The sequence below is a fragment of the Eleginops maclovinus genome, chromosome 3, assembly GCF_036324505.1.
Source record: "Eleginops maclovinus isolate JMC-PN-2008 ecotype Puerto Natales chromosome 3, JC_Emac_rtc_rv5, whole genome shotgun sequence".
NCBI lineage: Eukaryota > Metazoa > Chordata > Actinopteri > Perciformes > Eleginopidae > Eleginops > Eleginops maclovinus.
This window is the reverse complement of record NC_086351.1, coordinates 17,048,375-17,170,270: the sequence shown is the minus strand read 5'-3', so window position 1 is coordinate 17,170,270 and position 121,896 is coordinate 17,048,375. Positions and strand designations below refer to the sequence as shown.

The window sequence follows — 121,896 nt, the reverse complement described above, 5'->3', positions numbered from 1 at the left end:
AAAATGGAGTAACTTTGATGGTTAAAATGTTTCCAAATAAATCCAATATTTTATTTATGACAAAATACAGCATTTTGACATTAACATACACCTCAAAACTCAGTGTTAACTTTGATACTGTGTTAGCATTTAGATTTTACCATATAGTTTAAAGCAGCACTAATGCTGCTAGCATCGATGTAAACTTATTTGACTTTGTATGAGATAAAAATGTATCCAATGTTTTAAAAATGAGAGGACATTGTATCTTTTGTACTTGAGAAGCAGCTTTTTATCCACACTAATCATTCTGATTCAACACTGTTCTGTTTTTGTGCTAAACTTAACTGCTTGTCAGTTGAAGGCTTCAACCTGACTGCTACAGCTGTGCAGTGCACACTTCTTGATTTCCATTTACAAGTGATGCTTTAACTCCACTCAAAGCGATCTAGGCTGAGCAGCAATTTACCTGATGACTAACTTCCTGCCTGCGCTCCTCTGGGCGGCAGAGAATGTCTGCCACTGTTAATATATGATAATTATGATCATAAAACATGCTATCACAAGGTTATTCAGATGACTTTTAGAAACTGTGTAAAAGCTACTGGCACTATATCAACAAATCTCCAGGTTAAACTGTAGCACAAAACATTTTCAAGAAGAAACTGATTTAAGAACATATTAAAAGTGATAGGGGCAATGCATAGCTAAAACTGTGTACACTTAACAGCATGTAATGTACAACAAAGACTTGTTTTAATCTATGAATTGAATAAACTCAATTTGTCACATGGTAAACAAGACAATACAGATCCAAATAGGGACAGATTCATGGAGTCCAGGCTCCCCTCCAGGCATAATGTTACAGTTTCTGTGTTAGATAGGATTAGCTCAGAGAGCAGTTTCACACAGCAGTACTGAGGTAAGAAAATACTCAAGTAATAATAGTTTTGACTTGCTGAACGTTTGACTAGCTTCACTGTTGTAAGATGTAAACACAGTCATAGTCAGTGGTGAACACAATGTTTGGCCACTTCTAGAAACTGGTGTAGCATTTAAAGTCACCCTCTAGGGCGCTTCAGCGTATGTTGTTGGTATGTTGGGACGTAGTAATAGTTGTTCTTGCTCCTTATCTTGTCCAGCATATCCTAATCTGGATCAAACATGGTTGGTGGTAAAGGGTGTGTTATATCTCATGTAAAAAACTGAAAAATGATATGCAGCAAAGAGTTAGGTGTCCAAAATATATTTTTACATGCCGCTTCTTCTGGAGAGGTTTTGTTGTTGGTAAACCTCTGAGCTGAACACGTCTTTATTTTCTATTGTCACGGCTGACACCAGGATCCTATAAAAAGTCAGACAGACATGTATGAATAGTGCCAAAAACATACACACACACACTGATTTCGCAGTGAAGTGTAGTTGCCCACAAGAAATAAAGCCTTATCTTCAGAAGAGGTTTTGTGTTTGCATTCTGTTCTCATGCCCTTTTTTCTCCACTGCAGTGAACTTGCGTTTTCTGCCAACCCATGTCTCCTTTACACACACACACACACACACACACACACACACACACACACACACACACACACACACACACACACACACACACACACACACACACACACACACACACACACACACATACAAACACACACACACACACACACACACACACACACACACACACACACACACACACACACACACACACACACACACACACACACACACACACACACACACACACACACAGCTGCAGTCAGAGGGCAGAGCAGTCTTTTCATGCATGGCTCACTGTGCTTATGTAAGAGCACTACTTAAACCTGGTTACATCACATAACAGGCAGCACTGTGTCAGTGGGTCACTGTGCCACACAACCGCCAAATGCACAGTCCATGTTGGGCCCTTTACTAGGCACGTGTGAATTAAGCAACACTGTGTGCACTGATGCATTCAGACACACATTTTGGAGGGTCATTCAAGCATGTGTTTGTATGTTGGTCATGCCAGATGAAAGTGATATGCAGTAAGTTTAGAAGAAAAATTGCGATTCAGTAACAGCCAAGAGCAAAGGAAAAAAAGGACTTTCTCCAAATAGTTAAAGTCAGATTTTATTATGGAAAATATACCATTGCTGCACCTATAGGGTGCCAGTAGGGGGGCCTCTCTGTTTCCAAATTCTGCTCCTCCTGTATCCTCTTCTCACCCTTTACCCCAGCTACTGTTCTTCTTGCTCCCTTCCCAGCTCCGCCTATCTGCCAGCAGAACAGCCCATCTCTGTCTCTCTCTTTTTCTCTCAGTTTCTATGTAGTGCAAATAACACACACACACACACACACACACACACACACACACACACACACACACACACACACACACACACACACACACACACACACACACACACACGCAATAGGTCTTGAGCAAGGGCACGACCAACCACTCCCACTGTTCTATAGTTCCATGAAAAACACAGAGGGAGAGAGACACAGACAGAGGGGAAGAAGAGAGAGAGGGAGGGAGGAGCGTAGCTGCGCTGATGCCGAGCCCCTCTTTGCCTCAGCACGCAGAGTGGAGCAGACGGCAACAGCCACACAACACACTACACACACCACCAACACCGCCGCCGCCGCCACCACAACACACACACACAAACACACACACACACACACACACACACACACACACACACACACACACACACACACACACACACACACACACACACACACACACACACACACACACACACACACACAAACACACACAAACACAGTGACGGCTGCCAGGCACAGTGGGAAACAAGCCTTCAGGAAGAAGGAACTTGAGAAGAAAAATAGAGGGATCGCAGGGGAAGAAAAGAAAGAGTTGTAGGAGGCACCTTGTGGATCAGAGGGGATTTTCCTCTGTGTGAGTGCGCGTCTGGATAGGACTATCTGCTTCTTCCAGAGCGAGAGGAGTTCTTACAGAGGCTTTTTCTTTTGCTCATCCTCCAAGCCGGCTCCTGCCATATCTACCTATCTGTCCCCCGGAGCTTAACAAAAGAGGGAGGGAGTAAGAGAGAGTGAGAAGAAAGGCAGTCACAGCTTCAGCTCCAGACCACCCTCTCTCCTCCTCCTCGTCCTCCTCCTCGGCTCCACATCCATGTGTGAGTTCATCGCTGATCTCCCTGTCTTTTGAAGATAGAAGCGGAGGACAGTGTGTGTTCCCCAGGATACAACCCAGCTCCCGGTGGGATCTGGCTCTCGTCTGTTGCGAGAGAAAGAGAGAGAGAGAGAGAGAGAGAGAGAGAGAGAGAGAGAGAGAGAGAGAGAGAGAGAGAGAAGGAGACAGGGAAACGGATACACAGGAAGAGAGAAGGAGACAGAAAAGAGCAAGGGACGGTGGAGAAAGCAAATTGAGGGGCATGTTGAGGGCAGCAGAGAAGAAGAGTGGGTCTGATTTTTAGAGCGGAGAGTGCAAGGAACCGGCAACCGGATCCCATCCATTCCTCCTCCTCCCTCCTCCTCCTCTTCTTCTCCCTTCTCCTTTTACCCTCTCTCTGTCCTGCTCTTCAATTCCCCCTTTTGTTTTCTGTTTCCTGTTGCTACCTGTTTAATATCTTTCTTTCCTCACCTCCTTTGACCCCAACTCCTTTTTTGCTACATTCTCTCTGTCTCTCTTTTTGAGCTCCCAGACAAGTAGACAGACTGAAATCCCAAGTACGATCTGTCGTCTTATCCCTCTCTTTCTCGGTGTACCTCTCACACTCACCTCAGTGAGAGGAGAACGTTCTCCCACTACGTCCTCCACTCGTCTGAAGGATCCTGGCCGCCCCATCGGAGTGGTTGTTCCCTCACCTGCGAGCTTCTCACTCCAGCTTCCAGGACCTTCATTTGGATTCCAGCTACATGGGAAAACGTTTGGAGCAGCAACCAATGTACCCCCACTACACCTACTACTACCCCCACTATCTCCAGACCAAGGTAGGATGGTCATCGATGTTGACCTATTTTACCCCTCCAAACTCAACGGCAATGTTTGTATGTTGCAAATACGAAGTCATCTTGATGCCATCCTGCAACCCTTCTTTTAATAAACACTGTGTCTTCTCGAGTTACCTGTTTTAAATCTCCTTCCCAATCAGGGCCATTTCAAGACAATATAACAATCTTGACGTATTTAATTTACCCATGAGTAATATCATGTTCCTTAACTGATGTACCAGGATCCAAAAAGGGGTCAGTCCCTAGCATATATAAAGATTAAGATTGGGTTTTAGCAAGCAAAAAAAGGAGCAAAATTGAGTCTCTTTAGGCATAAATGTTTGAAAACGAGTGCAAAATGGCCCCCACAAGACAGCCTGCTAAATGGCCCTGTGTCCCCTCTCCCCCTTCTGTCCCAGCAGGGAGATTTAGGTGTCACTCAGCTGGGTTTTTCCTTTTCCTTCCACAATAAACACTTGACCCTAGACCTCCCCTCACCGCAACCCCACCAACTCCAAGTTCAAGTTCAGGGCATGAGGCCCCCCCTTTCCTCAGTCCTTGTTTTCTCTACTACTTTGTCCCTCTCTGTCATAACACCCCCACCCTCACAACCTCTACCTGTCCTTGTCACTTGGCCAGCCCCCCACTCACCCATGATTCCATGCTGTAGACGTTGGAACCTGATATACTTCTCCAATTACCAAAACCAAGTTCAGCTTCTGTTCTCGGTTCTTTGACTTTTATTCCTTCTGTCTTACTCACATTTAGCACAAATCCACACACACACACACACACACACACACACACACACACACACACACACACACACACACACACACACACACACACACACACACACACACACACACACACACACACACACACGCACACATCAGATATTCTCCTTTCTGAGTCTTCTACCACCAAGAGGAGGAAAATGGATTGCAAAAGTCCTGATTGATGGCTCCTTCATCATATCGCCCAGCCTGCCATATCCCTTTGTCTGCCGTGATTCATTTGTTTTTCTTTCCTGTGATAGTAAGTGTGAGGAGTTGGCAGGTTTGCTGCAATGTTTAGTAAATTTGTACTTGTCAGCAGGCAAGAGAGATGGAGAGAGATGCAAAGATAAAAGTGTAGGAGTGGGATGCTTTGAGAATAGAGCGATCATGCTATTGGGTGGACACAGTGTGGGAAGAACAGGTAAGCAAATGATTGCTCCACTTTTAAAAATAGGATGAACCCTGAACCATACTTAGACTGCATGATTCATTTGCAGTCTAATAGCAACCCATCTTAAAGGAATGTGAAGACCTTTATACTTTATTGCAACCAATAAGACATTGGTAGGATTGTCTTTTTCAGGTTTATTTCCCTAGATTTCAGAACAAGTCTATAATAGTGAACTTCCAGCCAATTTCCAATCTTGATATTTCATTTTTTTTATTTGTTAGACAGTTGAAAGATGCACTCAAGAAAACCTAATAGCTGTCAAATAGCCCCACATCTCCTAAACATTATAAATGTCCTCATCATTTCTTAACTTCTTCCAAAAGAAGACTTAACACCCTAAATATAGCATTTAAATAAATAAATATGTGTTGAAAGAAGCTTCTGCCACTGCACAAACACAAAGATCACAAGTGGATGTTGCCTGTTTTAATTTTCTAATTTAAAACAGTTCCACTGTCGTGGATCCGAGACATTGCATCTTTAGATTTTATTAAAACCACATTGAAGACGTTTTTGCTACAAATGCCACAAGTGCATGATGTTACAGTTAATGACGACTGATGTGCAGATGAAAGCCTTTCGGGAAGAGATCCAATCAACAGAAACTTCCTTATAGGGGGATTTATTGTAGCTGATACGGATCATTAAAGAAATATGAACAAATACAGTATATCTTTCAGATGCGCTCACCTGGGGGCACGTTGTAGGCATATTTATACCGTTAGTCTGGGTTAATCAATCTATTAAGAGTTTATAACCTTTTCAGAAATTCTGCTCAATCAGGTAGAAGCTGACTAATATGTAGTATTTTATTAATTGGCTTGAACACATCCGCTGTAGCAGCTCTTTAGCTTTAGTTCACAAAATAAGATTAACATTTCCAATTAACTGCACAATATACTTTCAGATGACGAGCAGATTGTATTTGCAGCATTTCGACATCAGCGACTTATCTTCTGATCTGGGACCTGCACAGGCTCACATCTGGGCGCTGTCTGATGTTTTTAAGAACAGAAGCTGTTGTTAAAGCACATCTGCGATTCCGTAATAAACAACATCAGCAATGACGAGCACGTCTTTTTGCTGGCTAATCTGGAAGAGTAAATGCATGTCTACAACTGGGTAATATAAATTGTGTTGTTTCCTTTTAATGAAAGAAACTCCAAAGATCTATATGGTAATTGTCTCTTGGCAAATAGTTTTCTTTTGTTTTATATTGTTTTCCCTGAACAGAATTACGAAGAACAAATACACAGTTCATCTCTGTTTATTTTAATTTTTTTAAATACTATGCTCAGAAAACTTTGACAACCAGGGTTTCTGGCAGCTTTTTGCTCAGTATTTTTTCTTTATTAATACTGCCTATTTACGCTTGTCGCAAACGGTAGTGATTGCACCAGATTTCTAATGAAAGTGAAAGGGAATCAAATTTTTGAACATTTATAATCAGCTCTGTCAGTGAATCACGGAGCGTTCAATAGAGTTTTAATTTGTAGGTTTATTTCACATGAGGTACGCAACGTACATTAGATTAACTCCAAAATTTCATGCGCATCTCTCATGCCGTTTTTTGTCTGCTGATGTCACCGTGTCACGCTGCTGTGTCTTGCTCTATGATTTATCTCTATCAGTTCAAGGTCATCTAATTTCTCTGAAGTATCTGCAACAGGCATCTGGCCCAGACCATCACTTCATTCCTTCCCCTCCATCCCTCTGTCCCTCCCACCAGCCCTCCCTTCCTCCCGCTGCTGTCAAGGTCAAATCAAATTGGATACTATCCTCCCCAGTGTTCCCTCTCGCTTGTATCTGTGTGTGTGTGTGTGTGTGTGTGTGTGTGTGTGTGTGTGTGTGTGTGTGTGTGTGTGTGTGTGTGTGTGTGTGTGTTCGCATATCTATCCATATATGAATAAAAGCTCCATCTGTATGTCAGCTTTGTATCCGTGACTGTACATGAGCCTGTAACTTTTTCCGTCAACGTGTGCGTGAACGTGGGCTGAATACATTGGCTCACTTTGGTGTGCGTACGTGGATGTGTGTACCCTGTGTTGATGTGAGTGTGCGTTTTAGCTTGTGTACGGCCTCTGAACAGAGACTCCCCTGCCTGACCCCTTCTTTGTGCAGCTTGCTGTCATTAAAGCTCACCCGGGTCCCAGAGGAACAGTTCTGTGTGTGTGTGTGTGTGTGTGTGTGTGTGTGTGTGTGTGTCTGTGTCTGTGTCTGTGTGTGTGTGTGTGTGTGTGTGTGTGTGTGTGTGTGTGTGTGTGTCTGTGTGTGTGTGTGTGTGTGTATGTGTTTTGGAGGCCGTATATGGACCCTCACAACAGTCCAGTGTTTGATCTGCTTGCGCTGCTCTCAGACTTTAAATATGAGGAGTGTTTGTGCTTGTAAATGTGTGTAGGTGTGAATGTAGGTGTGCAGGTGCTTTCAGGCTCTTTTCTGTTTGTACAATGAATAAGAGGGGACAAAACAATAAGCAGTCGTATTTATTATTGGGTCACCTTTTTGGCTCTTCACACCACCACCTCTCTTTGAGCCCCTCCCTTCTCACTGATCTGATTGGAGATGTAAATGGCCTCTTAGAGTGGAGACTCCTGTTGAAATCAATCCTGCGTGTTTGTGTTTGTGTGTGTGCGCTGCTTTCACTGGCGTACAATAGCGTTCTTTCAACACGCAACACACAAAGGCAGTTATGAAATGACTAGCTTAGACTAACAATGCTTAGCCTGATGACAGCCCACATGTAAATGTGTGGCTATTAAACAGAGAATTGCACTGGCTCTGCCTCCATAATGGGCAATAGGTACAGTTAGCGTACATTAGCAGGGGGTGGGGAGGGACAGCATGCCCTCTTATGAGCCTAGTGGCCCTTCATCATGGCTGTAAGAGGGTTTAAGGGGATCAGGGGGAGGGTTAAGGCCGAGGCGCAGCTGCGTTGTTGCCTCCCCTGTTTGATTTGGTAAAATGTAACTATATACGTTATAGCTGGGGGGACAAGCTATTTGGCAAATCTATCATTCTTAAGTACAATCAGGGTTTTGGATTCTCTGAATTGCCTCTGTGAGTGAGTTTTCAGTCGGTGCATTGTTGATGCCTATTTTGTAACTTAGAGGGAATGATTTAATCTACTGAAAGCATTTTTCAGGAAATCCAGTCTGTGAAATCCCTAATTGGGCCAAATAAAAGTGCAAAACTAATTATCATAGCTTGTGGTTGTTGCTGTGACGTCTTGAGTGTTTTCCTGTGACTGGGTTGCAATATGTCACAACTGAATATTTCAAAACAATAACAGCTAAATCTGACATTGAAAAGGGGCATTTATTACGGTAGTGGCTACTTGGTTTTGAAAAGGGAAATGCATTATTTTACATACATTTGTTTATTGCAACCATAAAGCCTCTGTTAATCAGAATAAGCATTTGAAAACATGTTGTAGAGTCAGACAGAGACCTAAGGTAATATGGGCATTTCTTATCTTTAGTTAACAAACATATCATCATTATCTTTCGAGGATCTTTATCGTTATAGTTTTTTTGTAAGTGCTTAAAATAGAACACCAGAACTGGTTTATATTTGCACTACCTTGCCAAGTGTTTTCATCATTTCCCTCTCATTCAAATGTTATTTTTCATGAGAGGGAAAAAATACTTCTTATCTCCTTTCCACTTATGCCTTTTGTCTTATCTCAAACATGATTTTACCTCTCTACATATGAAACATTATCATCATCAATCATAGTCATCCTCATCAACTTCTCACCTTTTGATAATGACTGACTGAGGATATGAATCTTTTAGGATTATCGTTAAGAGCCAGATAAGAGAGAAGCAGAATGGTGAAGTTGCATTATCAGGCAGCCGATCAGGAGTTTGCTGCAGATCAGTGTGCTAAGATGCTCAGTGGTACACGAGGAGCTTTAATGAGGGTAATGAGAAACAGCATTCAGCTGATATCAAAGTTATGGCACACACGGACACGCCTGGACGTCTAAATACAATATTCCACCCTTCAAATGAGCTTTTCACATTCAATTACTCTCTATTATGCGGCAGATAAATGTGGTCAGTGTTTGCTTAGCTGTGATGGGTACATATCAGAAAGGTAAGAGGGAATGAAGGACTACATGCATTTGTAAGACACCTTCCCTTCTTGTTTCCTTCCAAGCCTCTGCTCCTCCTCTTGTCAAACATAAAGTACTTCGCCTTAGCAGTAACAGCGAACATAAATTATTCAGCCCACATGACACACACACACACACACACACACACACACACACACATATAGAAACTGAATAGTGCGTGTGTGAAGAGTGCAAAGTAAACAGAGGGTATAGGTTTTATGGCACGGCATGCATTCTGCTCATGCCCTGTTTCTCCTCACACATCAACCTGCCTGCACCCGCTGCAGTTTTACAACCCACAGTATTATCATATGCTTGTTGTTTAAGCTTTTGGTGGGATCTCAAGCTATGCTCTTGATATCATCATATGCCAATGTAGAGAATGGAGAACAGCATTGTGTCGCCTTCTTCTAAAGCCCTTCCCAACACTCTTGCTCCCTCTTTTCCCTGCTCTTTCTCTTACTCTTTTTTCCCTCTCCTACCATCTGTTCAGTTTGCCGGGCCTGGGTGGTTATTTCTGCTTAAAAGGGACTCTCCTTACCACCCATATATGTCCATTTTATTATTCTCTGTGGGCTGTTTCTATTCTTGTCCCAGTACAGTAGAGGAGGCTGACCAGTGCCTCGCTATGTCGGATAGGAGTGCAAAAGCTGCAGCGGGTCAGCACATGCAAGGAGGGGGTGAAAGAGGCTACACCCCTGCCAGTTTTGTAATAGAAAATATGTGGAGGAGGGAGCAAGATTGTAGAGAAAAAGGGATTTGAAGGAGATGAGCAGAGTGAGATATCAGAAAGAGAACAGATGGCGGTAGCAAAAGGAATGCGAAAGAAGAAGAGATAGAGATCCAAAGGGAAATAAAGAGTGGTGCAGTGAAGGAGACAGAAGTTGGAGGCAGGGTCAGGGAATAATGGTGCTGCTGCATTTTTAATAGTTGGCCACTTTGTAGCGACCCTTGTCTAATGGATTCTCTGCCTCTTAAAAGCCCCTGTCAGAGCCCTCGACCTCGAACAGTTACACCACGGAAATTGCTGAGGGCTCCATCAGTCCCCAGCACTTCCTGATAGAATGTCCATTGGTCTAATATTCTCCAGCAGCAAACATTATTCCAGTTTTTAGCAAATAATGTGTAGATCTTGAAAGATGAGTGCTCTAAAACAAATCTCTACTGATATCATACTCTTTGAGATGTAAGCTCTGTGTGTCGGCTCTTACAATGTAGTGTCTACGTTGATCTTTACATACACGAGTGCAGTGTCTCTTAACATGCCTGTTAGGAAGTTGTTGCATTTTGTCAAATGAGTGGCCTTGCTGCTGGCAGCTGTACTGTATGTCTCACATGTGTAAAAAGTGTGAATTATTTGTTTTAACTAGTCAACAATGGAAAGCAAATTACTAAATTATTCTTGTAGTCAACATCTCTCTTTCTAAATAGAAATATAGCACTTTTCCCCTATTTGAGCAAATTGGGGTATTGGTGCGCCATGTGATGCTTCGATTCTACTTAATCTACCTTTGGTTTAATGTATCGTTCCCTTTAAAACATGTACTATTATATCATGTGAAGAATAAGAAAACAACTGTGGGCTTTGGTGTCTTAGGGTCTCTTCCTAGCTTTAGCATCATTAGCCGACCTATTTGGGGGATTTTTTTTACACAAAGCATGTTGACCCACGATATCCCTGCTAAGTGCTGAGTGTGGGCATTAGTCAGGCAGCACATCACACATGGCAGATGTTACCTGCATTTTTTACACCTACACCTCCGTTCTGTCACAGATACTGCCATTATGAATTGTGTTATCTCCCTCCTTTAATTAAACAAAAAATGCATCCTAGTATAATAAGGATGCTTGTTTTTGTTTTTTGGTTAATGAAATTACATTTGTTATGAAAGCTGGCTTCATTATATTACACCTCTAGTTCAGGTTTGTAATACACTTTGCATTTAATCAACCCATCTTCTTCTGTTCTGGATTGTCTAGGGGTAAAAATATGTCGGAAAAAAAACTTCATAATTGTTTACATTTAAACATCTTGTTAAACATGTCTAGATTCATTCCAGACTGTTTGAATGTAAGCAAGACATTTTATAATTATTTTATGTTGGCACACCCAATCTATTCATATAATAAAAACGTCTCAAACACAATATAACACAACATAATTTGCATACATTATGTGCATTAACTCCATGATGTCATTATAATCATCAGCATGGGGATTTGGTCGGCGCATTTTTTCTTCTTCTTTTGTGTGAGGGGAGGGTGTGTGGGGGAGGTTTGTGCGTTGGTGAGCGAGTGATCCCCACACCAGGGACCAGAGAGATAATTGAAAGAATGGCCTGAGGGAATTTCCCCCATATGTTGTTCCTTATCCTACTTAGCTGTTGCTTCCTCCTATCTCTCTCTCCTCTTTCCTTTCCTTTCCTTTTCACAGTCTCTCTTCTCCTTGTCTTTTCCTCTGTCTATTTTTGTCTCAGGGCTGCTCAGGTCAGACATGTTAAGTAAAATACCAGCTCTGAATATCTTTACACAGTTAGCAGAAATTGATCTGTGATCTTTCACACATTCCAGTCATTTTGTCATTTACCTGTCTCTTCAGCTACTTCAGCAACCATATATTTCACACAATTTTAACATCCTATCTATTTTTGGAGAGCACAGACAGTAATTGGTGCAGTCTTAGCTGTTGGAAAGAGAGTTTGACTCATCAGTATAGAATACGTGAAGAAAGAGCTGATCATCTTTTGCTACTGGGAAAGTTTCAACTACTCTTGTAATTAACGTGTCCATCCCTGGAAAAGCATAGGGCACACTTTATTTTATCCAAATCAAAGCATCTCTGTACTGTTGGCCAAGGAAACTTTGACATTATTGGTTAGGGATCAAAGCCTTTATCCTCCGATTGGTAGACAACCTTTTACCCCCGAGCCACATTCGCCCTTAAACACAGGTTAGGCGTACCGACACTGATGACTATAAATTCATCTGTACTGTACATGTTTTATACAGTTTATTTTGCACACATAATGGTTTTCTTTGCCCCTGGTAGCATTCTCTATACCAAACTCAAGTTTCATAGAAATTAAATGCAGGCATGAACCAGAAAACCTTACATGTAAGGAAACGTGATTGTAATTCCTCGTTTTTAGTTATGTACTAAAGGGTTGCTGCAAGGCTTTACACACATTTAGGCAGTTGCAGAAACCACTGGATAACCCTAAGAAGTGTCATTGTAAAAAAAGGTCAACTTTTATTTTCCATTACAGGAACATGGATGCTTCAAACACTTAGGTCAGACCAATGTTATATTTATTTATCAAACAAGGTGTTACCTTCCCAGCGGTACACATATTGCAAAGTAGAAGAGCATTCGACGAGGACACAGCTCTGCCAAGGCTGTTTCCATAAGTGAAAAATATTGCATGCATCTGCCCAGTGATTGAGTTCAGATGGGTCATTCCTTGGCCCATGCTACAAATTTTTACCAAGTTAGTACATTTATTTTAGTCCTGTTCACAAACAGACAAATATAATAAACCATGAAAACTTACTGAAAACATAACCTCCTTGGTGGAGGTAATAAAAGAATGGTGGGAAAATAATTAAATGGCAATATGACCTGAAAATCTCATGCTGAACGATGAGTCAAACCTCCACCCTAGGTATCAGCAGCAGGACTACTGTTAACTCCTTGTGCTGACTATACATCCAGCTTGAGCCCTGACGGTTAGTTTCAGGCTGTAGACATGGAAATAAAGGCAAAGAGCTCACTCCTCATCCCTGTATTTTAATCAAATTTGCCGTGAATATTTAAAGCATACTCTAAGGTCAAAGTACAAACTTTATTTGCTGAGTAATTTTGCCTGTACTGAAAGAAAGCTGCCACCTCATGTCAACATTATTTTAACAAATGAAAAAATGAAGCCTCCATTCCCCAAGATTCAACGATGAGCATTCATTCCAAAACAATGATCAACCCAAATATTTATATTCCTTATTATTTTCATTGTTTTATTAAACTATAACCAAATGCTCTTATGATTTAACAAAAAAACAACACTGACTAAAACATTTTGAAAAGAATGGCACTTAATAACTAAAACGTAGAATCCTAAAACCACAAGAAACCGTCAACTTCACCAAGCACAGTGCTTTCCCTTCCATCCTCCAGTTGATACTTACTGGCAGTTAAACATTGAGGTTTAAATCCTTGACACACATTTCTTTTCCCCCCTGTAGCACAGTAGGACAGTTCCAGGTGTGAACTAACTCTGGTGCTCAACCTATGTACCTAGTCTTTCTCATAATTCAGAGGAATAAATAAAGAAACACATTTAAACGCAGTAAAACGTCCACAGTGTTTGACCTTAAAAACAGTTTAGCTTGGTTACAGACACACTCTTGTCCCGGAGCCAGAGGTGGATGACCTGGCCAAACATCTCCTATTCCCTGCTAATGAAATCCCGCATAAAACCCTCGCTGCTTGGCTTGATCCCACACACACACGCATACACAATTGCACAAGTTCAGACACACAAACACAGACACCCGCTCTCCGGGGTTCTGGTACACACACAATCAAACACACAGAACCCCTGCCGTCCCAGTCAGGGATTATCCTAGGAAAACACTCCTTTTGTTGGGCCGCAGTCAAATTACTTTTCAGAGCTCTCATGATTTTTTATCAGAGCTGTCTGTGTGTAAGTGCTTGTGTGGGTGTGTGTGTGTGTGTGTATGGGGGCATGCATGTTAAGGCAATCCAAACATGGGCTGATTGCAGGGAGCACATCCAGAGCAAATGGTCACTAATGACACTTGAGAGTAAGCTGTTTATATTGCCCTCAGTGTGGTGTGTGTGTGTGTGTGTGTGAGAATAAGAGACTGTGTGTGTGCTTCTACTCATATGCCAGCGATTTTCTAAAGATAGCATAACACCAAATCACCATGTTGTGTTGCCTTTTGGCAGGCCGGTGTGGTGTTGGTGACATTTCAACTTGACATTTATGAATATAGACACTGACACTTATAAACAAGCCGATTCGAGTTGCACTTCCTGTAGGGCTGCTGCTCATGGGACTCTACCCGCCTCCTGGAAGAAATATTTGGGAAACTCTCCACGACTACTTCGATTCCATCTCTAGAAAGAAAACAGCATTTGTCCTTCAAGTGTACTTTCAACTACAAAACAGATATGTTTCTAACCATTTCTGAGTAGCTTGACTTGCCTAAGCACAACTACATCTACCAACTAGACCGATCAAAAAATGCCCATTTGTGTCCTCTTCTTGAAACTGGGACCTTTTTATCTGCTTTGAGGAACTGCTGACTGAATCAGTATGGAGTTCAGGGAGACCTCTATAATGACTGCCAATGTACAGTCCTACTTTTGTTCTGTGGATAATTATGTTCTGGGGTACCAACTCTCAGCCTGGGCAATGGCCAACACAGTTGACTGGGCACAGATTGTAAAGCTACATTCAGCTTCTTTTCATTCACACTGCCGGCTCTCCTCAGAGACTACCAGTGTTTTTCAAAGTTGTGAGGGAGTGTGTTGTGCACAAGTATGTTTTGGTGTGTGACTGCCCATGTGTGTGTATGTGTGTGAGAGTAAATGCGTGTTGTTGAGCGATGTGCCTGAGACGCAGAGAGATGAGGCGAGAGAACCACCGTGAGAGATAAACAGAGACTAACAACGAAGGAGGAGAATTGAAGCATGTGTACGTGTGTGCAGAGGGTGCAAACTAGCTTTGTAGCTCTCAGTGAAGTGTTGATTTAAGTGGAAGTGGAGGGAGGAGATGGGATAAAAGGCCTGACTAGATTAGGCTGGCACACACTACTGAGGCATGACGTCCTGCCTGGCCTCTCAGCACACTTTGCGCCGGGCATGTGTGCATCTGTGAGAACTGTACTTTTGTGACAACGTTGTTTTGGGATTCGTGCACGTGGCTATTGTTGGTTACTTTACTGCTGATATTGGTGCTGTTGTACAAAAAGCAGCAGATTAGCAGAGCCACTATAACAGTTCTGAGGACACCAAAGACATTTCTGACATCTCAGCAATATCTTGCGCTGTACATAGCGTAAGTTACCTTGGTGAAGTGTCACTACGGAGAGGTGGTGTGGAGGTTTTGCAGAAGGTCATCTGCACTTCTGCACATCCCTACTGCATGCCCCACATTCTCGTTGATCTCTGTGAAGGAGATGGCAAATAGATTACAGATTTTGCAGCTGCTTTTCCCATCCTTTAATATACTTTTAACCTTGCAGTTTCTGGCAGTAGGAGGCCACATTTAACTACATATTTAAGTCCCCCCTGCCCAGAAACCCTGCTGTTTAAAGTCAAGGTAGTCTCCAACAATAATAGTTCGTTGGCTAAGTCGCTCTCCAGAGCTGTCTTTCCATGTTAGTCTCTATGCATGCAGGAGACTGACAGTTAAGGGTAGAAATAACATTTAAAGTGGTTTTAAACGCTTGAGGTGTGCTTGATTTAGCTTTAACAGCTTAGAATGCTGCTTTTCAAATATTGACAATTATGCCACCGCCAGGGTTTAAAGAGCAGCACTTACTATTGGCAGGGTGTTTGTGCAGTAAGGCTTAACAACCACCTTTATTAATAACAAAACAGTGCTTAAAACACCATTGAATGAGTAGGAGTCTGTGTCACATTTTGGAAGCAGCAAGGTGAAAGCGAGGTGAAAGAAGCCACTGCTAAGTAATAGTTAATCATCATTTTTTTACCTCAGTGCTGCTCGAACTCCACCACCATGCTGACATTTGTAGTGAACCATTGGATGAGACAGAGACATTAGTCTGCTACATGTGGAACAGTAGCAATCTGCATATTTCATTGATTTAACTTCCTGTATGAATAATTAAGAGCCCAGGAGGCAGTATCTCGTTTTGCATGCATGCTTGCGTCCTTGTATGCATATGTTCAGTTGTCCAGCCGTGTATATAGGGCATGGTTAATGTGTGCATCTTAAAGGCTGACTTAGTATGTACAATATGCACCACAGAGCAAGGAAGTAGCAGCAGCAGAGTAAATTTATGCTACTTTCTTATCAAAGCTGGATATTGTTGCATATTTGTGTCCGTGGGTGTTTCTTCCTGTGGTGCTGTTTTTGTGTTGACCTACGACTCGGGGTGACTGACTGACTCATTCCAACACTATTGAAGTTGGCTGAGCTTGAACAGATTTCCCGAATGTATTCAGTAGTCACATAGTTTTTTACTTTAAATCTTAATCTATAATTAATCTTAATCTCTTCCTGTGGTTGTTTTGCTTCTCCCCAAAGTATGCATTTGCAGTGATTTTGCCTGCTACAGCATGGGTTGGCTCTTGCTGAAATATGCATATCATTCCTTAATTCAGGGATGATGCATTGTAATTAAAATATAAGGAATTGATTAATTGCCCAAAATCATCCATTACAGCTGAATTCAATTTGTTTCAATGAACATCAAGCACCAGTCATTTAACACAGATTAAAATGTTCCTCCTGGATAAGCGGCAGCAGATACATTCAGTTACATAATACATGCAGAGTACCTGATAAATAGACATTGCCATTTTTATAGCTCTATCGTAACCCCATTATTTAATTCAATTATAGATAACTAAGGAAATCTTTCTTAAACTGATATTCTAATGTATCCTACCGTTTTTGAATGAGTCTTCATAAAATTGAAATAAGGTGCTTAAATGCATTTTTTTTTACTGTAAAAACTCATGCTTACTCACATGCAGGCATAAATGAGATGCACAAAATGCCCTTTTATGTAATGAAATATTTGGGACACACATACGCAGAAACTGTCAACTGCTGGATGAGCTGCAGTAGAGGCGCTGAGTACAACAGCATGCAGTGCACCGCTGTGACAGAAAATACTAACTGTAGCCCTCTTACCAATACCAACCCTGGAATTATCCTCTCAGCAGAGGTCTCTCTCCGTCCTCCCTGTCTGTCTCTCAGAAGAAATAAAAAAAATCAATGATGGGGGGGGGGGGGGGGGTTATACTCAGCCAGTACGGTGGGAGACTCACCTGCATACAGTAAATCATTCCTTTTTTGTTCTGCAGATAATATGAAAAGAATGCAGATGTCATATAAAGCTAGTGTTTTCTGTCAAACTTTACAACCATTTTCTCCTCCGTTAATATCCAATATCTATTAGGATATATTTTTTGTGATGCAAGCTAAAATTATCATATTGATGACTGAATTTTACGCTTTAGATTTGCATTATCTCAGAAGCAGCATGGTGGATTAAATACTAAGAAGACAGAGGTGAAACTGCAAGCAATCTTCTTAATGCACTGCAAGTTGATCCAAGGATTATTTTAAAAAGTCAATGTATTCCACCAATGGATATCTCTTGTTATGGGATACTGTGACTGAGTACTACACAGAGACATATCTGTCCTTGAAGAGCTGGGATTAGTTGAGTGGTGGGTAGTTGGTAATTAAGGAAACATGCACTTGGTTGTTGTAATTCACTGCCAATGTGTCAACACTGCAGTTGACACATCAAAGTACATATCATGTCATATTGGTCGTTAGACAAATCACTCTGTGATCTCCTCCATGGTGTTGGTTACAGTCCTGAGGAGTTGGACTTTACAGCCATAGATGATGATAGGTCAAAAAATGTAAAGTACAACGGCAGGGATGAAGCAGAGGACATAAAGGAAAAAATTAGAGTAAGGAAGGACTTAAATAAGGCAGAAAGGAGAAGAAAAATGGGGCATAGGGAAATATGAAGCCCTAAAATTAGCTTATAAAAAAGAGTTGTTTGACTCACCGGTATCGTAATCCCCCACCAGAGTCACTCCCTAATGTACATTGAAAAATGTAGCGTTTTCAAATCTACAGGTTCATTTGCCACCGTGGCATATATATATATATATATATATATATATATATATATATATATATCTTCACTATTCACTTGAATTGCTCTAAAGATTTAATCTTTTCACTTTACAGTGAAATATATAAGATCAGATTTATATTGCTAGGGTGCTATGGTTCCTATTCTTCACTTTTTATTATTATATGGTTGTGTTTTTCATGCTCAAAGAAGCTTCACAAGTCACATTCCAGGTTGAAAATAAATATATGAAATTATACACTAGATCTCTTGAGAGAAAAGCGAGTCAGACAGGACATCATGTTGTGCTGGGAGACAGTCACACAGATTTCTAAACATGCAATCTGGACTTCACAACAGTCAGTCAGAAACAGGAAGTACAGTCGAGTTACAGATTGAGTGGCAACCCCACACAGAAGGGATGAGGGGCTGACACAAGTGGAGAGGCAAAACAGAGACAAAGCAACAGAGGCACACTCTTGCTTTCTTCCAAAGTACAGCCACAAGCTGTTGGTCTCAGTCTGCCAGCCTAGCTCAACTTCCCAGCCATAGATAAGCTGTGTGTGTGTGTGTGTGTGTGTGTGTGTGTGTGTGTGTGTGTGTGTGTGTGTGTGTGTGTGTGTGTGTGTGTGTGTGTGTGTGTGTGTGTGTGTGTGTGTGTGTGTGCGTGTGTGTGTGTGTTTGCGTGCGTGCGTGCGTGTATGTGTGTACATAATTCATAAGCGTAGCCAAATCAAGATCGAGAGATTATCACGACTGTTGGCACAAAAGAGGGGAGGAGAGAAGAAGAATGGGAACAGATAGAGGAACAAAAAAGGAGGGGGGTGTTTAGCAAGGATATACGAATACAATTACAGGTTACTGTGCTTCTACTATTTTATATTCACCCCACACTTAGCTGTATCCACCAGCATGTGTTCACATACATGTTCCCATAGGCTCCCTGTGTATAACTCTGTTTCTCTATCTCCATTCAATGGCCCCCCTCCCTCCCGCCCTCTTTTACTTTCAAGGAAGGGTAATCCCTCTTGTAGCTAATGTGCTGTGACATTTCATGGTACAATGGGATTTGGGAGACACTATGTATTCTCATAGTGCCGGGGTCTGGCTGATAACCTCGCTGTCTGGGTGATTTTAGACTGCAACAACTCTTGGACTAGTTTTTTTTATCTCACTTTGGTAATCCAATACTCAAGGTGGGAATGCAGTTCACAATAATACATACTTCAGGGCAAACCACAATAACCGACAATAGTTTGGAAACACCCAAAAATACCATCTGATTCATAGATTTGATCCAACATCAACTGCCAAGTTACAGAGTAATGTCATTTTATAATGACAGCCAAGAAATAATGATTCTAACTGATTGGTTGATGTTTGATACAAACTGTGTGCTATTGGATCCTCTTTTGACCACATTCATTCGGATGATTCTTAGTTGAAAGGTAATTTGCAAAACTCGTCTGTCTCATCTGCAGTTCCGACTGGTGTTTTCCACACTTCCAGTTACATGTGCTTTAATAATTGCACTAATACATTTTCATCTTTCTTTCCTTGATTTTGTGAAAGTAGTGGCTTTGACATCTAACCTATTAGAGGTATAGCTTGGATTGTTTGAGGGGTGTTTATTGGATTTGTGCATAGTCAGTTTATAACGTACAGTAAATGGCGTCATCATTGCCTCAGTTTGGAGAAGGAGGAAGGAATACTAGGTAGTGTGTCAGTATTATTGTGTGACTTTCGTGTTTTAAAGGTGTTAGTCCTGATTCACCATACTAACACACTAGCACAAAAATAATAAGCCAATGGAGGCATCAACTTCTGTTTGTAAAATGTCTAGGGTCAAAGAAGAGAGCATAGATAAACACTTCAGTCTAGTAATCAGCCGGCAAGGTAAGGCAGTAAAAATGTTCTAAATATAGTGTACTTTTAAAATGATATAGATATTTTTGAAGCCTAGTTTTATGTGGCTATAATATGTTTGGCTGCAGCCCTTGTCTGCATTAGTACATTGCTTTCCTTCCAAGCTGGTACTCCTGTCTGCTTTACCAAACTGAGGATGTGCCAACCACCATCTACTGTAGGTAACACCGTGTAAGTACCAAACAGAACTCTGCCTTTTATGTATGAGATAAGTGTAATGGCAGGTCAGAATGCCCCAATATTATAAAGTATTGGCACATGGGAGGTGATATTATACAGATAGCGGGGTTTCCCTTTGGGTCAGCTGAGGGCTGGAGTGCTTATCTCACCAGCAGAGATGATGAGTGTGGATAGGATATGAGGGTTGTAATATGCTCATCAACCTTCAGGCACAGATATGAGTCTGCCAGAATGTCTAAAGCCAGACTCTGCTTAGTGAAGGCAACGTTGGAAGGGATAAATGTTAAATACTTTGCATTAGCATTTTTGTTTGTCAGATTAAAAAAGGGATGTTTGCCGGTATTGAATGAGAGCCTCATAAAAATACCAACCAATAAAGATAAATATAGGATGGTGTCCTCTACATTTTCCCTCCTGCTTCTTTACATCCCTTAAAGGAACAGCCCAGGGCACTATTACCTTTTTACAGGGTTTGTGTCACTCACAAAACCCTACATTTTTCTCTTTCTTACACTCAAATTCAATACACAAGATCCTTTTAATCTTAATAAAAGAATTTTTCCCCATTAATACCTGTGCAGATTTTACACTGCAAAAGGGCTTCACTCATATTGACAAAGACATGGCTACGGTACATAAACAGGCTCTGATTGTACTAAAAATAAGAACTCATTTGTGGTGATGAGGCTATTTAATTAAAATAATGGCTTGCCCTTCATATCATTTTCTGATTAAACTGAAGTAAGGCCTCTAGTCCTGAGAGGCCAATTCGTTTCACAACCCGTCATTATCCTCTGAGCAAAGTCAAGCCTTAAATCATCAAAAGAATGACTTAAATCCAAGTCATGTAAAAGCCCCCTGATGCTGCGCAGAACGTCTTCCTCAGCTAAATGCAGATTACAACCGAAGTGAGCCCAGTGTTTATCCAGCTAACAACCGTACGAGGGGACTAACGTCTTGTCGCCTTGATTTGCCGCGAGATTTGTTTTGAGAGCGTGACAGCAAGCGTGAGACAGATAGAAGTGTCATGCCCAGATTCATGAGACGGGGGATGCCAGGCCTGCGATTGCTGTTTTGGCTGACTGTGTTATACCTGGAGGGAACTGGATGCTGCCGCCGCCATACTGTAGCCAATTTAGCTGGAGCACAGCTGCTAAGAAGCTCCCCGAGGTGTGTGTGTATGTGCTTCAGGATTAAGCCACAGCACCAATTAAAGCCTCAGACTCGTTTTTAAAGGATAAATTATTAACAGCAGAAGTGACCTCTCTGGTGGCCTTTCCTCCTCTCTTCTCCTCTCTTCTCTTCTCTTCTCCTCTCCTCTCCTGCTCTTATCTCCTCCCCTCTTCAAACTTGTCTCCCTTCCCTCCCAACGCATTTCCTTTTCTTTATCCTCTGCAGTCCCTTTTATTTAACTCTTTGCCTGTGTTCCTTATAGTACATCTTCCTAGAAATCAAGGTTGGATTTTAAAAACCTTTTTGGATAGCTTACTTTTCAATTTAAGACATTTTAAATTGAAAGAATTAATCTTACCATCTGCTTAAAAGGCGATGCAAAGATATGGACATGATCTATCAGGAAACCAGATTTGTCTCAGTTTGCCTCTCTTTAACTTGGGTCTCTTCACTATAATATTTGTCTTTCAAGATGTGTTTTCCCTCCCTGAATACTTTGGTATATTTTTGTCTCCAGGATACAGTTGAGCTTGATCGTGTCTCTATGCAGCTGTATTCCATTGTGTTCAATAACAAAAGCAGGTTAGCCAGTAATGGATACTTTTAACCTTTCCCAGGTAATTTGATCAGGCTTTTAAATCAATCCAAGCACACGCACTGTCTCAGTAATGATTGGTGGATGCATCGACTGCTGCTCGCTCTCTGTTCAGCTATTGTTTGTTTTTGTCAAATGGGTGACCCATGTCTTGTTTTGATTTGATAAATGGTTCAATACTGGATTCTGAATTATCAATGTGAGCTGTTGTTTGACAAGAGCAGTTAGAGTTGAAATGGTTTCGAGACCTAAATGTATTTAAGACCGGGGTGACTTTATGCTAACATTCAATATTCAAACAATTGGAATTTCCTGTGGAAAATAGTGCCCCGCAACATTATATTGGTCTGAGATGTTTCGGTCTAATCTTCCACCTGTGAAATAAAAACATTAACCGTTTGTCTGAGCTCTACATTTGTTACGATGCCCTTTTATGGATTTTCCCTCTAGATATCCTCAGGTCATCATCTGATCTCAGTCAGCGGGCTTGGATTACACTCAATATGTTCTTACACTCTGATCCCTTCCTCCCTTCCTCCAACCCTCTACTCCTCCCCCTTCTTCTCTCTTCCCCTGAATTTTTGCTCCTCTCAGATTTAATGAAGGAATTTAATTAGAGCAGAGAGAGAAACATTGAGAGAAGGAAGCAGAGTGATAATGAATGGTCAGTGAGCCTGAGAGCAGACAAGGTAAAGATAAGTGTGTTTGAATCAAGCCTGGTCGATCTAGACCAGAGAGGCATATTGAACCTTGTTAATACATTATACCAGACTGTATATAGATATAGAGGTGCATTGACGCTTCAACATTGTCCCGCCTGCAATTGACATTACCGGTAAACCCTGAAATATCCGTGCAGGATCACGAGTTTAACAATCTTTGTGCCCACCATCACATGTCTCTGTTTACTGCCATAACTCAGAGAGATGACCGTAAAAATAATTTTTTAAACAGTGTTTTCATATGACTCCCATTACCATAGATTATTTTAATAGGAAACATCAACCTTGGGTTTGTTTACATTACAGCTGAGCCGTGTAACTTTGTTGGCTGCTAACACACATCCTATAACTTGTAGGGAGATTTGTTTTTAGTCATTTCCTACAGTGATTCTCAGCTTAAGGAAATTATTCAATTGAAATATTCCCCATAGTGATATAGGTTCATCGTTAATCGTCATTTTATTTATTTTCCCAATAGTAAAAGCTAATATACAGTACAATAGCCCTGATTGCTAGTATTTTAGTAGATAGGTATACCTTTATTTAGCTTTTGTTAGCTAATCTTTTGCTGTTGGAGGAATGTTCACATTTTTACAAATATGTTTCATTTGTACAGTAAGCTACCTTACTTAATGTGTGTTGTTATTAATCAAAATACAACATTCTAAGATCCGAAAATTTGATGGTGAACATTGAAACGTTATCTCTGCTCCATTTTTGGAATTGCTTTCAAGAATACGGGCATTGGTAGCTTAGCTCAAAGTACAGCTTCCGAGCTGCTAGCATGACTTTAGACTGTCTTTTTATAGCTGATTTTTTGTATCTTAATCCTGCATTTTCGATTGGTATATGATATGGAAGAGCATGTTTTTGTTTATTTGTTTGTGGCCATTATGGTAGCCTCCCGCCTTTAAAATGTGATTTACAGGGTAGTATATTGGTACATAATATGTTTTGGGTCCAAATATTAACCAGTGTTAGGTAATATCCATTGTCAGTGACCCATCTGTGCCTTTTCAAAATGTCCATTTCTGAAACAAACTTTCACAACGCAGAATTAATTCACAAAACTTGATATTAATTCTTAGTTGTCTCCTCCAGTAATGTGAATCTCGTTTGTGTTGCTTTGTATGCAGCTCACATAATATACTGTATGTCCCAACCTGTGATGTTGCCTGGCTTATAGAGACATTTTAGTTGATTCACTAATAAGGGTAGACACCCTCAACATACAAGCACACACACACCTGCCAATTGCTATCTTTTCAGTTTCTCATTGTTGGTGTGTGAAAAAGATCCCAATGCAGAATTGCACGCACCCACCCACACACACACACACACACACACACACACACACACACACACACACACACACACACACACACACACACACACACACACACACACACACACACACACACACACACACACACACACACACACAGCAGTTCTTATCTTTTGAGCTTCTCATTGTTGCAGCGGAGAAACATTATTCTGTGTGCACACTTATTCTATAGTCTACATTCTTTGACCTGACGCTATATAAGCATTCCGTCTTATTCTTATGGCCTCTTATTCTGATGGTAATTTGACTGTCTGAAAGGACCGGCGCAGGATTGTTCTGTCTCATTCAACAAAATACACTAAAAAGTCATTCCTGGGATTAAAAAAAGCTCTGCGGTGGATTTCCAGGGCTCTGTTGTCGTTCCTGCAGTTACCCGTCGGCCCCCCGTTCATATGCTAATGAGAAAGAGCTTGATTGTTTCCTCATATTTTAATCTCCTGCACAGTGTTGGAGGAAAGGGGGGCCAGGAGATAAGAAAAGTAAGAGGAAGAGATGATGAGACGAGAGGAAAAGAGATGATGGAACAGGAAAAGAAGAAAGGGCAGGGGCTGGCGGCAGCGAAGGAATGGAGAGGAGGAGAAATGTGAAGACAAAACACGAGGATGAAGTTATGTACGAGGAGGAGAAAAGCTAAATATTTGACTGGATCAGTGAAGAGGCTAGGGACATGAGAGGGCAGGAAGATATTATGAATATGCAAAAAGGAGACGATATAGATGGATAGAATCTCTGCTGGGTAAGCGGCAGGTAGGAATATATTGTACAGTTCACCCTATAAGGAGACATTTAGAGTTCATTAACAATGATAAAGATGTTGCTGTTAAAACTCTATATTTAACATCACTATAGTTTAAACTTTGAGGTGAAAACTAAAGAACAATGAAACCTCCATACTTGGTCCTTCTGTATAAAACCAATCAAGAACCCTGTCTGATGCCGTTCTTAATGTATACTGCAGGGTTGAAACGCTGACCAGAAGGCAATGAGAGGAGGAGCGAGAACGACTTTTTTGAATAAACCAACGTGTCATTTGCATACATTTGCATAATAAAAGAGCTTCGTGCAAAGCTTCTCTTCAATATGCAATCCCCACTCTCCTTTTTTTAACTTGCATGCTAGAGGTCATGCAATTAAAAAGGAAGAATCTAGCATATGATTTTTTATGAAGGAGTTTTGAAGCATAATGCTGTGGAATGATTTTCTTGGACATCACTTTTGAATGAGTGCAAGGTCAGTCGATTTGGTGAAGGTAGATTTGTTAGTTATTTTGATTGTTTCCAACAGCAAGAAAATAGCTTAGCAAGTACTTAAATCTTAGCCAGCATGTGGAGAGTACATATGTTAAAAATGAGATTTTTAAACTGGCAGACTTTTTAGGAACATTAAGTACAATTCTTTCTTGGATATCAAACCATTTAAAAACAGTTAAATTGAAAAAACTGGTGGTTGTATTTTTGGGAAATATGCTGTTATGCATGGAGTAAGGCTTTTGTTTTGCTTCCCTATTTTACATTTCTTGGAAGCAATCTTGGCCAGGTAAATCTCTCACATAGCCAACATTCCTCCACTTTATTTCTTAGCTAGAGCATTTCTTATCATGTCTCCCTTTTATTTTTCTGTCCAAAGCTTCATTTTTTAAATTCTCACTCTGTTCAGGATATGAAAGATAAATTGTAGGAATTACTTGATGCAATTCAGTTGTTGCACAAACACATGTTAGTGGGTTTTGTCTTTTTCCCACAACCCCACATACACAAACACCCTTGACCCAAAGAACAATAGCCGTGCAGGCGAACGCATATTCAAATCAATCTCAAGTTAAACAGCTCGCCTGTGAACTCACACATAGCCTGCACCTCCCCACTCTCTGGCCTTCTGAAAAACACAGCCACAGGAATTTGCTGAGAGTTCACCAAAGCCTTTCCATCATCTCCTTATCTCCCACCCGGTCAGAAAGCATCAAGCCCAAACTAGATGTCCCTCTGGGATGTTTGTGCAACGTGTTTATGACATCCCAAGTGTTGTTGATGCTTTTGTTGCTGATGTGAACATGAGAGGTAGAGGGCTGGAACACAGCGTTCCACTGGGAAGCAACCTTGACGACCTGATCTTCTGAGGAGATGGAAAGAAGCGGAAGAGGGAGGCATTTGGGAAGGGGACGAGAGAGGAGAGGAAGGTAGGGGAGAGGTGAGAGATTAATAATAGATTAAACTAGAAAGACAGAAAGTGGACGTACATTAAAAGTGGCGGCTAGATGAACAGACAGGAAGCATACAACAGCACAATGAGGGATCAGTGTCAGTGTAAGTGCCTTTATTGCACTGCTAGTTCCAAAACGCAGGAACAAAGACTTTATTTCCAGAAGAAGCACTGACAAAACAGGTTTTTAGGATGTTAGAGAAGGGGAAAATGTTGATGCCATGATTTTAATAGCAGTATTTATTTTTGTTCCAGTGATTACGGGTCAAATACTGCTTTACATACAATTACATATCTTTTGTTTAGTCGTTAAAATGTATACTATCCTTCTAATGAGAAATCAAAAAGAGTATATTCTGCTTGGTTAACCTACTGCATTTCTAATTAAAGTGATATGATTATTATTATTTTCATATAGATTGACCTTACAATGATCCCTTTAGACTGATGCAATTTGCAGACACCCTGGTAAAAAAATGATATCCGGTTATGTCTGCGTTAAAAACTGCAGAATTTCTGCAGTTAAAAAGAACCCCGAAACAGCCTGAAATAGTATGTATTAGCTCAGGGGTATGGTTAAATCTAGTATTACACTTGTAAAATAAAGTGGTTGGTGTGTTATGTTTAACAAGGTCTCATATTTGATGTGTATTTCATCTGCAGATTTGTTCAGGTTTGTTATCCTAATTGGCATAATAAGAGGTCTGTCTCACATTTATTTAAAGAAACATGCACACACTGTGTGTGATTGCCTTCACCTGTAGGCACTTTAATATCAATACTTCATGAAGGTAGGGAATGGAAAACTAGGTGCAAATCTGTTCTGGGATTGCAAGATTTACCTGGAACTGGACTTCGAAATGGTTTTATAAATAGCCCTCTCAGGTGTGATTTCCCCACACATTTAATTTACTCCCGGTACTAAATCACAGGCTATACCTCTAGCCTACACATTCCTCAAGTCAAAACTTAGAATTATCCTGTATTGGATATCATAAGGCTTGTATCCAACAAGGCTATTTATACCTGCACACATCATTGACTGAACTTACTGCAGCTTCCTCTACCTTCCCTGACAAACATACGTCATGTTTCCTTCCTTTATATTAATAACTTTATGTTTATATTTTCTGTGTGGCAACCCTGAGGCCTCATCTTTGAGTAAAACGAGACACTTTGCTTGTTTTGGTAAAATCCTGAAGAGTTGATTGGTTGTCTTTTCAAGGTTTCCGACAGAAGCTGTAGCTGGTGCTTAATTTAGCTGCTTGTAATCTCTAAACGGAGATGGTATATTCAAAGCCATGTTTCCATTCCAAGCTCTTCCTTAAACCCTTCCGCTGCTCTGTTTGGAGGCACAGAGAGTAAGGGAGAATCTAAGCGCTGGACCCAAAAATAGCCCGCATTCTTTCCTCTGTGTTTCAGGAAGCATCAGAAGAGGCCGGAACAAACCCCTCGCCTATATCCCCCTCTTTCCTTTCTCAATTTTCCCGTCCTCTTTCCCCCATATCAGCCATTCCTCCTTCTGCATATCTCTACAATTTCACCCAAAGTTCACCCCTCTCTGGGACTGAGTAACTTCTTTTCCCCTACTCTCTTTTCCTTTCTACTATTACTAGTGAGTCTTCCCATGCGTTCATTTATTATGGACTCATGCTGAAGACAGCTAAGTTTGATCCTTGTTAATGTCTCTTCATACACACCCACAAATGGGGCGAAGCCTGCGAGCTAGTTCAGGCAGTCAACTCGAGCACCAATGATACATTCACACATAACGACCCTCGTCACACTGGCAACCAACCAAACATAGTCTCCTAATCTGGCGCTCTATTTAAACTGTTGGATCTGCCTACCTCTGCCTCCTGCTGCTACTGCTGTTTCCATGATGCTAATGTGTTCACCTCGCTGCTGCTGCTGCTGCGTTCACGTTGGCGATGCTCGCCTGCCCCACCACCACCCCAGCTTCCACCTGGAGGCTTGGGGGATAGTTATCTTATCATCACTCAATGTTCTATGTTAATATGTGGAGTGATGAGGCCCGGGCCTAGACGCCAAACTCAAACTATATACTGTTTGTAATAAACATATTAATGAAACACGTGAGTTGTCTGACTGAAGTGAGAATATACATCATATTAAATGCACAAATGCACAGACGAGACTTATTAAATATATAAAAGGGTTATAGCAGAAGATGATTGGACAAATTCTTAGCTATTACTGTACTCTCTCGAGCCATGTTTCTGTCTTCTTTGTACTTCTGTCCGTTTGTTATCTCTGTATCTCTGTTTTGCTCAAAGAAAGATAAATGTGCACAGAAACAGATAAAACAGCTACATGCTGACATAACAAAGCGCATCAGTATGCAACCACGAGAATCGTTTCAGCTGAAAATAGCAGGGGAAACCTGACCTTAGCAAGGTCAATGTACTTTACTGGAACTCTGGGAAAAACTGAGCTGTGGTTACATGAGAGTGTGTGGGGGGTTGGTTTGAACCCATTTTCTGGGCATTCCAGGAGCTAGTCATTGTTTGGAAAGTAGAGAACTCTTTATGGACAAAAGAGCTATAGACAAGTGTGAATGTATGTGAGGTCGGTCTAGCATGTGTATGTGTTCTAACCTTAACTTAAATGATGTACTGGATGGGGAGAGAAGAAGGACAGGAAGAGTTCACAGAATGGTCTAAAAAACAAATGGGTGGTGGATGAGAGTAAGGTTTGTTGCAGCAGCATTAAACATGGCAAAGTTTCATAACAAAAAGGCTTGGGTTCACTAAGTGAATTCACATATTGTTTGCATCAAGTGAAGTTTTGTCAAATTTGACCCATAGCAAGCAAGTATTGAGAAAATGGAGAGCCAAAATAATCCAAACTGGAATAAACTGTTGTAGCTGTCATTTTTATTCAACCCTTCTCTTTTGGAGTATAATTTTCACCACAAAAGGGCAATGTTCTGAAGACAGTCATGAGACAGGAATAATGGAACAAATACAGTTGAATAAATATCTGTGTTTAATTGACCTGTTAGTTACTCAGCTAACAAGCTTGTTATCTGATAGTCGGAGAGATTCGTCTTTCTATTTATTATTCACAATTGATTAAAGTGAAGTCCTGAGAACAAAATGCTGGGTGAGTAAATTACCCAGTATAGACACGACAGAAAGCAGTGAGGAAAGCTATTTGGACTGACCAGTGCTGGCATTTTCCTTGCTGGCTGACATGATAGTGGTTAGCTTGCCAGCTACAATAGTTTACCAACTAGCCAAGCAAGAATACAAAACTACTTTATGCATATATAGTACCATATATGCAAAATTAGATAGCAGAAAGCAGTTGTTTTGAAGGAATAGTTTTAATATTTAATTCTGATATAAATTAGAGATAAAGAAACGCTATATGTCTTTGTTAATGTTTGGCTTCTGCAATCGCCTAAAACATCTGCATTGTTTCTAATTGCATATAGTGAATCATATACATATTAAAAGATTGGGCTTTTAGTAACCAACATAGATGTCCTGTGTTCTTAGCCCTCTTTGCATGTCACTGTGCAGATTTACATAATGCTCATTAGGTATTCAGCAGCATGCACATATATGACACCGCGCAGCAATGTTTTGTGCTGTTCACAGGCTCAGTCGTGCATGAAATCTACGAAAAACCTGGCGACTGTTTGCTTTGTGTGACAGTTTGTGTCGCTGCCTCTGAGCCTTTTTCCCACTGCGAGAGCTTCTCCACTGTACTAAGTGTGTCAACAATACCAGCTGAGAGGCAGCCTTCAGTCCACACACTCAAACTGCAGAGTAATCCTTAAAAGACACAAACTGGGAGAGTATAGGGAGGGAGTGGGGAAGAAATATAGAACGAGAATGTGGGAAGTGGAAGGATAGAGGTGAAAAGAGTAGGAGATTGAGCGATGGTGGTGTCGAATTTGTCAGTGAGAGAGAGGGAGAATAGAGGATAAAGAGCTGTTGCCAAAGAGAGAGATTTCAATGTTTCAAAGGATTTCCCTATCACAGTCTCTGACACATTACATACACAGCTCACTATCGCCCGACCCTGACAGCTGCACAAATTGGCTGAAAGAGGTTCCCTGGGCAAGGCCTTTGATCAGGTGTGTGTGTATGGGAGTGTATGTGTGTGTTGTGTCAGTGAGTGAGAGGAAGGAGAGAGATTTAAACAGTTGTGCATACCTGGACATCTGAGTCTGTTTTTGTGGGTGAATAAAGGATTTTTGTTCTGCTACAAATCCTGGTGGAATGAAATGAATGTGTATAGATAAGGCTGACAGTGAGTGTGCGTGAATCCATTCTGCCAGATTGGTTATGTTTGCGTGTGCCTATTGCTGTGCCGGCATATGTTTAATGTGTCTTATATAAGGCATGTTTAAGCTTTTATTCAGGGTTTTTTTCTCTGTCAGATTTCAGCCTGGGGTCTTTCATTTGTATCTGTCTGTTACCATCGGGCATGTATGGATGTTATCTTTCAGAGGTGGTTGTGTAAGCAAACCGATTGTTAAAAGGCTCATATGGAACAGCCCTCGACAGAGTTCAGGCTTTGAAGCAGGGAGGTTTTCATTATCATGATCACAGGGCCCACATGAAAACACATTCGCGCATCTCTCAGTCAAACCGCCCACATTTGGCACCTCAGCAGCTACTCTGGAGGAATTTGGAGTTTGATCCTCTGCTCAGTGTTTCTGTTGTCTGGCAAGGACAAAAGCTGTCCGTAAAAAAACAAACAGCCTAAGAATATCAAAGTTAGTTTTTTTAGTAATGATGTTTATGATAATAAATTATCTACCCATCTATCCATCCATCTATCCATTTATCGATACATCATCCATCGTAATGTTAAACATGATTTTGTTTTAATTAGGTTAGTAACGAATGATCAATACGGTGGCCCTGAAGTGCAAGTCGAAAAGGCATTTCACAAAACAGAACGACATTTCACGAAACACTAAAACATTTCAAAGATTACGGAAAGGGTATTTCAGTCAGACAACTCACGTGTTTCATTAATATGTTTATTACAAACAGTATATAGTTTGAGTTTGGCGTCATCACTCCACATATTAACATAGAACATTCTGTGACGATTAGATAACTAACCCCCGAGCCTACAGGTGGAAGCTGGGGAGGAAGCTGGGTTGGTGGTGGGGCAGGCGAGCATCGCCAACGTGAACGCAGCAGCAGTGAGGTTTACATTACATTAGCAGCTTGGAAACAGCAGTAGTAGCAGCAGCTTCGTTAGCGAGGCAGAGGTAGGCCGACCCAACGATTTAAATAGAGCGCCAGATTAGGAGACTATGTTTGGTTGGTTGCAAGTGTGACGAGGGCCGTTATGTGCGAATGTATCATTGGTGCTTGAGTTGACTGCCTGAACTAGCTTGCAGGCTTCGCCCCATACCTTTATGGAGAACACTCCTTGTTTGTGATTGGACAGAGCTAGCTGGAGAAACACTGCTGTGAGTGGTTCTTTGATAGCGCTACGTCTTTCCTATGCACAAATTACCGAACTCTTTCCACCCTTTATATATACTATATAGTCTATAGTCTATAGTTGAACCACACTTTCAGGGTTTTAAGGCAGCAGTCCCCAATCTTCTTTGTGCTACAGACCGGTTTCATGTAAGACTATACATGTAAGGGGGGATACTGGGCTGTAGCACTTTTTTTCTGAGGAGCATTAACATTTGCCACAGCCATAAGGTGCCACTTATGGCTGCGTCCTTAGTTGAAAGTAGTTTCACTTTCGAGCAGAACCGGCACCGCTTGTGAAGTGAGGACAAACACCCAATCACACCCGGAATATATATTTCCGGTCTTTCGCAAACATCAGGCTTCAGTCTACATTTCATGAGCTCCGCTGCTAATATCACAATCAAAATATCTTCTTGAAACGAGTACCAGTGTCCAGCAGACACACATAAGCCAACAAACACACGGAGCTCAGCAGAGAGAACACATTTCTCCACACAGACACACATGTCACGTGAATGAAATGAGCGTCTTGAGCTATGGTATTGACGTGTTGATGTGTCAAGAGACACACACGGATGTATCCGGTCATTTCTCAAAATACAACATCTTTCAGACTGATAATCCCTCAAATATTTTTTTATTCAATCTTTCTGTGCGGCCCGGTACTAATGACCCACAGACCGGTCCCGAGCCGCGGTACCGGGCCACGGCTCTTCTAAAGGACATGTCGTGATGGGTTGACAGAATGTCGAGGATTACTTTATGTGTATATCCTTTGTTAAAATATTCCCTTAAGATTTTCATCTCTTCTTCTATTCTTTCCAACTCAGTTTAAAATGTGTGCAGACACCGCTGAGTAGTACCAAAAAGGAAAGAGTGGCGCTATCAAACAACCAATCACAACAGTGTTTCTCCGGTTAGCTCTGTCCAATCACAAACAAGGAGTGTTCTCCCTAAAGGAATACCCTTTCCGTAATCTTTGAAATGTTGTAGTGTTTTGTGAAATGCTGTCGTGTTTTTGAAATGTTGTAGTGTTTTGGGAATTATTGTAGTGTTTTGTGAAATATCGTTTCGACTTGCACTTCAGGGCCACCGTAGATCAAAGACTGGTGAGCCGACAAATTGACAGCAGCTTCAATTAGCAACAGTTAGTGGTTAGCATTACTTAATCTATGTCATCAAGACAATATGTAAACTGCAAAGAGTAGAGGTAGGGCAGCCAGAGGACATCAGATTTGAAGCGTTAGTAAACATGTTCTCTATTAAATATGATCAAGTTTCAACAAAATCAAATTACACTGATGCCTTAAAATTGTACGTATTTGCTTGCACCAAAAAGTTATAGTGCAAGAGCAGGCCTTTGTGCCACAAAGTGGGACAACAGAGACACCATCCTCTCTATTACCAGTCAGTGTTGCATCAAAATGACTTTGAAGACAATATTTTAAGATAAAATAGTTACATAATGTTCTTTTAAGCGTATTACTTAAGCAAACATTTATTAATTTTTTCCCAATTGAATCCAGAGAACCAGATACAATATTTTCGCAGTGAACACAGTATTGTGATATTGTCTGGAGAAAATACCAGACTGCAAATGTAAGGGATTTAGGAGTCACTTGCAATATAGAGTCATATTTGTCACAGCCATTAAAATGAAGTATTACCCAGCGCAGCCTTTTTTCATCTCTGTACTTTGTCATGTTTTTGCTGGGCTGTTAGTGTAATGCACTCACTAGCAAATGACACTACTCCATAGACAGCCTCTCCTTTTACTGCTGCATGTCTGCTGTACATGTGTTGAATCCTGTTATCGCAGCCTTTCTGAGCTTCCTGTGTGTGTGTGTGTGTGTGTGTGTGTATGTGTGTGTGTGTGTGTGTGTGTGTGTGTGTGTGTGTGTGTGTGTGTGTGTGTGTGTGTGTGTGTGTGTGTGTGTGTGTGTGTGTGTGTGTGTGAAATTGTGTGAAATTGTGTGAAATTGTGTGCCATTTGAGAGAAGTACAGGTAATGGATTAATATCAGAGCTGGTTCAGGCTACACACTGCTGCATGATGGCAACCTGTCATTATCACAAACACCAACTCACAGATAAACAGGCTCAAACACGCTTACTAGCAATAGCACGCACACATGCACACACATCCGCCAAATACAGTATACCTCTAAGGAGATGCACTCACTATCTCACCTGTCTCTATCCCTTCACTTTACTTTCTCTCCCTGTCTTTGATAATTTCCTACTGCAGTGGGTTGTAGAACTTGCTCCATAGAGCTGAGCACTGGTCCCACTGTAGGGAACTAGATGTTCCAGTGTGAATGTTTTACTCTGAACATGAATGAGACATAGTGAACCATCAGGCTTGTTTACTTCCTCTAAACTTCACCTAATAGTTTGCCTAAGGCAACGGGCATGCACGCACAGTTGGGAGTGCACTCCGAACCCTTCATCCAAACATTCGTTAATTCTTGCACTGCCCTTTCTCCCTGCCAGAAATGGTCATCTTATCAAGTCACTTAGTCAGCATTGAACTGAGTAATTGGACAGAGGAGGCTGATAGGAAACGTTTCAGTAAATTGGGGCAATATACGGCCTGGATTCAACACTGGATTGCCTGGTTTATTCACCCATTACGAGATGTTTGACAGAAACTGCTTAACGGGTCAGTGTGTAGGAATGAGGGGGATCTCTTAACAGGAATGGGATTTCATTTTTTTACTTGTATTGTCAGTAGTGTAGAACCTGGATCTATATAGTTTGTATTTTGTTACCTTAGAATGAGCCTTTTAAATCAGTATAGAGAGTATGTTTTCTTCAGCAGAGTCTGCAATGATGCACCACTAAGTTTCTACTGTACACTTGCTCAGAACTGCCAACCAAACACTTTGATGTTTTCATTGCATGATGGTCACTCCAGCACTCTTGTAAAACTGAAGTTATGCCTGTATCCCCCTGAATTTCATTGCTTCTAAAGTAGTGTGTTAGTATTGAGTGCCTTTGAGCGAGGGTAAGGTCCCTTACCATGGTTTGGCACTCCTGGGTTATTACCAAAGTCTTTTAAGGGAAGGGGTTAGCAGTGGGATTTTGTAGCTGGTTACAATCTGCAACATCAATGCTAGATGCCAAGCAATCGTTCACACTGTCCCTTTAAAATATAATAGATGTGCATAATGCATTATTTTAAAGTTTAAGAACTATGTGACAGTACCTCCAAGTAGGAAGATCACTGGTATCCAAAAATTGTCATTTGATCCAAATCTGCTTGCATTGTAGAATAAGTTAAAAGATACCATTGTAAGATTCATTTTTAGACTTAAAGACCTGTCAAGACAGCTGATGAAACTTCAAATACACTCATCCCTGACAGGACACCCGCTCAAAGCCATCTGTCCAACAACTCTTTGTAAACCTCTTTATATTTAATAAAGCTGCAAATGGCTTGATAAAAATGAAAGCTAGACAAATCTCTGCTAAGATTCATCACAGCCTGTCAGCGTTATTGATACAAGCACCCAAAGTAACACTCATCATCATAATAAACACCTCTAATTATCCAGATCCTGCTTCCTTAATGTGATGTGCTTCCTGTTGAATCAAGATATTCGTTTGGGACTTGCCGCAGGAAGTTCAGAAATATGATGTGACAAGAGGGGAATTATTAAATTGGGGATTATTTTGGCATTGAAACTGCAAAATGGCCGGAAATATACATGCATGTATTTGACCTGAATTGACCTTTTCCTCTGTTTTTCTCTGTCTCTACAGCAGTCCTATGCTCCTCCCCCTCAGCCCATGGCTCCGCCCAGCCCTGGCACTACAGGAGGAGGAGGTCATGGAGGAGGTCATGGAGGTGGGCTAGTGGAGCAACTTAGTAAGACCAACCTGTACATCCGGGGCCTGCCACCTGCCACCACCGACCAGGACCTCATCAAACTCTGCCAGCCGTGAGTTCTATTATTTTATTTTCTCTTCAACTTCATGTGACCCTGTCCTGCTCTGCACATGCATCCTTCAGTGACGCTCCCTCCATTCCAGCTCCGACTTCAGCTTGTGGTAATTAGTTGTGCGTGACTCCAACAGCAGTTTATAATGAGTATCAACAGTTTGCTCTTGACCTCTCTGCCCACCCCCCTGTGCTTCCTCAGAGGAAAAAACACAACACAGCTGGGCCTAACCCATCCGCTCTCTTTTGCACAGTGTCATATACACACACACATACTCCACAAGGACAGACACATGCATCCTTTGATCCATCTGCAGAAGATTTAAACCCCTTAATCTTTAACATTTCTGCTAATGCTTTAAGGCATTTCTTGTTAAAATACATGCACACGTTTTACTGCATGGCAGGCCAATCCACTCATTCTATTAAGTAGAAGTAACATTAAATAGGCTGAATAGAAGTGTACTTGCATTGTAGTTAATGCTACCTACTGATACCAGTATAACGGATCTGCAAGGATGGTATTGAAGTTGATCAAGCATATCTTTATTATTTATCTGAACAAATTCTCATCTAGCGTTTATTTTAACCTGGCAGCAGTGATTGTCACACAGTTTGTGATGTTAATGTCCCACGGCTCCATTAACATCGAGATTGAAAGATCACCTTGGAAATAGCATGTCACAAAAAAAGGTGTTATGACTATTAACATTTAATTTGAATAAAACATTTAGGCATAACCTGTGTGCACATATATTCTTAGTGTTGTTTAAAAACATTGTAATTAAGTGAATAGATTTTAGTATTATATTATCATTTGCACTAAATGAATTATTTAAGAAATATGGGGGAAAAAACTGAAATAAGAAAATACCCTTGTAAGGTGGGGGACAACATCTATTTATGCTCCTTCAATTATCTTATTAAATATTCAATCGATTCAAAACTTTAAATATTTATTTCCCTGAGAAAAAAACAATGTCTAAGAAATAAAATTACAGAAAGCGTGAGGATACCAATTTATTTTATATTAAAGGTAGCAGTTTAAATGTTTAGGTTACTTAGAGTTGGTACTCTTGAAGTCCCTGAGAATGGCAAAAGCCAAAAACTATTCAGTATTTACACTATTTTGTGCAAGCTGGGCATTTTTCTTTACATTATTGTATTCAGTTGAACTTTTTGAATTATAAAACCCCATAATCTTTTATTTTTTACCCTGCTTTCAGGACATAATAAGCCACTCTGCCTTTGTTAGCACACAGTTGACTAAATCGAATTACATCAAAAGTGAAAGGAAGCTATGATACCAACAGATTCAAACCTCTCATTACTACTAACAGTTCAGAGATCAGTTTTAAGGGTGTGAGCAGGTCAATGCTGAGGACACTGACCTGCTTATATGAAACTAGAAGAGTCTCCTCACAGAAATATAGCAAAGATTATATGTTCTTTCCTGATAAAATAATGGTGAATGATGTGGCACTTCTCATCAATGGTGTTTAAAGTCGATCCAGCACATTTAAATCCCTATTGTCCCTGTGTGGACTAACAGAGTAAATGCAGAATGTAATGCAAACAATAAACCAGCTTTTCCCAGAGATGGTCTTGTTTGCCTACAACTATTACCTGATGCTATCAAATGCAATTGGAGAATGATATATTGCTCTAAATATTCTGCTGATAACGGCTTTAAATTATATCATCAACATTTCTAATTGATGTATTTGATATTGGAAAAGGGTAGATACAACTAAATGTGAAGACTATGACACACACACACACACACACCATAACTTGCCCTTCTGCGTGTCAGCTGCAGTTCAAACCTGTTGTATTTCAGCTTTGCCCTGCAGGCGTTCTGGAGAAACAGGGTGAAAAATGGGGGCCAATAAAAGTTTCATTAGAGGCCCAGTCAGTGTGCCAAGTGGCCAGTAACATTTAGGAAAGGTCAGTTGGGGAGGGAGGGGGGTTTTTGTGTTGGCCAGCAGTCTTTGCCTCAGCTTCAACTCTCTAAGGCTTTCAGAAACCGACTTGATGGCAGTTTCCCGTCACTCACTGACATGACATGCACGCAAACATGCACAAACACACACAAACCGGCATTTCATTCATGCACACAGTTACAATGAATAGCAGAAAGACAGTCCGTTAATGCTGACACACACACACACACACACCCACACACACACACACACACACACACACACACACACACACACACACACACACACACACACACACACACACACACACACACACACACACACTTTAAACTCAATGTCATCCTCATCCTTATTGTTACCAAGCGTGGCTTTTTTTGCCGCCCACCCGCACCATCCTCTCCCTTCCCATTCTGTCGTCCTCCTCATTTCCTCCCTCCCTTCATCCTTCTCTCTCTCTCTCAGCCCCTTCCCTCCATTCCTCACCCCTCTGTCCCTCTCTCTCTGTCTCTGTGCCAGTTCTCAGAGTGTCAGTGAAAAGTGCTGTTGTCAGCTGACATTTCCAATCACTCCCCCGGTCGCCAAAACTATGGACACACTTTTAACGTCTGGGGACAGAGCAGAACGTGAGCGGAATCTAAAGCACAAGGGCAATTTCTCTCTCTTGCTCACCCACTTTAACTCACACATGTTGTCTCTCTCTCACCCTAACCACTGATTTTCTTTCTATCTATCTATCTATCTATCTATCTATCTATCTATCTATCTATCTATCTATCTATCTATCTATCTATCTATCTATCTATCTATCTATCTATCTATCTATCTATCTATCTATCTATCTATCTATCTATCTATCTATCTATCTATCTATCCACCTATCTAATGGAAAGGTTGGATGAGGACAGACTATATTTAACCACTAGAGATGAATATAAAACACTCAATGATATCACAAACTTCCTTGAATCCTCAGAGTAAGTAAAAAAGTAAATCTTTCTCTAAAACCTGCAGAATGGTTCATGTAAACTTGACCTGCTTCTCAATGTGCTTCCTATTTTGGTTGCAGCAGATAGATTTGAAACCTGAACCCTAAAAAAATATTTATACTGTATGTTTGTAGTGGTGTGTAAAATGTAAGGTGTCTCATTCTCGTCAACGTGATATCTCAGGAGGTCATTTCTTTAAATTTGGCACGAATATTCTCTTAGACCCAAAGGATAAACTGATTCATTTTTGGTGGTCATAGGTCAATCTATCTCTGGTCATAACTAAATAATTTCATTACAAAGTTCACACTGATTCCAAATTGGATAAAATTGTGAAGTACCCTCAAAAAACACGCCTTGTTTTCGCTTATGTAATATATAGTGACTATCGAAGGTCACTACTGTCTATTGTATGATGGCCAGCTTTTCCCTGCACATACAAGTGTGGCGATTTGGAAGATACTTTCTACAATGAACTATAAACACTGTTGCCTTCGGATGTGGTCGGACATCCCAAAAAAACAGCAAGTTATTTTCTAACAAAACGCGATCCTCATGGTTTACCCTTTTTTTCCCCGCATAATTTAACTCTGATTGAATTGATAGAAATATTATATTTAGGATTCTAAATGCAAAAGCTCTCTGAATATACAAGTCCAGCGATTACACTCATTTAGACTCAATTTACCCTCCATTGTATTTTAAGTAAGGGATAATGCGCAGTGAGGCGGTCATTATGGGGAAAAAGAACACCCGACAGGCTGATCAGGGAGCCCGACGCGAAGTGGAGGGATCTTGATCAGCATTAAGGGTGCTTATTACACGGCCAGATACTTAACAAACTAATGTTTCGACTCCAAATATTAATTGAAATTATTTTATTGACTCAAGAATGATCATATTTCTTCCGCTAAGAAATGGCTCACACCAATGGCTGGAACTGCGATAACAACAACTTTATAGCAGCACTGATCGAGGTTTTCTGTAACTGTTCAAGTCTGTTTCTGATCCACTAACAAGTCCTTAAACACTGCAGAGCCCATACCATGTTCCTGTTAGTGTCTACTTCCTGTCTGTCTTCTTCTGGTGATTTATCTGACATCCGGCGCTGCGTATTTCAACATCTTTTCCTTTCTCTGTCTTGATCCTCCATTACAACGGTGAATAAGTCCTTGACAGCGGTCGGTACTACTGGATTAACAACGTGGCACATGTTCCGAATTGACCAATTAGAGCTGAGTAGGACGCCTTTTAATAGTAATATGAGCCCAATAGTTTTTTTATACTAAATAAACTCCTCTGTAACTACTAATACATACCGAAGAATACACCAACATACCACAGCGCCTTGCATCTACATATTTAAACTTAATTGAAAGGTCTTATAGAAGATAAATTGTATGTTCCAGTGATGTCGTGCTATCTCCTCAATTCACAGCTCATTGCCTATAATGGAAACATTCCAAAACGTTATTTCTTTATAGGGCCTGCACATTTTAAACAACATATGGGTAATGAATTGGAAGACATCTGAAGCACTGCACTCCCTCGGTCCCTCCCTCTGTGCTCGTCTGAGTCTAACTGGCAGAGAAGGGGAAAAATGAGGGAAGTGTTAGAGACAAGACAGCTGCATCGGATCCCCAATTACTGGATACCACACACAGAGACCAACCTGCGTGTATGCTCAAACACACCCACACACACGCACACACTCATACACAGCGTTAGACAGAAACCACACAACTTACAAACAAACAGAACATGCACGTATACATTATGTATATACACACTCACAGACATCCTGGAGAGATGTAGGAATGATGCAAGTGTGTGTGTGTTGCAACTATGGTTCAGTAAACATCAAACGGTGAGCATCCATAGGCTGACTGGGCTCCACAAGGAAATGAAAACACAGATCTGACGCTGTGGGGGCCCTCTGAGGACTGTCATTAACACTTCACACACACACAAACACACATTAAGCACACAACCAGGGTGCACACAGAATGTGTCAAGTCTGCCAGAATTTGGCGCACTGAGTTTCGCATTGACATTCTTCCTTGAATCTCTTAAGTCTGGAAAATACTGTCAGTTTCAGAGGTCTCACTGTTCTTTTTGCATTGCATATCTTGGAAGGCGAAAATAAAAAAATCTGAAGATGAGTTTGGCAAAGAATCTAAGGAAATTCCATTTGTTGAAAAAGACACCTAGCTGGTCTTGAAAGCACCTCTCTGGGAAAGTACTGCTGGCTTTGTAGCATTGCTATGAAGCCAAAGATAATAGTGAGCTACTCCTGGGTGAGTACTTTATGATATAAAAACAACTTTTTGACAAAGAGTAAATCCTTCAGCAGGGTGAGCTGTTATCTAAAGATACAAACACAGGAATTTGAAGGCTTTCTTACCGAATTCCTAAAATACCAGCAGTTTAGGAAAAGTTTAAAATCTTGGGAGTATAACAAATGTTGTGCGCACAGGGAATCTGGATCGGGAGTAAACGTGATGTCATATGGATGGAACTGTTAAAGGATGGGAAGACATAAAATGTGAATAGACATAGCAGACCTGAAAGTCCCATGTCATTCTGTTTATAAAATCATATTTTCATAAATTACAGAAGAAATAAAGTTAGGTTACGGAACGGCTGTGGTTTATATCAATTTGTCAAGCATGTTGGAAAGTTGCTCCACTGTTGCTCCACACTCTACTCCAATTGTGGGCTCATTAGTCATAATTTATATCTATTAGAAACAAATGACATACTCAGCCTCTATTCACTTACTGTTTCTTGCACATTGGCGTGTAATGGGATAAAAACGCACGTAGCATTACCATCATTGTAGAATTTATTTTCAATATCGCAAGTATTTGACTTGTGTCTCCTGTGTCCCTGCCGTCAGGTCAAGCACAAGTCCATGTTATTTCATGTAACCCCATCTTTTGCTGGAATCAATAAAATAATTTCCTGTTGGGACTTTTAAACAGAACAGGACATTCTGAACTTTCCCTCTCCTCTGATTCCATTCTCCGCTCTACGTCCTTACTTCATCATCTGATCTATTATCAATACTTGTTTCCATTTCTTCATCGCAGTAGCAGATAGCTGCAGCTGTCTGGATAAAATGGAATTTTACCTCCAAAACAAAGCCCACCATTTTGGATGGTGCAGTGTTGTTGTAATTTGACATGTCCCCAAGGCCATGGTGTCATCCCTCTTTTCCTCTCTTTCTTTCCTTTTGTTTTTCAGTCCAGCTAAATATTGTAACCGGAGAATAAACAGGTGGATTTATACATTGACGTCACACTCATTGATCTGCGGATGACACACACACAAACAAAGCAACTTGGAAGCATTGGATAAACACACTGTTTGTTTTCCATTTTATGACAACGGGGAACATCATTTTTCTACTCAAGATTCTTAATGTGTCCGGCCAGGTTCCTCTCTTTTTCTATTTCTCACTCTCTGTTTGCACTAACAGTCTGGAAACTTTTCACTTTTCTGCTGGGAAAAACAACCTGCTAAAACACCGATGGTGCATCAGATCTTTGTCATGCATTCATACTCATTCTCCAGGCACATTCACTCTCTCACACACAGACAAACACATGACGTTTGCATCACACCGAGGCAGAAGTCAAGAAAGAGCTGGGTGTTGCCAGATGGTGTGTGTAATGTGTGTGATTACCGCCTTAGTGTTTTTGATCTGATGCGTTGCCTTGCGTGTTTACCCACATCTGTGTTTGTCTTTGTGTGTGTGTGTGTGTGTGTGTGTGTGTGTGTGTGTGTGTGTGTGTGTGTGTGTGTGTGTGTGTGGGCGCTAAGTCCTGTCTTGTTTTTTTTTACTTCTACTGCAGTTGAATTTCTCCCCAATCTGCAGGGCAAAAACCTTGTTTAACCCCAGCCATGACTTTGCAAAAATGAAACCAAACAGCGGAAATGATTTTAGGCTTTCAGAATCATTGAAAAATATCTAAAATTGCAGGAAAAGTGTGAAAATTGAGCGTTGTTTTATGACAAAATCAGCGTTGATTTTCCCTCTAACAATTTTAAGATCATAAGGCGCTCAGCTGACGTGTTATGTGTGATAGCAGTCTTTAAAAACCTTTTGTCTGTCTTTATTTCTGAAGCCTCTTGTCCCAATAGAGTTTGATGTGAAGCTGTCAGGCGAGCAAGTCTCTGTTCTCTTCTTCTCCCTGACAGTCTCTCCTGATGGTGACAACTAAATGATCTCTTCTTTATTAAACACCTCTTACTATCTCCCTATCGCTCCCTGACTACCTCGCTTCCTCCTTGCCTTCAGTGTCTCTTTTTATCTTTTGACTGACTGCTCTCTCTCTCCTCATCTATTTCTCATTCTTCCAAGTCTCTCTCTCCCCCTCCCTTCATTTTATTCATCCTCTCGGCAAGTAACCCTACTGCATCTTCTCCTGATTTCTCTATGTCTTTTTGACTGGTTGTTCTCTCTTTTTCTCGAAAAGGGATTAGGAAATATGCTTCTATCCCTCACCTGACTCCGGTCCGCTAGCCAGACAGCCAGTTTGTCAGTCTGTCAATCTGTTTGATAGTCTCTCGGCCAGCCAATCAGTCATTGTGTAGCAGTGTAAAAACATTAATTAAAGAGTCTCATCTTCAGAGCTATGCAGTGATCCAGGCTGATCTCACCGATCCAAGCTTTCCATCTCAGCCCCCCCACCCCCCACCCCCCTCCCATGCTTCTTCTCTCTGTCTCTTTTTCCTTTCTCTTCATACCTTCTCAGTTTTTTTCTCCCCTCTCTTTCCAAGAAGACTGAAAGACTGGGCTGATAAGAAACATTATTAACTTCTCTCTGAGAACACAGAGCTGGAGAATGGAAGTGGGATGGAAGGGAAGAAGACAAAGAGAGAGGCAGAGGTGTCAAACTCAAGAAGGAGAGGAAGGTAGTGGAACGGACAGACGTTAAAGTTGGCAGAGCAGATTGAGAGGAATGGAGGTTGTATGTCTCTCTCCTATAGGCCCTCCAAGCAGGGTTGGGTGCCTCACATATGTCTTGTTAGACTCGTCATTTATGAGACAGTGCTGTCTGTGTTCTGAGGGCTTTGGGAGGATTTGAAATAGATAAGTACTGAATGGATAGATGGAAGCACCGATAACAAATGTAACCATGATAAGGTGGAGTCTCTTGCAGACAGTCTGAGAAAGACTTTTTTTATTTCATTTGATTTGATCCTCTTGGATTCAAAGTAAAAAGTGTATATTCTCTCAGAGAAACTATTGTGTTCTACTTGTGCACAGTGGCGCTTTTGCACAGCCAGCTTGGCAACACACTATGACACTGCAGACACTCTGATGTATAGCAAGAATATCCCCAAATTTAACATCTCGGTTTGAATGTAAGAATGCTAACATTTTCCAATCAGCACTAAACACAAAACCAATCTGAGGCAGAGCGGAATGTTAGTAATTCTGCAGAAGTTTGGTCAAAAAAAGAACTCAATTTAAAGTGATTTTTAAAGCTCTAAAGTCAACATTTGAATGCTGCAAAGCTTTTATTTTTTGCCTGTCAATGCCTTCCACTGCAATATACAGTCTCAGTCAGGATGAAAAGATAACATGATTCTGTTTCCTCCTGTGGGTAAAATGATGTCTCTACTAAAGTTCATGTCAATTCATCCAATAGTTGTCACTCACTTTGCTCAAATCCACAGAATGGGAACCTCATGGTGGCGCTGGATAAAAACACAGGGGATCATTGGTTCATAAAGATTCATCCTCTGGGGACCATGAATGGCTGTATGACATAATCATTGAAATCAAGTTATTTTAATATTTTTGGACCAAATTGGTGGATAGATAAAAACCTAACCAGTATTTCTCCAGATGTTAAAAATAGCTAAATGTATATAACAACTAATCAGAATATTTCATTGTTGTTTTTACAGATATGGTAAGATTGTGTCAACGAAGGCCATCCTTGACAAGAACACCAATCAATGCAAAGGTGAGTGATAATTTATTGACTTTATTTATTTTGGCTTTCTTAAGCCTTTCAAAGTTACTGACGAATTTTAGTTCTTTTCACCAACCCAGATTCTAATATGAGATTTGAGTCTGGACAAATCAGTTTAAAATGAATTGAACTTGTGAATTTGGATTTGATGGTATTCATGCAAGTGTGACGTCAAATACAAACTTAGATATTTTGGAATACCTTATACTATTTCACAAAGTCCATATTAAATGTGTCTAGCTGTGTGGAAAGGGTGTGTGTTGTATTGTATACCACACACCGGTATTGACTGCTATAATAACCCTGTAATCCTGTAATCTATCTGAGAGACGCACTGCTATATCTTGATTTTGTTTAACTTCTATATGATGATGATTTCATGACTGCACCCTAATGATACTCAGAGTTAAGCAGCTTTTGAAAATCAAGATGTTAGCATTGTTGTCATTGGCCAAATCAAACAGTGAACAGCACCCAATAGCCACAATGTGTTTCAAATAGTCTCTGTGGTGAATGGGGCTCACTCGAGTGTCTTCTGATGAGGGTCTGCTTGATTGTTGAAGTGGTCTGAACAAAGCACTAATCAATATGATTGTAGTCGTCTGTTTTTGAAGAGGCACACAAGAGCATGTGTTCAGTATGATTGCTGCTCATCTGCCGGGGCTGTACTCAAAGGTACGCTGACAGGGGTTTAGGACAACAGCACAAATGCCCTGTAATCAGAGCATCAGCTTCAATAGCATGAGTGAAGGGATAGCTAGTCAGATTGATAGTGAAGCAAAGATGGTAATGCAATTCATAACTTCATCTACTCTGATTTCAGAGGATCACATTTTTTTTTTGTAAATTATTGCAGTCCTGCCTGTCTTAACATAGTAATAGGAACAACCAACTTTATAAATTATGCTGCTGAAAAATCGTTCACTTTAGCTACAAAAATCTTACAAAGTTGATAATTCCATCACCTGCGTTGGCATTAAATTATCAAATATTCTCTGAAAACAAATAGAAATGCCTAACATCTTTACATCACAGCCGAAGGGAAGGGAGAATATTCTATAAACCCAGTGAAAATTATCAGTCTTTTTCCATTGTCTCAACTCATTCATTTTTGTTCAATGCTGTTACCTAAAATGGAATTTACAAACCTGAATCAATACAACCTCTGCGGTCCAGCTCATGATTACTATGTTTGCCAATTATGGCTTCACGCTTCTTTGTTTGAGTATGATTTACCAATGCAAATGATCTGTTTTAACTCAAAATCTCATTGCAATTGCTATGTCCATGTGGTGCTTATAAATTAAAATACATTTTATATTCTAAGTTATTGCGTTATACAAGAGAAATCAAATCTTAAATCTCTATTTTTGTGTCAAAGCAGTGATTCTGTGTGTTTGTGACAGTGTGTTTGCAAGTGAATAGGGGTATCTTTGGCACCGGTTCTGGCACTATACTCTGAATATACTCCAGACAAGGCCTTATAAATATTGAACATGTATTTCAAAATGCAAACTGACATGCTGTTGTAAATGTGTGCTTATTATTTAATGCACAGAATGCAGCATCTGCATTTGTAGCAGCATAGGCGAATTCAGGCCGTGGCCCTCATCAGCAATTTCTCTGCTTGTGATGTCGACTTCATACATCTCTTAGCCAGTTGTTAACTCACAATGAAGGAGTTTCATTATCAGGCGGCCATTAGAATGCCTTACAACCGGATAAGTGTTGGTTTGATTGCAGAGGCATTCAGTGGGGACAAGATAAGTGCTTAGCGTGACTAAGAGAGTACAAATTGGCACAGAGAGCTCTCTGGGAAAGGGAGGGATGGATGGGAGGAGGCTCTGGGAGGATGGAGGGTTGGGGTAAAAATAACCCGGGGCTGACAGAAAAGGAAGGGGGTCCCGTTGAAACTGATGATTTAGCAGACAGCCTCTTCTTTTCAGGAAGATTCTGCAGCAGACGTAAGGCGGAAAGGTAGAGAGTGAGAGAGACAAAGAGACAGGTAGATGAATGAAGTCTTCTTCCTCTGGAGTCTGCAGGGATAGCGCTTGATCCATTTGTGCACAGCTGTTGTCATGTGAGGCATGATCCCAATTTCTCTGATGGTCTTACTTCATCTAAATTATGTGGGGTGCTGAAATGTAATGATTCAAACACTTTGAAACCCCCTCAAGCCCTGTCCCTGAACATTTTTATCTCTGGAGCCATCTGTAAATTAAAATACTAGCCCTAAAACAACCATATCCTGTGAACAAGCTTTTGATAATGCCTTGTCATTTCAGTGAACAAAGAAAGCAACACCTCTGCTTTGTTCTCAGAAATAAAATAAAGGTTTTCTTTTGTAAAATCCTCAGCTTTGTAGCGGGCTCAATGTTAAACACACTGACAGTTTTCTAGTTAGCAGCGTGGGAGCTCGAGGGGAGGGAGAGGGCACAGAGCACAGGATGGAGGAAGGAAGGGAGAGGAAACCACTTTAGATTGTAAAGGATTTCCATTTCCCAAAGACAAGCGCCCTCCCTCTCACCGACTCCACGTCTCCCGCCTTTTCTCAGCTCTACTCCCCCCGTCCTGTTTTTTTTTTTTCATTCTGCCTGCCACTCTAACCATTCCCTCTCCCCCCCCAACTCACTCCATCCCTCCACTCCTCCCTTTTTCCATCTCTCTCGTTTTCCCTGTGTACTCGGTTAGCCCATTCTAATGGCCCAATGCCAGGAACTCTGGGAGCTCAGAAGATTAGATGGGAGCTGCGTGTGTGTGTGTGTGTGTGTGTGTGTGTGTGTGTGTGTGTGTGTGTGTGTGTGTGTGTGTGTGGGTGGGTGGGTGTGTATGTGTGTGTGAGTAATTATGTTTATCTGTGCATCCATCTGTGTCTATGAGCGCATATGAGTGTGTATTCACGTGGGAGTGTGCTTTGTAATAAAACGTTTTTATTTTTCTTCTCGTTTCACAAGCGGAATATTTGTCGGGCTTGACTCAGTAAGATGAATTTTCATCACTGTGTCATCATAAGGCCACAGATGGGAGGGTCAGGTTATGCATGACAAGGATTATAATATTCAGATAAATTATTTTCATTTTTTCATTCTCTGGAAATATGCTTATCATCGTGCCAATAACAGCTATCACTTAACATCCAGGTGTTAGGAGAGATTTAACCGAAATATAGAAAGTACACTTTAGCGTATAGGTTATATGGAAATGTACAAATTAAAAGGAAGCATGGTGACATGATTGGGGGTCCTGTCAATCAGCTTGGTAGGCAGGCATCTGCTCACAGACTCAACAAGCTTCCACTCAGCTGAAGTGTCCTTGAGCAAGACAATGAATCCCTTCCAGCTCCTGTGGTGTGTTCTGTCACTGATACTTGACCTTTGACTTCTCTGGAGGGAGGGGCACATGGGTTTCAGAGAACACAGATTGCTCTGTGAGTGATGAATACAGTCAAAGTGAATGGCACATTTCAAGGCCTATCATATCAAACTTGTCAATGAGATGAGAGAAAATATCTCTCTATCATTCATGTTTTTGGAATGCTGAATGGTGTCTGACTAAAGGGGTTTTCTGCCCAAGCTGTCACTCAGACTACTATAGATGTAGGACTCATACAGTTTATGCCAAATATAGATAACATGCCAGCAGCTACGGAAACTCAATATTTAATTTTTTAGAAGATATCATGAGCAAGTCTCCTGAGACAATAACTCTGGTACTGTAATACTACCTACACATTTAAAATAAGCTCCACAGTGGATCGGTAAATCATTGTAAACAGAAGCTCCATGAGGTTGCTTTTGGTTACATTGCAGATTAAAGTCTTAAGCCTTTAATATCCTTAGACCTGCACATTCGATTACAAGTGCTCTGATCCAACTCTAAAGAATTGACCATATGTTACCCTCCATTGGTGATTGTGAATATTACACTCACTGAGTTAAACTTCAACAAAATAAACAGCCTTGATGTTGGGCAAATGTTCAGTACAAACTGTAAAGTCCACTGAGACAAATTTGTGATATTGGGCTATATAAATAAACTTTGATTGATTGAATCAAAGTTTATTTGATTAATAAATATTACAATTTTTTTGTTATACTGGTAGCACGTGAGAAAAATAATACTTCACTGTATAATTACACATTTTCGTAGCCTTGTTATTTAGTCTTGGTTAAAATCTATCTACCTTGAATAACTGCACATCAACTATTAAGGCTACTCATGGTGAGTAAAACAGCATGTTGTATGCAGACCTGCTGTTTCATGGAACCCCCTGCTGCTCTCATAAAACGCAAATATATTAATGCACAATGAATGTCATGCTTACATATTCCAAAGGAGGAGACAGACGGTAAAATAATCTACTCAACAAATGAATTGCTCTAATTTGGAGGTGTTGTCCAGGAGCATTATGCTCTCGTAAACTCTGATTTGTGTTGCATAGAGGCTAATGCATCTCAGTGGTGAATAGAAACTTTACTGGTGTGAAATAATATTTTAAGCTGTTGTAAGGAGTGTGACATACGTCATTTTTATGGCTGGTAAACAGAAAACCAATACAGCTTTTTCTTTCTTAAAAAGTACTCCACCAAACTGGGAATGCACTTCTACATACTGCATTACAATACTCTTTTTATTCCATTGTATATATATTCCTCAAAAATATAGTATCAAAATCAAAACATAAATTTTGCCTTTGCTAAGTAATTTATTGCTGCCCAAATTACCCACAATTCAATTCATAAACCAACAATTTCAACAATCATCATGGATAGCAATTCAAAGTGGTAAACTGATCTTGAGCCCTAGCCTCAAGCAAAGATGAGAAGTGTGCTAGAGTGGTCTGTGAAGCTCACCTCTTTCTACCTCTCCCCACACCCCGCAGAATTTTGTTTTCATTTTCACACTTGTCTTACAATTCTGGGCAACAGTGACATCAGTTGAGGCCTGTTTTAAATTTCAAAGCTACCTATAGAGCTACACAACTTCATACTTTTTTTTACTCAGGCATTGAACTCTTCAAGACCTATAAACAGACTTTGATGTATTCAATAAATGAATTCTCCCCTTTAAGGCAGGAACGTTACCGATGCTGCTGTTCTATTTCAACAACAATGTGTGCTGCCGTCAACCAAAGTTTTGAACCAGTGGTAATTAAATTATACTTTGTGAACTGTGTTTTGACAGTCTATTGTCAAATAAACCATAGAATGTCCAGCCACAGTTTAAGTGTGAGATTTGAGAAATGGAACTGATAAAATTTTCTGGAACAAAAGAAAGCATCTAGCCCAGCCATAGATGAATGCTGTGTGTTTGTGCTCAATTACTTTGACCGTTTTGGTATGGCCTCAATTAGTTAAATATAGATTCAAAATGTGCACTGCATACTTTATCACAGTCGTAAATGTCTGCACATTAAATGTGTACGTGTGTGTGTATGTGTATTTCTAGTTTGGCTAAATTATGGGTTTCTCATTAGCAACAGTATAAATATTTGGGCGTGCAGTACATATCTTGCTGTGAAAGCAGCTTGCTGCCTTTGAACAATAAAAAATCATCTGCTTATCAGCAAAACAGAGCAGACTCCAAATTCGGCAAAAAACAGGCAGACAAGAACAGATGTTAGGAGTGAAGTTTGTGCATGTGTGTGTGTGCATGTGTGTACGTGAGTGCATGTGTGTGTGTAAGCGTGTGAGAGGGGAAAAATAAGTCGTGTTGCCTCAGTCTTAACATGTTTACATTTAGGATAGTAATGAGGCTTTTGAATTGTGGATCATTTAATTGTGTTAACAACACGCAACACACTCATAACTACAGCTGGAGTTCCAAAGCTGCTGTTCTCTCTGAACATTTCTCTTTCGGTCTCAGTGCATGTGTGTCTATATGGCTTATTTTATTAGTCTCTCAAACAAACACAGAGTCAGAAACATTCTTATACTAGCAGTCAGTTTTGCTCAGCTATACCAAACAAATTTGCAAAGATCGACTGCCATTGAAAATGCAGACAGGTTTAGTTTTCTTTTGCTTCTTTCTGTCTTTTTGACATGTTAACAAGACCTAGCGACGTGAGCCAGTAAAACAGGGCGTATTTCTGAAAGTACAGTTTGATGTGTGTGTGTTCGAACCTTTTGTCCTTCAGTGCTTCCTGTAGGGCCCAGACCTAGATTCCCAAAGCGTCAGCTATTTGACAGCTACACACACACACACACACACACACACACACACACACACACACACACACACACACACACACACACACACACACACACACACACACACACACACACACACACACAGTGACGCAGAACATGTTGCAAAAACATCCACTGACGCTCGTTCTCTTTATTTCTTATTTCTTGACACAAGAGTCTGAATGTAGAGAATTTTTCTTGATGTAACTTGTGTTGGCCAGTACAATAGGAACCCCATACGTACAGACAGATTTAGTGTAGCACAGGGACGAAACAATCTCATTGCAGTGAGAGATTAAATGTGAGACAATAAGAGGCCAGTAGATTTCACATGTAGCAACGGATTCTCACAGCATCGTTTCCCTACACACATCATAGAGCATAGGGAATGAATCATGAACTGCATGCATTAGTGCAATGAAAGACATTAGAGTCATTCCCAAAACATTGACCTGATTTTGTTAAAAAAGAGCCATAGAACACAGAAACTTGGGCAGACATTAGAGGATTTCTTGGATCGTAAAAAAAGATAGCTAGAGTTACTGTTATGACACAATTCTGCTGATGTTCTGTGCTAAAACACATTTGATGGGAGGAACTAGCAGCTTTCATTAAATACGTGACCTGACTTCATTTGGACACATTTACGGGATTTATGCAGCACTGGAAACAAAACAAACACAACGGCTGGTTTCGCTCAGTTATTCAGAACATTAGCCGATATTCTTTATTGTTTTTTTTTTCTCCTGCTCCTCCTTCTCATCATCATCCTTTTCTGTGTTGTCCCTGTGTGTGTACAGGCTATGGATTTGTGGACTTTGACAGCCCTGCAGCAGCCCAGAAGGCTGTGGCCTCACTCAAAGCCAGCGGAGTCCAGGCACAGATGGCCAAGGTAAGCTTCATCCCTCTCTTCACTGCCTGGTCTGCTTTATGGGTTGTTATTGAGGTGTTTGGCTTTCTTGTGCTGATATTCTCCAGGCACACTCAATCACTGTCTGTAAAGCCTGAAGAAACCCGACGATGCTGAGGTTGTTAGTGTTGCTAATGATAGGTTGGACACCAGTAATGCGATATCACTGGATCGACTCAATGTATGAGCTATGCTGTTGCACCTAGATGCAGCTTTGTTTCAGTCATGATGGAATTATTGATTCAGTTCATTTAGAGATGTTGTAAACGGCTATGGTCATGATGAAATTTGATTAAATCCTGAACAGATGGGAAAAGAATGGAGTAGATTATTTTCGGAATTATCACCACATTATTAAATCAACCCATTATTAGTTATGAATGTTATGTTTTGAAAAATGTTAAGTTTTGGGGTAAAATAGGTACATTTGCTAAGTATGGCCTACTGTGTCAGTAAGAAGGTAGAGTTTGGCGTAACCACCTCAAATCCATTCTCCCAATACAATTGATGGCGACCATTCAGTTGACTAGTTTCAGTTATTATGTTTTATCTCAATCTTTTCTTATCAAATGGATTAATCATTTGTGTTTGTATTTATAGTTGTAGGAGTGTCTGTTATGGCTAGGCTCTGCCAGAACATGTGGGCCAGACCAGCACAATCCCATTATGCTTCAATGGGTTTTGAGAGAAAGACACTGAATAGCCTGCCTTGCTTTCAAATTCATTAAAGCTCCATTGCTGCATACTTCCTTTTTATAAATGAGAGAAGAGTGCAATTAAAATGGGCCAGTCTTCAGGCACCAGGAACATCCCATTGAATTAAACAGCAGCAAGCCTCTGAGCCACCTTTGCCTTGCTCTTCTATTAAACCTCTTTTCATTAGACTTCCATCTCTTATTTTGTGTCTAACGGCTTGAGGGGGCATTTGAAATAGCTGTGTTGATGTGTTTAGCTGTTATTAAAGAGAGGAGAACCCTCAACTCCTTGGAGATTGAGTTTTCCGGAGGGAAGGAATTGAGGGCAAGGAGTCAATTCCAAATGAAATTACTCTGACTTCTTACTGTTTCATGAACTAATTATGCTGCAAGATGCTGATGTCCCGGCTAACTTTCCTGAAGTGCAATGAGAATGTCTCTAAAATATGCTGTTGGATTTCCAGCTTGAACCTCTAACATTGTGTAAGATGAGCAGCTTCATTGTGGTTTGTCTAGGTATTAACACATTCAGTACTAATTAGACTGAATGAAGTGAAGTCTCATGCCATGCTATTTCCCAAATCCTTCTCAGAGTAGACTGAGGTTTGGTAGGTTAGCTGGGGGTGTAACTTTTGTTCGTTCTAATCTGGTAGATAATTATAAGCGTTTCCACTAAAGACAGCATTGAGGTGGCAGTAGGAAGAGACAAAAAAGATTTTGTGAAAGAAAGATATACAATGGAATAAAATCTACAGCCCGCTAATATTCCGCCGAAAAAACACAAATTCACAAGGTTCAAGTCTCAACCTAACAGAGAAACAAAACTTGAACAAAAACTGTTCTTTGCCAAGTTATATCTCGCACAGGTATGACTTTATAATCTTAGAGAATATTTAAACGCTTTTTTTCCCACTTAAATGTGTGGGTTTTAATTGCTTCATGATGCCCACCGTTATTTCTGTCTACTTCTGACTGTTGATATCATTACAGGCAAAAGAAAAGTCACACAAATAATTATGTTATTTTTGCCCAATTACAGGTTATAGATATGGTGTATTTGCAGCATATACTCTATATAAAAATACAAATATTAACACATGTATGTGCCACAGCTTCATAGCCTTGTAAGCTGTTTTTGGAAAACTAAAGGTGGTTTGGTGTGAATGCATACCATTTTTAATTATGGATGTAATTGAATGAATTAAATATTATCGGGTACACTGTGTTGAGTTTTTTTTACAGGAGTGACTGTATCCTTAATCGTATTTGTAAGAAAAGACATTTGTGCAGCTGTGATGAGCATAGGATCAGCAGAAACTGAAATAAAGCTCTGTAATGGTCGTTCCTGTTGGAAATAATCAGTCCTCACATCCTTAATATGAACCTTATAACAGAACCAAAGCAGGTACACATGTTAGACATGGAGCTTATTAGATTTCCACAATATCTTCACTGTTCTACCATCACATTTAAAGAAGTGAATATCATCACTTATCCACGCAGCAGAACTAATACCTTTTAATACCTACGTGGTTTCCCCCACTGCCTCACAAAGGTGGCTGTTTTTTATAAAACTGAGAAAACACATTTTAGTATGGGGGTTTGAGAGATGGGTAAAATTAAAGTGAAAAACAGGTGTAATAAGAGTTGGAATCATTGTTGGAGGGGAACGCGTGTTCACACAGCCATTACATGTTTTAGATACTGTGGTTACATTTTAAAAAAATGATCTGCTGTACAGATATTAATATTTAACTAACACATATGTCAAGCATGTGTTTAGAGGACTAGAAGCATGAAGAGTAGAATCGGGGTAATCATTTAGGCTTCAAAGGAAGGTAATATTCCAATAATCATTGGGCAACAGTTAAACTTGGAGCCAAACGTAGTTGGTGTTTGAAACCTTCTTTAGGAACTATGTAATAGTGCAGAAGTAGCGTAAAAGTGTGTATGATGCAATGCAGTTTAAAGCAACCAGCAAGTCCCCAGAGCTACCTTAAACATGCACACTGCATTTAGCTTTAGGTGAACTTGCATCCTCATTTCCCAGACCAGAGCTTGGGCTTCAATGGCACATGAGTGAAAGTATTGTTTTTACAGAGGTACCCCTAGCCATAGTTAGGGTTGTTCTTGCCCTTAGAGGAGTGTTTATGGGTAATCATTCGATAATGAAAATACCCTACTGCAGGTATTTTATATTGTGCAAAATCAGATTCAACAATCACTGCCGGGTTACCTTTTACAAATATTCTAAAATAGCAATGGGAGAGTGTCAGATATCTGAAAATTCAATTGCCAATCTCACAATTAACCATGATATATGCAACTTTCTGACACTACCCGTGAATTAATCATAGCACAGTTAAAGGGAGATTAGACCATCGCTGTAAATATAATTGTATTCACTGTGAAAAACCTTTATCCAATAAACCCTGCAGCTTGCACTGACATCTTCTTTGTGATAGGTGCATGTTTTGGTTGTGAAATAAACGAGACAAGAGGAAAAATACAGCAAGCCGAGCTGTGAAGAGGGAAGAAACTGTGCTTGTGTGTGTGTGTGTGTGTGTGTGTGTGTGTGTGTGTGTGTGTGTGTGTGTGTGTGTGTGTGTGTGTCCCACACTCACTTCCTCAGTTTTCTTGGTAATTACTGTTGACCTGAAAGATGATTGCTGCTACAGCTGTACTCCCCCTCTCTCTCGCCTGCTCACTCACAGTTAGTTTTCTGTCTGCCTGCCCTGTTCTCACTTTCTGTCTCTGTATCTGCACACTGAATCTTCATTTAGCTTGTGTTACATTTCATCCTCACACTTATACTCCTCATTACCTATTGCGCCATTGAATTTCCTTTAAAGAGAAATGTGATGTTTTCTCTCTATCTAAATGTATATTCTTCTCCTTTGTGAACATGAATCCTGCCTTGACAAACCAATAACGTACTGAACTGTCTGCAAAACTACAATTCCAGTTAAATGTAAAATATTGACATCACACCAGACGGGTCCAAATGACTGTGCATTAAAACTCATATCAGGTGTTACGTTAACTTTGCAAATACCGGAGAAATGCACACTCTGCTATGCATATGAGCAACACAAAAAGTGTGTGTGTATATGTGTGTGTGTGTGTGTGTGTGTGTGTGTGTGTGTGTGTGTGTGTGTGTGTTTGTGTGTGTGTGTGTGTGTGTGTGTTTGTGTGTGTGTGTGTGTGTGTGTGTGTGTGTGTGTGTGTGTGTGTGTTTGTGTGTGTTTGTGTGTGTACAATAACAGTTACAGAGGACCAAGGTCACTATGCTAATTAGAGAGATGGTACCACTGGCAGTGACACTTCACACCTCCCTCCCATCCTCTCTCCCTTTCTTCCTCTCCCCTCCACGTTGTCCTTGGCACCTCCCGACATTCTTTCTCCTTCTCTGTCTTTCTTTTTTTATACCTCCTCTTATTCCCTCTTTCTTTGGCCTAGTTTGTCCTCTTCATCTACCCTCCTCCCCTTTCACCAACCTTCTCACCCTTTCTCCTCTTTTTTCTTGTCCCACTCCCTCCTCCCTTGTTTGTCTGCAGCAGGTGCTGCATTGCCTCCTCCAGAGTCATTAGTTACAGGGTTGAGTGAGGACAGATAGTGAAGGATAGAGAGAGAAAGAGGGGGGGGAGTGTGTGGGTTGTTAGAGGAAGGTTTGATGAAAGAGAGGACGCACGCAAACATAAAGTAAACTTTGTTGCATGTCATTTATCAACCCTGATTAAACCCTTCGGTCAGTCAGTTGTGTGCTTTCCTTCTTCCTCGCGTGTGTGAGTGATAAAAGCCAGATGCCTGATGTTTTCTTGGAATGGTTTACTGATGTATCCAGTGTGTGTGTGCTTGCTTGCATCAGCCTGTATATGCCTATATTTTGTGTGCGTGTGTGTGTGACAGCTGCGGGTTAGTGATGGGAAGAGGACGACAACAGAGCCGATTGACACATAAAAAGATGAGAGGAGACAAAAACACACAGACAGGAAGACGTTTGCATCTCTCTCTTTCTCACCCTGCTTTCTGCTTGTCTATCACTCTCCCATCTCTTTCTTTCTTCAAAATGTGTGCCTTCTTTTTTCACCTTGGGTTTTCCTTCCTCCCATCTTTCACCTCTACTTGTTCAAATGTGTGTTGTTTCTTTTTTCTTATGTTTTTTAAGTTTTACATTTCTTTGCACTTTTCATTTAGCTATTTCCCCTTGTCCAGCCTTTCTAAGCCAGATATAATACATTATCCTTTTAGAAGCCAGTGCATATAATGTGGATTGTGGTGGCGTTCTGCTTTCTAAAGCAAGTCTGTGACAGAGAAGTATTATTTGTAATGGTAAGACCTACGGTTATTGTGCTGCTGTGATGTTTCTTTTGCTTTACGGTGTGATGTGAATTTAAAACCTTTAATATTACCTACTGAAACATATGAATTACTAGGATACACAAGCATGGTGTTATGCAGTGATAGAAAAGAAGTATTGCATGGATTTAACCCTGCAAGCTTGTCAAAATATTAAATGCCAAAACACTTTTTGAGTATGAAGTTATACAGTTTAATGATACTGCAGCTCTGGTCATTATTTGTTTTTAGATTTTCAGAAAGAGTTGCAATCAGTTATTGGAAATGTTTGTTGAAACAGCCAACAGTGCTTGGACATGTGGTATCAACTTCTGTGGTGTGCTTCTTACTGGAGAATGACATACTGTAGTCATAGTGAACAAGTGTTGATGTATTGGGAATTTTAGACAGACTTTCTATGTTTACAATAATCTTTTCTTATGCAGGACATAAATCCCTCTTCATACACTATCAGAGAAGACTGTCTCAGAAAGTGTATTCAAATTAAAGCATATTTCATACAATGTACAAAAATGTGTGTTATGCTACTATCCGGCCTTAGTCCATAAGTTTTCTTTTATTTTTTTACAACATTGATAATCTAGGATGCATGTTTCTTTTAAATGTTTAAAAAGTGTATCCCCTTTTGTGCTCCATCCTTGTGTCTTGTTCAAAGCAGAGTTTACATTGTAAAAAAAGATAATGAATCATGTTGGGTTTGGAGTAGAGGACACCAGAGATGCCAAGGATGTGTGTGTGTGTGTGTGTGTGTGTGTGTGTGTGTGTGTGTGTGTGTGTGTGTGTGTGTGTGTGTGTGTGTGTGTGTGTGTGTGTGTGTGTGTGTGTGTGTGTGTGCCTGAAAGTGTATTCACAGCCCCTCCAAAGTAAAGGCTCAGTGTATGTGTGTGCATTGGCTGTACCCCTCTGTGTGTTTTTGTGAGGGCCAGACCACCTCTGGTCCAACAAAAGCAGAAGGAGGACAATGAGGGGAAGGACGAAAGAAAAAGCAGGGAGAAGAGAGCAGAGGGAAGGAGCCTAGTGAGTGAAACCCAATCGAATTAAATGTAATCTGGCCTGAATGTGCGCAACCATCAGCTGCTCTCAAATCTTATTAACCCTGCATTACCAGCCCTTGATTGTGTGTGTGTGTCTGCGAGTGCATGTGTCTTTTGATGTTAGTGTGTCTGGAGGAGGGAGAGAGATGGAGGAGTTAAGTGGATGAGTGAGAATAGAAAAGGAATAGATGGGAGGAAGAGAGAGTGAGAGGTAGAAAGATGGAGAAGAAAATGAAGATGAATATGGGTGTTTAGGTGATTAATGTGCCTCCCTGGCATTGCTAATGAAAAAAAATATATTTCTCATAATTACAGTAATCACGATAATTTCTGGTGACACTTCTGTATTTGGCTGAATTAACTGCCATTGTATACCATCAAAACGAATTGCGAGTGGACTCAAATCAGGCTGCAGCCGCAATTTTAAATTGTAGTAATTAGCTAATATACTTAATAGGGGCTGACAAACAGTGTAAATAAAGAGTACAGACTCAAGAACATTTAGTCTAGAGTTTCTGGCGACCAGTGAGCGTTTTAACAAACAGAGTTTATATTCTAAAACAATCCGTCTGATTCAATTTCTGCTTAGTAAAACTATAACTGTGCATTGCAAGAGGTGACACAACCTAGCTTGAGTAATATAAGGCATTTGATAGGGCAAGTGATTTTTAGACTGCTTTCATTAGGTATTACCGCCAAAAGTTATCAGCTAAGATTTGTAACTTTCTCTACATCCAAAAAAGCCTGCTTGGACTCCTCAACAATTGCAGCCTGAGGCAAGTAATATGTGTAGAGTTAAGCACCATTAAGCCATTCAGAATTGTAATCATTTTGTATCATACTAAAGTTTCTCTCTCCCTCCCATACAGTCTATTTTCTTTTTTGCCGTCATTGTTGTCTGAAAGAATATGTTGTGTTATCCCGCCTGGAGTGGCAAAGCTGAAGTGATATTCAGCCAAAAGCTGTCTCATAAATACTTTATGCAGTGTGTTCATTAAATATGATAATTTTAGTATTTTAAGCAGGTGTCGTGCCTCTGAGGTGTAGTCTGCCAATGAAAAAAGAGTTTGGCAAACTAAAGACAGTCACACTGACAGATACTGTTCAGGAGATCATCATGCGGGTGAATTGTGATTCATGTAATCCTTTTTTTAAGCTTTCTGTAGCTTGACAGCATCTTTTGTTCTTGCGGTGTTGAATTTTTCGTGGGATGACTTTGCAATCAGTGTCCGACTGAAACATCTTCTTTAAGTGGATTAAGTTTGATTTTCCTTTTCTGTTTTAATCGTTAAAAATGTTAGAATGAATCACATCCTGTGTACCAAAGCATATTTCTGTAGCAATATGCTGTTCTTTCAACTTCATATATTGTGACTATAATTAGTTAAATTAGTTGAGGTTTTTAATAATGTACCAAAATAATATGCCTCAAATTTTGCAGTTCCCTGCATCATACTAGAACGTTAGAACGTAAGTTGTTATGGCTGCACTTGTGTCCCATGAGCTCCAGAACTGGATTTTTTGAGAGAGACAAACTTAATGTTTTAAACTTCAATGGATTTTTCTTATTAAAGGGTCCCAACCCACAGAATAAATATTACATGACATGAGGCCATGGACAAATTAAACAAGCAAATACTTCACAGTCAACACAGTTAAATATTATGTGTTTGTACAGTGACACAGACTTGTTTTTTCAGCTTTAATTAAATCAAATCAAATACATCTAAAAGGTGGCCATGTAATTAATCACGTCTGAATGGATCTGCTTTCAGAAACAACTTAGACTGTGGTATGTCTTTAAACTTGTCTCGACACATGCGGACATACACGCTGATGTGATGGATTCCAAAATAAATGTGGTATCTTGGGAAGTGAACAAGATACAAGGTGCGTTGTGTCATATTTCAACAATACGAAAACAATAGGCTAAGAGATAACATTACAAAAAAATAGCCTGGTCTCTCAAAATTTAGACAGTACAATATTTCATGGGAAACATATTCTTAGACTTTTAACAGAGACGTTCTTATTAAAGTCTGTACAAACTAAAGTATGGGGTGAAAGTGTGTGTGAGGTAATCACGGGACTTTAACCTAAGAGACGATGTTGGATGCCCCATGGGGGACAAAAAGTCAAGTTGTTATGTTTGAATTCAGAACAATATGTTAAAACTATAATCCTAATCTGGGACAAAATACTTTACCCTCAAAACATAATTGAGATGAAACCTTTAATGGGAACATGTTTGGAAAGGGTCTCTAAAAAGCTGTTATTTATGTATTTATACATTTTCAGCTTATATGGGGCCTCATTTCTCAAAGTTAGATGTTTTCCTGCCTGCGATTGCCCCATTCAGGATTGAAACCTTCAGATTCAGTATCTCCCAGGCATCACCCTAGAGAGGATGGAAAACAGAGAGGAATGAGGGAAATATTGCAATGAAAAGAGTAGGCAGCTGGAGAGTGGGGGTGGTGCTTGGTTTGATGGAGCTGGGCTGAGAACAGCTCTATAAGGACGGAGATAACTGGAAAACACTATAAAACGCCTCTCCTCACATTCTTTCCCTCTGTGGAATAAGCCTTTGAGTGGGTTGCTGGAGCGAGGGAGGGTGCATACAGAGATTGATGGAGGGCGGGTGTGGGAAGCCCGAACTGTAGTGAAGGAGGGGTGGAGAGAGATGGAGTGAATATGGAGTGGGCAGCTTGAACTCTAAGAGGAAATACTGCAGAGTGATCAAGGAGAAAGAGGAAGTACAGGAAGGAAATGAAGGGCCAGAAGAAAAGGAGGAAGGTTTGAGAAATACATTTGTGTGGGCTACATATGAATGAAGTATATTCATGGAACAGGCTGACTCAAATGTCCCTATTTTATGGGGACACCATTAAGACTATTTTCTGATTGGCTGCCTGCTCCTCACATCTCTCATTGTTATTGGTGGCCAGGCATGTTTGTTGTTTATCATTGGGCAGACAGCGGAGTCGGCTAGATTCACAATCCGATGGCATAATTCAGCCATCGATCAAACTTTGTGGACAGCAGTAGCCAAACTGCTCCTCCAGACAGCGAGGGAGAGAGAGAGCTTTCAGAGTAGAATATCACAAATCAAATGCTGTAACCTTTTAGTACGTCTGAGTCTGCACATGCCCACTGAAAACCAATGAGGCTTTTTCTCTTGCTATGCCTATCAGCCTGTCTACTCAACCTCTTCACTTGTCTTTCGTTTTTGTTTATTCTCTTCTGTCTTTCATTTTCTTTCAATCACACATCTACGTTGCATTCAAAAGTTTCTTCATTGAGTTCCTCAGGGTCAGTTTTCTTTTGTCGATCTAAACAGGGACGCTCTCGGAATCATGATGATGGTTGTTGAGTGAGACACCTGCAATGCCTGCTGGTCCTTTTGAAATGTACTCTGATGAAATACTTGCATGCGTGTGTATGTCTCTGCAGCACATGTGTGAGCGGTTTTGTAGGTTAAACTTAAAATAAAACCGAGGCTTTCTATTTCAGCGGTAAGGATCTGTTGTTCCTGGGTGATATAGGTCAAAATAACTTACACTACTAATAATAAAAGCACATGCACCCTTTTCAGAAAAAAAACAAAAAGGTTTTTTCGGCCCTAGATTAAACAAAGATTGTATTGTACCGAAAAACTGAAACTATCCTCACTCTTTGATATTTATATACCTAAAGCTAGAAGTGGGAAAATGATGTGTTGTGATTAAGATAAATTGATCCTTTAACCTGATGGATTGGAGTTTCTATTGTACAATCTTGCTTCTGTAGAAAGTAATAGCTGTGTCAAACCATACATTTTAAAAGCTATAAATCAGCATTAAAATTGCTAAATTATGATTGATCATTTTTGAATCTGTTTCACTTCCCTTATTCCACAAAGAATTGGAGAAATAGCAACTGTCCAAACTAATAAATCCATAATAAATTATTTAAATGAATTAACAAATTGCACTGCAGAAAAATTGTGCTTGATCACTGAGTGATTGCACTGAACCCTTACAGTAAATGCACCATGTCAATCTCAAATTCTTCGGTGCTTTCCAGGCTACATGCAGATGCAAAATAAATACTGTTCTTTTTTGGGATTTTTTTTATTGCATCCCAACTAAACTAAATGATTATTTATATGGGATTACTGTTTTTTTCACTAATGCAATTTCAAAAAGCATAAACCATGATCATAGACAAGCTAAGGTATCTATATATTTATTTGACTGTGGATATTTAAGATAGATTACTGTATAATCAGTTTTGTAAAACACCAGGTTGAGTTAATTAAGCAACAGACACTGGTTCGAAAGTCAGGGTCTTGAATATTTGTTGTCTTGATACTGATGCTAAGGCTGTAAATTGTTATTAATTATGTTCCTTTTAGCTTCTTGCTGCAGCCTAAAATGAGAACAATAGACTATGTTAAAGGCTTAAATGATCCAAGTGGAAGCCACTGGTAGTCCTTTTTCAGGAACATCCACATCCTGGCTAGGACAAATTGGACATTAGCAGCCATGGTCCAGCAAGTGGATGAAAATTCCTCGCTGCTGCCATGAATGGTAAATGTAGAGGTGCTTGGATGATGCATGCTATTATACTAAATCATATGCTGCTCATATTCTCTTTGTGTGTGAGAGAAGCTATGAGCAGACATGCTGGTGATAAGGTCATTTTTAATTGGTTGACTAGTTAGTGATGGGTGCTTGGTTATCTTATATAAATAAAATGTAGGGTTATGACGCTGCTGGGAGCCCGAACACAGCACAGTCCGGTTTGTGGTGGGTGCTCACATGATGGAGCTTTCACAAGCCTCTTTCTCGGGAGGCGGTAAAGCTGCTCAATTTGGCCTGGAAGGGTTTAAGAACCCTTGTTGGAGCCTAATGGCTTTATAAGAGGGGAGGATGTGGATTTTACAGGTAAAATGAAGAGATGAATGTGAGTGTGCTGTCATGATGTGTCCTTGGTGGAAGATATGATGGTAATTAGGCTGCTGTTTTCTCAATGGTGTTCCTGCAATGAGCCTACTTAACCTCTTAGCAGTGTGTGTGTGTGTGTCTGTGTGTGTGTGTGTGTGGGGGGGGGGGTGGGGGGTCTGTTTGAGCACACAAGTAGTTAGATGTGGAAGCCTGTGCATGTATCTTTGCCTGACTGTGTGTGTGTGTGTGTGTGTGTGTGTGTGTGTGTGTGTGTGTGTGTGTGTGTGTGTGTGTGTGTGTGTGTGTGTGTGTGCATGTGTGTGTGTGTGTGTGTGTGTGTGTATGTGTGTGTGTGAGTGTGTGTGTGTGTGTGCCCTTTAGTATGTGCTGACTCAGGCTGGTTTTCCCTTTCTAAAAGTAAATAACCTTGGTCTGCCAAGCTGTCAGCTGGCCCCACTGTGCCCTCGTCCCAACATCTAAAGATGCAGAGAAAATCTTTGCTCTCACATCTTAGCAGCCCAGTAACACACACAACATACACACACGCGCCTTCAGAGAGATTGTGTTTACTGCTAAGAACGTGTATCTTCAAAAAAACACCTTCTGATGAAAACCTGGTACAGTTTACATGCTTTTATTTTCCGCCAGCATAGTAATTTAACTCCCTTACATTTCGCTACATGATGCTTTGAATGCATCGTCTGAAGCACAGATGCTATTCTTCAACCAGAGGGCTAGGGTTCAAACTCACACACTTGAGAAAGAGAAGCCTTGGCCACATTCAGCAGTTTACAAACATAACAAACACCGAATGGAAAAGCGACATCTCAATGAGAGAGCCCACATTTTAATTTTAATCCAGTGCCAACGGTTTCAAAGAAAGTAAGTTGATCCAAAGTAAGTCTATCCATCACTTTTTCCTCACTTGTTTTGCTCTTCTCTCAAACACACCTTTATCTCTCTGTCTCCCAAGCCATTCCCCTGGAGGTTAATCCCTCTGGTTTCAAATAGAGATAACCATGGCAACAGGCCACGGCTTTGGAGCCTCGGGTCTGCGGGACAAAGGCATTGATCGGGATGAAATACTGTCAGGTGTAAGCCACATAACACACAACATGCACACGTGTTCACACTCTAGCGTGGAGCCAGAGAATCCACAAACCCTGCCTTCGCTGCTCAATCCCTCATATACACTGTGTGAAAATCAGCCAAGTATACTGTACATGTAGCTGCTTGTTAGTAAATCGATACATTGCAAAGTCCTACAAATCCCTGGAACAGGATGTGTACAGAATGATGAAAAAAGACACAGGGAGCACTTGGACAATTATGTTAAAGGTAAATAACACTTTAGTAGCAATTTAGAATGACTTTATGAAAAAATGGAGAAGCATTTAGAGTCTTGTTTTTCCTACATTAGGAAAATGTGCACAGGGGAATAACATACTGCTTTTATTTTTGCTTGCCCTCAGGTCACACTTGATATTTTACAACACACAAATGAATTCACACATACTCACCCATACACATACTTGACCTTGATGGCTGGATTGCAACATGACAGATGTAGTGAGAACAGCAAAATTGATGAAAAGGGTATTTTATGGAAGTGTAAGCCAGTATTCCTCTCCTCCAGGACTTTATAGCCAAGGCCAGCAGAAGGTGTGGGTGGGAATGGACAGCTTAACTCCCCATAATACAGCAAGTCAACCAGCTTGTGTAACTTTTTATGAGTGCTGCAAGTGTTATTTGCCCTTGGTTGATATGACAGTCTCATTTTTAGACTTTTAGTGCCGTGCAATTAAGGGGAAAATAAGGTTAAAGCAATGGCCTAAAGCACCTAATTTGCACTCTAGTCATGACTGAGTGTATCCTTGCTTTAGACATAAATGTTTTCGACAAACATTCACATTTGGAATGAATCGTGATGTTTCTGCAGTTACCATCAACACTTGGATAACATTTCTCCATCATGTACTTTTCCTTCAAATTTGTAGAACAACGTTTTTCTTAACTCATGGCAACATGAAGCTTGAATCATGAAGCAATGGGAACACCAACTTTGCTCAGAATCATCTTTCTTTCCTCTGAGCCAATATGAAGCTTGTGTCTGAGCCAGCGCTTTAAGGTTTAATCATTGTAGTGCCTAGAGGACAAACTCACTTTTTTTAATTTTGCAGTTTCCCTTTAATTTGTTTTCTCTCTGGCTGTGGCTCTTAACCTCATTTCCCAATAATTTGTCTGAGGACAAGCCACATGCCATTAGCAGGAGAAAAAAAAGAAGCCAGAAACAGAAAGGAAAAAAAACACTGCATTCAATAAGTCTGTCTAAAAAAAACTTTCTTTATTAATTTTCTCTTTCCTTATCCAAGAAAGTGCTTCCTCAATGATAATCCAGCAATCCAGCAGACCTTCTGGTTTATTGCATTTTTCTAATGAAATGCTCTGATACAGACAGGCAATCAAGGAGCAATTCAGTGAAAGGAGAAGAGAGGAAGGGAAAATGGAGGAGGTTGTAAGTAAGTCATTTTGGGAGCACAGCTAGCTTTAATCTGTTAGAGTAGGTAGTGCAGGGTCACAGCAAAGGCTGCAGACCTTGCAACTAGGATTGCAGGGTTTGAGTTTCGCTCTTGACTAAGTTCCCATCTTCTCTCAACCAGACATTTCTTGTCACTCTTTACAAGACAGTAGACACTGTCCATAAACGCAGAAATATCACTGCTGTTCAAAATTGTTACTTGAGCAAGAAGCTAAAGACTTAAAACTAAACCAACGGCTATCCAACACAGACTTAAATGAATGATTACATCTGCATTTGACGTCATCAACTCGGTTAACAAAAAATAACCAAATAATACAAACTTCAGTAGGCAGTATTTCTGTTCAAACTTCCATTGACTATTTTATTAATAGTTTGAAATAAATGTATGCCATTAGTAATACATTTTTGCTACTTTGCTTATTGCCATTATAGAGGCATCTTCCTAATCTGACTATCTACATGTGGTGCTCCCCTGGGATCAGTTTTGGGTCTTCTTTTATTGTCTATTTGCTGCCAATGGGTCTCATAAAAGACACAGGTTTGATTTTGTATTTTTATACTGTTAATATACTTTATATTGCCCTAAAACCTTGTCAATCACTCAATGATAGACTTTGGAAATGCAGTATGAAATATTAGTATCTTTTAAAAGTTTTCAGAAGTCACCAGGCTTTTATCTGCAACTACTGCAAACGTAATTTCAACTATGAACTAATTCCAAGAGCCTAGTAAACTTAATCAATAAGTGTTCAAATTGTTTCGGTTGACATTTAGGACATTACATTATCAAGAAGCTGCAATATGTTAGCTGCAGCAAATCCTTAGATTCTACAGCAAAAGCGTCATTGGAGACCGAACGATCCTATAACTCTATTTTTAAATAAACTACTTTTTTTAGCCAAATCTCTATTTACTTTAGAAAACAATATTGGCTTTAACTTAAGAATATTCCAACATTATGCAGTACACCACAACTGTTTGCTGCTGTTAAATTTGAAGGAATAATCTTTCTGTTTGGTTTATCAGTCCCTTCTCTTCTTCACGTCCTTATCTATTTAATTTCCACTAATTCACACTTCTCTTCCCCCTTCCTTGCTCCTTTCTTGATCATCTTAACCCAGTGAGACACCTCTGTTTATCCCTGTGTTTATATATATATATATATATTTTTTTTATTTGTATGGATGCTGCCATCGTTAACTCTCTCTAATAAAAGCGTAAACAGGGTGTATACCTGCAGAATCAGACAACTCCCCTCCTTAATTCAAAGCTCCATTAATCATTTAGAGCAAGGATTTCCCTGAAGCCTGCTCACTTTTCAGGTAGCAGACACAACAACATCAGGTTGACAAGGCCCTAAATAACACGCAGACACATTATCAGACATTGTTTCTAAATCTCACTTTTCATTAACATTCAACTCTAGTCAACGCTTTTTTTTCTGTTGTTCCTTATTATGCACAGATTGGATCTGCGGAATGGGATTTACTTTTATTATCTCGAGACACAGAGCGTCTGTGTTTTTGTTGAGTGTGTTTTAGTCTGTAACCCATCTGGACTCTAAAATGTACAAGTTCATATGGAACTTTGTAAGACTTTAAGTAGGCTTGGCACGTGGATCTTTCATAGCTTTAAAATGAGATATGTTTAAAATAATCTCTATATGTAAATAATTTAGAATTTCAGCTCAAGGTTATTTCACTTTTGCTTCGAGTGATTCTTTAAAAATCCATCAACCTGACCTTTTCAGGGCCACCACTTAAGCATGACAGTATTTTTAAAATAAGGGTAAATAACTAGAATAATTTAGTTAACTGAGAAACAAAGTATGCATGTCAATTCAGCTAAAAAGATTCTCTAGCATGCTGTATGCTGTTCACTAAGGGAATTCTTGACATGGAGATGGAATGGACATTTTTCCTGAGTTTTTATTGACGTTCGAGAAATACATGCAATCATGTACACACATACGTACTTCTGTCAGCCAACTCACACCGCAAGGAAGTGCATGCTGACCACAAGCACACACTCACACTTTTTTGAGTGGCAAGTGCATGAGAAACAAATACTTGAATATTGAAAGTGTGTGTGTGTGTGTGTGTGTGTGTGTGTGTGTGTGTGTGTGTGTGTGTGTGTGTGTGTGTGTGTGTGTGTGTGTGTGTGTGTGTGTGTGTGTGTGTGTGTGTGTGTGTGTGTGTGTGTTTGCGTAGGCCTGTCTCCCGGATCATTCATCTGCATTCCAGGGAATTAGACTGGCCAACAGCTGAGTGCTATTAGCCTTGATTACAGCATTCAGTTCTACGGACAGGAAAGAAAGAGACCTAGAGAACACTGTACACATTGAGTAATTTTAAAGCATTAAGAAGTTTTTGGGTAGGCATCTGTGTGTGTAACACTTACATAATGGTATGTTGTGTTATAGCAGTGCCTTGAGTCTGGAAGTCTAATTTAAGGACGCATGTGTTTTGTATTTCAAAGCATATCTGTATATGTTTTTTCTCAATTGGCTTCCCAGAGTGGACTCAGAGACTTTTTTAGTCAGCCCAAATTGTAACGTCAAATCCCAAATGCATGATGTGCAAGAACACATTATAGTTTTCCAATGAGTCTAAATGCCATATTTGGGGTTTCTGGCTGAAAAAAGTATATGACTGAGCCATGAAGAGTAACTACAACCACAATCACCACAGGAAATGACCCCACATCTACTCTGGCAGGAATCAGGCCCACACTCACATGTTGTGTTTGTGTGGTCGGTTTGAAGAATAAACAGCTACATCAAAAAACATCACAGATGCAACATTACAATCACGGCAGAAAGTTGTTTAGTCTATCCAGGCAACTATCCATCTAGAATATTTTCCCTTAAATCCCATTCAAGTGAAATTGACATTTTGATCTGCATCAGCCCAGGAAATATGTGTTTAATCTTCTCAGCTGCCCTTCCATGTGCCCAAATCCAGCCCCCCCCCCAGCTTTCCCTCTCTCTTCTATCTGTGTCTGGCCCTCTCTGATGGTAGTGTCTCAGGTTTGGGTGATTGATTTTAGCTCTGGACGGCTGGCTGACAAGCAGCCTGAACACTGGTGTGCAGCAGGGACTGCACTCTGCTCTGACTTTGTGATGAATAACTGCCCTTTTAATACTCACGGTACAGACAGTGTGAGTGGAAAAAAGAGAAAGATGGTATGAGAAGGGACGGATCCATGTTAACATTCCAACGGAAAAGAGAGGACTGTGTGGAGGGCAATGCAAAATAAAAAAATGTATTAATATATATACAGTATATATATCAAGGGTTGAAGCGAAGAAGAAGCAAACCAGTAACCAGTAAAAATAAATAGGTGGATTGAATTTTAACTGCACGTGTGATTAGAATATGAGCAGTGTGTGTAGTCACCGTTTTCTATAAAGGCCTCTGTCATTGCTTTAAGCGAGTCATGCAGAGTGTGAAGACGCATGAAGTGTTGGAAGCCAGAGGGAAAAAAAACTTTCTGCCCGTCATGAAATTGAATTAAACATGGAAACATAGTCTCTCACTTAGTCAAGTGTGATGCCATTTCTTTGAATAGCCAGGCTTTCTTTGCCACTTCACAGCCAACAGAGGCTCAGAGTGGGAAACAGCTTTTCTGCATCTGAATATTTTCATAACTATGCTATCTTTTGAAAACCTTCTAAACCCTTTATTGATAATGCTTGAGCATTATATCTTTCATTTAGAAAACTTCTAAAGTCAATTACTTTAAGAAGTACTTAAACACAGCAGAACTTTGTGTATAATTGTAACATTTATGGATCAATCAGTTTTGTTTTTTACTGAGAATTGGTTATCTCTCCAGATTTAAAAAAGCATACAATACATCCACATGCTCTGGGATCTTTTAACTTGCAAACTCACATATATAAATAAACAAGAAGGCATCTGATAATTTAAGAATATATCATAACAAGGATGTAAAAGTTAAAATACCTTTTATTGGAGCAGCTTAATTATTACAAAATCAACATGTGGGGAATCACATCCACGTTATGGATAATAACGTGAAAATTAAAGTAATGAAATAAGATGTGGTGATTACACAGAAAGAAAAATATCATATAAGGAAATAGGTGAACATGGCTGTCAATATGTTTTTATTTTTGCTGTTAAAGAAAATGGGGAAGCACATGCAACATGCACATCATCATTGAGTCCAGGATCCAATAAACTTACCTTTGGTTAAATCTCTAATCTGTTTCCTGTTTATGTCCTCAATGAATATGAATCATTAGTGTTTGTAAGGGTCTAGCCATGGGCTATTCGTGTGATTTTAATGGAATATCTATGCCCTGTAAGACAATCCCTCAGGCGTATTTTAGTGTGGTTTATGTAATAAAAAACAATCCACACATGGCCAAGTCTGATGCTATAAAGGAGTGTCACCTGTCCTTATCTTAGGGTTGCGTCAAAAAGAAACTGAGGGAAAACTTAACTCAACAAAGTATTACTTTCAATAATGACACACTTACCTTTAACACTCAGTTTGATTTGTTCAGCATGTGTTCTATATGAGGATGCAACAAATGGACAAAAATAATGTGCAGGCTTATGTCTGATGTCTAGTTTATTTTCAAATCATGCTCAAGTGACTGTCAAATGAACTTACCTTGCACGTTGTGGTGGCTGAAACATGCAGCAGTGTTTCATAAAATATCTTCATGTTCATGTTCAGGCAGTCAACTCGAGCACCAATGATACATTCGCACATAACGCCGCTCATCACTCTTGCAACCAACCAAACATAGTCTCCTAATCTGGTGCTCTATTTAATCTGTTGGATCTGCCTACCTCTGCCTAGTTTCCACGCTGATAATGCGTTCACCTCGCTGCTGCTGCTGCGTTCACGTTGGCGATGCTCGCCTGCCCCACCACCACCCCAGCTTCCTCCCCAGCTTCCACCTGTAGGCTCGGGGAATAGTTATCTAATCATCACTCAATGTTCTATGTTAATATGTGGAGTGATGAGGCCCGAGCCTAGACGCCAAACTCAAACTATGTACTGCTTCTATTAAACATATTAATGAAACACGTGAGTTGTCTGACTGAAATATAGATATTTCATTTTTTTCTAACTCACTCACACTAGAAACAAACAGACAGAAGTTACAAGTGATCACAAACTTAAAAGAAGAATAATTTACGATGCAGTGGGTGTGTGACAACCTGCATAACTGAAAGGAAATACATCAAATAACCCTTCTTATTACACGGGGCAAACACATACACATTAGAAGCAGCGGCAGACAGTAATACAGAATGAACTGACCAGAGACTCCATGATGAGGTAATCAGCATCCAGTGTTGATTTCTCTGAGCCTCCAGTCATCATAAAGATGGAGAAAAGTGTATATCTCTATGGCTAATGAAACCCCGGGGATTTCAGGGTTTAGGGTTCATAAAGTATTTATGGTATGTTCATTAAGTATTGATTAAGCCGTTAGAGAGCATTTAGACACCCAGACAATCATTATGAAAGATTAGATCTTGGCGTGAGGAAGAGGAAGATGGAGGAAGGCAGAAATGCAGAGAGAGAATGAAGTTGTTGTGAGGGATGAAGGGAAATGAAGGAGACTGAAGATGAAGAGGGAAAAGAGCGCAGGAAGGGGAAATTCTGCTCTTTAAATATTAATTAGGAATTCAGATCGCATTTTAGACAGAAAGTAAGAGGAGATTAGGGTTTAATCTGAAGAAAAGGAGTGGCAAATAGCATGTAGGAAATAGAAGTAATGAAAGCATGGAGGAGGAGCATGAGAAAGGGGAAAGTTAGGGATAAAGAGGAGGTGGGCTGAAGGAGGAAGAATAGATGGATTAAAAAAGGAAATGAGCAGGATTAGGTGTAAAACAAGCTTGAGAGGTAAGAGGAAGCTGTCTACACATAATGAATTGAAAGTCTCATTTCCCTAAAAACATCCTGCCTCTTTACAAGTGCTCTGCCTGTTGTTTTTAAAGAATTTCTCCCCTTAGTCTTCACTTAACTCTTTCTCTTTTTTCTACAATTCCTGCTCATTCCCGTTCAGGGTTGTTCGAGGCTGTGATCGCCATCTCTGATGTGAAGTGTTGCTATATTTGAAATGCAGAGCGGGATTGCAAAGATATGTGACATTCAAGTGGCGTCTCACCTCATATCCATCCATAGCATACAGACCCAGCAGGTGTTTTTCACAGGTATTTAACCGTTGCTTTGCCCTCTCTTTACCCTCTAGCTATTCAGCAGGTGTCGTTGCTTTTCAGGGTAACCAGGAAGTGGCATGATAAAAGGTGCAGACCTGCTATAATGATGCAGCAATGAGGTTTAATGGGGCTGAAAACACAGGCTGACTGGCTGGCTGGCAGGCAGGCAACACAGCCAGGGAGAGGCACAGTTGGTGTAAAGCTGTTTCCAGCTTGTGACAGATGTTACGGAGAGAGAGGGAGAGAGACAAAGACACAGAGGGACAAATAGACAGAGAAAGAGAGAGAGAGAGAGTGACTCGTTTGCAACATGCAGAGTAAGAGATCACCGAAAAGCAACTTTGTGCAAATAGCAACTTTGAGCAAAGTCAAGCAGAGTTCATTCACATGTAGGTGCTCTAAAGCACTTTAGCTCGTATCCCAGAAGTACTTGGGCAAATACACGATTTTGCAGCCAACTGTGTCTGGAGATGGTATAGTAGAGTGTAATGTGATTTCAATAACCCACCCCTGTTGATTTTGTACCCATCACACTCTTGATTTCCCTGGTTTGAGACAATATAAATGAAAAAAACGAAGGATTTTCAGACTAGCTGAGACATGCTAGAATCAACAACCGGAGGAGTGGAGGAGAGGTTGTGGCATCCCTCTTGTTCACATCAAATCTGAATTAATTTCTTTTGTTACAGTAACTGCACGGAAAATGTGGTATGGGAATGTGGCTGACCCACTTTTTTGTAAATTGGGAAAACCACATTGAGATTTTGTTTAATAAATATTTTCTTTGGATGAAATTAAATTGCAACCACATTGACCGCAGGGATAGGAAATCTTCTGTCTTACAATTTAATCTTTTAGTATTATGGCTTTCAAACATGGAGAACAGGATTCTGTCAGTGGTGCCTCCATAGAAGGCTGTAGGACAAATCTGCAGAGCAACTGTAGACTGACAAATTTGATTCCTTTCTAGATGAGTAATTGTTACTAGTGACAAAGTCCACAGCCTAAAAGTTTAAACTACAGCGCAGCATAGGCTCAGGTGGGCTTTGGAGCTAATTTGTTTGAATGACAGAGACTCAGAGACCTATGTATAACTTTGTATAAGTGTGACATGGCGATGGATGTGTTTCAGTTTCTCCAGTCGGTTCTCTGCTGGGTTCTTGTAACTTGGATGTGCAATGGTACCTTTATGAGCTTTAGACAATAATTCACTGCTGAATTTTTTCAAGGGTATTCACATTTTGTAAAGTTCCTCTTTTTATTTAAAGGTTTCTCACAACAACTGGGTGTTTATAATTTCCTATTTGTCATCATAGTCCTTATTAACCATTATTTTTTCTGAATCTTACCACTGTGCTGAAGTTTGTCACTGGATATAAACCATGGTCCTCCATGAGACGATTTGCCCCAGCCAAAAAGTATCTTGATTCCATAAATAGAAAGCTCACAGTATAGTCATGTATGTCTGAATTTGTTGATGATAATGAAAGGGTCACATGCCATGCTTTTAACCATTTTATAGGTAATGTTTGCAAAACAAAACGCTCACTTTCACCATGTCTGTACGAAAAGTTTGAAGTTTTTAGCATTAGAGCGTACACATTTCTGATCGGAATTAGGGGATCCCTTCTTGATGTTTCCCAATATAAGCAAAGGGGGACATAATACTTGTTTCCTTAAAATGTATCAAAACTTTACCTGAAACCTAAGTGAGGCAATAAGAAGTATTTTTCTAATTTTTAAAATAGTATGGTCTGTTTAGGAAAACGTTTTTCTTACCCACCTCTGTGGCAAGAAGAAGGCCTCAGTGACGTAAGTCTTGAGGAAGATGACTGAAATAAATGACAGCAACATGATTCAATACTTTGATTTTGCTGCCTGCATAATTTAACGCACCCACAAGCATGTACGCAAATGTAAAATATTACATTGAAAGTCAGTTGCCCTGTGTGGGAAGAAAAACTGTGGCGCTTTATGTGTTGGACACTCTGCCAAAGGGAATCCCTGCTGACAAAGAGACGTATTAAGATTCAGAAAGAAAGGTAAAATATTCCTTCACTGAATACATAGACCTCCCACTCTTGAAAGCTTTTTTTTGCCAAAACTATTCACACACGCAGTTATATATCACACATATATTGTTTTTTGTCCTAGCACTAAGATTAAACTTAACAGTGGATTAAGTATACAGAAAACCAGACAGAACATACTTTATATATTTATTTAATTTCCATATCAACAGTGGAATCAAATGTACAACCAGTGTACAACCATGCTCTTTATGACTTTGTGTGTGTGTGTGTGTGTGGGGGGGGGGGGGGTGAGTTTTTGACAACGAAGTGAAACGATTATACCTGACAAGATGTGGACCAGGGACAGTTCATTCATAGGAAGAATATTTCAAAATATTCCAAAATGATGGAAAGATTTCTTGAATAATGTATTCACGCGTGTGAGGATAGTTGAGTACGTTACATCTGGGATGTAAGTTTCACATCACAGCTCAAACGTAAGCAAATGTAATTTTGGAGAAAATAGGTCCCCCCCCAAACGTAATTGACAATGATTGTATGGGAACATACATTTTAGAAGACTAGGCTGCTCCCTCACGCCCTTTCCTGCAACCATCGCTCTTTAATTTGCTAGAACTCCAGTTACACGCACATGCACACACAAACGTGCACACACAGCCTTTGGTCTACTGCGGAGGATCATTTCAATGGAGTGCAGCTAAACAGAACCAAAATAATTTAAGTGTACCACTCTAACTAACTGAGAGGCACATTAGAAAGAAGTTCCCTCATTCCCTCTAACAAATTGAATGTGACTCGGTTAACATCTATGAATCCTGAGGGACTTTCCTTATTGCTTCAGGGGTTCTGAGTAGGAAGCTTGTGCGCTGCCTTTTCAATGGAATGTTTATTCCCCTTTTGAGGAGAGTTCAGCACTTAAGTTCAATTCACAGATATTTTTAAGTCATGAATATGGAAATCAATTACTTAAATGGCACTACGTTAGCCTTTAATGCATTTACTGCTACAAAACAAGCTTTTAGTGGAGGGCTAAAGTAAACACTTTTATTTCTCTTACTTCACTTTGAGCATTTTACTTAGCTAAAATGAGATTGCCCTTGTGCTAATCAAAACAGTTGTTTTTTGCTTAGCACAAGTGAAATCTCATTTCTAGATCTATCCAGCCAAAGTGAGGATGAATCCAACAGTACTGTCCATTTCTATTGTACTGTATGTACTGCTGATCTTCAAGAAAACAGTTTTGTGAAGAGTATTATCAATAATAAATATCATAAAAGTTTGTATTCTGAATATGTTCAAGGCTTTAGAGACAAATGTTCCAACATTGTTAAGCCAAGTAATAGCAAGTGTCTTCTGCCCCTGTGTCTCCCAACAGCAACAGGAGCAGGACCCCACCAACCTCTACATCTCCAACCTGCCGCTGTCTATGGATGAGCAGGAGCTGGAGAACATGCTGAAGCCCTTTGGTCATGTCATATCCACACGAATACTGAGGGACGCCAACGGCCTGAGCAGAGGAGTCGGCTTTGCCAGGTATGCATCCAAACTTTCCCCTTATAGATTTTACGAAAAACTTATTATAGATCCAGTTTTAGTTAAATGTAGGCTTTTGCTGGGAGAATTAAATTAACTTATCAGGTACAATATAATATGGAATTGAAGTAACCAAGCTATCACACTTTAGGGAGGTTCTAACTGATTAAAATCCTACAAAGAAGAAGCAACATTATTTCAAGTTAACTCTCTGCCATTTTCTACCCAATTACTTCCATCTGTAACTGCACATTCCAGTAACCTTGGCCCCTTCGCCCTGCTCAGTTTGTGTGTTTTGCGTGTGTGTGTGTGTGTGGTCTTCTCAGTTACACCGTGGAGTGTGCCAGTGATTAGAATGCAGCCGGGGCTCTATTCAGGGTCACTGGCTATGTGTATAGAACCCAAGACCCCCACCGACATGCATGCTCACATACCACATGGACACAGCTCACGTCGCTATTTTTCTCTCCCACACAAACGCACGCATGTATGCACGCACGCACGCACACACACACACACACACACACACACACACACACACACACACACACACACACACACACACACACACACACACACACACACACACACACACTGGCTTTTGCTTGCCAAGCAGGCAATTAGTCATTGAGCTGTGATTGGGTGAGCTGAGCTGAATGGGGGCAGACAAAGAGGACATGACACACAACAGATCAGACTGAATGGAGCTTTTAAACCCGGACAAAGGAGAGGAAACCCCATAGAAAACATTTTGACTGACACTCACGCAGGGCCTACCTAAGGCATTTTTTTTCTCAGGCATGTAGACAAGCAAGCACAAAAGAAAAGCATTTCATGTATTTAAATGACATTTGCATCCACATATATCCACATACAGTACATTCACACTTTTAAAAGCGACACTAGTATAAATTGATAAGCTTATGGTCCTCAAGTAGTGCCTCTCTCTTTTTTCTCTCCCTCTCAGGATGGAGTCGACAGAGAAGTGCGATGTGGTGATACAAAATTTCAACGGAAAATTCTTAAAAACCCCTCCAGGCATGACAGGTAGGTGTCGATCACCGAGACAATTGCATTGCACTGGCAGAGATGTGTTTTTTTCTACAGTGAGAGTTTCTCAATAGGTCAGGCTCATATTGATGCAGCAGCAGTGGCATCACACACTCAATCTTCCTACACACACCAAGGTTGGTTCCCTCAAAGGTCAGAATATTTAAGTGTGTTAGTCTAACTCCTTTGCCACCAACCTTTAAAAGCACCTCCAATGATCTCAGAGGTTTGTAATGGAAGTCATCTTTAAGCGTCTAATTGGTGAGAATCCAGCAGTCTTGTCATGTTTCCCCTGTGCACATCACGGTGTTGTTATTTGCAGGTCATGAAAAGGTGGAAAGCATGCCTAGCTGGGGCTGGATATTGTTTAAAAAATCTATAACGCCAGAACAAATTAAGTGTCTGAGCTTAGGTACAGGAACAAATATCATGCCTATCTTCATCGCCTTAGTTTGAGGAATATAAACACATTTCCCAAGAACAGATACACCCGCAACTGTCACAAATATCACTGCATTTTCATGTTTTATCAGTCACGCACGGGGCATCTCAGCCTTTTGGTGTTACAACATCTGTCTGTGTACAAGCCGTGTCAGTGCGGCTCCCTCGCTCTGTCTCACTCCTCAGATCACCTTTGGTTGATTTAGTAGGAAGATCTGAGTGATTAATTGACTATTGACTGTGCGGCACGCAAATTGAGGCGCACACATGCACAAGGGTAAGAGAGAAGGGGAAGATGGGGTTGTAAGGAGAGATGGATAAAGAGAAAGAAGGTAGGGGTGATGCATGAGGATGAGATTGAGGATGTCATTGGGTGTTGGTGTTAGAGAGCATGACAGAGAGAGGGAAAGTAGGGTGAGTAAACATGGAGAGAGATAACAAAGCAAGGACAAGATGGGAGAAAAGGAAAAGCTGAGGTGGGGAGAAGCAAACTGAAAGTGACACAGAATGAGAGAGAAGAGATGGAGATACAGAACGATCAAATATAGATAGAGAGAGGGGAGCTGCTTCAAGCTGAACGAAATGGAAATCAAGGACAGACAGGGAGCTGTGCCCCGTGCTCTGGCAGTATGATTTGTGAGGGACAGCATGGTGGGCGGCTCAGTTTCTCACCCGGACACACACACTGCTGTGCTACTGTATACTGTGAGGTATAGCTGTGTGATTTTGTAGAAAGTGAGTGATTCATTACATCCTTAGCTGCTGCTTTCTGCTGCCTGCGTGGGTTTCAGTGTTTGTAAGAAACCAAAAATCTAACTGCTCCTGAAAGCAAAAAAAGGACAGTGAGTAGCCATGGTTGTTCTAAGTTGACAACTGATTCCATAAAAAAATCTGATAAAAAAAAGTATTGTGCCATGTTATCTGATCAAAATTCTTTTTTCAGGCTAGCATTTTAATAGGGGTTCTACTTACTGCTGTCAGAGCATGATGTATTTTAAAAGCTGCTGGTGACTGGTGTCTAATGGTAGATGCTTAAATAAAGTATGACTCATATTACACACTGGACACTATCTTTCCAGAAACTAACAACAGATACAAACAATTGACTGAGCATTTAACACCTAAAGCCTGATTTTTTTTCCTCAGAGCTAAAATAGCCAACATCTGATTTACATAAATTAACTGAACAGAAAAACACCTCCAAATGAAAGCTGATATATCTGCCGGATATATAAATGAGCAACTTAATTAGAAGGTCAAAATCAGTGTTGTATATACATTGTTTTGTGCTCCTCAAGTGGCCAATAAATCAATGAATGCAGCTTTCAGCTCAAAGATACACACACAAACACAGATACACTTACACTTTCTATGCCCACCGAGTAGCTGACCTCTATATTGAAAGAGATGCATTGCTTGTCCTTGCCAGTGGTGTCCATTTTCTCTGTTTGTGTGTGTGTGTGTGTGTGTGTGTGTGTGTGTGTGTGTGTGTGTGTGTGTGTGTGTGTGTGTGTGTGTGTGTGTGTGTGTGTGTGTGTGTGTGTGTGTGTGTGTGTGTGTGTGTGTGTTATATAGGTTGACCAATTGCTTTGAGCTCACAAACCACACATACACACACACACACACACACACACACACACACACACACACACACACACACACACACACACACACACACACACACACACACACACACACACTGTTGTATACTGATCACACAGAGAGGAACCATTTATCTGTTGCAGTGACATTAAGACAATTACCGTTTTTATTTTATTATAGTCTACTTATAGTTACACGCTTTTATTATAAGTTAATCTGCTATTCTCAAATAGTGTAGTGTGCCAATGTGTGTGTGTGTGTGTGTGTGTGTGTGTGTGTGTGTGTGTATATTACTGTGTAATTAAGCGTTTGTCCCTCTATAAAACCACATTCTGTCCATCCAGGCTGCTGTATTGATAGACAGCAGTAATATTTAACTCTCTTGCCGCAAGATTAATGCCGACTTTGATCACTTGATCAGAGCTTCCATCAGCTCTCGTTAACAAGAAGTCCATCGATCAGCAGCTTTCTGACTTTACTGGCGCATCCTGTCATAGAGATATAGTGTCTAGAATGGACAAACACTTGAATGTTTCAAATTCAAGTTAGGTCTATATGGGTATCATCTTCTTTGTTAGGTTCCTTATAAATAAAAAATATCCAGAATATGTTATTACAGGTCTTTAAATGGCCACACAGCTTTTGTTTCTACATTAGTAAAATGTGTTGTTCTCCTAATGTCTCATCACTTTTAGTGCATAAAGCTGTCATGCAAATTCGACAATCCAATCCGATGTGTAAATCGTATAATCAGCCCGTGTGTTTACCATACGCTGTATTTCTGTCTTCTCTGCGCTCGTCGTTCGATAATGTCCTCCCCTCCATGCTGTGAGGGAGAGAGTCTGCAGAAGCGGGAAGCCCACCCTACCCAGCCCTAAAGAGCACACATCATCCACAGTTCCATCATGACCATGTCACTTCTTCCTGTTCAGGCTTGCTATAATAAGTCTGTTTCTTCATGACAGATCCTAAGAGTCAGCACTTAATAAGGAAAACAGACTGAAAATAAGTGAATGTTGACTTCAAAGGGGCGCCCGAAGATAAAAATAGGAAGTGATGATTCTGCAAATTCTTTTAACTTCATGGGTGCGAGGAAAAATATTGCTGGGCTTATCTTCCATAGCGGATGGAAAATATACTTATGACAGAACTAGATTAAGATTGAACATCAAAATTCGTTATTGTATTTTTTGATATGGAAATACAAGTTAGCCAAAAATGTAAAATGTGTTCATATTTAAATTATTTGTTATGATCTTGTCAATGTATAGTTATTGATATTTGGATATAATGAGTCCTGATTTCATGATCATGCAGCCTCATAATACAGTTTAATGTTTTAAATGTCAAGTGATTAAATCAGGGGTTGTGTTCACTTTTTATACTGCCACAAAAACAGCCACTACATTTGACTTGGTCAGATATTGCTTTAAAATCATTAGGTTCAGGAAAAATACAAGGAAATGTGCCACTCGATGTTTACTTATCCATACCTTTTGCCTGAACACATTTTATCGGTTTAGGCTTTTTATTTAATTCTGTCTCTCCTCCCACCCTATAAACCTAGTCTATTTTTCCTCTTTTGCCTTGTTTTTAATCATTCTGTTTGTGTATCTCTCCCACTATCTGATATGGTCTTTTAATAGTTGTCCTTATCCTGCCCTCCCCTAATGGTAATACAAATGAAACAGAAGAATGAAAAGAGTCCAGATATCACATAAAGCCCATTATCATTCTGTAGTTTCAATAACGATCAGGAGGATTTTAAAAATGCGTTTAGCCTTAACTGCATCTTATATGATCACCAGGCATTAAGCCCCCATTCATCGCAGAAGTGGTTCAATACTTTCATAAATGGGAAATTAATGTCATTTGATGTTCTGTGAAAAATTAAGATGAAGCTCTCCTGAGAAAAATATTGTGTAATTATCTGGCAGTCCTGCACTGTCAGACCGAGACAACATACATGCATTATTTAAATCCACTTATTCTACATTCAAACATCACTATGGGATGTGATCCCGACCAAAGCCCATCGATGCTGTCAAGTAACTGGAAGTTGCAATGACATTTATTGCTATCTTAACATCATCGGGAGAATTCAATTCTTTAGTAAATGGCAGTTCATTGATACATTTTACTCCAACTTTTCTCACGGCCAATTCTTTCTGGGTTGCTTCACAATTATGTGGAGTAATGTATTGAACAGGGGAAGCCACACAGGCTGGAGTTAATCATGATTTTCTATTAACTTATTCAGTGTATATAGTATCTACTTATTTTCATTTCTTAGTTTGCAGTCTTTACCCTTTTTCTGCAGTAGACATATCTATTACATTTTTTATGATTTAAAAATGCTAATAGCAACATGAATAAACATTTTCTAATACATATTTCTTGATCTTTTTTGCAAATAATAGACGTCTTCTGATGTGCCATGCTTGAACTATTAACCCTATGGAGTGCGTATTGTTCTCTCCTGGGTCTTTGAGCTCTTTGATGCCGAGTGTCTTTAAGAAAAAGAAAAAAAGCGACGACATCCCATTCAGCTGGGGGATTTCTCGTTTTGTCACATTTGGGGATTGGATCCCATTTTCCAACTGAATGATTTCCCATGTTGCTTGCTAATGGATTGGATTGGATTTAAAATGAGAATTTTCCCATTTGAGGGATGCGGTCCCACTTATATGAAAATCTCCCTCTTCCTATAGTTAAAACTGAAATCCTTGTGCAGTTATAAGTGAAGATTGACTTATTTATTTAAAGATAGCCACCTTGCTTAGAAGCACCAAAGCTAAGTATTTATCACATGTAACCAGGTGCATCAATAAAATTGTCTATTGCACCCTTATATTTTGCCTTAACTCTTTCTCCTTTACTATATCCCCCTCAGCAAAACACAGATGGAAGTGTTTGTTTGCTCTGCTGGAGTTTTAACACTTTTCTATATTGCCCTACTGCAGTTTGCAGTGTCCCACAGCTGCTATCAGAGGTAACAGTATGGGATCCACTCTTCACAGTACGATCTTGCTACCTATACACATCCTGTCAGTTAAACACAAAACACCACATATTGAAAACTCCATCTCTCTTTTATTCACCCCATAGCATTCACATGTACACACACTTTCCTACAGGCAAACAACCAACCTCCCTGTCATTTTATTGACATCTCCTCCGTTGTTCATGTCTTATTTTTCCTATTATCATCGCGTCTCTCTGTAGCAACAGGATGCCACTATGTTTTTGTTTTCCCAAATGAAGCAAAAAAACCACAAAAACTGGAGGCAAACTTTTCAATATCCAATCCACAAAACAGTGACACTTTGATGGATACATTAAGCCTTGGTTAATGACTACAAGTGCATATTGTAAACACTCCCCAATTTGAGGAAACACATGTAGTATTTCGTAAGTTCACTTCAGTAATTTGCCCTTGTCAAGTTCTTGCAGCTCTTGGCTACAACTTGTGTTGTTGAGTAGCATTGACTACAGGGAAGCGCTTATAAGCACATAGAGAACACCACATAGTAGCTCAATGTGTGGGTGGTTCCTTTTCTTTTGGTCTTTCACATTTTCTAGGAAGAAGCTTAGAAGCACAATTTACAGCAAAGCAAAAAACATAATTGAGATTCACTTTGAAATTTGTAAAAATTGACATGATAGATAATTTATTAATGAAAATACTTTAAAAAACCCACTATTTAAATATTAACGTATGCTGTTTTGAAAGATTTATACTTTTTTTTTTTCATGCAGCACACCTAGAATGTATTATGCTATTTATACATAAATACAAGGAGCAAATACATGATATCCTCCCCCCAAGTTATGGAAACCAATGACAAATATTGGATTTTTTAAAATGCCATTAATTAATTACATCCATAACTAAAAGTTACATTTCTGTTAATGTTTCATACCTGAAACCTTAGGTGATACCTGTGAAGTTGGGCAACAATGTGTTCTGTTTGATACAAAAGCTTTAAAACTTAACAAGTCAATGAAGAAGCCTTTATTTCTTCCCATCTGCACAATAAATATAACACAGTTTATGAATAATAAACCGTGTTTGTGATGAAATGCAAGCATAGTATAAACCTAATAGAACAGAAATAAAAACATTTTTTCCTCCTCAGTGTTCCTGCTCACACTGTGCATCCACACTGACTCTTTCTGTTAGGGTGAAGATCCACTAAGCCGCCCATTCTGCCTCCATTAATTTTCCATGAGACATGAGCAGTTGTCTGCACCATGCAGTAGTTTGGACTGCAAACCAAGTGACAGTACTGGGATTTACGAAACAAACTCCTCACCTGTCAGGACAAGGACAAGAAAACCTGAGCCTGGAGCAAGAAAGGGAACATCGTCGTGCTTGGGGCTAAGGAAAATCAATTTGCGTGTGACTTTAGCAATCATTTGCTCATTCAATTTGGATTGAATTTCACTTCTTCAACTCCCTGTGCTGGTTACTAAGAATTTACATACCTGAACTGTATGGATACCCATATATTTGTATACTTCAGACAATGTGAATTTTTCCCAAAATGCGAAAACATTTTAGGGGACAGTCGGACACAGCTGTACCTAAATCCATCCTACATTTTTCACTTACCAACCCGCAAGAGTGAGAGCAGCAGGGTCAAACTGACAATTAAAAATGTCCTTCTTCCCTTTAAAGCCCTCTCGTGAAATGCAACAGATTGTAGCAATGTAACCGTGAAAGCAGGCTGAATAATTCATTTGATGCACCGGTTTAAGCAGACAGGTAATCTCGTCTCTGGATGCTCTGCTGTTATTGTTGCCTACTGATTGTGTGGCAACTAAGTTTCCCTCTTAGGAATAAATAACATTTCATATTGTCATTACCATCATCAGTATTTATGGCGTGTTACTGTGCCAGAGAATGAATATAAAGTGTGTTATTTTCTACCTCAGAGAAATGATATGATATCCCAATTCTTCCATCACAGGCGTCACCTAAAGCCAATGCAGCAGTGATATTACACTTGTCTGTTTTTACATTATAGCTAGAATATGAGGCTATTGTGCTGAAGTACTACACACTGGAGTATTGGTGGAGACTGCAAGTCATTTTGAATCGTTTTTTTATGCCCCACACTGCATTCGTTCTGTAGGTGTAAACTACAGATGAGAGACATTTCAAAATGAAGGTCTCTGTTGAACACATTAATTGTTGTAATGAAACGACTCAATAGAAGAAATGCCTCCGTAGGTTAGCTGATTTGTGCGACTTATCCTTCTAATTTTTTTCACGTGAGCCAATACGGATTAATTAATGCCCCATTGAAAACCTTTCACCATTTGTGGCATATTATATTTCTGGCTTGCAACACTGCATTAATGACAATGGCAGGGATGACAGATATCATCTTCCTTTAATGTGATAATCAACAATAGAATCGCCTAAAGGTTCTTCTTGTACACACAGTCATAATCTGACACAAAACCCACAAAAAATACTACTTATGTATATTATGTGTGTTAATCATATTAATTTCATATAATTTAATTAGTTTGCTGTCTTTAGCTACAGCTTGTAAACGTCATCTCCTCTGCAAATGTTATTTTGACGGTATTGTGAGATGGCAGTATAATCTGACAAGTCTGATTTAAATAATAAAAAGGATTAAACTCAAGGTATCAAAAGAATGTTGCAGCAGTGTATAAAGATATCAATTATATATATTTAAAAAAAAGACTTACCACATTTCTGGGCCCTTTGAAATGTCCTTCCCAACTCAATATTAGCCACCTGCAGCAGTGTCTGAAAACATTAAATGCAAACCCATGATGCATTGATGCAACCGGAATATTATACCAATATTGATGTATGTGTCCGCGTAGGCGCTCTTGTCCAAGTGAACACTGGCCCATAGCCCTATGTGCCAGTGTTTCCTGTCTGGAGACATTTAACCAGCTCGGATACAAAACAGCTCACAGCACCATTGTGTGTATGCACTTGTTTGTGTATGTATACTACTTTGGGGGTTAATTAGGCCAGACACTTATTCCAGCGCATGTTGTTGTTGTTGTATGTCGCTCTTAACAAACACAAGTTACTCCAGTTACACATGAATTATTCTCTGATTTCATGTATGCTTTACTAACTGGATGTTCATATGAGGCTGAAGTTTAGCCTGTCATTCTGTAGCAGATATCTGTCACATCATGGGAACTGACATTTCTGGATCACTTTTATTCTTCTCTCCTAGGATCAGCTACTTAGCATTTTTGCATTGCTAATTCTAACAATAAAGGGCCCCATTTTATCATCTATCTTAAGCCCAAAACACAAACCTTTTCTGATGATGTGATGAGGCCTGGTGCATAATAATGTCAGATTTAATTCAAAACACAGTTAGACTATTTTCATGCAAATACCAAGGACGCACACTTGTTTTTGATCAGCAGGAGTTTCTTCTATCTTTGTGTGTTATTTTAGAGGAGACGCAAAGAAGAAAGGCGTCCTAACTATAAACTTGACAAGTTGTCAGCTGTCGACAATTTTGCTTTCTCTGTCCGTCACACCAGTAAAACAAAACAGCAGCACAACACAGATCCTGCCTTCAAGTCTTTTTAAAGTGTGTGTGTAAGTGTCCGCACGTCACATAGTTTCTTGCACTTATGAAGAAGCAACAACGCAAATAAACACACATCAATGAATTTTCAAACCTGTGAGGGCATACAAGCATTCTTTCCTTTTCCTATAAACCTGAACCTAATCCTATTGTAAATTTAAAATTCACCACTATTTTACATGAATAATAGTCCTCTTTGAATCTCTTTATTGCCCATTATTACCATATCAATTCAACTTCAGCCAAACTCTTGAAAGCTTTTACAGATGCATTACACAGAGTACCTATCAATGCCAGAGTCTCAGAAATTAAGTTTTATAGCCAACATAGGAACTCCCAGTAACCATTTCAGAAACTCACAAACATCACAAAACATAATGTTTGAACCGGAGGAACAAGAGTATAATTTCAGTTCTTCGGATCTCCTGCTGCTCCAACAGTCCCAGCTCTAGTGATAACACTTTTAAATGGCAGAGGAATATTGACAACAAAAGTTGCTAGAGGGCAGTTATTTATGCAATTATTTCTGCTACTTTAGACAAAGTGCTCTGGAATCTCAGCCTCCTATATCCACTTCTGCATTTTGTGTTTTGCATCCTGGAAAAGGCTGAGTCTTGCAGCATGATGGAACAGTCGTCAGGTAATCACAAGAAGGAGTGCGTAGACAGGAATTTTAGTAACTGGATTGTGTTCCTGTGGCTCAGCAGTTATTGTATCTATATGGCTAAAAAGGAATATGATTTGTATCTAAACCTCAAACAGGGTATGGGAGACTGAGATAGATTTTAAGCATCCTTATTGCTACCCACTTAAAGCATTTATCACCTCTACGGTAAAGAATGTTCGTTCACCACTCTGTAGCTCCTCTCATTATGGTGTTTATCTTGATTTTAAAAAACACTCATCTCTTGATAATCGTGGCAATTTTTTATATATCCTTCTCGACCAAACTTGTTTGTTAATAAGGAAACTAGAATTGTGTGTTATACATAGTGATACACATATATCACACATACACCTACACATAGCTCTGTTTACCAAATGTATACCAATGCATAGAGAAGAGTGGCTAAGAGAGAAGGAGAGAGGGGGGGAGTGATCTAGAAAGATGAATAGCAGGCGAGGGATGATGACAGGAAAACATCTGTGTGGCCTGTCATTCATTTAGAAATCCAGTTTAAAGAGTGTAATGACAAAGTGATCCTAAATGCAGCGTAATCATACAGCTCTCCGTGTTTCTCCGTCTACATGCCTTTGGAGTACCCATCATGGCCCCAGGCATTCCGAGAAGCTCTCGACTCAACCTTGAACTGTGAATGCTTTCCTCCTCCGAGAACACCTCTTCTCATTTTTCAGTTTACTGAGATGAAGAAACATTTTTCTTCAAGTAGGCGATGTAATTGCGTAGTTTATTTTGGCATTCATGATGTGCGAATCAGTACCAGTATGATGATATTGCCCCTGCTAGTTCATACAATTTAATGTCTTCAAGGAATTGCTAAGCTGCACACAGTAATGAGGATTATACTTTCTCTGCAGTGTTAAATCATTGATAGTTAAATAAGACAGGATTGCCGGCTAATAGCCTCTTTTAAGATGCAGTCAGCGACTCAAACATGCCTTGATGGACATATTAAAGTAACAAGTGACAGGCATGGCATAAATTGAGGTGGCTTATTTGATTGGGTCATGGGGTGTCTGTATAACTGAATCGGGACGTTTGTTAGTGTTCCACTGCTGCAATAACAGTTTAGGGCTTGATCACTTTATGGCATTTTAATGTGCTTTTATTTCAACATACTTCTGTGGTTGCTATGCATCTTCTGCATTTGACAGAAATCTTAAAAAAAAATCTTTAGTTGATTTGTAGTTATTTATAGAAAGGGACATTACTATTTATTGTGTTTGGTAAGTCATGCTTTCATTGTTGAAGTATTTCCCAGAAATCGAAGCCATTATTCCCGCTTTCTTGCTTTCTAAGAAATTCTAAAAATATACTTTTAAAATCAAATAAGTGAATACAGAATAAAGCCTTTCATTCACTCTAACGGATAATCAAGCCCCTATCTAGCCGCTTCCTGCTATTTCGGAAGCCTGTAGGGTATTTGGAGGATGCAGGATAAAGTTAGAGTTTTGGTGAACTTTTGTATGGGAGGTCACACGCAGCTAATCCTATTTGTAATCAAGGCTTTCTTCTTTTTCTGGTCCAGAAAATTATCATGTTGTCTTTGGCGCAATCACAATCGCGGTCTGTTGCCCGGGGTCAAGCTGCGTGAAGTTATTTTGCGTATTTAGCATGCATGTTGGATTTTCGTTTTAACCACGCACACCGTGCTTTGATGATTAGCCCGTGGCTTTGTTTTCACCTCAAGGCTGCTTTTGTCGAAGCATTAGAGATGGTGCGATAACTGCTGTTGTTCAGATGTTTAGATTAGGGGTGGAGGAAATAAATGTATGAGCTGAAGTGCTGTTTTCAGGTCTAACTGATTTATGTTATGTTTTTGTTCAAGCAAAGGCATAACACTGTATTTAAATCTTATCTTTGAAATGTACCTCTTAACATAATGCATGGAAATTCAGTTTTTCATGCTTTTAAGATGATTAATACATCTCCGTGTTTGTGCTTGTCTCCCTCTTCATCTGACTCACTCTGTAGCGCCTGCAGAGCCGTTGCTGTGCAAGTTTGCTGATGGAGGCCAGAAGAAGAGGCAGACCCAGGTCAAATATCCCCAGAATGGCCGACCATGGACACGGGAAGGAGAGGTGAGGCTTGAAAGTGTACTTCATCTTAAAAGATCCCCCTCAGGATTCACAGCAGCTTTTTCTTGAAAGACAAGTAGAAATGGGCAATTGTAACTCAAGAACCATGTCTTTCAATCAGTTCGAACCTTTTCACCCTCTGCCAATATAAAAGAAAGCAACACATAATTTTCCTCAGGCAAAATCATGCGGCACCAGGCATTTTCTAAATCTACAATAGCCTCTTAAAGTCAGAATGAGAAACAACTTGTGCTGAGAGGGTTTATAAGAGGAAGTCGTATAGTTAACAAAACCAAAAGTGGTGTTTTTCTAACTTAGTCAAAAATATGAGAACAGTAAATCCACAAACCTCGTTTGAAACTTGTCCTACTCAACTTTCGATCAAAAATCAAATAAGTAATCTTAACAAAGTAGTCAAGGAGGCGAGAATGAGATACAGTTGAATACAATTCAACAGATTCAACTGTGGGCAGCGTTTCACAGTGTTGACAGACGCTTTACAGAAACCATTACTGTAGATCTAAAAGGTCATCAATTTCTCAAACTTTTAATATCTATCTGATGTTCTCTTTGACATCGCTTTCTTTTTCACATATTATAAAGACATTTCAATAACTTGACAGGCCCCCCTACGGGGTCATTATCAACTTTCATTTCCAATAACATACTGTAGGCCGAATTAGAGATGCGGTGACAGTATGACAGCTGGCATGTATAAAGGTTTTTACATTTAAAATGCAAGGTTTTATGCAAGACCCCAATGCCAAGTTGGGTTTCCTTTTGTTGAAACTTCCACTTCCAGTCTTTCATCTTCAGAAGAAATGAAACCTTGTGCAGCAGATTGAAGGCAGATTGACTGTTGCACAATGCAGGGAGTTCAGAAGTTGTTAGTGTCGATACCAAAGCCTTAATTTACAGAACAAGGGGACATGAATAATAACGTCTGCCACCCACACATCGAGCGCCGTTTTAAACAGTTGCTTAACTTTTGCATTAGATTGAGGTTTGAAAAAGAGCAGAGTGGTGAAGTGAAATGTAATGGACCCATGGTGAAACAACTGAGTGCTGCAATAAGAGCTGGCACAACAAAAACAGGATGCTACAGTAATGTGTGTAGTGGGCACAGAATGCAGAGAGTGACAAATTCCATCAATAGTTAATAATAGAGGCTCCGGTGTCAGTATACTATCCCGAACATGTGTGAATTGTTAGCTGGACTTAAAATTAATGATCAGTGCTTTCAGTGGGATTCCTCACACATTTGTCAGTGGCCCAATTCCTTGTCTGAGCCATGTCTCAGGGTCCAGGCAGACTAATAGAGGCATCTGGCCGTGGAGGTGCTTTGAGGGGCCTCACTGCGTCCTCACACTTAGTCAGCCGGCCCTAATCTCCCAAAACCTCTCACTCCTAAATGAGTGTCGCCTTTGGACTGCGACATGAACAGACATTACACACACAATTACTCAAACATACAACATCTCTGCAGAGGAACACATAAAATATATGCATGGGCAAACATTGCAGCAAACAAGCCCCAATAGGTATATAAATGTAAAAGCGTCCCCCACCCCAATGAAAAGGACACACAATGACTAAAAATGACAACCCTTTGTGGTCGTTTTGTGTTTTTTCAGTTACATTTATTTATATAGTCACCTTGCGTCCAATATAGTCATCTTTTTTGGTAGATTTAGGTTTCTGTGAAATTGTTTTTTGGCTTTTGTAGACGTCTTAGGTCTCTTTGTAATGGTTCAGTGTGTCTTTGAAGACATGTTTTGTCTCTGTGTAGTTGTTTTTCTTTCTTTGTAGCTGTGTTTCTTTTGGGTTGTGTAACCTGTAGTGATTTATGTCTCTCTGTAGATGTTTTCTTTCTTCTTGTAGACGTATAGTAGTAGTTTTTTGTCACTTTCATAGTTTGTAATTGTATTCATTTTTTGTCTCTTTGTATTTTCTTTGCATCTCTTTGTAGTTGTTTTATTGACTCTGCCACAAGAGACGTTAGCAGTACCTTCAAACAGTAGTATTGGTTCCTATGGTCCCCTACCTCAAAAATAACCATTCATTCACAAATGCAGGCATTATGCAGCAGTGAGGAGAGGAACAGACACAAATCAGATGTTTGTTTAAGAGTTGGTACGAAAATGAGTCGTGGGCTTTGGAATCCTTTTTCTTCTAATATGAGGTCTTCAATGTCTGGCACTTCTTTTTATTGGTTGTGCCGTCTATAATCCCCCATTCCTGGCTAGAAACGGTGTTTGGGGAAAAAACAAATATTGCAGCAGAGTTCAGCATCAGGGCAAACTTTCAACTCATGTGCCAACTTGGATATAAGAGAAGTGTGTGGAATATAGAGCAAGTCCAAATGACTTGTTAACAGGCTGCAGCTTGAAGAGGAGGGTGGGGTCGAGGGACAGCTATTGAGAGAAAGATGAGACGACTAAAAACAATAGTCGTTGCTTAATGTTCATTGCAACATTGCGAAGAGGCAGTCAAGTGGATGAAGATCCTTTTCAAAGCTCAGCAGCGAGAAATACAACCTCACTCATATGCACATGAAAGAGGAAGTGCCACAATGATAGAACTCATTCAGTCACAGAAGTGTCACTTAATGACAAACACTTGACTTAATGGGGACAACATTTAATTGAGTAGAGGAGGGACAGAGGGTGCTTAGCAACTAAAATACACTTTGGTAACTGCTATAATTCAGCTGGAACGTACAACCTCATCCTTTCATTTATACTGAGCAGCACTTCCGGCGGGTGAGGCTTGACAATGAATTCATGTATTTGAAGTTATAAAATGGTGACAGGCTGTTGCAGATTTGTTTTGGAAGTTTAGGTTTGTTTTGACTGATTGAGCTGTTTTGGTAAATGTTTGCCTCTGTCAGTTTTCTGACTGACGGTACAGATGTTGGGTGTGACAATAAGCACCAACTGTGTGTATGACAGCTCAGACAGAATCATTATAAAATGTATCAAATGTATTAGGAGCTCTGTCTCCAGTATTTTCTCTAGCTCATCTTCTTTCAGCTCAAAAAGGGGGTTCAACAAGCCGTACAATAGGCAAATAGGAAATAAATATAAACTATATTTGAGAATTGTTCAACTCAAACAGTGGTGTGCTATAACCCAACATCTTGGTGTACATTATAGTTGTCTTTTTATTGACCTTAATTAGATAGGATCCCCCTCTTAATATTGCTTTTATGTTGTTAAATGTCAGTGAAGTCCTGCACTGTCCCTTTTGTATTGCACTATATTAGTGAATATCTGAATTTGAACATGGTAAGTGTTTAAGTGGTGTATAGGTTCACACCAATTCATGCATAATGATGCGATTGTACACGAGCGCTTTAAAATCATTGCTCAGTTGAGATGTTTGTGCTACTGAGAACATCATCAATTGTTCTTTGTTTAGCAGGTCTTTGTTTCCCACTTATTTGTTCATGATATTGTTGAGTCAAAGCTTTTGCATTCCTTGTTTTCTTTCCATCATGATTCATTCTAATTTCCCTCTTTACTGTCTCTCCCCCTCTCAGTTCATTACCTTCACTGACTTGACCATTCCTCAGAGGCAGTATTACTGTCAGTTTACTCCATCAAAGACCCGTTTACACATCAGCATCTTAATGAGTAAATTAGTAAACACAACTGAATCAAAAGTATTTTAACCTTTGTCTCTTTATCTTCCTCCAGAGTGGTATGGCGTTGACGTACGATCCCACCGGCATGCAGAACGGGTAGGTGGAGATATTTGTTCTCAGATTTTCAAACTGCGTGTGTAACTTTAGATGTCTTTAAATTTCATTTTTGATACACATTCCTGGCCAAATATTTGTAAAGCATCTGTTTATGAGCCTTTATAAACCTTACACGTCCCACACCAACAAATGCTCTTGCATGCAAATGAGCAGATGACAAAACATGCACATAATCAAACAGGCACATGGGTCATTAACACACACACACACACACACACACACACACACACACACACACACACACACACACACACACACACACACACACACACACACACACACACACACACACACACACACACACACACACACAATGTCTTTGTTGCACGCTGTTGCCCTCATGCTAACATCTGACTGGTGCAGATGGGGTATTTATTTATGCACCTATGCATACAAGCTGTCAGACATGTAGGTTTTGATTGCAGACAGGGAAGTTGGGCGATGTTGCAGTGCGGCTGTAAGACTTTCGTCAGCCGAGGCTATCTGCAGTGCTCTGGGGCTGCATGCAGAGAGCCGAGTGTCTGCCTGTTACAGGGGGAAATTGGAGATCGGTCCTGTCCGCTAGCGACGATGCTGGTGATGCGATCCCAGGAGACGCTTCCCTCCAGCACTGTGTTTCTTTTCTCCTCTTGTCAACACAGTACTCCTTACTCTTTGGTACACTACATTCCACCTCTTTTTCACTGGGGTCCTGTTTTGGTCTAGACATTCTGCTTCCTTTTATCGTCTTAATAACACCTTAAACTATTCCTTATCTGCTTTCAGACCTCATTCTAAATGTCAATTCAACTCGTCTCATTGTTCTTCCCTTCCCTTTTTTCTTGTGACTCCTACTCTCTATTTCCAAGAATTTGATATACCTTTGGTCATCTCTGTTGCCTTGTGTATGTGCTTGTGCATGTGTAAATGCATGCTCACACGCAAGCATCTGTGTGCTTGCGGTGCTTAAGCCCTACTCCGACCTCTCTTCCGAGGTCATCCAAGCTCCTTCCGGCAAAGCGCTAAATGACTGTGAAATGCTAATGCAGTTAATTAGAGGCGAAAATGTAGGGAGGGATGGGGGTCGAATCAGAAGGGATGGCCTGTTGGGGTCAAGAGGAGGGCAAAGGCAGAAATAAAGTCAGCCCAAGGAGAGGGGAAGGGTACGAATCAATTACAGGTTTGCGAGTCTTTCCAAGCTCGAGCTCGGCTGGTTTTCTAGGGTCTGATGCCAATCTGAGGTTATTGAAAACATGTGTCCCAACCAACCAGACCGCTTTTGGCTTAAAGCCTGTCCTCTCTTTTATCAGGGAGACACAAAATTCACTTTCTCTGGCTCTCTTTTCCTAATCTCTTTCTGTCTATCTGGTCTGTTTGTCCTTTTGTTTCTCCATCCTTCTCTCTCCTTCTGCCTATCATTGTTATTCCCGCTCTTATTCTGCCTTTCTATCTGCCTTCTCTTCCCTCTGTTTCTTCTGCCCACACACATGCACAAACACATATATTTTAGCAGACTCCCCCACATTTCTCCGCTGAAAAGTCAGTGAGGTCGGCACTAAATCATTCGCTAATTTTTCAGGGCAAACTCTTGACAGTGCAGCTAGGTCACACCCGGGGATTCACAGAGAGGTTTTAAATTCAATCCCGTAGTAATGTTCTCTGTGCAATTACATGTTTAGTGTATTGTTTAAACAGGCGCGCTGGAGTCCCTATTGACAGTGTGCTGCTCAGGGCTAATAGCCTCCATCAATAACCTTGGATCTGTCCTCTGCCTACTATTTCTCTCTCTCAATACACATCACTCTAATGAAAAATACAATAAACACAATCAGAAGACCATATTGAATAACCCGGTTGCGGTCTCGCATTTGTATTCATCAGTGACTGTATCTCTAATGCAAGTCATACATTAATTGTACAGTCAAAAAAGATGGATCCATGCTGCTACAGTACATGAGAGTTGTGTTTTCTTCTTGTTGTACGTTCAAGATATTTTCCAACTTGGATCCATCCACAGTAAAAAGGTTGAAACATACATCATTAAATGTAAAACACTCAGTGCTATTACTCAAAGAAAAACATGCTGTTAGAGAATGTTTGCGTGACTCACAACACACGCCTGGAGACGTTAGCTAAACCAAAGTTAAAAGGAGCAAATGGAAAGTTAAAGAAAATCTATGTCCCTGCAAAGAGTTCAGGGAAAGTCTAAGTAAGCCGAGCCAGTGTCAACACACCTAAGATTGAACACGCAATCAACCTGCGTATGAACCACAGCTGAGCCTTGGCAAGACAGAATATATAGTGCTAATAATTCATGAGATTTCTTTCTGGTGCCAAGGAAGTGAACCACGTTGTATAACCATTGTAGCTATACTTTTTTTATGCTATTACTTAGGCTTTAACACCAAGTAGGCCATAAAAATCCAGCAGGGAGGATGGATGTACGTGTGAAACACAATCACATTCTGGAGCTGATCTCAGGCATTTGGAAACCAACTGCATCCACCAGGCCAGGACTGCAATGGTTTAAACATACCTGAGTTCAACAGCGCTTATGCTATCACTGACCGAACAAATGTAATGTGAAACAGAGGCGGGCGAGCACCTCGGCAAACCATTTCACCCTTGATATGAGATGTGCTGGTGTCGCAGTGGAGAAGCACCGATCCGTCATATATATGTGGCTGTCATCTCAGTGTGGAGCCGATCCTTACGAATGAAATGTCATAAAAAAGTGATATTTGGTAGTAGTTGAAAGTAACCTTAAATGTAAACCAAAAGGGTTATTTATTTTCTCCACCAATTAGGCATCCCTTGATTTGTTGCGAGTGCCTTGCTATACATTCGAGGCTATGTTAGAAATAGATAGGGGAGGGCTTCTCTCTGCTTCTGCATCTCTCTCTCCACTCTCTCGTTCCATTATTCAGTCAACGGACACTTTAGGATCGATCGGGCACAGAAACACGGCGTGGCGGATGAAACATGTCCTCTCTAGGTACACAATGATAAATAAAGCACTGCAAGCCACAGCATTCTACTGCTGCAGGGCTGAGGCGGTGAAATGAAAAAAGAAGAAAAGATGGAGCAAAATCAGAAGGGCAAATGGGAGGGGGGGTTGAGCTGGATAAGAGTACAAAATGCACATGTTACAGATGCAGCTTTCTCTGCTAAGTGGAACGAGCGTAGGTCGGAACATTAAGGGCGATATTGAAATACTCTCCCACTCACACATTAAGGTGATAATTCATTGTTATGCATGGCAATGGAGCAGACGCCTTTGTAACATGATGTGTGCTCCGCTGCAGTGTCAAGTCTCATTCGTAGACGTCTTTGATGGTGTGGCACAGAGTGTAGCTGCAATATTTATTGTTTCCATGACAGCCTTGATGATGTCTGATCCATTTTGTCAGCGGTGTCTTGAAGTGCAGAGGGTATGTGAAAGCAAAGAGGTACAAAAGGCTCATTGTCACCTTCGCCTGTGGCTACATCTGAAGAGCTAAAAGTGCAGGGAAGCCTATTGACTGCCAGTGCTTTTTACAGTGACTGTACTGTATATTAACTGCCTTGCTTTCTTATTTTATATTACCTGGTTGGCTAGTTTTATGAGGTCAAATTTAAGCATTTTCTTGTATGCTTCCATAGGTTCTACTCGCCATACAGCATCTCTACCAATCGGATGATTGCACAGACGTCAATCACACCCTTCATCACTGCTTCTCCCGTATCTACATATCAGGTTGGTGAACATTCACTTAAGAATTCACAACAACAAGTTTGGAAATCCTGTAAGGGCTCCAATAATTGAGAGGGCGCCTTAAACTGAAAATTCACTGTCAGACAAAGTAGTATTTGTTAAGAATATTAACTCTATAGCTAAAATTATGGTTCTATTAAGTAGCATTCTTTCAAATGCAGTGTTCATTAGTATACCATTTAGTTAAAAGCTTAGTTAACTAAACTCCACTGTAATGTCCTATACTAGCTTCCACTGCAAAGAACATGTTCAAGATTCAGTAGAAGTTAAAAACTCTGTAGAGATGCATTAGAGCAGAGCTTTAGTAATGGAGATGAACATCTGTAGTGGTAAAGTAATACGATAAATACAAAATTGTCTGTGTTTTTTATGTGTTGTCAATGTATCTGATTAGAAAATGACCACACTGCCAATCACACACACCATCCTGCTGCTGTTAATATTCCTTAGCTAACCAAACTTGTATCAGTCCGTAGCTCAAAGTAGTTTCCAACAAATGCAGCAATTTCTACAGTTTTAATGGTAATGTTTGCTAAAAACTACAGTGTCCAGCTGTTTCAGAAAACTACCTGTCCATTATTAGAAACAAATAGGGCTTTTTGCTGAATGCATCACAGGGGAAGTCTGAAAATACTGAGAGACGGACTAACACATTGTTGGTTTGGGTGTTTTCATGGGGTTTGCTGGCACAATGAAAAATATGGAACAAGAGCCGCCTCATCTTGAGTGAAGTTAAGAACTTGTGTGAGACCAACAATTTTGAATTACGTATTTCATATTTTTGATCTGGTGTCATTTTCACCCCTGTGTGTGTAGTTGACACTCAGGTCAAACAAGTGGAGCTTGCTTTTTCTCAGTAAAGAATTTAACACAGAAATCTAGTTATCACGCTTCTCCACTCAAGACAATTCTTCGTATGAGAAGATACAGGCTTGTATTGCAGCACTCCTCCCATTGGTCTTTCATTTTAAGGCACAAATCCTCTTTTTGTCTCTTTCTATGTTCACATGTGGTGCATCTTCTCTCTCCAACACGCACCTACCCTACAAATGCATGTAAAGCTGGCTGCCGATGTAGCTGCAGTTCTTTGAGGGATGGACTCAGCACTTGATTTCTTAATCTGTCAAACACATAGACTTTAAAACAAATGCCAGTCCTCCCCCCACAGGTGTTGCCCTAGCACCAAACCCTGTTGTTAAAGAGAAAGACAAATGCAAAGTCACACCTTCTGAAGAGCAGAATTACACACAGAGACATCCTGCTTTTTGAGGGAAAACACAACAAGATATTAACCTTGCATTAACTCCCCATAGACAGACACATGTAAGCAAACGTACACATGCACATATGATTACTTTAGATAACATGCCCTATTTACATGTGACAAAGAGGCCTTCGGGGACTGCTCATGTTGGGGTTGGGCAGTAGGAGACGAAAGTGGTGATTTGTGACCAAGGCTTTGATGATGAAACCCTCCACTGTGAAGCCGTAATTATGAGACTACATTGCTCTCTGTGGTCTTCATATCCTCTTATAATTACCACATAACAGACTGTATAGTGGACCCTCACTTACTGCTGTAATATTCTTTAAGACTGACTGCCGTAGGGACTGAGGCTTGTAAAGACTTGAGCTAATGATTCATTTTCTCTCTTCTCCTCCTTGGTTTCCTCATTTTCGCTCCTATCCTGTCATTCTGTCTTCCAATTGTCCTTCTTTATGTTTTCTCCCCCTCAATTCTGTATTCACTTATAACCGTCTTCTTTTTGATCTTGCTTATCCTCTCATCTCTTCCTCACCTCCCTTTTGCATCCTCCTACACATTCCCATCCCCTCCTTCTTTAATTACTTTTTGTTCTACTCCCCATCTGACCTCTTACTTCATGTCTCATTTTTTTGTTACCTATCTTCTCATCTCGTCTCCCATCCTACCTTCTTCTCTCCACAGGTCCAGAGTACATCTTGGATGCCACACCAACAGTATGTTATGCAACCCACAGTAAGTTTTTGAAAAACCCTCTTTTTTATTTTTTTGGGTCATTTGTTATCTTTACGCAGCAGAACAATTTTCGCCCTTATTTTAACCGCATTTTGTACACTACGTTCCTCCTTTTTTATCTCAGTGTCTATGTTTCTCTCAGCACTTACTCCTTACTTACTTACTTACTCCAAACTGAAAGAAATCTGAAATTTCTCACATCATGGCTCATTTAAAAAACCTAATGTGAATGTGTCATTTTGGCTGCCACAGGATCTGTTAAACAGACCTACACATTCATCTATCTTAGAAAAACATACAGTTTTTCATGTCACCAGTTTTATTTATTTTTTATTTAATTAATTTTATTTTTCATCTTGTATTAAAGCAAATGACGGAAAAATTGCACAACAAAAATGGGGAAAACACACACCGTTTTTCTAATAAGTGTGAGAGTTAAACCCATGTCAGACTAAGAAAGCAAACGCTCTGTGTCTTAGAGTCCTACCCTGCTGAATCAGCCTGTGAATAGCCTCCTAAAATCAGCTCGCTCAGCCTGTTTTATATAATAAAAGGGTGCCCCCTGCTGGATTGAAATGAAACTGCAGACAGAAAGCTGTCTTCTGCGAGTATAGTCACATACAGTATGATGTCTGTAAGTGTAGCACAGTCAAAAAATGCTGCATGCAGATTCTCTCCTAACCACTCTCCCTCACACACACAAACACAATCTGACATAAACTTTAAGGTTTCTTAAGGGACTGTATACAGGTGTAGTAACTCGCTCTGACATCCTGTCCATCACACATACAGTAACTTATTTAAATGCTGTATTAAATCTCTATACTTATTCTTTTTAAGAAAGAAATATGAACATGTGTATTGCAGATGTTTTTCTTTCCCATGTTAAAATAATTGCAAAGAGTTCATGGAATAATATTCCTGTAGTGTCTGGTATTATTTTCAGAAGAAGTGAGGATTATTGTTACCATGTCAGGAAGACAGAAGGCCTTAGCAGTTCAACCTCATTCACGGGTTGATTATTTCTCAGCAGGTTTATTGGATATGAAATTGATAGGCAGAATATATTCATGTCGGGACCAAGCACTAACCTTGGAAGTGTTTCAGATGAACAATGAATCTTAATCACCTCTATAACATGTATTCATCCAAAGTGTACATTTGTAATTTTCTATTAATTTTGGACGTAAGATTAAACCGGCCTGTAAAACAAAGTAAAGAAATGTCACAGTAGAAAGCTATTTGTTATTGGAAACATTTCTGGAAGTGAGGGAGTTAATCATAAGACTAGTGCCCAATGAGGATTTCAGTGAGCATGGTCATCACGGCTGGCAAAAGCCTTCAGACACGCAACATTATCTGGACAGCCATGAATTTCCATGACGACACTGTCTCCTCCATGTTTTTTTGGAATGGAGAAAGGCGATGCGAATACAGGCTGCACAGATATGGTATATCAGCCGTACACTGAGGAATTCCAGCAATTCTGTCACAACACAATAGTTAAACTAGTTACAAATTCTCTTATCCCCCTCTCTATAGCCCTCTCTGCCTATCTGTCTTCCTCTTTGTGTCCATTTGCCAACTCCTAAAATACTCTGTTGTCATGCGTGAGTAAAATCATGTGTGAGAGAGGATAATACCCTTCTGTAAATGTATTTTCAAACAAATGTCCAATCTAATTAACTGGCAGGCCACTTGATATGACTGCACAAGTATTGGGAAAAGAAAGAGAGGGAGGGATGAGAAGAGAGAATAAGTTATTGGAGAAAGAAAAAATAAATAAAACGGAGAACTGTGTGCATTTGACAGAGAGAGGACACGGGAGAGGGAAAGCAGAGGAAAGAAGGGATTACAAAGAACAAATTGGGAACAAAGAAAAGAAAACAACTGCTGCAGAAGCATGTCTGGGCTGTGGGCGCCTGTTCCCCAGCCTTGTCTCTGCATAGTCTAAATCCCTGTTAGACAACAAAGGCAAAGGCTAGTCATTGTAGTTCCTGGATACAGAGGAGCGTAGCAAATTAAAGCTGCGTCTGGGAGGGAGACTGAGAGAGACACAGTGGCTTAATTCTGTTCCAATGGTAGCAGAGGCTTCCTCTACGCTGTGGCTGCTGGTAACTTTGATTTATGGCGTGCGGTCATTGAAACATTTAGGTTGATGTGCACAAGCACGCCCCTGCTAATCACTCAGGCAATGTTCTATCATTTGGTTTGATTTTCTTACATACGTTTGGAAGGGTAAGTATGTGTGTCACTGAAATAAAATGTGTCATAGATACAGACTGTGTGGGCACATGGTTACTAAATAATATAAATAAATAACTCTTTTCAAAAGGCTAGAATGAGAGAAATAAAGACACTAAGAAAGGGATTAAAGAAGGTGCGTGCACACTTTATTTGCACACACAGACACAAGCACTTTCAAATTAATTCAGATATACACACACACACACACACACACACACACACACACACACACACACACACACACACACACACACACACACACACACACACACACACACACACACACACACACACACACACATACACACAGTGAAGTGCCTTAAGGAATGTGTGTTTCTGAGCCTTGGTGAAATGCCCATATTACTTGAACTCACTTAATTAGTGAGAGGATGTCTTTGCGCATAATTACTCACAAATCCCTCTACAGGTAATGAATGCATTACCCTAACCATGCATAGCAAGAAAGAGAAGGCAAGGAGGCTTATTTGGGAGCGCTGTAATGAAACATCCAAAGAATTGGGATTTTGGATCTTCCTGAGTTAAATTGCTATGTTAAACCTATTCGAACAGACAAAGGGGGGGAGGAGAGGGGGGGGGGGGGGAATAATGTGTTGGAAGAAAGCACAGATCAGTACATATCTTAGCCTCTATAGTGCACAATGCTCAGTTTTTAAAGGGGCCCTATTATGCTTATTTCAGGTCTTACAATTGTATTCTGTGCCTCTACTGTGACATGTCTACATGCTGTAATGTTTAAAAAGCTGCAGCACCTCTTTTTACCCTCTGTCTGATTGATTGGTTAGCTGGCCGGCTCTGTTATGATTAGTTAAACGATTAGAGATGTCCTGCCCCTTAGCCTATGACGTTCAATGTGTTGGAATGCTAGACAATAGAAGCTTGAGTGTGGTACGTATTGATGTCACTATGTCCCAGAAGTCCAATGAAGGGGTTTCAGGCAGGGGGGGAGTGTGTGGGAGGGATACTCCCTCTGGAGTGGACTTTGGGAATTTAGCCTTTGCAGACCATTTACATGCACAAATACCTATATAACGCACTCCAAGGAAAAGGGAACACCCCAAATGCATTATAGGGCCTCTTCACTACTGGGATGCTTTGTATTGTGTATTGTGTCTATCTGTCAGCATCCAGAACAAATGCATGTTGACTTCATGTAGAAACATTTTGTGTGCTATACCATGTAAAATCATATATAAATGGGGGTGTTGTTTTACAGTTTAAAGCCATAGTCTTACACTGCCAGTTTAGCCATTTTAGCACATTTTCAAACTCGGTCCCTGGGCAGGTGTATGACAGGTAGACAAAAAAGTTTCAGTATTAAAAATGTCACTTTCTAGAGTAATACAAACACGCCTTCTCAGACCATCACACCTGAGAGAGAATTAAATAATGTTGTTTCAAAACCTGTGCATTCTCGTCCACACACATAGCTCCCAGCAGCAGTTAATACTTTTCTCCCTACACGGGTGTCATTATCACCAATACTGTGTATGTGATGCTGCACAGTGCCCGAAGCAATCTGCTAGTCAGCTTTACTTCTCTATTGGAAAAATGACAGCAGAACAAGGGAAGGACGGAAGACAGGAGGGAGAAAGACCAAGTACAAAGTTGAAGCAGCTCTTGTATTTTTCTCTCTCTTGTCCTCCGGGGAAAAGATAACTGTCTGTGTTGCGCACTCATTTATTATTACGCGGGAAAAAAGATGTCTGATACATGAAAACAGACACACTAACACACGCTGTATCACATGTAAGCACTACTCATCACACACCAACTGTGTATGCGTGCATACACATGCGAAGATAGCAAGTTCGATTGTAAATCAAAGCAGATAATTAGTCATTGTGTGTTTTGTTTTTCAACTTATGCAGCGTTCTTTCTGAATTGAATCCTGCTGCGGTATAGGATGAAGCAAGAAAAAGAGTGAGGGAGGATTAGAAAATCATTTAACGTATTATAGATGTATAAAAACCTTGGATATTAGCTAGATTCTGGCTGCTGATTGTACCTGCCTGAGCCAAAGCGTTGTGCCAGTTTGTGGGTAGATCTGTGTGTGTGTGTGTGTGTGTGTGTGTGTGTGTGTGTGTGTGTGTGTGTGTGTGTGTGTGTGTGTGTGTGTGTGTGTGTGTGTGTGTGTGTGTGTGTGTGTGTGTGTGTGTGTGTGTGCATGCTTGGCTTGCAGACATAAGGATCTTCACTTACAGATCTGCAACTCTGACAGACTGTATGTGTCTTCTAGAGGAATGCTTCACACAGCTAAAACTTTCCTTACTCTGAGTGTCTGTTGGTGTGTGTTTACGTGTGTACTGTTTACTTGTGTTGTTGCAAGACTCTCTATGAAATCCTACAGATACAAAGCCGACTGCTGTACAGCTATGCCTGTGCCTAACATACCTAGATTTAGTACCTGTGTTCTTCTGACTTCCTGTCTCAACACACAGCTACAGAGGGGCTGACTGCTCTCTGGAGCGATGCTGACACATATCCGCTGACGCTGTCTGGGCTCATAGGAAGTGCAGTTAAACAGCTTTCACAATTGAACAGTGTTTACCTCTGCAGGAATGTTGCCAGGCACCTCGGCTCACAGTGTGAGGAGTCTCCTGTTAAATGCTGTAGAGAGTCTGAAGCCGAAGTACAGCTCAGCGCATCAAGGTGTTAGCGGGCATCAAAGGCCTTCACGTTGAGGAGATTTACAGTAAAAGCCTTTCTGCTCCATTCAGGCGCATGTTCTGTCAGGCCCGCCAGGCGCACAGTTTGCAGTCAGCAGACTGAACTGGGTTGGAAGAATTTCTTTAACTAATGTATGTCTACTAGCTGCATGTCTTAAAAAGCTATTCTTTAGCTGAATAAAAAACATCCACACACACACATCAAGTGACAGGTTTGGCTGACATAACTCATTTTAATGGTCTTCCTTGTCCGTTTGCAGTCCTGGAGTGTAACATTTTCTTTATATTTCATCTCCACTACATCTCAGGGGCAGATATTTATTTTTCTTTTTATTCCTCCACATTTATCCCACTTGTGACTACAGGATATTATCATTAATCCAAAATAAAATTTAAAATCCATAATGATGAGTTAATGTAGGTTAAGCTACCTAATGTAAAGCAATTAAATAAGCGCCACCTTTAGCAGCTTAAAAGTGAGGTTTACATTATTGCATATTATTATTATGAAGCTATGATATCATTAATATTATTCTAGATTGAGCTGCAGTGTAGTTTGTGTACTTTTACTCTCTGTACAATGAGAATATTTTCAGGCTAACACTTTTACTAAAGTAACATTTTGTACTCGTGGTGATTTTCTACCCCATGTTGTTACTGATTTTACTTGAGAAACAGATGTCAGATACAATACGTTTTCCACCAAAGTAATTCTGTGTTATGTGATTTTGACATGATTCAGAGGAATACACACATTTTTTTAACACACATTTTTGGGTTTTCTTGCTGTCCTCCATTCTACAACTATCTGTGATTTGTTTCAATATTTTAGTCCAGCCAAACTTCATACGCAGTGTTTTGTGTTTTTCTGTTTGTTTAATTCATCACATCAGTCGCTTTTCATATACAGTTACACTTAATGACTGAATATAACATGTACCCTGCACTGCAATATCTATTAACTGACTGTCAATCAACTGTCATGTCTTCCTGCCTCAGGGTGCTGTGATCACCCCTGCAGCGCCTCTAGAGTCCAGTTTGTCTCTCCACCCCTCCGGTGTGATGGCTCCTCTCACCCAGCAGATGAACCACATGTCTCTGGGCACCACAGGCACTGTGAGTCTGACCTCTAAACTACTTTTCTCTGCATGCATCTGTGTGTTATCTTTTGATTTGAATCACGCTGGGGTGGAAAAAGTACTCCGATTTTTTACTTAATAAAAATAAGCGTTACTTAAATACTCCATTACAAGCGAAAATCCTGCTTTTAAAACTTCACCTGAGTACTTGAATCAAACTATACTTATAGTAAAGTACCAAAAGTATGGCCCTATTTAAATTAAACTACTTGATTATGATTGTTAATTCATTAATATGTTCATCACCGCTGGAACTCATTTGCGTAAGTAGAATACAACATTGGCCTCCAAAACGTAGTGGAGTAGAAGTATAAATTAGCATATAATGAAAATACTCAGGTAAAGTACTGTATGTCAAAATTGTGAGTACATTACTTCAGTAAATGTACTTTGTTACATTGCACCACTGGTGAAAGGTCACAAAAATACATATTCAGCAGGAATATCAGACAGTACTCTGAATCCCAAGCTCCTGGGGGTCATATTGTTTGTGTCTGTGTAATCATACTGTGTGCCCCTCCCTCTCTCTGCAGTACATGCCTGCTGCAGCGGCTGCTCCTATGCAAGGAACCTACATTCCCCAGTACTCTGCAGTGCCTGCCTCTGCCATCACTGTGGAAGTAAGGACAATAATAAGTTGTTCAGTGACCTAATATCAACTTCTTACAGCAGCCTGTGTAGAGCTTACAGGGCTAACTGGATTTGAATATTGAGAATGTTATAGTCTATAAGTCTGTCATATTGTGTCTCTTCGATAAATTAGATGCTAGTAAAAAAAGCTGTAGTTTGCAGCGGTCATGCTCCCTGAAACAGAAAACAGAAATGATTCATTTCCACTGAGGGCACTTAAGCCTAGATAATATCAGAATTGTGTTACGGTTCGTTGTGCTCCAGGGTAAGACATTGCCAGTAATTAAACTAAATTCCCAAAGGTCAGAAGAACTGTTATTTAATTCTGAAGATGAGCACCAGAAATTAAATTGGGTCTGCTTGAAGATCACTTTTAATCAATACCAAGTGACTTTTTGTCTTTGCTGAACATTTTGAATGTTTTTCTCGGTAAAGTACCGTATAAAGCTTCTAACAATCTTAAACAATCTTTGTATCTGAATTGTTTCTGGTGTCAGGGTGTGGTGACAGACCCTTCTTCACAGACAGCCGCCCCCTCCTCACAGGATGCCAGCGGGCAGCAGCCTTTATCAGTGGAGAACACAGGAGATCATGCCACAGCCTACTCTTACCAGCAGAAGTGAGTGTTGTAAATAGACATCTCTCTTTGTAGTGCACACTTTCTGTAAACCTAACACCAAGGTATTTGATTTATAACTCCTGTCTGTGTTGTTTGGGTGTTTTTCCTCCATTGCGTTAATGGAAGAAAAGAGTGGTGTCACTGCTGATGACATTTAATCCCAATGTGTAATTCTGATCTGCAGCTGATAATTACACTTGTAAGCTATAAATATTTGTACAGGTGAATTGATCCGGGAAACACTTGGTAACTTTATACAGCTTCATGCAACTGTTTTCACTGTTTGTTTGTTTTTATGTGGAAATTAGTTTTGATAAGTGAATTCATAGTGACTTCATATTCTAATTGAGCTAATGCTAAACCTTAGTTCCCAGAATGTCAACAAACAAAGCCATTTCATTTAGCTTATGCGAGTGGAAAAACCTGGACAGAAAGAAAACAGTCTCCTATACTGTACCTTCAATTTTAAAATATTCTACACCAGTGTTTTCTGAGGGGTAATGATTCACAAGTTAGAACAACCATGTTGAATTGTGCGCATATATTTTTAGCAACAGAAGACTACAGTGTATAGTTCTTGCAAACAAAACGTGGAGCCAATTGTTGTTTTCGCACAGAATCATGTCGAACTCTGCTTGTGAAACACATTTATTTTCTTTTTCCTTGTGTTTATTCTCCTTGTTTTCTGCCTCCTAGATAACCCACCAGTGGTTTATTTTCCAAAAAACAGCAGTCGGACAAAGAGCGTTGTGTTTGCGGTAGAAACTGTGACATTGTCCACTGTTTCCTGTTACCCTTTTTTCACTGACTTGTTTTTCTGTCTCTTTAAGATAACAAGATTGTTGGGAATCGCTGCTGCATTGCCTTCAGAAGGACTGCACTGAGGCGCTCGACACACAGAGATAATCCAAATGAAACAGGGACAAAAAAAGAGGTGACGTGGGCAACACTGAGGGGAGAATGCTTCCACTGTGCACATGCACCAAATAAAAGACAAAATGAAAAAAAAAATCAATTATATTTCTTACCTGGTTGAACGAAGAAAGAAATGATGGTTTGCTGAACTCGAGGACAATGAAAACAAATGCAGTCTGCAACTTTGAGTTTATCATTTCTCACTTTGGGACTGGACTTTGCCTCCAAAGGATAAAGAGAAGACATAAAGTGAAAACTAAACTCAACCAACAAGCTGTACAGAAAAAAAGAGCATTTGAATGTGCAGGTAGATTTTCAGACTTTTTTATTAAAAAAAAGAAGGAAGCAAAGTTTAGGAAAAAAAAACAGTTTGTCTTCCTTTGATATTAAGCTACATTATTTTCATTATTTTATTATTTCAGTAGTTTTCTAGAATATCAATGTTTTCGTAAATCTTTATTGCCTTAATTTTCTCAAACTTTGGGGAAAAAAAGTTTCCATAGTGTTGAATTATTAGAAAAAATTATGATGATGATTTGAGATTTTCTTAGACAGTTCCAAGAGCCTCTGAGATGAAATCTACAAAGCTATTTGTACAGGTTTAAAAAAAAAAAAAAAAGGTTGTTATGTATGAAGATGATTTTAAATTATGTGGTGCAGTGCAGCTGATGTTGGTTGATAAAAAAAAAATCTTCTTTAATATGACTTTTGGGAAGGGTCAATCCACTGCTTCCTGGAACATGAAGTCAAGTCTAATGGGACACACGTTCTGTTATTCCATCACATTTGTATCTTTTGAGTTCTGATTGCAGCCTTTTTACCTTCAAAGATGTTTTTGCTTTGCCTGCTTTGCTTGTTTCACTGCAAAAAAATAAAAATAAATCTGACTTTGACAAAAGCAGAAGCAAACGCTAGGATTTTTAAATGTGCAAAAAGCAATAGTTTTAGTAAAACTGTTGACGGTTTCTTGAGTCTTTCTTAAACGTTGAACAAAAGCAGCCAACAGGTGGCGTATTTTATACCAAAGATGAAGAAACTAGGTAGTGTAGAGATCTCCCTTGTGTTGCTTTTCCTTCATTTTTTCACCTCTTTAAAACCTGAACCCAACCTGTCTTGCTTGTCATGCTGTTGGCCTTTGAGAGGATTTTTATCAGTCATATGTTGTGGGTCTGCTATACAACTGCCTCAACCAGAAGAGTGTGCTCTGAGATGTTTGTTATTGTAATGTGATCAAACGTGGTGAGGATCCAAAGTGCGTTCGAACATCTGTGAGAGACCAGACACCCTGTGGCATGGAAAAAGTGAATGCGGTTGGTATTATATTGGGAAGTTGGTATAGAACACTTTGGTGGTAAAGAGGCTGACGTCCTGTGGAATATTGACTAAACCTGTACACCCTATTACGCCCTCTTCAGGCTGCATTGACTAATCCTAACTCAAATGACTCAAATCCTAAACGCTAGTGTAGCTCATTACGACAGCTTGCCAACATGTTCTACGTTTCATTATTTTTGAAACCGATAGACTCAGTTTATACGTTTTACATCAATGTCTGCAAGCCATTTAAAATGTGAGCGGGGTGAGGATCTCTTCTTAAAGAAAGGGCATTTCTGTTGAACAATTCATTTCAGCTTATGTATATTCAAAGAGGATGAGGAGAGATATGTTGTTTTTCTATTTGTGTTACACTTTTTTTGCTGCTAAACACCTTTCATTATTAGGGATTGAGGCAGTTTTGTGTTGGGTGGGTCCAGAAGAGCTGACAAGTGACAGATTGGAGCCAAAATACGGACAGTTATCCATGACTCAACCGCATTTAAAACATCCGACAAGACTTGTGCCTCTTTTCAAGTGTAAGTAGAGAACGGTTCCATGTTGCAACCCTCAGAAAACACAAAACTATTATGAGAATAGGAATCTCTTCTTGAATTAATCTGCATTATGTACTGCATAAGAGGGCATCTGTTGAAAACAAAAACACCTCTAGGGACATTAACTGGCACCTACTTGAGCCTCCATCGATGAAAAGATGCCAATGGAGATGTGGAAACAGAGGGATACACAGAAAATGCACGGTTCAACCAAAATCAAGCAAATACAAACCTCTATGGGAAAATAAATTATTGAAAGAAGAGAGAAAGTAGAGAAAGTGAGAACAAAAGTGATATTTATGAGATCTTTTTTTGTACAGGTGTGTAAAAGAAGATGCAACAGAAATAACTTTGATGATGCTATTTTTTTATTTGCTTGATCACATGCCTCCCATGTCTTTCAAATTGTGATTCTGAGAGTGTCTGTAGAACCAGTGGATATTGCTGTAGTTTCAACTGTCTCTTTTCTTTTTTGTTTCCTTTTTAGACAAATCTTTCAATAAAAAAATGTTTCAAACAGTCAATACTCATGTTGTTTATTCTGCACGCACAACGTAGTACCACTAGAGTGCACTGCTCTGCACAGTATGCAGTTACAGCAGGGAGGGTGTGTGTGTGTGTGTGTGTGTGTGTGTGTGTGTGTGTGTGTGTGTGTGTGTGTGTGTGTGTGTGTGTGTGTGTGCGCACGTGCGTGTGACGAAACAAAGGGATTTGGATTCAAACAGGCGTATTTGTTTTTTAATATAAATCCTTGGAAGCTTTAATTTTATACACAGCCACAAAGGCACAGTACCAAGATATTTTTATTAAATATCAGGACTAATGAAGACATTGCATTACATAAGAATCATGCATAGCCTAATAATCTCCATTTCAAAGACCTAGGTAGTGTACGATGCGTACAAAAGACATACACATACACGTTGGAATTCATGCTTCTTTCAGTCAGAAATTATGAAAAGAAATGTATATCATCTGCTATACAATTATATGTTTAGTAATTCCTTAACTTATGTAACAATACTATAACATGGACCAAACAATTGTTGAAAATATTCAAAGTGCTTTTTTCTAATACATGCTTTTCCTATCTACACTTAATGTTGGTAATGCTCTCAGTCTGCTGTTGCGGACTGATTCTGGCTCTGACCAAAACGTTTTTTAAAATGTTGACATCAATGCTTTATATCTGCAAATTAGTCTGACAGAAATGAGTCTCTCTCTCCTAAGGCTACATACAAACATTTTTCAGAATACATATACAGCCGTGGAAATAAATAAGACTACTCAATTTTTTTCTTAAATCTTTATTTCTACATGTATGGCAGCCATTCCAGTGTCTGTTGAATTCTAACACAGAGAAATGTTGCCAGTAGTTTATAGAATAAAATACAAATTATAATAAAGAAAAAAAAACATATGGGCTAATATATGACATATGTTATGAGCAGGATTAGGAGGGTTACTTTGAAAATGTAATTGGTTAGAATAACTAGTTACATGTCCAAAAATGTAATCAGCAACCTAATCTGAGTATCAAAATATAAAAGTAATGTAATCTAATTAATTTCCATTACTTTTGGATTACCTCAAACCAAATGTAATGCAAATAAAAACAAGAGAAAATAAATAACAGTATGATGTTTTTTTTGCTTAGTGTACGAAATGTAACCTTAGAAAAGAAGAAACTGATTCATTTCATATCAAAAAATGTAGTTACAGCAATAGTTTACAAATGCTGTTTAAACCTCATACATAAATCAAAAGCATAGATTGTATTTTTGTTTTCAAATCAGGTGTCCACCTACTGTACCACATTAAATGGGAAATGTTGTTAAAATTAGAATTAGAATTAAAAGTAGCCTAAATCGAAATCATAAAGAAAACTAACTCAGTACTTCCACCTATAGCATATCTGTCTTTATTTCAAAAAATGTTGTAACACTGTAAACCTGCTATTAATCTTTATTTTTGGTAAATGTAACGGTAATCTTATTTTCATTTCCTTTGTTATGTAATAGTAATCGAATAGAGATACCTTTTCTTTGTATCCTGATGACCTAATCTTGTTACATGTCACCTGTTACTCCCCATGCCTTGTGACGGGTATAACAACACCGAGACTAGTTGTGAAAATAAATAAAGATACAGTTGACTGCTGTCCTTAATACTAATACTATACTTAATATTAAATCCATTGATATTTTGCAAATAAAAAAATCAATAGGTGGAACATGTATTTATTTGCAAAATCATATTGAGACAATTGCACATAGCACATTCAATACATTGTTTATTAGGGGGTTTTTCATTCACTAAATGTGGAGTGTTATTGTGCACCACTGGTTTTCAATGAGGTCATTCGCTATGTGATATATGTACAGTATATTTTGAAAGACTGGCCTTGGCAAAGTGCTACCATTTAGCTTGTAAATGCTTATTTTTTGTTACATGATGTATGACATGAACAGGCACATCGAGATTTCCGGTTGCTCTGTCATTATCTCTGCAGCATTCATAGACCACTGTGTCACCTGTTTTTGCATCCTATTACTTAAACCTATGTGAGTGTGTGTAATGTTTAACATTTTGAAAGTCTTCGTTAGATACGTTATTTATCGTTTTATTCAAGCCAGTCTATTTGAAAAGTCAAAATCACTAACAGGATACACAGGGAGATTATTTTATTTTGAGTCTCTTGAGTTTTTATAAACCCTCACAATTAACACCGATGGCAGTTAATGGCACAAACTGGAAGAAAATTACCCTTATTTCACCTTGCACTTAGTTACTCTTGGTGCAATTGTCTTGGCAGGAACATGCTGCTGTAGTGCTCTCCTTCTAGTTAAAGGATAACAGCAACCCACAAGGCTCACAATGGCAAAGGCCATTCCCTTTCTCGCACACAGTAGTTCTCAGTAGCAGGTACGAATGAGGAAGATGAAAACTAAAACAACAGTTATGATGGTTAGTGCTGAAAATAGAAAGATAAGGCCGGCAAAGACGGGGTCTGTCATGGGGGGGATTTCTTTCACTTCAGACGGGATCATGTTGGACAAACTCAGCATGTAGCCCAAACTCCAACCTATTTGGGTGTTCTTTACCTGGAGACAGAAGAGAGGAGAAGAGTTTTTCTGTGTTCTCATCATGAGTTTGTCAATGTGAATCTGAGTGATGTACACAGTATTTCTCTGTGCATCTAATACATCATCTTTGCATGTCTAGTGGAGCTGAGAGTATGAAACATTCCTGTTGCGTAGTTCACAATTACAGCTCTAGGGCAAAAGATGAGTAATAACACCCTGACATCATTCCTGTTTATAACCCAAATGTGTCTGTGCTGTAATTTCCTCTAAAAGGACCTGCCCAACCATCAGACTCGTAGGCAGCCTTTAGGCGCTTAACAGCACACTGACGCTCTTGTTGGCTGGGTTTACAATTGAGAGCATTGCCAGCTGTTAAGGAACATTCTTGTTTTCAAGTCTAAAGTTTAAACCGCTGTGCAATTTGGAAACTATGGCTGTAATGTGCAGCTTTTCAACAGCTACTGTCTTTCTTCATGAGTTATGTCTTATAGATTGTGGGACCCAGAACAGGAATCCCCTTCTGTTCAGGGAATTCCATTGTTAAAGACGCTCCCTGTCCTCAAGGCATCCCGGAGAAATACATTGCTTGTCTTTCATGCTAGCCTCAACTTTTTGACTGCAGATGATTGGTATGTCTGCCATTTATCTCAATGGGTCCCAGTGGGTGGCCTAGACTCACACTTATATGTTAAATGCTAACCGCTTGTGCTTCAGATATGTTGGCAGCTAAAGCATAGCAAACGTCATTCAATCGCCAAAGACATATTGTGATGGTTTTATCACCTCCATTTTTAAAACAAACCTATTTTTCTAATATGCAATCACAGAGAATACAAAAATGTGATATGTGCGCTTCATGGCCGTGTAAACAACAGCAGTAGTAGAAAGCGGTGTAGGGGAGAAAATAATAGGTTCCTCTTTTGATCAACCAACCTCTTTTTGGAAGTTAATGTTTTTCCACGTTTCTTTGTCAAACTTGTATCCGTCTACCAGCAAAGTGAACACATAGTGAGATGAAAAACAATAAGTCCTAAGGTATCTTTCAGAGATCCAATATTTTTCTGCCTTCATCTGTAAGAAAGAGAAACATAGATCAAGAGAATGTACAGTGATAGTAAGAGGAATAATTCAAATCTATTGAACAGAATAAAAAAATGTATCAGCCTATTTGATTTCCTTCATCAGTGGTTAACAGCCTCATAGCAGTGGCTTAAAACGGCCTGATCCACTTACTAGAACATTAAGAAGGTTAAATTACAAGTATAAGACAATGCTGACCTCTAATTGCATTAGTATTTATTACAGGAGTAAAGTGGTCACATAGGGAGCATGTCAGGGTGGAATGATTAGTCAATACACACTGGATTTTGACCCAGGAGACCAGGCGATTGTGTTGGATGAAACTTATTTTAAGTAACAATACACTGCTGACACACACACATGATCTTTTCCTCCTGCTGTCTAAAGCTGGCTTCATTTCCAACATTGAGCACATAATACTCCTTCGCCTCATCTTCATCATTCAAATGTTATTATTGACAACTGATAATGGCCATTCAATGAGTTCATAACAGTAGTTAGTAGGAATCTCCAAATCCTTGAGCTGATCATTCTAAAATAACAAATTCCACCATAGATTATCTGTATGTGTAAATTCCACTAAGTTGTTTACTCGGTGAGTTAAGCTACAGTGTTGACATGTTTGTTGAAAGCACGTCTTGGATCATCTCCAGGCATTTATCTTATATCAGGTATTTTGCCTTAGGGAAAAAACTCTTCTTACTTCTTGATAAGCAGATGTATTGTGGATTGTGGTTGGCCATTGTGCTTTACGAGCTAGAGTTTGCCGCACAACTTAGTGTGTATAAACTCAGTGTATTTACACTGTATTTTACCCCCCTGTTCCACCTTTTTTCCTCCTATTATTACTTGAACTTTATAACAATTGAAACACTTACCACTGTCCATTGTTCTTCACAGAACTTAGCACACGAAGCATTGAATTGGCCAATATCGGATCCATCTTCCAACCCAATCGCCTTATTAGTATAGTAGAATCCTGCATATGCCTGGCACAAACAGTAAAGACATATCATAAGTTGTTTTCATTTTCATCTCTCTTCTTGCATGTGTTTTATTTGCTTTGTGTGTTACCATAAATTCTCCAGTGACTGGTGGCTGCTCAACCCCGTTGAAGGAACACTGGGGTGAAGAACACGTCTTGAAATCAAAAAGACTCTTCACTATGCTTAGGCACTTGTCCGAGTTGCCAGTACCCACAAAGAAGAGTTGTTGATCTGAGTTGTAGTTGTTTGACTTCTTAGTGCACTGTGTTTCATAAATGTATGACGCACTCAAGGTGACATTGTAACCTTTAGGGTAGCAGGGGTTAGGAATGTAGCTAAGGTCAGATGACTCCTGGGACATGAAGAGAAGGTTATACATGTCAAAAGAAATAATGTTGAATGAAGAAGAAATACAACTATGAGATAGGGAGGGGACATGGGAGGTTGAGATAAGACAGTGTGGACAACATTCTTACTAACAGATGTCATCTAAATATACAAACCCAAAATGATTTACTTGAATTAAACTTTAAAAGTGCAGATACTGATGTACTGTACATACACGCCTTTAAGTTGACATTTACACATTTATACCCATAACACTTTTAAGCTTATGTCTCCAAAGTCAATTACTATACATGAAGAATCTATTGGCTACTAGAAATAATGCATTTCTAGCAGACTTGTTTGACGACATTCACACTTCAATCAATATTCTTAATTACATAATGCATTCTTGACTGGTCTCCCCTTGCCTGTTAGCAACTCAGCGACATAAGCTTCCACCAATCAATTCTTAAATGGGCATTAATGGAATTTGGCCTGTACATGCATGCAAAAAAACAAACATACATTTCCACTGCCAAAAACACACATTCAAACATGAACATAAAAAAACATCCCAAGGAAGGAAACTCAAAAAACACATTCAAAAGACCAAAGGATAGCTGTGTACCTTGACTACTTTGTCCAAAACCATCTTCCCTGCCTCATTTTTCCCATAGCAGAGGAAACTGTGTGTGTAGACATTGTAAGGGTAACCATACAGTTTGACAGGCAAGTAGTCAGGCCCGCTGAGATTACTCTGGACAGCAAAGGCGATCTGTGTTGATGCTCCACCAAGGTCCATGGACCCTACAGTCTTTTCCCCTTGAGGGCGTGCATATTTGTTCCATGCATTTTTCTGTAAATAAAATGTAAAGAATTAGTACAGCATATGATAATCCATGTGATCGCCCTTTGGTAAATTTGCATTATTTTTGCACAAGTTTAACGAAAAATCCACCCACGATATGACTATTGATCACTCACCCCGTCTTACGTTGAATTATTGAGGAAAACTGTTCATGCCTCCACAGTGAACCAATAGTAAAATAAGTAAATTAGTCAGTTAAAGTCAATTCATGGGAACTGTGTTCAACTACAGCATATCCATCTCAAATCACAGTATTACATACTTGTAAGCAACTTGCAGTGTATAATGCAAGTCTCAATCATCCTCAGAGGAGTAGGCTCCCGTGCAAGTGTGAAACTGTTAGTGTCAGACATTTTATATAGGCTGACTGCATAAATGAGACATGGATTACACATCATCAGTTGTGTGAGAGTTTGTAAACAGATCTTTGTATATGCTTTGGCTTTTGTTAAGTGGAGCAGCCATTTACTTCTAATCAATTAGACTTTCTTTTTGTATTATTCCTTTATTCACTGTAGAGGCAGTAGCGAAAAACAAACAAGGGCTCAATACTGGGTGAAAAATGATGTACACATGGTCATTCTGTGGGTGTAATATTCCTTTAAAATGATAAGTACACTTGGACCAGATGTATCAATGACAGTGGCCTTACCTCTAGTAAGTTTCCCATGAGGTAGTTGACAGTAATCCATCCATACAGCCCTTCTTCTTGTCCAGAAATAATGGAAGCGTTTTGGAAGACGAAAGGCAAAGACACCAGGTATTCCCTAAGATCTCGCATGATTTCATTTGACCTCTGTTCATCCTTCTCCCTTATAGCAAAGCAGAACAAGTAACATGAGAGCAGATCTTTCTGGAAACAGCAGTGGTCAATTGTGAAATATGTATCATTCATCTTTTTTTGTTGTTGTATATTATGGAAAATGCACTTGTTTTGCTCTCTTGTGAGTGAGATAATCAGATTGTTTGCCTGGTGTATGTATGTATGCTACATGGGAAGCAAGCGCAGGCCTGGAGACTGAAAGGAAGAGGAAATAGCCATTGACCCAAGCCTCAGAGGGCATTGGGAAGAATCATGTGGTGCATGAATGGGTTTAAATTGCTCTGATCCTTCTGGAATTGTAAGTAATGTTAACAGAATATCTTGTGTACTGTATAACTTATTTCCACACAGTCTTACTGTAGCAATCTCATTCCAGCAGTTGCTCCCAGAAAAAGAGTTGTGGTTTTGTGTTTTTCAGCAGGAATGGCTTCGGTGATGTTCTTAATGCACACTTTAAATCCCGTCCATGACTTGGCATCTTTTTCATTGTCAACTTTCATCTCTGAGATACCGTCACCTGTGGGCACAGCGGCAAGCTAAGATAATATTCTCAAGCGCGGTTACAAAGATATCAACTAACATCCATATAAGTCTGTTATAAAACTGTTATTTCTATAAGTTAACCAAATAACTCTGTCAAATATAGTTGAATATGAAACTGAGGTGAATAAAGCAGGAATAAGTAAAGGATAGCAATTGTTGCTGGAAAGTACTAATGGGCTTAGAAAAAGTTGAACAGGAAACCAGTATGCATTGATACAAAACTGTGAGCAAAAGGAGAGAAGAAGGTAAAGAGGGTTATCATCATTTAAAAGGAAAAAGTTATGTTGATCTTTGGAGGTCAACATAACTTTTTATTGCAAAGACCCATTAGTGAGATCGAAGAGTTAGAATTATTATTATATTATGTTATACATTATGATTTTTAGGTAATGTTTGATATACAGAACATCTAAAACTATTACAAAGAAAACCTGCAATTTTTGTATTACTCACCAGCAACTCTACAGTTCATTTCCTCAGTCACCACTCCTGTTTCATTTTCTTTCTCCCCCGGCCACTTGTACAGGTACACACTGGAACGTGATGAACCTGAGTCTATCACGATGCCATACTGAAGAGAAAAAACACATTGTTACTGAATCACATTTTTCATTTCCTTAACCTGGTGTACCCTCTACTATGATTAGTAAAATATACTTAATGAAGAGGAATGTATGTATATAAGAGCGGAGACTATAAACATTAAATTAAACTACAAAGAGGCTGTTGTGACCGTGTCCACCCCTGAAAAAAAAAAAAAAAAAAACTGTCAGTGTCACTGACTGATTACCCCTTTCAATGGACGTTACCCTTACATCTGGAAACCATCTGGCATCACCTTCACATATGAGAGTGTGGGGGATTTGAAGGGTTTGTAAACCAGTTGTCCCTTTCTCTTTATTGAGAACTGTTTTGTACTTTGTTGAATTGAGGAAGACATGCAGCCTAATAGCGCACAGATTGATGTGACCATCCATTATGCGTGTACATGTTTACCTCATAGCTGTATTCCTTGAACCCCCAGGTGTCTTGGATGACAGCCACAGCAACTAGAGCAGCAATGCTTGCCAACAGGAGAAGCAGCACTCCTGCTATGCGACATTTGTAGCCCATTTGCTGTTTGGAAGACATTTCCTGTTAACAAGGAATGGGGCTTTAAAAAAAAAAAACGGGGTTAAAAGAGTTGTTCTCACTAAAAGCATTTGAGCACTCAAAGTGATTACATAAGGAGAGGTTTGAGTGATGATGAGCAATAATAGAGTAAAACAACATTAACAGTATTGATGGACTAAGTATTACCACAAGGTTTATCGAAAACATACAAACACAACTGGAAACAGAATCATGAGGAACATTGTGGATAACGATTGGCTGTCTTTGTTCATTTAAAATGCTAAGTTTTCTTCAAGGCAATGATAATCTTATGAGATACTTTACTCCCATAAGATAATCTTCAAACTATATACAAAGCAATGTATGAAATGGGAATTTGTTGTATGTTTTGCATGATCTGTAAAGGACAATACAGTATATGCCTATTTCAGTTTCAGATTCTTTGAAGAAAGTGAACTGTGGATTTGTTTGTTGATATAAGAGATATTAAAGAGGGAGTCAGTGCTTTCCAAAGTTAAGGGGAAGGGCAAGAAGTAAGCAAAGACTCAAAGACCAATGCTTTAATTCAACAGCCATCTAGCAAATGTTCTGCTCATGAAAGCCTTACATCTTATTTAGCCTTGAGGTTTTGGTTGTGCAGTTCATAAAAACTCCAACACAATATCACATTTCAATATTGCAAAAACCCTAATGAAAGGGAAAACCTGCTATTGAAGATCATAAGGTTTGTTTTGTGTTTAACTCACCCTTATGGCTTCGATAAAACAAAAATACCTTCCCTACAAACACTCGTATTTAGAACAAAGGCACTCAATGTCAAACATCCGCCAATGGAAAAATGCTCACTCAGAGAAACACTTTTTAAGTCAGATTTGGATTTTGTTAATAAACATGGCATGCTCTGTTTGAGTTTCAAGTGTTTACTGAATTGCAGAAAACAGTGTTTCATGCCAGATCCACCATATGCACTTTGGAGAAGAAGTCCCACAAGACCAGAATCACACAAGCATTTCTCATGTATATCAGTAAAACGCATTATTGATGCACTTTGAAAAGCAGCTGTTTGTATCTCAATGTCTGCAAACTCTACATTTTTTCTTTCTAAATGATCTGGTTAATTCCCTTTTCATTTCATGCTGGTGATTCCATACTTTTTTAACTGTGCCACTATCATTGATATGCACTGTGTATGGTGATAACTAATACATAAAATCACACCAAGCCTAGCAAAGTCATGATATGTAATTCATTCATTTATATAGCATACGTTTCTTTTACAGTCAAAAAATAAACCATCAATGGATCAGCAACGGATAACACACCATCCTATGCATTAACTGGTTGTCTTTATGGCAATGGGAGGTCATAAATGGATGCAACATACTAATAACAACCTTGTGTCAGTCTTCAGCTATTACATGGTACTGTCTCAGCCCTGTCATTATCAGACTGTTAAACATTTGGTAAGCTGCACCACAATTCTCCCCCTTCTTTCTTTTCCCCTCCTTTCTTCTTCTTATTAATGATCTTTTAAGCTGTATAAACCCCAAATAAATATTTGAAACCTCTGTTTTCAGTGTGTGACAAGCCAACAGCAACGGGATACTGTCACCATGGCAACTCCAGGTGAAAACACCCAGGTAAACGCTACCAGACAAGGTGTGATTAAAACCTGTAGAAATGTCAACAAACATGTCTCAGACAGATGTGGATTGAGTCAGTTCAACTCTTTTGTGTGTTTCTTTGTTGGTGTCTCTGGTCTATACATTGGTCTGTTTTATTTATTTATAGCTTTTTATTTCCATGGCTTTTTCCCAGGCGTGTGATACTGTATACATGGACTTGAGGGGATGATGTCAATTTTTTTATGAACAGCGTAAGAAATTAGTTTACGATTGTTCTAAGCTTTTCTCTTTTATGTCGACTTATGTAGGCTGAACATTTAAATATATACTTTAGAAATGTGAGTTTTGCATTTGTGGTTGTTGTGTGCCCAAGAAAAAATCAGTTGTAAATCTGGTTACATCAGTCTTTAACATCAGTGTCCTGTTGGGTCCAAGTTGCTTAAATGCCAGTGACTTTTCATAATAATAGTTTAATTTACTAAGTATTTCAAAGTACAAGGGATTGTAATTTTGTCGTTGATGTGTGTTTTATTACAGCTAAAATAGGGGTAATTCATTTTATGATTTTGTGTCTGTATTATATGAACAGTATTACTTCTCAACATGTTTTGACAAATAAGGTTTTTTTACTTCCATAAACCATTACATCACAAATAGTGAAATGTGGAGACACTCACAGTTAAAGCAAGTGAGCTAAGAAGAGACAGGCAACTTGGTTTTTAAATTGTGTTCAGTAATGTCCTGTAATTTCCTTTATCTCTGTACTATGCATGAGTGTGTGCTTTTTGTTTGAATAGTTTGCATCTACAAAAGTAAAACAATTGCACACGTTATCACAAAGTCAGCTCTTATTTGACAGGCTTGAATTGAAGGAAAGTGCGATGAAAAGCAAAGGATCAACCACTGTACCAACAATCAAGGATGTGTTGGTACCTGCAAGTGCCAACTCCAAAGAATAATCTCAAGTTCTCACAGTAAAAGCCATGAGTCATTCATTTTGCAAACACATGGATAATTGAACTGTGTTTGTGTTCCTTAAGCGGCAGACAGTAAGAAACCAAAAGTGTGATTTTCATTGTGTCTGTGGATGTGTGAGTACTTGTATTACATCACAAATAGTGAAATGTGGAGACACTCACAGTTAAAGCAAGTGAGCTAAGAAGAGACAGGCAACTTGGTTTTTAAATTGTGTTCAGTAATGTCCTGTAATTTCCTTTATCTCTGTACTATGCATGTGTGTGTGCTTTTTGTTTGAATAGTTTGCATTTACAAAAGTAAAACAATTGCAAAACAGCAATATGTATTCTATAATAGGACATAATATATTGCGATAATACACCGCAAACAGCTGTGTATTCAATTAATACAACAATTTCACTGTTTAAAAGGCAAAGCACGCCAAAAACAAAGTATGAAACACTCAGCTCTGTTATCCAGCCCTGTGCACAACCACACCCCTCTTACTCTTATTTTGTGCAAAAGGTAAACAAATTACACAATACTGCAAACATAGTAGTATCATAGTATCTGACAAGTCTGTCGTGTACATTTCCATTGCAAGATTTACCACAGAGCACCCCCGCATTATTCCTGCAAGTACGCTTGAACATGTTGCCTTTGCTTGAGGGAACTGATCCTCATGAGTAAAGGAGTGTGTTTAAACATGTCCATACACCCATATAGCACAATCACAGTAGAGAAACCCAATGAAAGTGAAGCAATCTTAACTGTGTTTGCAATTCTAGTGGGTTGTGTGTGCTAAATAAATATGTATGTGAAGGAAAGCAGCTTAGTTTGTTTCTTACCTTGAAGAGCTGGTTTGTAGATCCTGGTTGGATCCTTGTGGAAGTGAGGTGGCTCTGAAGGGGGGATGAAGAAACACAGCAGGAAACAAGGGAGCAGCAGAGGGAGGGAGAAAAAGATAGTCAGTTGTGAGCGTGGGCGATTGAAGGAGTGATTGTCCCACAAGAGACAGGAGCTGTTGTACCCCAACAAAACTGAGATAGTGAGGGAGGGAGGAAACATGGGAGGAGCAATGTGTGAAAGCTCTAGTTTTCACCAATCCCATTGCAGTGAAGACACAGAACAAGCAGCATGTAAGAGCAGGCAGGGAATGATGCAGGGCTTGATCTTGCTCACTGTCTTTGTGTAATGATTTAGCACAGATTAAGGTGTTGTTGTGTATCCATAACATAATGTAATAAGGGAGAGGAGGAGAAGGGGTGAAGTTAATTGATGTAATCAATAACATAAAGTGCAATGTGGTTGAGTATCTGCTGCACACGTTATCACAAAGTCAGCTCTTATTTGACAGGCTTGAATTGAAGGAAAGTGCGATGAAAAGCAAAGGATCAACCACTGTACCAACAATCAAGGATGTGTTGGTACCTGCAAGTGCCAACTCCAAAGAATAATCTCAAGTTCTCACAGTAAAAGCCATGAGTCATTCATTTTGCAAACACATGGATAATTGAACTGTGTTTGTGTTCCTTAAGCGGCAGACAGTAAGAAACCAAAAGTGTGATTTTCATTGTGTCTGTGGATGTGTGAGTACTTGTATTTGCACGCAGAGATGTGATAGTATTTTGTTGCATTTTATCAAAACATGCTTGATTTTACATGGCTCTGTCAGTCAAAAATCCCATACTGTAAGAAGATGGAGGCTCATCTAAATGCATCACCCTTAGAAGTCCAGGTTGTTGGCCAAAAGAACTTCAACCAATCATATACATTCCGTAACAAAACATTACTTTTAAATGTATTTTATCCAATGTAGCTGTCACTTTGTCACTCTTTTCCTTCCATACTCCATTGTCACCAACCTTGTCTTTTACTCTTTATGTTCACAGGCAACAATTCAAATTACAATACAGGAAGTATTAACAGTCTTAAGGGGCCACAAAAAGCTGGCAATTTAACCATGACCAATGTTCTGCTAACCTCCAGGAGGCATTCCACCAATTATACATGTCAAAGTGAATTCACTAGTCACCAGAGGCTCATAACCAGCCTCTGAAAACAATAATGGGGCATGAAGTTTTAAAGCTACAAGAGTTTAGGGTGTATTCAAAACTGTGTTCAGTTGCCTTTTGGGAATTGTAGGGCTTGACCAAAGGTATCAAAAGGCAGGATATATTAGCGTCAGCTACTGCACTTGCCATTTCTTTTTCAAAATCATAGGGGTAATGCTAAATACCTGGAGGGCACTTTTAACAAGGTAATTGCTTTAAGTCTATTAATACAATAATTAAACCTAACCAAGCTTCAGTTGCAATGACAATGAATGAATATTGTATTGGAGACAAACAAATAAAAGGTATTGCTTTTCCTCGTTGTTAATGTCCGTATGAACATATAGCATACAAGAAAACATGTTCGATGTGATGTTTCGATTGAAAAAATTATTAATGCAACACTTGCACACTGAATGTTATTATTAGTGGGCGTAGTCAAGCTCAGGCTCCCCAGGGATCTAAATTAAATTGGCTTGGACTGAGCAAAGTCGGTCATATTGTTCACCCGGTAGCCAAAGGCTGAGCTTTGTGTTAACTGCTCCTCTGAGGTGAAAGTAAACTAGGAATGTGACCATCTGGTTCTCCATCCTGCACTTGGCCTGTGTCATATTTTGTATTTGTAATTTTGCTACAATGAGTTTAAAGTTGCTGCAGTGCTTCCCATCCTTGTGGCTGCTCTATATTTCTATTGAATTCCTTAAAATTTCAGGTCTTCTGGTTATTTGGATTGCCTACAAAGAACACACTTATGTCAAAGTGAATTACATGTCTGATTCAGTTCTCAGAGAGTGAAGATAAAGTATTTTTAGCTCCCCAAAGTGAGACCTGAAACCTGCTGGTCTGAATGAACCGGACGGATAGGACGCGGAAAATTAGATTTGTACAGAGAGAGGAAATAGAAGAGAGACAGAGAGCTCCTACTTAACTTTATGTAACACAAGCCTCCTGAATATAGATTGCATTACATTTCTGTAGTACTTCAAACCGGTTAGATACCGAGGTGTGCCCTTTTTTGTATTGCTGACATTTATTACAATACTGCTTTGTTCATGTAGTACTCTGAGAAATTTAAAAAACGAGAGAAAAAGATGAAGGGAACAATTTTTGAAAGGTCTTTCACAAGCAAGGTGAGAGCAATAGCAAACGTTTTATTGGGTTAAGTGCAGTTGTTATATTGAGCTGGACAGCAAGTATTGTTAACCAGCTTAATGCCTGTTGAAAGTTATCTCGTTCTTAGAAAATATTAGCAATTCAACGGAAGAAAACCCACCAGCAAAGGGAAATGAGAGGCAGCTGGT

At 39.7% G+C, this 121,896-nt stretch overlaps 2 protein-coding genes across 4 annotated transcripts; one reads left to right on the top strand and one right to left on the bottom strand.

Annotated features, from left to right (window-relative positions):
* The first annotated feature begins 2,592 nt into the window (after positions 1 to 2,592).
* LOC134862003 (RNA-binding motif, single-stranded-interacting protein 3-like) lies at positions 2,593 to 107,657 on the top strand. The gene is made up of 14 exons (XM_063879651.1): positions 2,593 to 3,948; positions 35,551 to 35,729; positions 44,580 to 44,638; positions 51,636 to 51,727; positions 74,918 to 75,075; positions 76,043 to 76,122; positions 87,427 to 87,533; positions 91,229 to 91,272; positions 94,915 to 95,008; positions 96,975 to 97,025; positions 102,959 to 103,075; positions 103,632 to 103,718; positions 104,226 to 104,347; positions 105,178 to 107,657. Exons 1-14 carry the CDS (start codon positions 3,874 to 3,876, stop codon positions 105,179 to 105,181), a joined length of 1,269 nt encoding a protein of 422 aa, XP_063735721.1. The 5' UTR covers positions 2,593 to 3,873; the 3' UTR covers positions 105,182 to 107,657.
* A 1,702-nt stretch (positions 107,658 to 109,359) lies between these two features.
* On the bottom strand, positions 109,360 to 119,564 carry entpd3 (ectonucleoside triphosphate diphosphohydrolase 3). Of its 3 annotated transcripts, none has more exons than XM_063880202.1 (10): positions 119,390 to 119,564; positions 115,843 to 115,962; positions 115,300 to 115,417; positions 114,661 to 114,820; positions 114,133 to 114,292; positions 113,241 to 113,468; positions 112,374 to 112,637; positions 112,178 to 112,288; positions 111,153 to 111,290; positions 109,360 to 110,237 (listed from the first exon to the last, which is right to left on the bottom strand). In XM_063880202.1, exons 2-10 carry the CDS (start codon positions 115,957 to 115,959, stop codon positions 110,049 to 110,051), a joined length of 1,485 nt encoding a protein of 494 aa, XP_063736272.1. In that variant the 5' UTR covers positions 115,960 to 115,962; positions 119,390 to 119,564; the 3' UTR covers positions 109,360 to 110,048. The 3 variants fall into 3 exon arrangements, with proteins under 3 accessions (XP_063736272.1, XP_063736270.1, XP_063736271.1); XM_063880200.1 differs by having other exon boundaries at positions 115,843 to 115,999; positions 119,390 to 119,559; XM_063880201.1 differs by having other exon boundaries at positions 115,843 to 115,980; positions 119,390 to 119,557.
* Positions 119,565 to 121,896: the final 2,332 nt, after the last annotated feature.

Excerpts from the sequence above, each read along its gene's own strand:
- LOC134862003 (XM_063879651.1), top strand. The coding sequence starts at position 3,874 with ATGGGAAAACGTTTGGAGCAGCAACCAATGTACCCCCACTACACCTAC. Across the intron at positions 44,639-51,635 it reads GAACACCAATCAATGCAAAG|GCTATGGATTTGTGGACTTT; the intron begins GTGAGTGATAAT and ends GTGTGTGTACAG. Across the intron at positions 103,719-104,225 it reads CCTCTGCCATCACTGTGGAA|GGTGTGGTGACAGACCCTTC; the intron begins GTAAGGACAATA and ends TTCTGGTGTCAG.
- entpd3 (XM_063880200.1), bottom strand. The coding sequence starts at position 115,977 with ATGTCTTCCAAACAGCAAATGGGCTACAAATGTCGCATAGCAGGAGTG. Across the intron at positions 115,418-115,842 it reads TCAAGGAATACAGCTATGAG|TATGGCATCGTGATAGACTC; the intron begins GTAAACATGTAC and ends TTTTCTCTTCAG. Across the intron at positions 113,469-114,132 it reads TCATGGGAAACTTACTAGAG|AAAAATGCATGGAACAAATA; the intron begins GTAAGGCCACTG and ends TTTTATTTACAG.